The sequence below is a fragment of the Vanessa cardui genome, chromosome 7 (assembly GCF_905220365.1).
Source record: "Vanessa cardui chromosome 7, ilVanCard2.1, whole genome shotgun sequence".
Taxonomy (NCBI): domain Eukaryota; kingdom Metazoa; phylum Arthropoda; class Insecta; order Lepidoptera; family Nymphalidae; genus Vanessa; species Vanessa cardui.
This window is the reverse complement of record NC_061129.1, coordinates 7,297,424-7,441,602: the sequence shown is the minus strand read 5'-3', so window position 1 is coordinate 7,441,602 and position 144,179 is coordinate 7,297,424. Positions and strand designations below refer to the sequence as shown.

Below are 144,179 nucleotides of genomic sequence, written 5' to 3'. Positions count from 1 at the left end.
TACGATACTGTTTGGCTTTGTAATGAAGGCTGTTATTAGTATTGTGATTATGCTATTGTTTGAGAGTCGTAAAACAATGATTATTGAAAATCATTATGAAGACGTCAGCCAGTGATCAAAGTTTAATAAGAAAGTACGCTTCAATAAGCAAATATAATGGCCTTAATGATATGAGAGACAATGGGGTTCCTCTGGGTGCAGCATGCGTTGTGACTAAAACTCACGTTCGGGTTGCCACTTGACTGGACATAACTCGGTCTGGTGAACAAAACATTAAAACTTGTTTTGGTTATGATATGATTAATTTTCTTGGGCATTTGTGTGAGCACATCGTAGTTGTTTAATGTTCTTACAGGTAAATCAAAATAAGCCTTTATTTTAGTGACATTTGTAGGTACGTTATTACAGACTTAATAAGTATATATGAACATAAATACATAAAAACACTCTGATACAAAAATGTAAATGATGATTTTCTTCAAAACGATTTTGGACATGTAGGTCACCTGCACAGGACTCAGTATTAAAGTTCAGAATTGTATGTGCAAACACAACACAATTGTACTTTTTATGAATAATCTGATTGGATGGCTAATCCGATAAGACTAGAAATTGTTGAGGTTCAAGAGTATAAGATTTACGTGCTTTGTGAAGCTCGGCACAGCAAACACAATCACCTTCTAGACACACATGATATTGAGAATTTCAACACAGAAAATACTATATATTTTAGTAACTTAAATTTTAAGGCCTTGCCTTGTGAGCTGCGGCCTTAAAGTATGCTATTAAACCAACGAGACAGAAATCAGTTTATATATATTATAAATTATAAGTGTTAAAAACAAAACATGTTACATTTTTTACTTTTTATTACTCTACATATTAAAGACCGTGACTAAATAGGATATTAACACATTGGATACTTTTTAATGTATTCATACGGAACAGGTTGTCCAGGTAGGGCGCAATATTGTTGAATGGAGGTGTAATCAGCGCTATTGAGTCGGAGTCGTCACCTGCAGAACTTGTTATTATTGTAAGCATTCGCTAGGAGCTGAATGACGCCGCGGGGCCTGCAGATAGCGCTTTAACTCATTCAATCCGTGAAAACCGAGCTTACCCAGCACTTCAACCGTTCGATTTGTTAAAATACCGGTTTCCATAATGAATACATTTTTTTATTACCATAAACACTACAAAATTAATAGATTTACGGCTTCTAGTGTGCTGTGCACATACATTATTGGCTATAATTAAAATAAATATAATAAAATCTGCTATTAATAAAATATACTATGTATAAAACAGTTTTATTATAATATAATTATTATGTATTACAAAAATCAATAATCACCAGAAATTCCATGACATTTTACACCGGATATTATCGTATGACCGGAAACACTTGTTTGTACGCTCTGCAGGTATGTTCCCATTGGATAATACGACTACATACTTACATGCGAGGCCCTCGGGACCCTCTGAACGCACGTGCAAGGACCACGAACGAGTACAATAATCTCCATCACATGATCCGGATTTTATTGCGTCGTACATCTTTTATGCCCTCAATACGACGAGTCGCTCCGCAATGAGCTAAGATTTTCTTTGTGACATGAGTATGAAACATCTTTGTTAACTTAACCGTGCAATGAAAGGTTTTACATTAAGTTATATAAGTACTTTTATATTATACTAGAGATGCTACATATTAAACTAAACTACTTATACCACTATGTATTAAGTGTTATTAAAATTGTTACGAATGTAAATTGTTTTTAAAAATATAAAAAGAATCATTGTGCATCAATTATGTAATACATTTTATAAGTTGCGCAAAATATTTAATCGATACCTACATGAAGATAAGATGATTTTTCCGATTAGAATTTTTAAATCCAACACCACTGAGAATTGTTCCACATATTTTAAAGTCAGAAGTGCATGGTTATTAATCAAACAATGGGCATTCCGTGAAACAGTGTGTCGGCAAGATGCTCGATAAAGGTCTGGTAGTAAAACGATGTAAACGACTCCCGGTAGGCATTGACTCAGACGCAATAAGTATTTCGTGTTTATAGTTGAATGGTTTTGAATAATTGAAGAAGTTATTTATAAGTTTCCTCTTTAGAAACAAATCGTGTGCGCGATCGTAGCCGGATGCCGCCACCCTTCGGAGGGCATGCCTTCACAAAGGTATTTAGTCTATTTAAAGACATCCTGCTTAGTGCGGGGGCCCAAGTCTTCTCGCACGTGCGTCAAGTGTCCTGTGCTCGCCGACCTGTCAATTACTGTCACCCTCACCTATCTCCGCGCGCACAACGTCTGAGCTGATAAACTAAGCGTTCGCCATACGTAGTATCAATTTGAGTATTATGTTTTACAAACGACTCGGTTTGACATTGAATACGTTACAATAACAAATGTTCGCGGACAACAAAGTACGAGTTAGGGAATTTTGCGAATTTAGTCTGCTTTAACAAATCTTTATCTATTCTTGTCAAGTTTTATTCAACCCAATTTAAATGTAAAATTTGATAGGAATGGTTTTTGTTACGCTCAGTCAACTCGCATATTATACAAGAAAGATAAATTTATCTGATGAACACACCGGCAGTATAATGGAGCTGAAAACAATACGTTCTGATTATAAAGAGTAGTGAAGCGAAGATTATGGCGCTTGCTCTAGACAAGCGCGGGCGCGGCCGCTGCCGAGCGCAGAACCTAATGACACGAAGCCACTTGTACTACCTGATATGCGTACAACCTAATTGTAAGTACAATTCATTTTCTTCTACCATACTTCTATGTAAAAGTTTTTCCGGGAATTCCAATTTTTTACATCTATGTTCTTATCCATATTCCAAGCCAGCTACATATCTAGTTTTGTTACATATTATAATCAGTTCAGCGGCTTAGATGAAGCAACAATCAGACAGGCAAATTTACTTTTGCTAAAATAGCGATTTCTACAAAATAAACTACTACTATATAAAAACGCTAATTCACTACAACACTGCCAAAATATACAGCAGTTTACTTAAAATAAAAATCGTAAGGAGAAAGGTACAATATTTATTTAAGAATAGTTATGTTAAGTAAGAAAATGAGATATACGACAGAGGCAGATCACCTGCGTGCGCGCTTCCCGGAGTACGAACACATATAGACGACAATCCCTCCCTTAGAATCTCACGTGCAGCGACATTTCACGTCACACAGACGACAACCCTCCTTTTCTTTAAACGGGGCATTGACCTCACTACGACGCTCCCCTCACAAATTTCAAACTATCGAAACCACATGTTCCTGACCTTCCTCTTTATGTTTTCAATAATTGTGATATACGCTCTTCCGTCAAAATAGGAATTATGGCTGTGTCTCTACATGAACTAAACGTGATGGCATTGATCAATCGAAGCGCAGCGTCGAATCCCAACATTCTCCGAACTCACCATTAACATTGTTTCCGGCATCGATTACGTAACTCAATCAATCGAGTTCAAATATCGCACAGGCCATCTCATTTTCTAGTCGAGACACTTGCATAATTGGACCGATTTGCAAAGAGTGGCCGCATTGGACATCGAGCTGGGAGCGTAAGCCGTTGCGCAAACTACCTAACAATCATCGTCGGTTTGACGATGAAACAGTGAAATCAATGTTTCGCTGTAACTCACCGCATCACTTGTTCCACATTTAATGGTATATCTTATCTCGAGGTTTCCATTCATCAATTATGTTACGAGATAAAGGAGCGAATGTATCATAATTAATGAACGATAGGATTGCGGATATAATTAATGAACGAAATATAAAAAACGGACAAACTGGCCCAACTCAAACATTGCAATCCCTTCTTATGATAAAATTAAAGAATATTTATTTATTGAACTAACAATCAATAACCTGACAATAATAATAAAGCTATTGTACTTATTAATGCTTTAAATTAGGAACAAAAAATGTGTAAATATTTTATGTAGATTAAGTTTTTAGAGCGATTAATCCCCGTAACACGATTGAAATTGATTATTCTTTTGTAATCATTACATTGAAATTATAGTATCGGTTAGCTAATTCTACAATTAAAGTTAAGCTGACTTGAATAATGTCAGTGTTTGTAATTTAATAGTATAGCGAACAGAAACGCGACTCACCGCCCGCGCCGCGCCAGCCGCGCACCCGGGCCGCCACCGCTTGCTCGCCGGCTCATAATTTCTCGCCGACCGCTGGTTACACCTACATGCAACACAGTATTTGCATGTCATATTTAATCATTCCCAAGCGCCACCGGCCACTAGTTCATAATATACAAGATTTAGATTAATAAGATCAATAACTAAGGAAGCGATAAATTCATTAACTATTTAGTAACAATCTTGTTAACGTAAAAACCCTGTACGGGCATCGATAATTATATTATTTTATTTAGTCAACTACTAGTTATTAAACTTACTAGATATTTTGTCTAATATAATAAAGAACAGAGCTTCAATGAAGATACTACTAGTATAACGTCCATTGTTTATTACAACTATATAGTTATTACATAAATTGCTTGCATGTCGAAGATATTGCTCGCATGTAGTAGGCACTAGTTCCGGGTAATCATTTCAGCATCTCGAAATCAAAAATGTTTCTATATTAATTAATTAAATAATGCTATTATATTTAGTCGCTTAGAGTTTTAACAGTAAACATTATTAAAAATTATTGTAATTAATTAATCACGTATATTTATAAAGTATTAAGATAATAATCTGTTAGATCCAATATATAAAAAATATTAGCTTTTTAGTAAAACAGCGCAGAACAGCAGAAAGACTATTCCTTAATATATTTTTTGGATATGTTCTGAAATAAATATTCCTTTTGAAACTTATATATTTTGCCTTTTTCCTGTTCTAATATAAACTCATATAGTAGGGATTGCGTGATTATAAATGAGATTAGGTATATGCTGTAGTGAACATTCCATGCTCTCGGCTTATATATTACGGTGCAAGATTGTAATATAAGAGAAGAGGTTTGCTTAGAACGATAATGATGTCATTTTATGAAGATCGTTTATCTAAAATGTACGCATTATCATTAAATTGAAATTTAAATTAATTCGTCAAATAAATAATGGTGCATTATATTCTATCATAGTCATAATAAATAGTGTTCTTGTAAACAAATACAATGTAATTTATTGTTAAAAAAGTCTTGTCTGCAAAGATCTAAATTTCGAAGTCGAAATAATAATGATGTCTAAGTTCACTCGATCACTCCTAAAGAGTCAAAGGCATCGTTCGTTTGACCTACGATAGTTGATTTCCGATAAGCGCTGAGATAAGGCTGTGAATCAACAATAATATATATCCGAACAATAAAGTAAAACAATTTCGAATTGTTCTATCGTAGCGACATGGCGCTTTGTCTGTGAAATAAACTAGACAAAGATAATTTCAGTTGTCTTTATAGCCAACCGGTCTTGTGACTCACCCGTGATTGTTTAATTCAAGCTACTAAACGTGTCGCGGCGCATGCGCACAATCACAACAAGCCATATTTTCATCAGCCTAATTGTGTTTCAAGTAATAATTTAATGGGTACATAACAACTATTAACTATTTTGTTATTAACGAAATTATATGTGATTTAAAAATAAATAAACTTTTCTACTTGAACTCTACATTAACAAGGTATTTGTATACGAAGTTATTGAAGTATGATTTCATATTAAGTAACTATGATTGTATAATTAGCATTTATAATCCTTATAGGTCACTGGTGACTCCTCATTTGGCTCATATAGCGCCGAGATGATCCGGCGCTAAGAAAATGTGAAACTTAATCGAAGTTTGCAGATTCAAAGCGCAGGTGAGTATTGATGTTCTTAATTTGTGTTTATAATAATTCATATCGGGTTCGACAGTAAATAAAGGGTCATGTACTTAGGGAAACTGCATATGTAAAATGAAAATATGGCACACGTGTGTCCGCCGCTCTATTTTAGAGCAGTGTGGTGGGATAAACTCCAAATCTTCTCCTTAAAGCGATACTAGGCTCAGCAATATCTTCTACAGGTTGTTTGGTACTTTAATTGTTTTCTAATAATAACAAATTATATTATATATAAATAACAAAATTATAGTTATAGTAAATAATGTTTAGTTTTTTTTTCTACTTAAATAATCATACTTAATTGAAATTTGTCAGGGCTTAAAGAGGCAATGAACCTCGTTAAATTAATACATTTCTTAAATAATTCTTAGGTCGTAATATAATGCATTTTATATACATTCACATAATTCACAAATTACATTAATTTTAAAGGACAATACTGTATAGAGTCATCCCTATTTCATTATCCAATACAAATAATGGTGTACATCCTTGCTGATATCTTACCACGATGAATAAGAAAACTCCTCCTTTTTATTAAATTAAAAACCAATATCTTAAGAAAAAACATAAATTTGTTCTTAAAAATAAATTTAAAAATACTATGCCTCTGGTACTTTTTTTTCAATATGTCATTCTTGAATGGCAACGAATTGTAGATTGTCTTCCAATTGATATCTTACCTACTTTTTTTCGCAAATATTGTTTTATTTTGTTCACTCGACTCAATTTATCGCTGATCGAGTTCATTTGATTGATGAATGAAGATTTAATCGGCCATTCAAAAGTTAAGTATTATCTGCAGTCGTAAATAATAGCGCGACTATAAAATTATTTAAATAGTTTATGCTAATAAACTTTTTAGAAATAAGCTTTTTATGTTTTTATAATAGGAATGAAATCGTAAAATAATCAGTGACCTTGTGGAGTGACATCTTATAATTTTATGTAGTTGCTCATAAAGCAACGCATTCAAAAGAAGCGACCACGCTACACCTAAACTAGTAGATAATCGCGGGGGCATGTACCTGTTGCGTTGCGCGCTCCTTTCATGGCGTATTCTTCTTGTTATAGAGAGCACACGACACAATGCGGGTTTATCTGGACGCATTATGAGAATCATCTCCGCTCCCAGATCGCGCGATAATGCTCGTCGTCGCCGAGTCACAAAAGCGTTCAGCGAGGTGCGGCGGCGGGCCGGCGGGTCGGTGGCTCACGAGCACGGCGCGGCGACGCGGCGGAGTGGGCCCTGCGGTGTGCGGGCGGCTGCGAGCGATGTAAGGTAATCTCGAACCACGCTGACCTTTGTGAGCTACAGGCAACCGCTGTCGATCGTCTTTGTCTTGCGGCTTGCTTGTCAGCATCCTCTTGAGAAGGAACTTTGTTGTCTTTCTCCAAAAGAAAGTGGGCAGAGATATCGATGTGAGCATTGTTCCGATTTTGAGTTAATTCAATATAGTACTGTTGTCTATCTAGCAACTTTTTGTTTAGCATTTGAATAGAGCCCATTGTGCGCAGCGTCAGAGGCAGGCGTGGCTTACAGAATCTACTCTAGGTTGACGTGATTGACTATCTTATTTTATTATATTTTAGCATTTCTATTTAAAAGTATATGTTTCACTTTCTTCCATTTTGATATCTTAATGTATCACTAACATCGTGTATGATTTATAGACTCAGAATATCAAATTCAAACAAATCGTATCCTTGGTTACACAGAGGTCCGAGTCATGTTACGTATCAAGGTTATTCTATTATCACCTCAATAGAATAGAAAGCGTTTCAGAGGCTGCAGTTAAAGGAAGTTAGTGAGCTATTGTGAATAATAAAACGATAACATTCTCAGTGAGATTATCATTTATATGGTCACCCGTTTCAAATAAGCGTTGAGGAGTCGAGATGTGTCATCGGAAATCACTATAGAGGGCGACGCGTTTGTCAAATGTAGACACTTGGTTCGACCGTGAGATCGTCGCGACGTTTCATTCGTGAACACGCACCCGAATAAAGGCTTATTAACTTCATTCACATGCTTATATGCAGGCTTTATTCCTATAGAAAAATGAACATCCTTTTTATTTTTGAATGCATGAATTAACATTACTCTTTTTTTTAAATCCAATAATTAGAAGTCGGTGTGAACACTGTATTCATAGTTTTAATACTTTTCTATAAAATCATTTTATACATTGTATAGATATGAGATAAATTTAGACCTGACTTTGCAGTGACTAGAACATGCGAATCTTACTGAAGATCCGGATTCAAATCCGGCATTCAGAACTGCACTTTAATGTAGATAAGTACTTTATTTGTGCTAATAATAAAAATTGTTATTTATCTCCATTACTTGACCTATTATTAGAGCAGTACCGAAGAAATAGCGTAGAATTAGCTCCGAACTTTCTTCTCAGGGAAAAGAAATTAGCAGAGGGACATTTACAGTCTTGCTTTTACTTTTTGTTAGAATTTGGTTTTAAAATTAATAGTATATAAATATTCTACATTCTCCATCGTTAATTACCATGATCAAGTTTACCCTAGTTCAGAAAAACGAAACCATTCTTCCTGGTTAATTCAAATAGCGCGGTCATCATTAATGGAGCATATTATTAGAAACAAAACAGGTATCTCTCACAGATGACGCTCTAGCCATCGGCCAAAAGGGCAATTTCTGACAGATGCACCAATTTAATTCGTGTCACCTACTTCGGGCCAGTAACGATTAATAATGCCAATGTACGAGAAACGGTCAATCGCAGTCTCCGCCTTTTATTCGTCTGCTGACCCATATGTCTCGGTCGTAACGAATGCTCTATGCCGAAAATGTAGTAATTGCCGGACCGGTTAGACTATCGCTTCCATCGAATTTTTGTAACTTATTGCTATAGTTTGTGCTATTTTGCTGGACTGGGTTCACTTTCCTTTTCGTTATTTTTTATAGAACTTCAGACATTTTATTTGACTATAGACAAAAAATGCGATCTCTGGATTAGCTATTACTAGCTCTACGTCTAAATTATCTCTAAATTTTCTAAATTTATTAAAGTAAAAAGTATTAAAACTCATCAATAATGACACTAATGACAGAAGCGTCTGGCGATCGTAATGTTTTGACATAAACACGCACACAAACACAAACATTAATAACTTGTTATGCAAATACAAAAGTCACAATCATCAGTAAAGTAAATACAGATTTGAAGTTTTTGACAACTTAATTTAATCCTCTATAAAGGTGCTTATCTAAAATACTTTCAATTAAATTAACAATACAGCCCAAAAATATTTATTATGAAATATTATATGTTGTAAAATTGTTTTTTCGCTTTCAAAGAAACGTGCATAGCGCATACGCAGCAGCGGACATCTTTGAGATACGAGGTATTACATGAATGTGTAATCAGAGAGTTTATTGATCGCGGTAAGATTAACACCACTTCGCATTGTCTGACTTGGCACGTCTTAAATTTTCCCTTTTTGTGCCAATAACTTAAGGAATTCACGAATTAATTTTTTTCTTCACCTTTATGAACGTCGTCGTTTATCACACCAGGAAAGAATTATTCCTTCTTAAGTTGCGCTTTCTTAACTGTTTTCAGTTTTAAATTGTCATGTTTACCTCTTAGTTTGATTTCGATTTGGGACATGTTTTATTGATAAATAAATCCTTATTTTTTTTCTTTTGAGAGAAAATAAAAACACGTAAAAATAAATGTACGAAAGGCAAATAAAATGGCATGGCACTTAATTAAGGGTTATTTTATAGATAAGTAAATAGATATTTGTGAAAAAACTTACCAAAGAAAATCGTTAATATAATGACACACTTTAAGCTCTCACATGCTATTTTAAACGGAGCAACCCTCAAGATTCATTTTATTTAAATAGAGTAGTATCCATTTACCAAAATAATTGTGTGATATAAGGGGGTGGCGGAGTCCCATGTGCGTGCGCATCCTGCGCCCCCGCACGTGCCGACCACGCGGCCGGAAGTGCCGCGCCATCGACACACTTATCGCGACCTTCGCGAATATTTATTCATATGCCCAGTATCCCTCAGAGTAACTGAAAATGTTCATATTGTCATCTAACGAACCGTTCATTTCAAGTAACAATAGCAACAAAAACACTGATACTACTTTTATGTATTGTGAAATATATATATCGCACGATTCGGTTTTTATGAAATACGAAGTGAGCACACATGAAAAACTTGTATTTGAAAACGATGACTATCATTGTATTTGCATAGGAACTGTTGACAAAACTTATGCAGATAAGGAAAGACAGGTTGAGGCTTATCTCGATTCGAGGACATCCGCACGTCGCCTCGGACTTCGGACGTGCGCTATCAAACTAACATACATTTGAATATCACATCCCTGATCATGATCGGCCTCGTATGAGCGTTACGAAAAGATAAACTTAAAATAAAAGACCCGCTGAGCCTTATGTGATTCATGTGATCGATAACATTTTAATAACTTTAAATATTTGGTTTAAATAGTTTAAATCTTCCGATCAACCAATTTCTTGTATATGAACTTGTATGGAATTAAAAAAATAAGTGATTTAACAAATTCACATAATATAATATACGACTGACTGAATATATGATGAAGTCATAGACAAAACGATGAATATTAAAATTTCACACGTGTCCTAAAAATGTGATGGTCATTGGTCATTTCAATTGATTAGCCTTATGACCTTACAAAATGCATTTATACAATTCACTTAAACTTTAAAGCTCGACAAAACGAAAAAACACTAATGTAACTTCTTATATAGACCACCGTGGGATTGAAATTACTTTCATCACAAACAGTTTTTAACTTGATATATAATAGTGATCCGCCCCGGCTTCGCACGAGTGCAATACTAATGCGAAATATACCACAGAATTTGTTTATTTACGACATCACATTAGAAGATATTAAAATTATCAAAATTTCTTTACTGTGTCCATGTCGAATTAGTCTATCTATCAAAAAAACCGCTTGAAAAATCCGTTGCGTAATTATAAAGATCTAAGCTTAATTTAAAGCGAATGATACAGCGATGTGTTCCAGTTTTAAGTATGAGTCCAGGTAAGTACCAGGGACACAACATTTTAATTCCCGAAATTTGTGGACCATTGGCGATGTAAGAGGTCGTTAATACTTCTTCCAGTACCAATACAAGTATATGGATGATAGTCGCCACTGACCGTAAGGCGACCTATTTGAAATAAAAAAATGAGTATAAGAGTAAATGTGTACACATAATTGTAATTTCATTTAATATCTTTTGTGGTTTTATATGAGAGAAAAATGAGAATGTAGATCGAAAAGCTATATAAGCATGTGGTAGGTAGGTACATAAGTAGCGCAGTTTGTCACGGTTAACTGGAAACACAACAGCCCGATTGTTCCTCCATAAGGCTTGAACAATAACCTGTTCGAAGAGCGACGAATATTTTCCAAAATGTTCTTTCATTCGAATTAACAAAAAGCTTAATGGAATTTCGCATTGCGCCATGCGATGTATTGTACAACGGTGTAGAATGTGGATAAAATCAACAACGCACTAAATCTCACATACCTACCTGATTTTTGAATGGTGGTTAAGAAACAATATTTGCTTTTCATGTTAACAAAAAACGCACAAAAGATAAATGATTAACTCTAACTAAGAGCGTTCGACTGTGGATACGCACATACGTATCCACGAAGGCTCTTACTAATGTATTTGTGAGGTAAGATAGCAATATGCATTACAATTTTTAAAGTGCAGGTAGCGAGACAAGATGCGCGCATACTCGTAAATCTGTGAATGCGAGCGGTGGCGGAGCGCGATGTTCACGCCTACGGCGCGACTACACTAGCCGTGCACGTTCAGCGCTCCGATCTGCACGTTCTTAGCATATCTGAATCTGTACACATGCGGCGGCGCACCACCATCACCTGATATGGGCAAAAATTGAAACACGGAAAGTAAATATCTGAGTAGGCTCTGCCCACATTTAAAACGTTTGGGCTTTCTTTATGTTAACCGCATAGTGAGAGCAACGGAATTATCTCAACGCAGAGAGACTGAAATATTACACAAGCTTTCTTCGCATTACATGGCCTATTACAATTTGTGATAGGTACTTTATTCAGACCATATTACATTTTTGTATATAACTTGTACTTAGTATAATAAATTTTATATTTATTTATGTAATTGTACGATTTATAACATGTTGGTACGTAAACATTAATGACATCCTATTATTACAGGTATAGAACATATCATAACTTAAAAGCATATACCAAATTTAATTAAATAAATACTAAAGAGTAAATGTTCTGTGCGAATAAAACACTCCCGGGCATTGATATGGGAAATGTGCCCATGTTCAAGACTAAATGAAATATAACTGATATCTGGAAGACAATGAAAGCTATATCCCTCCAAATATGCTTCTTAGTTCTAGTCTATTTATACAAATAGACCAAACATTCTACAAAAAATATATAATTATTAGGAATAACAAATGATATATGCCGATATATTTTTGTATCGGCACGGATTTGTACACGCTAGTAACCTTTACTATGCTCAATAGTCACCGCGCGAGACGGAGGTTTTGCACATCTCTACCTGCTGCTGTAATCCCACGGCCTCGGCGCCTTAACAGGTGTGCACCTAAGAGTAAGCGCGCTTTTTCATTAAGTACACATACACAATCAAACAAAACGTTCGGCTCACATAAGAATGATGCCCGGAGTCCAGACCATTCATCGTTTCTCGAGGAATTCCTTTATGCTTATTGATCGAGCTTCGTGTTGTTTTTTTAAACGATTCATTATGACATTAACGATATCCGTAGTGGTATGTAAGTGAATAAATTCCTGCTGATAATTTTATTAAATTATATATAGTGTAGCGAGTAATGTCTTCTAATCTTGAGTAAAAGTTATTTATTTTTTTATATTCAGTACAAATGTTAAAGACATTCGTTGAATCTATTATTAACTTTAATTATTGGAATGAAATCCGAGACCATAATTATGACATTGGTTTTTTTTAATTTCAACATTATTATATCATGTCTAGTCAAAATATTTCCCACATCAGCACACGTGACTGGCGCATTAAAGTTGCCAGTATGCACCAGATCACGTGCACGGTGCAAAATAAACATAATATCTAGTTCTAAACTAAATACAAGAGTATTCGTTGAATAATATTGAAAACAATATTCAATGGATTTATCTGTAGTTTTTTCATTATACAAGGATAAACGTATTTTTTGGTTTATGTAAATTTAAGCTTTAAAATAAGTTACATTAAAAAAGGTTGTATTTAATCTCGTTTGCATTAAAAATATCACTGCCGTTATACTTTTTTTTTTTAAATATTTGTGCTTACTTATTTCAAAATGATATGACGTAACGCAACTCACTTTACCTGCAAACGATTTACATTAAACATAGATAGCATCAACCTTGAAAAATTCGGATGAGATAAGTAGGTAATATTTATTCAAGTATTTACATTGACACAGGGATCTGTGAAATATCTTAAGCAAGCAGACCGACAAGTCTCACTATTAGCTTTATACCTTTTTATCGATAAATTTGTTCTTGATTTACTGTACCCATATAGATAAACCTCTACCATAACCTTGATCTATCTACATTGAAAAGTATATCAAAATAAAGGTGTGTTTCGTTTACGTACAGTGCTATTGAACAACATTAAGTATTACTGACGTATTATTATTAAACTTGTAAAGAGGTAATATTTTCCCACAAATATCTTTCTCATGATAGGTCCAGATGTTCCATGTTTTGTGACGAATTGAACAATTTCTTTTACCTGCACCATCTAGTTCACTTTATTCGTCAAACAATTGTCAGAATTATTATACTAAGATAAATAATTTCATATTAAAATCTCGCATGAAATATTTCGCTTTTGCTATACGTATGTATGTATTCTTTTTTTTTTGCTTTCGATGGTTTGGGTTATCATTTATGCCACAACATATATTTTGCCTTCAAATAAATGACGATTACTCAAAAATTTTATGTTGTTTTAGTTCTATGTGCCGGTTAAACTAATGCGTATCAGATTTTCTAATTAGACCGAGTGTGTAGGCTGATTTAGGCGTACATTGTGGTGTCGGCATCGGTTGCGCAGCGCGGCCGCACTGGCGGGCCGTTATCGACTTCGACTGATCGCGTCGTGTTAATTACTTTCATTAAGGGCAATTGTCCTGCTCAATCGGACCGATCAGTCAGTTTGCCGCCATCCAATATTTCCAGTTCAGTCAGTGCCGTTAAATCATTCTAAATATAAATTGCAAACTATAAAGACACGATGTTTCAACTACTTGTAATCACCTGGGACATTCACTAAACTATTAACAATGGAATTTATATGAACGGAGCGCAAATAGCTACTTAAGCTTTTAACAATATTTTATTTTATGCAATAGGTTGGCGGACGAGCATATGGGCCACCTGATGGTAAGTGGCGACCATCACCCATAGACAATGAGGCTGTAAGAAATATTAACTATTCCTTACATCGTCAACCTTGGGAACTAAGATGCTATGTCCCTTGTGCCTGTTGTTTTTCTGGCTCTCTCACCCTTCAAACCGCAACACAACAATACTTCTTACTGTTGTTAAGCGGTAGAATATCTGATGACTAGGTGGTACCTACCCAGGCGGGTTTGCACAAAGCCCTACCATCAAGTAAGCCACCATAACCATATTTTATCATATTTTCCTATGTCATCACTACACTTACATAAATACCATAACCCTTATCGTAATAACAGAAATCGTATGAGATACTTTTATTTTTGTAAAGAAAGTGATTCAAAGGTTAACAAAAAATATTTAAAAACCTTTACCAATTAAATATTTTAATTAATTAAATATAATTTGACGACCTCCATGGTCGAGTGGTGTGTACACCGGTTTTCATGAGTACGCCACTCTGAGGTCCGGGGTTCGATTCCCGGCCGAGTCAATGTAGATTGCCATTAGTTTTCTATGTTGTCTTGTGTCTGGGTGTATGTGGTACCGTCGTTACTTCTGATTTCCATAACACAAGTGCTTCAGCTACTTAGGTACATTGGGATCAGAGTAATGTATGTGATGTTGTCTCATATCATATATTATATAATAATAATAATAATAATAAAACATGAATTTCAAATCTAAACTCTTAATAATTAATTATACATGCCCAAAATACATGCAAAGAAATTGACCTGCTATGACGGTTTTTGTTAAAACTGTCATTGTTACTTTTGTTACATGTTATTTAATATTAATATGTTATGTATAGAATATGCAAATATATATTTGTATAAATCACTTATTTATGTACCTATCTGGGTTGCTAAGTCGCAATATAGTTTGTGAAAAAGGTATTTGTCCTAGATTTAGTTTGCGCACGCTGACTAATAGTCCAGTACAGGTGTATGAAATATGACAGCAAATTTAATTTTCGAATGCTACTTTTTGCATAATTATTGTAAGTTTATGATAATGTGAATCAAGCTGCACTATTCAAAGTTTTAGAACACACTTTACATGCCCTGACTGCCCTGACTATTGCTAACAGATAAGATAAAACTTCTATCACTTTTTTAAATATATTACAGATATATTTTGTAAACAAAAGCCAATCAGTGATCATGATCCAAATGATCTCTTCAAAATTATCTTATCAGTCAACTCACAGAGCTAATTATTAATCTACTGAAAGATACACGTTCCTTAACTTCATTTATAAAATATGTCTTTTAAAGTTTAAAGTTATTTCTAAAGTTTTGCGCCAAACTATAAATTTAATAAGAAAATATTTTTCATAACTATTATCAAGTGGCTTACATACCACCAGGATCCCGTATAGACGATCGCTATGCCGGCGTGGGTAGACGCCCTCATCGCTAAAAATCGGGCCCAGCTGCGAAAGCCGCAGAGGGCCATAGGGTGAGAGGCATCAGAAGGTACCCTACGGTGTTGTTGACCGCGATGACACTTCTCGCAGGCGATCCACCCTGGGAGCTCCAGGCGGTGGTGCTCGCGGAGGTGTACCGGTTCCGGGTCGAGGCAAAGGACAGCGGCGACCGTCACGGGTCGGCGAATGATCGGGCGGATCAGGGCTCTAGCCCAGCAAGCCCTGATCCTCCAATGGCAGGAGGATCTGGGGTCACTTACGGCGGGCCCTGCGACAGTGGAGGCGATCCGTCCCCACTTGAGGCGCTGGGTCGAGAGGAAGCACGGCACACTGTCGTACAGAATGACGCAGGTACTTGCCGGGCACGGATGCTTTCTTCGGATGTACCTGCACGGGATAGCGCGGCGGGAGGAGTCACCCACCTGCCACGAGTATGGTGCATACCACAACCTGTACGAGTGTGCTGGGTGGGGGCCCTAGAGGCACATCCTTGCGGCGACTATGGGCGGAGACCTCTCGCTGCTGAGCGTTATGAACGCCATGCTCAGTAGCGAGATGTGCTGGTCAGAGAAGCGCTCCTTCTGCGAAAGTGTCATGTCGCAGAAGGAAGCCGCGGAGCCGGAAATTAATGCCGCCGGTGACTCGCTCCGCAGAACACGACCGGGAGGAGGAAAAGGCGCTACCCGCAGCTTCTCCCCCCGTCTCAATAGGCGCTGCAGGGATCAGGGGGGTCCCAGTACCCCGCGAATTCCTCCTAGGTGTTGGAGGCCAGCATAGTCGGGCCGACTGTCAGGGCGTCACGGTAGCATGCGTAAGCGATCCCGTGGCGTCCTCCGAAAGACGGTGAGGTTACCGCTGGTTTTTAGTGGGTAAAGGTTTCCGTATAGACGAGTAAGACATAAGGCTAGTGAGACCGTTAGACCGTAGTAATTATTGTGTTAAAATTTACGGACATCGCAGAGGATAAAAAGTCATCTACAAATGATAAGCATTTGTTTCGATTTGTTCTCGCACACACACCTCACCTCTGACCTAAGCACAGGACACTGTTTCAATTTTGTTTTCTTTTATAAATGTATTTACTCGTACAAAGCAATTTTTCATATTAAATTTGTTTCTGAAAGAAACTTTGGGGTCACACATTGCAAAAAAGCCCTGTTCTTCAAATCAAATTCATATCAGCTACTGTAGTCCAAAAAATAATGCCAATGGACTTTTTGCTGTGGTATCCCTACACTGAAATAAACAAGGCGAGCTGTGTTCATATATTATATATTCTAATTTTCTTAAACGCGAATGGTGCATAGCTATTAATATGAGTGCATTGCTGCTTAGAATCTATAGTGATAACAAGAAATTTAATAATGTCAATAAAATGTAATTCACCTCGTATAAATTTATACACATTTAAGGATTGGGACACCGCATAGGAGACATTTTGATACAGACATTTGTGTATACGGAGAAACTCTCTATTCCTTTAAATTTATCATATCATATCAAATACAACTCAAGAGGAGATCAGGTGCAGGTCAACAGGTGTGCTTGTTTCCAAAAGCACAGATCAAACACTTGGTCACTCACTTAAAAATATATCATTGACAGAAAAGAAAAACAACAACTTGTATTCTCCTTATCTCAAGGAATTCAGCATGTGTAGCCTTAAAACATATCATTCAGCATTCAGACCAACAAAGGACTATTCTCCTCTAAAGAAGAGATTTGGAACTCATTCTGCGACACAACTCTCCCGTATGTGTTAATACGTACAGATGCGACTAAACTTCATCCAGGTTTCCTTACGTACAAGGATTTTATAGCGTGAAACTTTAATGGAATGAAAATTGTCGTCTTCGTGAAGATTTTTTAAAAACCCCAAAGAAAATAGTCAAGAGAAAATCTTTGTACCTAATATTAATATGAATTATAGCTCACATAATCGATTGCCCATTGACTGCATAGTTAATATAGATAAGTAGTAAGTGGTATTGGCCGTAATGCACTGCCGGTGGCAGAGTACAAGTAAGGAGCAGCGAACAATAAAGTATATTCCCCGATCGGTCATTAACATATCATTTGTTGCGCGCTAATCGAATGCCCCGGGGCCCGAGTCGTATCGGACAGCGCACCGCCACGTGAGGCTCAGAATGTTAAATTCTTGAGTATGGTATTCCTCCACCCACAAAACGGCATTCATAATTAATTATTTATCAAAGATTACCATTTCTATTTCAAAATTAAGTAAATCAATTTATAGCAACGTATTAATTAGATTTAATTAAACTATATGATTGTAGTTTATTGTTTATATTTTTATTAATTATACATTATGAATGTGCTTTGTTTTGTACATTTCAATTCGTTCTTGCAAAATTATTTCTTAAGTACCTGCATTATCTAATATTAAAACGTCATGTAACTTTTTTTTAAATATTAAGTTAAATATAAATTATTCGATTGATGATGATGAATGAAGTTGAAGTAATTGTTATTTCTTATGTTAAACATAATATATGTGATAACAACGACTGACTAAGCACACTATCCAGACGAGGAGCAAACATCACTCAAAACTGATAACAGTTTGGGAAGCTAGTTCTTGAATGGGCATCACTTGAAAAACCGAGAACAGCTCGGCCAAAATTACTGAGGTAGACGGCGACCTGAACAGCAGGAAGCCGTGGGTTTTCCAGCATATAAGCTTAAGAATATGAGCTAGATAGATGGCTGATAACTCGTATTACTTTTTCATTAAACAAATTTTATTTTAATTATTTATAATGAAAATATATATTACTAGTCATACTTTCAGAAAATTTATAATACTCTTGGATTATTTATGTATACAAACAAAACCGCTAGCAGACGTTGTCTTCTATGTATCATGCGATACAAATCCCTTCTCCGAAACGTTCTGCAGGTTCTAGTATAAGTTTTATCTTTATTCGCTTAGTTTTTTCTGTTAAGGAATACAAAAAAAGTTTCATTTAAAAATATAGATATTTTTTTGCATCACATTATAACAAAAATATAATTTACTGCAGTACTACAAAACAAAGATTAGGATACTTTTAAGAAACTGACAATATTCAAATATAAGTTACTATTTACACTATATTATATTAAAATCTAAATAGTAAATGTGTTTTCCTATTGCCTTATACAGCGAACTCCCTGGCTAAACGTAAAATAATATCAAATAAATTCAATGCATGACGTAATCAAGTTCATTATAACGATGGATAGATAGGGCACTAGCGGAAGGCGCGGGGGGGCGGGAAGAGATGAGTGGCACGCGTTACATAATTTCGCTCGTCTGTTCATCGCTCCAGTGGCGCAATTGGTTAGCGCACGGTACTTATAAGACAGTGTTCGTGAGCAATGCCGGGGTTGTGAGTTCGAGCCTCACCTGGAGCATATTTTTTTACTTGTTAAAAATGTAACGAATATGTCATGTATGTTATAAGTATTTAAATGGATTAATGTTTATTTAAAAATTACTACTAATGTATTTCGTAAATTATATTTTTGTTGCAATAAAAATGATTTTTTTTCCATTTTCAATAAAAGTAGGAATTTGTAATAAAATAAATTATTATCAAATGGATTTTATTCAAGTAAACTTCACAAAAGGCGTATTTGAATTGTCAATATTTAAACACTTTCATAATTTTTATTTTTTATATTTTTAAATAAGACATTTATATACTAATGGTTATGTATTATTTTGTATTAGGAAAAAGTAAACCTTATCTTACAATGTGATAAAAATTAAATTATATTCTACGACATATTGAACAATATACAGAGTTATTTGAAAAGTATTAATAAATTAATTCATACTGATTGTACTGCTCAAATATAACAACTTTTTTATGAGAGCTAAAACTAATGCTAAAAAAAAAAAAAAAAATAACATTTTTTCATCAAAATTACAGTTACGGTGTACTTGTAATCCACAAAAACTCTCGAAAAAGCGCGGTGGAATCGAACCGAAGTTCTGTCGATTTTTTTATTTTCAAAGAATGTTCGGCCGAACTTCGTATTTATTTTAACCCAACTCTGGTTGTTTATTGTTATATATTGTTATTACGTAAACGAATACACCATTTATGTGAGTAGTAAGTTCGTGATGAATTCAATTAAATTTGATGTCATGTGTTCTTTTAATTGGCGTGTCTGAATTACTTATTAGTTTTTCATTACATATTCATACCATATGTTGTAGGCCCAAAAGTTTATTTGAATGTTAGCTAACATTATTTTTTATTATTTATAGATTCAGTTTCGTACAAGTAAGCAGTTTTCTCTTAAATTAAAAATGTAACATTTAATTACAAGACTTAAAAATAAATTTTATTTTTATTGAAATTTAAGAAGAACTATTTTATTAAAATAGCAACTAGTATTTGGCGTATTCGGTCAATTTTCGATATACGATCGTATACCGAATACTTATTATACATCAACTCGGCTGAAAACTAAATATTTAAACGAAAATAAAAAATAATGAAACAGAAAATTAGTCATTTCATATAAATAGTTTGATTGTCGAACTAATAATATCCATTCAATGTGACTGTTCGAGATTCAAACACAATTTTCCCAAAACAAGCTTTCGTTCATTAAAGGTTAAATAACTTATTATGAAGCTACTACGATACTAATTGTCAACCAAAAAAAATCTTTTTTTTTTGTAAACCAGAATCTTCGATACGATATGCTGCCGAATATATAACACTAATCATCACGTATTATTAAATAATAACAAACCTCTGTGTCACGAAATATTTAAATATTAATATAATTAATGGCATCACACCGATACATAGAAGTTTATAATAAACGTATACATTACCTTAATTATAGATAACCGTGACCGCTGTCGTTACAGCATAATGTAGTTCATTCGGTAGTCGGAGGGTGCTCGAGCACGACATTAGTAACTAATCTACTCGGTGCACGGCGCGCGACCTCATGCTCCTGACCTGCCCGACCCTCCGATCCCCGCCTGCGCCCGCGCATCGCACTCCGCCTCCCTGCACACTACAGTGCACTACACCACCTCGAGCCATTTGTTTACTCTTGCCCTCATCTGATTACAACAATGGAACGGTCCTTTATGACACGGAAACTCGTGTTACCTTTCTCCTAATCGACCCAACAAAAACATTAAGTAATATCTCGAGATTCGCGGGAATTCTTGAAATGCTTGTTTTTGTGACCTAGTTTTTTAAATCAGTCGCCCCGACCCGACACACCGACCCTTAGAAATCGTGAGGAATGTAAATCGTTGACCGTGCGCGAACAACCCCTTAGTCCAATCACAACCTATCAATTTTTTTAGCATCCACGCACGAGATGCTATTCTTGGTCACATGAATGCGTGCACGTTCTAAAAGAATGTGGCGAGCTCACGCCGTAAGAAAACCGTATTTAACCGACCACAGCCCCGATACGACATTTCTTTACAACAATATAAGAATCGGTATGTACAGTAACAACGATATAAATATTAGATTACCAATTGATATAAAGTAGAAAGCAAACAGAACAAAGCTGGAAAGCAATAAAGATAACGACTCGTCGAGATATCACGTGATCAGCAATAATGTAGTCTACAGTCTCCACAGCATATACACACATACTTTGACAATATAACATATCGAGCAGTTGATACTGCACGCTATAACTTACCTATTAGTACAACATATAGTCATAGCCAAGCGATCGTCTTAAATGTAATTCCATCACCATTCACAATGGAATATAGTACTTATTAACTTTTGAAATATGATAAATAAGTCTATTAACATTTATTTTGTTTACATAATAAAATATTTGCATACTCTATTATTTTTATATATGTTGAGAAAATACGAAATAACATTACAAGTAATTATGGTTTTGTAAAATCGAATCTTATATAGAAATAGTGTCAAAAGTTTGATCTTATAGTTACTATGCAATTTTCACTGCCAAGATTTGTACCGACTCACTTTAATAAATACCAAGTAACAACAACACGAGTTATTAACTTGTAATTTCTCTTGATTAGATACTTGAAAATATACAATGACCGGGTTTTAGCATTGACTTTGTTACCAACAAAGATCACGAATTGCTCCGCTTTCGCCACTCACAGTAGCAGTCCATGAATAAATTAAAAAGATTCTGAGAGAGCATTGTCAAGATATTAACAGTAAACATGATATGTTTTATATGACTTCTTGTAAATATTCCAAATAAAATATATTCAAACACAAAAAGATATTATCAGGCACATACTGTTGGTTTTTAGGTAATTAAAATTTTACAATTATGAAAATGTATTAAAAAAAATACAAAACGTAGTATAAATTTATAGTGTTGACTACACACACACTACACTTTTAAGGTGGTCACGTATACATCAACATATTTTATGTAATTAGGACGTCAAATATAGAAAACACGTAACGCGATTTGCTACGAAAATGTTGCAAATCGCGTAAAAATTAAAAATTTGTTCTTCTTAAAGTTACGACCTACCATCATGTAGCTCATTTGCTAATTTGTCATCCTTAAATAAACGGACAGACTAACATTAAAAGATTTTCATATGTTTAATCATCATATGGATGTTTAAAAGTTCTTAATTGTATTTAATGTCTTAAAAAATTAATTAATTTGATGATAAAAGTAAGAGAAATCCTTATTAAAGTACACGACAATAATGACATCGCCAATAGTCTTTCTATAGTTCGCATCATATCATAGGATCAATTGAATTAATGTGTCAGACACGTCGTGCACAATCGCTTTAAAAAACCTGCCTTAGGAATGAACATATATATTTTTTTAATTTGTTACTTAACATAACTTAACCGGTATTTTAAATAATTTTATCGCTTCCATATTTAATTATTTCGTCAAATTGTCACAGTGTAAAATAAATTAAACAAATCCAGTAACACAATGTTAAGCTTAAGAATATAATACATAAGTACATTTAACAAAATTGTAAAACACCGTTCATTTCGATAAAGCTTAAGTTTTACGATTCTAATTAACAAATTCTAATTTACAACGTCCCCTATAATTGCCGGTCGCAGTAACGTTGTTTATTCTGAGAAAATTGGCATCTCTAAATCAGCGTTGACATTTATAGTCGAACAGTAAGTTCAAAGACAATGCGTTGGCAGATCGTTTGGGCATAATGTTCGGCGTTACTACAGTGGTAGGCAGTAGGTAGTAAACAGGAATCCACAAGCATGAGTCAATGTTGAGTGACGCGGGCGCCGGCGACGTCGGGTGGCGCAACGTAAGTCGCCACCTCGCAACCTCGCCTCGCCACTCGGCGCTGCCCGATCCATCATACCACTTCGAGTGGCTGCGTGACTGCCCATTGTTGCCGCAAAATTGAGAATGGTGAATAATTTAACACCAGCGCATTGCGTAACGACTATCATTGAACAATCCGTTACAAGGAACTTATTTTACAAGTATAGTTAATAGGATATATCTTCAATGCTTGTATATAGAAGTACATGTAAAATGTACATTTAATATTATAGTTTTGTCCGGAATATAATTTCGTTCTTCGAATTTATTATTATTAGTTGAATGTGAGCAGAAATAAATTAGTGCCTAAATAATGTTGTTCTAGATATTTTTATTGCTAAATTATACTTAATTATTGTTGATTTAAGTTAGGTTATTTATTATTATTCTGGCAAAAGCAACTGATGAGGTCAAGTTTTGGAGCACAAAAACTGAATCTTAAACAAGTATTGTACACGTCCATGGCGAGCGAAGCGTAATACGATATTTATTGATTTCTGTCGGAGCGTCGCTTAATGAATGCGGAGCACATTTCACGATTTCTCACGATACGTTTGGGAACGAGATTTTTTCTCGTTTCATTTCTCTCCGCAAACAATAGATCACTGAACACGGATGGAGGGTTGGAAGTGCGTCGCGCCCGGTGCAATTGTGGCCAAAGCGACTGGCTGTAGTAAGAACCCAAAGATTTGGTCGTTTTATTTCATACGTAACGACTACATAAGAATAATTATTGTTGTTGTTGTGGATTTATTTCTATATGCGCTCTGCAATGAGTTCTATCTCAAATAACTCCTTATTGACACCAATTCCATCACCATTCTCATAATTTTCTATTCACCTGAGTTTAACAAATTAAATAATATGTTTTTTACTTTTAATCTAATTAAGTTAATACTGAGATCACTCGAAGTAAAATATTTTTATTACATCTGAACGATATAATAAATAAACAACAATTCCTTACATGAAACTATCTTCTGCATAGTAATATTTGAAGGTACAGACACCAATACGTATGTCGGGCACTATACCATGGGGTCGATTGCTCCCCGCGTCGAATATAACTTGTTGTGAACTAGTTCCACGATATGTAACCTGTTGAATTACTTCCTCATTTAATTATTCAAATTTATTGCACTCTGTTCTGCACAAAATTATTCATACCGTAATAACATTATTCATATTATGCGTATAATTTTAAACTAGGTACCTACCTGATATTTTTTTGTAAGTAAAATATAAGAAAATATAGCGTTAAATATTTACATAACAGATGACTTGAATAACTAATGTGCATTCTATTTATAAAATCATGGAAGGGTATGAACATAATGCCTCATCTAAAAGTACCTGACCGATACACTTACATGTTGTAATGTAATTATTATCCCAATTTCCTTACCTAATAAAAGACAGCGGAAACTGCTACCTGTCTCGTGAGAATTGTCAGCGGATGTTGCAAAAGGTGTCCCGTTTTTTACACGCGAAGAGATTTGTTGAATTGAAAGAAAGTTAAAATTAGGGGTGATTCCGTCTTTCCGTCTCCTGCTTAGTGAGTACAAAAACACACTTTAGGTATGCATTCATAAGTAGAAATACTATCGCACGAAAGAACGTCGGTTTCAAATTGCTTAACAGATTACACCTTAAAATTAAAAATACTTAAGCAAAAAGAATCCTTTTAGTAGAATTAACAGTCTCCGTCGTTTCATTTGGAGTTGTTTGTTAAAACTTACAATATGAAAAATGCATTTTATTTATATGCACGCTATTACATTTGAATCAAATATATAACAATAACGAAAATAAGTACAAAACAATTCTAAAATATTTTATGAAAATAATTTTTCTACCTTTCGCCAGTGTTTTTAACTTTCATGACCCACGTACATAAAAACGACTGTAATATCTCTTACGTAATTTGAGTAGGCATCCATCATTATTTTCAAATTCCAAAATGAAGATTCTGACAATAGCAAGTAGTCCCCGTTCCCACACTGATCTATCACGATACGATCCGTACACTATTATGACTTTTATCACCTAATGCGATAGAAAGTTCACTAACCTTGATTTTGTTATCTGTATCATAATAAGGCATTAACAATATAAAAGCAATCTATCATTTGAAATTAATATGATCAGTGATCGGCGCGGCGCGGCGCGACGGCTCAGCGGTAGATATCTGCATAGCTGGGCGGAATGGCGGTTAATCAGGTGGCCCGTTATTTTACATTGTGCTCGCCGTGAGTTCGAACCCGACGGAACAGGTTGCTCCAATGACAAAGGAGCAGATTCCATCGTCCGCAATCCGCGTCTGCGGGCTCCATATTATAAATAGTTCCTCGGAATTATCCGTTGTTGTACGTCACTCTGGCGCCCACCAACGAGGCCCTATTTAATTTTACTAATAAGTCTACTAATGTTATCTTAATGATTATTATTAATAAACCTTTAAGATTAGTTCATTAGGATAATATATTTAATAAGTTCTCAACAAAGGCCGCAATGTTATTTTTTGAAACTTTAATAATATATAACGGAGACTAAGTACTTCCCCACTAAATATTTTATTAATAAAATATTCCCAATAATTTAGAGATAATAAAAGACAACCGTTAAAAAAAAATAACAAAGTAACACAACGTGTAGATTACGCAGACGATTACTCCACCGCGATAAACAAAAATATTTCCCACAAACAAAAAGCTATAAAATTTGTGTTTGAAACCTGCATAATAACAGTAGTAAAGCACAAACAATCGACTTTCATTTAAAAACAAGGATCTGTGCGCCACCTGCGCACAGCCTGGCGGAGCAATGCTTGAAGTCAATACTTTACTGCCAACCGGAACAATGGAGTGAAGGCTAGTAACAGTATTGTAAGAGCACGTGTAGCTAACAAAGTAGGCGTACTGTCTTATGCTAGCACCTGATTTAAATTAGTTTATGAGATCGTTTTGTTAAACGTAACTTACGAGTTCTGTTTAAAAACGTTTCCAATTTCAAAGTTCACAGACCATTATCAATATTATTTGTCAAATTACACTTGAATTACATAAACGAGGATGTAAATGTACCATATTAAAAAACAAATAATATTTTCTAGTCATTCATAATTATCCCCGAGAAATAAAATAGAAAATAACAATGAATCACAGCTGATGCGGCACATTCAAAGATGTATCAAGGCGATTACACACCATTTTAAAATATAAACGATCGTAACGCCCTGGCTAAAAGGGTTAACCCTGGCAGCGGAAATTGATTTAAATTACACTATTAATAATTTTAATATAACATACTGCCCTAATTTTTTTTTTCTTTTAAACTTCTGTTCCGGATAATGAAATTATACAAGCGTTAAAGTTCGGTCACAAAAAACACAACCATGTCTAGGCAACAACGAATTTAATAACAGTTATTGATTTTTGATTTATAAAACAAATACTCATAATTAACTATTGTTTCTAAAACGTAGTCGTTTTGTTTGGACTACATTTATGATTTATTTTATACAAAAAATAATAATTAATTATAGGTGGGTCGCACTTTTAACGATCGGAGTAGAATCTTAACCCATTACCTGCGACGGAAATAAATAATTAATAAGATTATGTTTGTTTTATTTAATTGCTGCCCTATAATATAAATTTGGAAGACCTATTTTTTATAGAATTATTCGTAGAAATCAACATGAAAAATGGCCATTATTCGTCGCCAATAATATCATAATAAGTTTAAAAAAAAGATAATCAATACATACAGATATTAACTTTAAGGATATAACGGAATAAACTAAGCCCAAAAATCACAACTACCAGAGCATATATAAAAACCAAATGAAATATGTACGTTGATTTTTTATTAACTTGAATGTGGTAGTATCGCTGCATATTGTTAGATAATGATAATAACCTAAATGATGACTTATGGAATGAAGTAATAAAATAATTGGCTGTTGACCCTTTTGTCCAGTTCAAATATAAAAAAGTTTAATTTAAAAAATAGTGTATCAGCGGTCAATTACTGACCCAGCGGGCGTTATCCCGATTTTGGTCGAACAGATGGTTATTTTTTAACACTCTGCCGTGACGGAGCGCTGAGTGTTGAGCGGGGTTGAGCCGGTGCGCCCTATAACCGTATAATTATATGTTGTAGTAACGCACGCTCCTACATACAATTGGCCTAAACGAGAGCCTTCTTTGACGCGCCGCCGATTACGCTGTTTTCCTCGATTATCCACGTGCTCACAAACTAATCGGTTGAAGTTATATAATTTAAACGTTTGTTGAGATTTAAATTGAGCACTGTTAACATAATTAATTTATTATTTTAATAGAAAATAAATTTTAATATGTTTCAGTTTTGCTCGGGTATGTTATAATTATGCCTGAAACTGTAGCTACTAATCAAAAGATATGATTTAATCAACAAATAAACATGCGTCTGTTCAACAAGTCACTAACTATCTGTGTCATCTATAGTTTACGGTTATATCGCACAAATGCCAAGGGCTACATCGATCAATCCAATGTTGTCGCAAGCGACTCTTAATCGACGGCTGCAGTCGAAAGTTGAGCAGCGACGTCGTGATTCCGAACTTAGCCTCCTTTGCACCGGTATACACATCGTTGTGAAAACGTGGCGCTCGGCCCGTCTCGATAATCACAGAGACAACGTATAAAAACAAATTATTAATCTCTCGATCGTGACTAACGATTTCGGATCATCGTTTACGCAAAAGTAGGTCGAAAGTCCAGATAAATATTGGATCAAAATTTGCGTGGTGAGGCTTTCAAATGTCGCATTCGTTGATGGCGCGCTGACCGGTGCCGTCGGTACGCCGGTCACGCCGCGATCCGCCTCTACTGAAACTTATCTGCACACTACTCGTAACCTTTTACGATATTATAATTATAAATTTAAGTGGCGAATATCTTTTATTCCTAACGGTCTTCATTTAAAAGGTTTTAACTCTCAGATGTAGAGTACTCATCAACATCCTTATTGATATTAAATATCAGTGAACTACATTCGTATGGTAATTTTTCGACTTGCCGATTAAATAAACACACGCTTAGCCTCTAACTATGAACATTTTCTTTAAACAATGACGATGATTTAATGACTCGAGTGAAGGCCTTTCAACCAAATCATATTCTAGGATTGGATAACGTTTATCGTTGGCAGGTGCTAGTGAGCGGCGATAAATAATGCCTCATAGATATCAGGCCGAAAAATGATTCTACTTAACACCTTGATAGATCGTTTTGACGGTTCAAATAGTTTACAGGGCTAATGAAACATAATAACCGATGATAAGCATCAGATGTGGAGTAAATTGTATTCATCGAAGACCTCATATTTATGGTGTTTTTTTAGGTCAATTTGTTAGTGATTTACTTTACACTTTATTTTTGAAATTTGTTTTTTTTTTATTTTATAAAAAAAAAAAAAAACAATATATATTTTATACACATGAGATAAAAAATGTACATAAAAATAATGCCAAAAAATAAATTGACTGCCAACCGTCAATTACTAATACTGTAATTAAAAAAAGGTATCATGTATTAACGTATCTGTATTGAAGTAACAAGACATATAATATGTAGAAATGATATCTCATGTTATTATGTTTTCTTATTATCTTAACGGTAAGTCCGTGTTCGCATTGACTATAATCGTGTTCAATTAAAAATTTAATTTAATTGAACTTAGGTGAAGGGTATAAGGTATAAGGTCAAATGCTGACAAAAAGTAAGATTTGAATCTACACGACTTATATGAAAGCCACTGAAGTTACTCAACTTATTACAGTCGTTCGACAGAGTTGCGGTAAGCTGTCGCTTTATTAAAGCTTATTGTTTTAAGTACGATATTGCTCCATGCGTTATAGAATACGTCTGTATGTAGGCTAGCGAGATAATGATAGATAATACGACACAATGAAGCACGCGCCGCACCGGTTCGTTAGTGTAACTGTTGAGTCACGGACCCAAAGATCACCTGACGGGGTGCCTTTTGACAGCTCGCGATATTACATAGACGCCGCCGATAGTCGCTGCGCGCTCGCTAGCCTCGCCACCGGTCGTCGCTCGAGAGCTCACTGGGCTACATTCAAATAAACAATAATCAAGAACCATAAAGATCGGCGCAGTTTAACCCACGCTGAAAAATCGAACTATTTGGCAATTTTTATGCCTACATAAACCATCGTTAAGCCTATTGTAAAAAAGAAACCAAACAAACTCAACAATCATATTTCGATATAAACTTTGTTTTTAAATGTCAATAAAAGGTGTGTATTTTTTTATTTACTCCCATCTTTTAGAGAACATTATGAATTGAATACAATTTCACCGAAAACATGGTACACGATTTAAAAAAAAACAGTTTGACAATTAAATCAAAATATTTTTTCTTCTAGCTCGATTCATGCAAAAGTTCGAAAGCTGTTCTCTTCAAACTAATACCAATACTAGTTAGTGATGCTATGCAACTCGATTGAGAGATAGACCGACAGATTGACATTAATGAACCTGGAAAACATGTTCATCATGAAACATGCATTTTTTGGAAATACCTTGCTATTTAATATGAATACATCAATGATATTCTAATAAACAGATATGTTATATCCATACTAAACAACAGAAAAAGTGTCCCGCGCCGGGGACCGTTTATTTTAGTTTATTTTTACATTTCGTTAAAAGTAAAAAGAATAGCTTGATAAAAACAATAAGTAAAAGGGATAACTAGATGTTTTAATTACGCAAAACGTATTACTACGTAATTATGATGTATTATAACGTATAACTACGTAAAACAACTTAAGGCGAACGTCCCAATTAGGACGTTTTCTAGTCTTCACTTTTTGCGCGTTAATAACATATCTGTTTACTACAACATCATTGGAATACATTAAATAATCTACGGTAATGAAGTACCTATGTGGTAATAGATCTTCCACGAATCTTCTTTTGTTGCAATGACGACCTTCAACAGCGTGCGGTAATTTCACGACTTCACACAAAGACTGTCGAGAATAATTAAAGTAATTACTGTTTACAATAATTAATGACCCACATAACGTGATATGGTTTGATTGATCTCAACATAGTGACGGGATAATTATGCCTTGCTAGATACGATTACCACATGACATGTTAACGTCGCTTTTCAATTACTGAATACTCCGTTTACAATAAATTTACAAATAAATACAAACAATGTATTTTCAGAGTTCCATTTTCATAGTAGAAACCGGTATTTTATTTTAATGAAATGATAACCGTGTAAAATTAGAATTCAAAGTAACACAGATAAGATTAGTTTTCTGATAAATTAATTATATCGTGTTAAGAATTTGTCTTATTTACTTTAAGCCTGCATAAATTCTACAGCTATAAATAAATCTTAATAAACCTTTATAAAGAAATCGTCGATATCAATTGTATTTATTCAAAACAGTTTTTACATTATTTTCGTTGAGTTGAGTTCTTACTAACTACATACCTACGTTCACAGTATCATCGTAAAATCTCTTAATCCTATATCGTTTTTGTTAGTAATTAAATATGTTCATTTCATTTTTAATACGTAACAGGCTGTATCTACTTATCAACTCGGATAGAATACATATTCCCTCTGGTAGCACAAATAAATTTATTTAAAATGGTACGTAGAATAAATTTTATACGAATCTTCACAATCTGTACGGCTTTACACAAACTTAATAGTATTATAAAAGGTTAGATGAGTTTGAAAACTTTATGTAATAAATATACCTACATTTTGTTTCCTATAACATACAATTTCAAATCACAGTGACTTAACTAATATTAATATATTATATATAAACTATTTTAGTACAGTAATTTTGAACGTTATTTATTGTATTTGATTGTGTTTTATTTATATTATGTTACCAATATTGAATATTAAAAATATAATTTTAGTTAGAGTTAATAAAGTAATTTTATAAATAAAATGTAATAGAGGCGTATTTCTAATTAATGAGGACTATCGATTGTGCTTGAGAATAAGTGGCGAAGCGGCGCGCGGCGGCGGGAGCGCAAGCGGCGACGTGCTGATAGCCGCGAGCTATCCGGTATATAGGCACTACATTAGGGCTCATGCGCCCGCCCGAGCGGCATCTTTGCCTTTGCCATAAAAGCATTTAACTTGTAATCACGTTTGCATTTCTCTTTTATATACACAAAAAGACTCAGAAGAGCGGTTCTTTTTTATTTAAAGATTACGCTAAATATGCTTATCTCTTTTATGTTCTGTTAATCTTCTCGTAGTTTATGTCTCTAAGCATATTTCACATAGATGACTATATTTGTGCAATAAAATAATATGTCTTAAACCGAATTTTAAATAATAAATAATAAAACCAAAATTGTGTATACGAAGCACATCCCTAATTAAGGTATTACGGCATGTAATCTAGCCAAGGTTGACCCAGGCTCAGCCTAAACGCTGTTGGCATTTATTCACTGTTATCTTAACATTATTCAGAACACCTTACGGATACCTAAGCAGGTATAATGAACTACCATTTTAAGAGCCGCAGCAGTAAATCACGGTTACTTGATAAAGCATCGACTGCGCCTACACACACTAAGTAGGAAGTCTAGATGGAAGAAATGATTTGTCGATAACCATTTTTACAATTTATTTATTATCTCTGGATGATGTTTAAGACATATTTAACAAATAATTTTAATGCATATACTTAGAAAATTAATTAAAGACATACATTTTATCAAATTCACTTTTGTATCGTACTAAAATTATAAAAAATAAGCTTAATGTTAAGTAAACTTTTTATTAATTTGTATATGCTTCAAATGAAACTCTTTCAAAAGTTGTCAAATGTATTTTATATGAATTATAATATAACATAAAAGCAATTATGTGACGTTGATTTAAGTCGGAGTTATTTCAGGCGGTTGCAAACTTAATTTCAAGAAGCGGCGATTACAGCGCGTGGGCGTGGACGACGCACCGCGATTGACTCGTCAGCGGCTATCGGGCTCACTTAGCACGAACGCGAGCTTTATCGCAACACTACCGCTCGTCTGCGCGGTCTGTGTCGCGTAACGTGTGTCGTCTCTTCGTTAATATGCTATCACGAGTCATTTAACAAATGCCTAGAAAATATTTGTCTTAATTCCCTTAAGTACATTATAAAATACATCAAATTGTATGACAACAACAATAATAGCCTGTAAATATCCCAATGCCGAGCTAAGGCCTTCCCTCCGTTTGAGGAGAAGGTTTGGAACATATTCCACCACGCTGTTCCAATGCCGTTTGGTGTGGAACACATGTGGAATTATTATGAAATTTTAAATATTTTTTTTTAATTTCAAAATAGAAGTTTTCCTTCACCGCCTAGCACGAAATGAATTATAATCACAAATTTAGCACATGAATATTCAATAGTGCTTGCCTCGGTATGAACCCGCAATCATCGGATAAGAAGCACGCGTTCTGACCACTGGGCCATCTCTGCTCAAGTATATAATCTTAAATACAAGATGTCACAGAAACAAATCAGAAATAAACAATTATTAAATAATCTTTAACGGATTTAATTTAATTATACGATTGTACATATACCATTGACTGTACCCTATATTTTGGCTTTTTCGTTTTTAATACCCATTAAAACTAAAAGTAACTTCACATTACAAACGTGGAATTGATACGTTATTGCTCTCCTCTGTGAATTAAAATGAAACCGATTAACAAACGCCTTTAAGAGAACTGGGTTTATGGGAATTTTTATTTATTTGTTATTCAAATCGAAATTGGTACCGTAATATAGGGTTCTCACATATAATTTTAGGTTACGTTTACATTATTAAAATGCATAACAAAGAAAGTTAACAATATCGAAACGATTAATGCAAGCAATGCTTTATTAACGTCACTTTAACAAAAGGGTTATATAACGGTTTCAACGATAGCGACAATAATAGCAATTATTTAAATATGTATATTGCAATTACCTTACATATTGGTTCAATAGTTCACAAAATTATTTAAAAGAAAAACAAATTCCACGTCTATTAATTTAAAACTCAATTAGCCCAATATCATTGAATCATCTTAAGCTCATTAATTGAAAATGTTTTTTCATTATTAAAATTAATAATGATCGGTTTACAAGGGTGAGCGCAGGGGTGGGCACAAACAGTGATGTGATGAGCGTTGCTAATCGACCGCGCACCGTGCTGCTGCAATGTGCAGGTACACGAGCCTCACATTGGGGTCATGATAAAAACATAAAATAGCATTTTTTTTACATAATTCCTTAATTAAACTGCCACACATAACTCAATATATTAATAACAAAAGCCTAATGTAACTATGATTTCTATATTATCTGTATAAAAATTAAAAACGATGTCCAAATTGTCTGACTTGTTATTAGTTTTAAGGATTTCCCCTTAACCTACAATTTTATTCAATCGTGGATAAGTAATTCTAGTTTTCCTCGAGTGCCAAGAGTTATATCGTCTCATTCGAAATACAAATCATTTCACACTTAAAGAGTAGAGAGATTACTAACAATTTTTTAAAGGAAATCATCTATGATATTTGCAATATTTATAAAAAGTTGCATAATTTACATATGTGTGTGAATATGTCATTAATACTTTCGCCTTCTGAAAATGTTAGCAAAAAAAAGTTTGTTAATTCGACGGACTTATCACACGGACAGCATATCGTTATTTTTCAACTTTTCGCCTTCAAATTAACGACGCGACGCACTTTCATTTCTAGACGATTATAATAACATTCCGAATTTGATCATATAAGATTGTTGTTTCATAGTTACTTAAAAATATAACGAAAGTTACTGTAATACAGTAAACAACAGTTAATCTGCATGTGTCACATTTCTCGAATGTCATATTGGACTCTAAAAGAGGGGAGTAAAGCTTTCGATATTTGTAAAGTAAAGTTTAGATAAACAGAGATATCTGCGGACCGGTACTACGAGCTTACTCACCGTCTGGCGGCGCACGTGCGCGCGCGCCGGTAGGGACGGGCTCGCTAATCGCTCTAAGATTAGTGCCTTGCCTTTAATCATATCGATAACAATAATTCTATTTGTTGACCATGAAGCTTTCTTAAATGCTTTCCATGTTACTGAGTTAGGAAACTATTTCGTTTGTTTTGTAAAAAATATATCAAAGTATTTCAATGACATGTTTTAGTTTCGCACTCGATGAGATCGATACAATTTACAAATTTTAGGCTATATAACTTTTTACAAACCACAGTTACAATAGTAAATTATTCATTAACATAACAATTTTATTTCGTCAGTTGTTAAAGTATCCTTTTTACATAGATTTCACGTATTGGTTAAAATGTTATGTTACGAAACTTTTGCGTGTCAACATATCGAGGGAAGAGCACAGTCACACTTGCACGCTGTGAGGGCAAAAATAAAAACCTGTTAAGCATATAAATGTAATCATTACACGTTGTCTCCATAAATAAATATCAATAACATGTTAATATTTACGACATTTGATATAATATCTAAATAGGCAATAACTTAGCGCCATCTGATCATGTAACGGCTTATTGCGATTGTAAAATTAAGTTGTGATTAATATAATATAAATTCCTCGCAGTCGAGCCTCGAGACCAATCACTAGGGCCGGTGTCCCGCGCACAATCGTATATATCAGACATTTAACACACAGTGGTTTCGCGGCTGGTCATTATAAATAGATTGTTGAGATACTACGACGTGTTTACAGACACTATCTGTCGATAGCCCGTCTAATATCAACCCAGCGTCATGCAATTAACTTAGATGACAAATAAGCTCGCATTCTATAATAATCTCATAGCAGGATAAAATAAGAAAAAAATATGTACCTAATAAATGATAAATAAAGCCCAGTTATGTCAGTGTTAATATAAGAAGATATAAATACCTATATAAAATACGGTGGCATCAAACTTTTGTAAATACATTGAATTTTTAAAAACAAGGTACGAAGTAAAGTATCAATTTTTTTTTATTTATATTTCTAACGATTAATATTATATATTTTTTCTTTCTGAATGAGAATAGTAAATAATCGTATGCTTATCCTATTTGACAATTACCAACCAAAGCGACATCCTCGTAAACATTTTGTAATGTGTCAAAAAATAAACATAATCTCTCAGTCAGAATTCTTTACATCTATTCACAATAGAAAAGGAATTACTTAATTAGTGTTTGAACACGGCATTTGTTAAATAAACATGGATGACAACCGAGTGTCATATTTTGAAAACGATACACTACTTAATTAGCAAAAAAGGACAAGAACAAAATGTACATTTACAATAATCCCAGTAACGAGATATCTTCACTTAGTTATTTCTGCTGTCAGTAACGAGAAATAACGATGTAGGAAGAACGTGGAACTATTGCGTGTAGAAAACAACTGTAAGAAATGCCGTGCTCTATAATATTTGGTACAAATAAGTTTTGATACTTAAAAAAAATGTACAATGTATTTTAAATACTTGATTAAAACCATATGTAAACAAAATACAATTTTTTTATTTTTATTATTTTTGCTCGTTCTATCTAAATCTTAATTTAGACATATTATAATTTTGAAAGTGGCAGTGGTAAAATAAATTTGAAAGAATCTGCCGATATAATATAAAATACTCTGAGGGGTAACATTAGAATCTGATTTTATGGTTAAAAAGGCGTGATTAATTGCAAAAAGCATTCCAATCATTCAAAAGTAAAATGCTGCCAAAATTACTATAAAGTAATTTTCAGAATCGTCAGACATTCGCTTATAAGTTGGACTGGTACTTTGTACACGATTGTAGATTGGTGGCGGTCGCGGGCGCCACTTGCCGATTGTTCTGCTGTTCACGTCGCGACAAAAGGTAGACATTTACTGCAATTATTTGCAAATCCTATTAATACTTTATGGAAAAAAAAACTTATAAAAAAATGTTTGTTTTTACCAAGATAGAATACTTAAACAAATTTGCACTTAATACGATACGTTAACTATATAATACTATACGTATATATAGTATAACATAAATAGATAGACATCAGATTTTAAGTATAGTGTGTTTAAAAACTTTGATTCAGGTAATAAATAATAGCGAGTAAATATTAAACATATACACTTAGAGCCGGTGTAATGGAGTGAACATTGACACACGCTAGGCGGCTAGACCAGTTCGGCGCGAGCGCACGCGGCACGCCACATTAATGACTTGTTGTAAATTATTAAACGCCTCGCCGCCGCCACACGGACAACGACAACGCCCAACCACTTGTTCCATTGTTGGCAATCAGAACAAAATTGCGGAAACACTGACCACTTGCGATACAAACTGTTAATAAAACAATTATTGGTACCTACACACTGCTGTTAATTGTTGATTACGTTTTGTTCTTGCGTAATTTTAGATTAAATCCTACCGTTTTGTAAACATAAATCAAGAAATACATTACAACTCGTTATATCAAAAAGGCATCTATTGATTTAAGATTTGCTTTAAAGCTTAATTCATACTGATATTTGAGTAAAAATTCTAACATTATTCATACGTAAAAAATATTCTATTATAACTAAGCTTTAGCTAAGCTAGATGCCTATTTAAACTTTGCTATTTACCACGACAACTGATAACTGGTTTATTGTCAAAAATGAATCATAAGACATTAGAAATCAATATTTTTGATTTGAAATACTACTATGATAAGCTATACAATAAAGTTATTTAGTTGACTAGCGTAACACTCAGAATCAATTTTCTTTTTTTGACATGTACAATTGTGGCAAGAATCGCCTAGTTAACAGAATAGCTTGTTTCATCGTTATATATAATATTTTTATTTTATTTTGCCAATATTAAATAATTATTATTAATTATAAATTATTTATTAATATTAATTAAAAAAGTGTCTATGACGCACGACTGACAGTCATAGTAAATAATGTCTACCTTTCTTTATGCCATATTGGGCATATTCCACAATTTCAAAATAATAATTATTAATGATTATTGATTTCTTTTGTTGTCTATAAGCATTACGTGTTAGTGGCACTTAAAACTTTTAGACGCTACTGGATACAATTCAATAAAACTAAAAACATTCGTAAGCTACAAGTAGGCAGTAAAATTAACAAAATGACAATTTAAACGTAAGATCGTCTAGATTTTAAGCTGATCTATTCCGCAACTAGGATATATCTGTGCGAACATGAATTTCGTAACTCCATACTAAGGTGGCCGAATTGATCGATGACGTGAAGCGTGCGCTCGCCGCTTGTCAATTATGTTACGAGTTCAGGGCCCGAGATACAGCTTATCTATGCCTAGCTATCTTTCTACGCTTGCGTTAACGTTAACAAGAGAAAAGCTAAGCTATTAACGGATTGGATGTTGACATATAAAAATTTGTTCTATTTGTACAAAAAACTGAAAAATAAAGCACAAGGTTTAATAAAAATAATACAGTTTTAAATGGTATTTTTTTCTGTGTAATTTAACAGACGATAGCTTCAATTAAAAGTTCGATATTATGAGAATTTAAAACTACAGATGTGCAAACTAAAAAAGATTGATCAAAAGTTTTGCCAACGTTCGTGTTATAAATGAAGACCGTTGACAATTTTAAAATACGCCTTGTTTTTTTATGAATAAGTAGGTATAACGTTAACACATTTTAACAAAATAAAGTACCTTAGTGTTTTATGTACGATAGGTATATATGTATAGTAATGTATTATATATGTTTTAGTATATATTTGAATAAATAGAGTTGCATAATATGGATAGAAATTCACTTTAAAAATTCGATTGTTCATTATAGGTGATGTATGTTTTGAGCAGCTGCTTCGGAATTTGATGCATTCTTTCTTAACAATAGAATCTTCACAGGTTGTTCCAGTGCGATGGGACCATCTCGCTTTCAAAGAAATTCATCGTCAATACCGCCAAAACTGCCTTTGCGTAAACTCTATTGTCCAAAAATTTGTTTTGTTAGCCATTGTAAGATGACATCAGCTGATCTTTAATAAACATTAGCACCGTCATTCCAAAAATCTTATGCGATATGAAACAAATATATACCTACGTTGTACAACGTGTTTCAATACAATGATTGTTTTTAATATACATAATTATGTGAAAGATTGTGTGCTGATAAACATTACTAGTCAACGAGCTCTACTGTGAAACTGTTACACATTTCAAATTACAAACTAAAATAGACTAATATAAATAAATTGTTTATTTACAAACCGTTTGATATATATATATAGATATATAGCATTTGATGATTGTAAGTTAAGCAAGTTACAAATATTAAATCCATATACCGAATCATGAAGCGTTGCACAAGGCGAAGCAAAGCAGGCGTGGTTTAATGTTACTCTTGTGGAAACAGCTGTACGCTCCCCTTTTACCTGAACATTATGTACCGAGCACGTGTTATATGTGCCCTCGCCTTTTGGATAAATACGATTTGTATTTTAAGTCCTTACATCCGGACTGGTAGTGTACAGGACACAGACGTCTTAGCCACTCGCGCGACTAAGCTTATTTGCATGTCGAAATTGCACAACCATAAAAAAATTCAATGAAAATCTAATGAAAAGGTAATTGTTTTCTAACCACATTTAAAGAAATCGATTTAGTGTCTGTAGCAATTATTAACATATTAATGTAAAAAAAAACATTTTCGGTTCTATTAATAATGGCTCACAGACCCATTATAACTATAAATAGTTATAAAAATATTTTTATGCATATTAAGTACATACTTATTCTTATCAGCTTTATTGTTAAAAATTCCTGCTGTAACCGCACGATGAGCATAAAGACAGCAATCAAACAGTATCTTAATCTCTATTTTCGATTATAAAACTAGACGAAAATACTTTGACGTTTCATCAAGCATGCTTTATGCACCTACATTGTCACTGAAAATATATTGCACCTATCATATTTTTCTCACAGAGGTTGTACCTATTGCATATTAGTTCATAGAAATTCATATTAATGTATTTAATTTAATATGCATCTCCTATAGGTACTTAATCAAAGGTATTCAGATGAATCTCGTTTCGATCGAAATCACGTACAAAAGAAACCGGATCAAAGATCTATTGCATATTAATATTGAATTAATTATAACTAGTTTTCAATTGTACTCCAAAGAGTAACTCTGTCGAATCCGTTTAACCGTACGTCTCCCTTTCAAAGTCAACAAATAAGCAATCGGAAGCTTCAGGCAGGTGTGTTTAATTCTTTCCCAAGACAAGGTTGGTATATTACTGGACAAAAAATCGTTAGCCGAAGCGTATTTGTATGTATTTAATTATCATAACGTTCCATAACTTCGTGGACATCATACACTTTCTCATGAATTGAGATTAATAACAATGAAGATTATACTCTTTCACGTCGATATCGATTAACAAGTTTACTGAATAAAATTATATGCAATCGATTGTACAAATATGGACTTATAAATAAATATACATACCTGTTTTATAAAGTTAATTTATTATCGTATTATTATATTAGCTTCATAATCAACCAAAATTAATCTTAGACAGGAAACGACCTCTTCAAGAAGTATTAACCGTGATCATTTGTGCATAGGATAGAATAGCTCAAAATTTTATGGGAATCGTAATTCATAAGTCAATAGGAATTGCGGTTTTGGGTCCATAGATCGCATCGTCGCAGTGTGTGTGAGTGTGTTGCACTCGGTACACGTGTGTCGCGAGACACGTGTCGATCAAACGGAATTGAGGTTTTTAAACGAACGAACAAGATGATTATTTCCTTTTGAGGTTTTTCATCTATAAGATTTGTTTTAATAAACAAAATGATCCTTGAAATACAAATGTATTACATTGCTTGTATTGTACTCATTTGATTTAACAATACTATATTCACAAAAATTAACGTATTCTTGGATGTTTCTGTTCAATGTTTGTAATTTATTTCTATGGTTAACTTAGGCGCACTTGAATGATGGTTACTTGATGAGAATATCGCAAAAAAAACGTATTTTTATCATATTAGTAATATTTATTGAAATAAAGTCAACCAAGATTGTTGTTGATTGTTGACTGCGACAATTTTAACGGAATATCGCATTGTAAAGTAGAGCAGCATCATTGATGTTTCATGTACTTGATTTGTTTTATATTTCATTTAGTACTCAGCATGTGAGAGACATCGTGACGAAATATACACTTCTCAGATAGTTCTGCCACTTGAGTATCCCGTAATTAGTCATCCTGGAGGGACATTAGCATCTTCATAAGATATTAGAAAATGTTTGCCTAGCCGTAGTATATTCGTGGTATATTCATTTTAATATAGTCATTCGTCTCATAACCTCGATAAAACAATTGTTTTCAGTGGCGCTATACTTGGTCAAAGACTAAAGCCTACCCTTACCTACAGGTCTAAGTAATTTCCTGCGACTGTATAGATTACACTAACTAAAACGACAATAATGTTACCGTCACCGTGTTTATTTGCCAAGTATATGCTCTCGGGCCTATCTTAATACAGGGTACGGGGCGCGGTTCATAAATACGGGCTGTTGCATTGAGGGCGCCTCATCGATGATAGTCTGATCTTAGAGAGGTACCGCAAAGTTCGTTTAAAAATATTGTTTGTAGGAGGGAACATCAAACGAACAGTGTTAATACCTGGCGCCCGTTATGTCCAGGAAAGAAAACTCTTATTAGAAAAAATAAGTGCAAAGTTTATTTCTTACTTGTGAGCTTTAATAAAAACATAGTTTAAAAATCCATAATATATCAATAAATTTATAAAAAAAAATAAATATAAAAACTGTACTTGTCGCTGTAAGCTATAATTTCAATCATAAAAGCTAATTGCCTCTCGTATCACACGTTATCTAATCAGTTTCTGAAAGAAGCCAATGTGAATTCTGGCACACATGTGTTTGCGCGAGCGCACGTGTTCATTCATATATCTTATGCCTCAAAGGGGATCGCAATTCCCGACAGAAATAGGTAACATTAAGCAACACGTAAGTAAACAGGGCTCGCGTCGCCCTTGATAATGTACAAAGAAAATCCTTCTCCGCGCCCGATAGTCAACGGACTGGTATTTCTAAGCAGTGCAAAGGAAACACACGTGAGTCACGTTTTGTATAATAAAATTGCACCATATCACTGAAAAAAATATTTCTAATCCTCGTGCTTATTTTGTCCCTACTGTTACCATTCAGTAAACATACAATATTCTACTGACATTCGATTTATTAAATATAACAGATACGAAGGTTCCGTATAATATGTACATGAAATTCTACAAGTGTATGTTAATTACAGAGCTACCTGGTTTCGAAATTTAGATTTTATCGAGAACGAAACGACAAAAAATCAACAGTTTATCTTTTCCACAAAAAAATCATAGGTGTTAAATACAATTTAATCTTCAAGTGTTTGTCCTGCACATCATTCAACTATTTTTTATGAACTTAAAATCTTGTGTTAGTATTTGTTGTTGTTGTTTTGTGTTGTGTGTTAGGTATATAAATATTTTTCAACACAAGACTTTCAATAAATATTTTGTTAAAAACTCATTTAGTCAAAAAGAAATACAGAACATGGTGAAAATACAAAAAAAAAATGTACGCATAAATAATATTATATTTTGTAAAATCTTCTATATAATGTGTAGTATCAAAGTGTTTTTTTCTTATTGAAATATGTATATGGGTATATTAATTTAGATTTTTAAGTTAAATTAGTACAAACAATTTTATAAAGACCTACAGACACATGGTGTAAATATTAGCTTATATTATGAATACAAATATAGATACAAAAATTTAATGTTAAAATCAAATTCAAATTATTCTTATAAGCATTATTGAATCGTCTTATTAGATGATAAACTTGATGGATTGTAACAACATTTCTGATAACCATAAAAAGAAAGTAAAATTAAATTTGTCCTTAAAAATAAAGCAATTAAGATATTTTAATAACATGTTAATTATAGTTAAGAACAAAATATTTAAAAGTATACGCCGGCAAAATTAAAAATATCTACGAATTATTTACAAAAAACTTATGGAAAATACTTATTTATAATGTTAGACAACCGATAAAAAATTGAATAAATACTTATATCGTTAAATCATACAAAACTTATTACATACGTTACAGTTCAGATATAGGGGTAGTCAGCAGCTAATTTTAATTTATTTGTGAGAGGGTCCGTACATCCAAACGAAATTTCTAATTGTAACATTTTTGTTGGTCATCCCTATCAATATGGCACGTCGCAACAGTCGTTAATTTCATTAAGAGCTTATTAAGCGGGCACGCGACCGTCGACAGTTGGGCTCGACACGCGGACGATATAATCGAAAACCTTATGGACTGGAACATAACTGCTGGTGTTTACGCTATAGAACACTATTTTGTTTTATGTTTAATTCAATCCGATAATTATTAATAAATATGACTCACGAACATCAATATTTAGCGCATTCCAACCACAAGAGGAACAAAGACAAATTATACCCATATTTGACACATTGACGAACTAGCGCGATTTTATTAGTCGAGAGATTGAATAAATATATACCTAAATACTTAATCACAGTATAATATTGGGTATAACGAATAAATATATAAAAATCAAGAAGAGTATATACACATCATAACAAAGCGAATAGCGAATGGCATGGAACACAGAACCCAAAGTTTGTTTGTTCTTTCTTCGATTCAAGTAAGCCATAGATTGACTCGCCTTATTATTGAAAAAAGGAAATGTATAGACATAACATAAAGAGTATTTAAAGGAGTCGTAAGTTTAATTTTATAGAATACCTTATTCAAACTAAAAATAGGTTATTTTTATTATATTATTTTTAACACATATATAAAGATTGTGATAAGTATATCCCACTTTTTTTTATATTTTTTTAAATTAAAGAATTAAGTAGACTGTTACAAATACTTTTAGATCTTCATCTTATTAAGTAGGTATGTTGAGATATAAAACTACCACGAATAATAATTCGGTAGATTTTTCTTCTGATGAGAATTACTATAACTCCACTAAATAAGGTGAAGATCCATGGTTTATTTTTGCTATAAATAAAACTAAGATGAGAAGAAGCATAAAAATTTAATTAAAGTTGTAGTTGCCTTTCTTAGATATTTTGGATACAAATTATTCATAAAATTTTGGAACAATCCAATTTTTTCAGTCGTAAAATTCTCAGTAGCATGCTATAGTTTGAAAGTAGACAATATTAATACTTCATGCCACGAAAAGTAAGTACAGCCGTCGGTCCTGCGCCTGAACTCTACGGCCGTGTCGGATTGCCTTCCCATTGGAATATGATTGAGGAAATAAAGATTGCACCTGTGTTTGCTCACACTTAGGCACTATAATACTTCCTTCAAATTATTCAATGTTGAAAATGGTCTCCGTTACCGCAATCCGACATCAACGTTATAACTATAATTCGTAACTCATTCTTATTAAAAGTACAAAGGGGAACGCGATTGGATGTATTTATCATTAATTGGTTGATAAGCACAAACCACTACGTTAAGCGGTCACGCAGCGATGGTCATCATGTCATATGGTACGCACTATGCCATAATATGTAGTCAAATGTACTTAACCCCACAAAAAGCGGGTTTTAAATAAAATTGACGATATCATCTTCATATTGAAACTATAAATTAATTTTACAAAAAGTAATTTATTTAATAGACCGTACATTATTTTCTGTATTAAAATACATTATATTGATTAAAACAATATTTTAAGAAAATTACTTCAACATTGTTTTAACTTATCATTAGATAGAAAAGTCGTGGGAAAAAATATATATATCCTTCGTTAAAAGCAATGACTTTATGTTCCGCGTTTAAGGTATTATCCAATGTGTAGGCGCCTCTACATTATCCATTGTGTACTTTATTGAGATGGGGATTTATTTAGTGATATTATTAATTGAAAGGTTCAGTTCACACAGCTTCCGAGGGGTAAGTCCGGCTGACCTGTCACGGGCGGCTCGTTTATTTGTTATTGTTGTATGATGTGCGATCGGTTTCCGAACACACTCCCACGACAGGGAACAGATGCCGGGTGCGGTGCGCAATGCGCTTGCGCCGGCGCCCGCTGCACCACCACTCATAATATTGTCTCACGAGTGACCCTTATTGGTCCTGTGGGAATAGATCCTACCCATGAGAATGGGATTGCAAAGTGTATGCACAATTAATTTACAATGAAAGTTTTCGTTTCATTGTTTGCTATTGTTAAATAAAATAGTATTAAGGCGTACTTATTAACGAAATATTACTTTATAAAGCATATTAAGTATATATGTTATTTCAATTTTGTTACGATACCTGTAATATTTACGCTGTCGTTTTATTTGAGAGGAGTGTTTATCTTTGTTCTTCAGGAATTAAATTGTAATACAACAAACAGACACTTGACACGTCAAAACGGCGCATTATTCAACGTGAATGCTATTAGCATAGATTTGCCTGATGATCGTCGCCGGGAGACGCCATTGCATATGCGCCGCGGCCCCGCGCCTCGCCGCCACTACCTCGTCGCCAGCAGATGCTCCATTAATATTTTATTACGCATCGCATTAGACACGGGTTGCTATACAGTCAAAATTTCATCCTCACATCTGTCTGCTGAAACATGGAAATTTGACAAATCTGAAAACATTTAGGGAAATATATGTGACTGCCTGCCCGAGTCTATCAATATTTTGCTAGGCATACGTCTGTTACGGCAAATCTAGATTCTAGACGTGAGTACATTAACCATATGTGCACCTGGTTCAGTTATTGAAGGTTTTTTAATGCAATATTTTTATTATTATTATTTATAAAAAAAAATGCCTACAACTAAAATAAAGTCTTTATTTAGGGAAACTTTAAATACTTAAAGTACAGAAACAATAATATCAAAATATATGTATATAATGAATAGGAACATGCTGCAGTTATTATTTATTCTTTAATAAAGCTTAGGTATTAACTTATAACAACATAATCGTACTAAATGAAATACATATGCAGTCTCTTTACGACAATTTTTTCGTATGGCGTTTTAAAATCGAAATATCTGTACGAGCACATGAAGTGATGTATGACGGTACCTAGCTCCGCAAGTATTATGACCGTCCATCCTGAATTAAGCAAAATCGTCGTTGAACTTTCATGCATCCCGCTCCGTATAATATAAAATTTGAATGACCAGTATAAATCGCGATAACAGTTTCGGTTATCGAATGTTAATATCTTCAATAACAAATGCTTTGTTTTTGCAACCAGGAACGGAGATTGATGTGCAACAATTACGGGATGCTCCTCAACCATAAATTCAAAATGTGTTGCATTGACAACTAGGTTTTTCTCAAGTCTGCTATGCTAATTTGTAAATGGTTATAAATGGAACTTTAATACAACAATCCATCGTCCATTTTAGGGGCATCGTAAGAAAATAATAGAAACCGGTTAGTTTTATGTCAGTCAACATATCATTCGTCCCATTGCTGAGTAATATTCTAGATTCAGACATCTGATACGAAACTGCATCGCTAAGCTGATTTAAAGCAAAATGTATTTTAAAGCGAGTAATTATTGCCTACATATACGTGCTCAAATTGTAATATAAAACAAAGGATAGATGCACGGAACAAAGTCCCGGTAGTGAGAAACGATGCGTCTGTTTGTTTATTCAAAAGTGCTGACACTTTAATTAAAAATAATTATCGCATTAACACAATGTTAATTACACGCTATTGATATAATAAATTGCATTCACATTTCATGTTGTATTCATTTTTATTGATTCTCTATGTTCTTTGCGCTCCATATGCCTTTTGAAACAAAATACACGAAATATATAACTGACTGACATATCAATATGTATGTACTTCTTAAATCTTACTTGACAAGTGATCTTCGAAACTTCCCCATATGATATTCTTTTACATAATAAAAACTTAATTTAAAGGAACATGTGTCTATACATATATCATTATACGCATTCAATATATTAGAAATATTTGGCGTTATATGTTTCTAATGACAATTTAAATTTAATTCGCTAATTGTTTTAAACTGTTATTTTAGATAATAATATAGCGAATTCAAATGCTATGAAGCGATAAACAAATATTCTATCACCTTATAAGTTCTGTATAGAAACAACCTTATGGTTTATATTTATATTTATTGTTTAGTAAAACAAATAAATGATGAAAAAGACTAAACCGAGTTTCAAGACATACAGTAACAGTAAATGTCCTTGAGCTTAGGCATCTCTTTCATTTGTTGAGTAGGATGTTTATTGAAATAAAGTTGGTAGGTATCATATTTTTTCTCTACCGAGATATTCCTGACAAAAAATATAGACGATCCTATGTATATATACACGAAAAAACATAGAATTGTGTTTAAAAAATCATCATATTATCATTGTGTCAAGGCGTCTGATATGATTTTGAAAATAATGCGCTATGTTACCTTTTGTTATTTAAATGCAATTTTTCTAGTTGTTTTTAGTTTTATAAACATCAATTTAACAACATAATATATTCTGGAATAAATAAAACATTCCCAGATTTTTACCGTCACATGTTATATTTATATCACATACATATATTTTGATGATGAACGTTTTGGTTGGATAATTTCGACAAATAACTAAAATATAAGTATTCAGTTGACACGCAACAGCTTATGCTATTGGATATTTTAAAGATATATAAGTATACGAATATGTAACATTTTTTAATGATACTTAACAACAACAACAACACCAGCCTGTAAATTCCCACTGCTGGGCTAAAGGCCTTCTCTCCTTTTGAGGAGAAGGTTTGGAACATATTCCACCACGCTTTTCCAATGCGGGTTGATGGAATACACATGTGGCAGAATTTCTATGAAATTTGTCACATGCAGGTTTCTTCACGATGTTTTCCTTCACCGCTGAGCACGAGATGAATTATAAAGACAAATTAAGCACATGAATCAGAGGTGCTTGCCTGAAACCCGCAATCATCGGTTAAGATGCATGCGTTCTAACCACTGGGCCATCTCGACTCTAATAATAATGATACTTGGTAATCATAAATGATGTAATAATTATTACGGTAATATATTTTGGCATCATTTTAAACTTATTTAAATTAAGTCAAATGAATTATTTACAAATGGCTATCATGTAAACACCGATGCAAAGATGGAACAATATTAAATCAAAAATTGATTTTCTAACTACAAATTACATATTTAATATTGAAAAAATCTAAATGTTACCTTAGCAAAAAATGTAGCACAAACCTACCGTACCCACCTTAAAAATAAAATTATAATTTTTACTTCTACTTTATCAAATGTCAATAACGCTAAACAAAACAATGGATGCCGCGATATATAATTATATATAATAACCTGGCAAGTGAAACCAATTAGTATGATATAAAATATAATATAGGTTAATTTTTAATTATTTTTCATATGAATTAGCTTTATTTGTTTTCATTTTTAGTCAGTTTTAAAGTAGAGTATTTTTGCGACGAATTTAGTATTTTTGAAACTTTTTTTAAGAGGTCATTTTATTGTTTGTTTCATTAAAATGAATTTACGAAAATATCCATTTAGAATCAAATAGACGTTTCATGTAAAGATACCAAATTATACGTTACATTCTATTATTTATATTAATCAAAAACTTTAGTGACTTATAATAGATAATAGATAATAAATAAATATGAGACAACATCACATACATTACTCTGATCCCATTGTAAGTATCTGGAGCACTTGTGCTATGAAAATCAGAAGTAACGACGGTACCACAAACACCCAGACCCAAGACGACATAGAAAACCAATGGTAATCTACATCGACTCGGCCGGGAATCGAACCCGGGACCTCAGAGTGGCGTACCCATGAAAACCGGTGTACACACCACTCGACCATGGAGGTCGTCGACTTATGAAACTTATATTTGTTTATAACAAAATCCTTTTTATAAAAAAGCATCTTCAATCTTAAATACGAGTATTTATTACCTAACTATGTAAGAATAAGTCATCACTCGAATATTAACATTAATAATAATTCTTCCATCATAAATCGCATTTTTCGCTAAAAAATGAATATGTATAATTAAGCTTCCAATTAAGGTTGATTAATCGTAAGTAATATTATTTCAAGGGGTTATACAAAGTATAACTCATGACAATCAGAGAAACTTGGTACAACCGAACATCTTCGATTTGTTAAGAAAAAAATAAAGGTCATACTAAAATGTAACTCATGCTATTAGTGATCCAGGACTGAAAAATAATCAAGCATAAAACTTTAAATTTTGTAACGGTTATATTCGTCGTTATGGCATTATTTACCTTTTATACTTGAACTATTGAAATGAACTGTATAAATGACAATTGATATAGGTACCACAAAAGTGAACATATCGTTCGCTTTCATCTTCATGTGGCGATGAGCGGCGCGGCGCCGGCGCAGGACTGACACGTCGAAGTTAAAATCGATTACGCCTCCGCCTTAAAGCTATGAATATTTTAACTGATCCGTATGATTGACTCATTGTTAAGTTTCGGTGTCATAAGACGAACGTTCTTATTTGATCCGGAAAGAAAGTGACCTATTGTGTACCTCAATGTCTATACCTACTATTAATAGGTATCTAAACACTTAGGTAAACCGTCAACAATCAGTACAATTTTTAAAGAAAGTGTATTGTACTTTTTATAGATTGTATTTTATAGTAGACATAATAAAAGTTATGAAAATACATACATACATAACAATTGATAAGCTTATTACTACTACTATTTATTAAAAATACGTAGGTACGTATTAATAAAAACTAAAAACAATATTAAATAAACGAAATAAAAAAGAAAATCATTTGCTTTCTAATACAGATAAATCTAAATTTGAAGTAAACTAACACCATGTTAAGGAATTTAATAAATAAAAATTTTAAACATTACAATAAACATACTTAATATTTTCCATCATATATTTCCCAGAATTTTCATGTGTATTTTGTATTTTATATATTTATTTAACTTCATCATTACGATTAGATAATAATCTTATTCGCTTCAGACATGTTTCATGGATTCACTGTTTACCCAAGTCAGTAAAAACCCGATTTTCGATTTGGATCGTCACTGACCAACTATAAAGAAATTGGTAAAAAATGTGTACGCGGAAATATGTGAGGTCGTGGACCGCGGGTGCTTGTGTCAAGTGTCACGGGCAGGAATAGTTGAGACGCGTCGAGTTCAAGAGGCACGACCGTCGACCAGCTATTGTCCGCTGTCGCACGACGAGACGAATCACATTGCAGGCTTCATGACCCACGTCAACGCGGTCACGAAACTATTTTACCATCGTCTTTCACTAAAATGCATTAGAAACGATACCACAAAAAAAATATTCAACTTATAATTTCCCACGAACTCGCGATTTAATAAACCTGCCCCTACGTCTTACTTTCAAAATATGTTGTGTACCTACGAGTCGTCAAAAATGATGCGCACTCTATGTTAGATACATACATACATGTGTTATGTACCTACACTATCGGCCAGAGCTTAAGACTACTTTTTGGAAGATATTGTCATCGACAATTATTATACAAATACACTTAATAATTGAAGAAAACTGCATTCTCTTCATCTATTTATTGCTATTAATAAATGTCAAACAAGTAATTCTGTTGTTTATTTTGATGTCGTCATACTATAAACATGTGTTATTCAACATGACGACTGTATTGGTTGTTGGTGGAGCTATTGTAATATTGACCTGCTCATGAGTACTTATCAGCGGGACTATAGGGAACATACAAATATAATATTCATGAAAATGTTAAAAAAATATAAGAGAAGGGCCACTGCAAGGTTTATATTTGATATTATTTGTTTTTTAACAATAATTACGAATAAAAGTAACGTGAAACAGAACGTATTTCAAAAACAAGCGTTCAGTGACATCACTCCTGTTATAATTACTTATTTGAGACTTGAGGTTATAGTTTTAAAAAAGTGAACACTTAAACGAAAATTAGTAGCGATTTTCGAATTAAAATGGAAGTTAGGTTTGTCAAAGCAGACTCCAGATTCCTTTTAGATTATATATATTTTAGATTATTATATATATATAGATTACTTTTCAGCTTGAAGGAACTTTTATCTCATTTTTGTGTCAGAAGGTCCGGTCCAAAACCATTTATTCGAATATTTTGTTGAAGTAGATGAAAGCTTTTTTTCGTGAAATCAATTGTCTGTTTTAATTTTTTACAAAACAGTATCAAAAAGGTCAAGAAAAAATGCATAAGTATGAAAGCCACTGAGGACAAGTACGATCAGTGGTCCAGTGACAGACAGCAATGACGTCATACGAAATATAGATCCGTTTCGAGCTAAAATTTAAATTTACATTTTGTAACCGCTTTTGTTGCAGTAAATTACTGTGTTTTAGATTTTTAATATACTTGTGGTCTACTGTGTGGTCTGGGGTTCTTTCAAAAAAAAAAACAAAAAATAAAAATATTGAACACAATCGCGATTTATGAAATTAGTTCTGTCACAATACCTAGATACTAAAATCTATAATATTTGAAAATTAAAAAACTTGCTTATATTTCATCATAGTTGAATATTGATGCTAATATGTAATAAATACCAATACAGCTACCATATATCGAACATTTTCTATTTATAATATTTTTTTATAAAAGTTGATCAGGAATAATTTTATAGAAGGTACAATTAAGGCTTTAGAATTTTAATAGTGTTTTGCTGAACTCATAAAAACTCACTAATACTCATATAAACTCACTATTAAATCAGACCTGATCGTGCATACGCAAAACTGCCATACTTGATTGACGACTGCGGTAATCCTTATACAAATTTCTATGCGCAAGTAAATCTGTGGAAAAGCTTGTGCGTGGGTTAGCTCATTATGAAACAAATTGTTCTTAAACTAACTTCGCCAGGATTCCTATTGCCACAATAATTATAACAACCCCCCAAGACAAATATTTTTTCTACCGGACTCGAAAAAAAATTAGCAATCTGGGCTAATTTTTATATGGGAAAGAGGATAGTAACAGTAGCAGGAGGAAAGGGCGTGTGAACATTACCAACATCATAAATCAAAGTTATAACTGAGAATAATTATAATAAGGCTACATAAATTAAGATTCAGTTTTCCAGCAAAGGATTCGAATCCATAACTCATTCATATACATATAGGTACATAAAATAAATTCTACAACATTTATCACCACACGTTCATTAAAATATTTTTTTCAAATACTAGTAAGCGTTAGGAGCAAAAATCGTTGAAATTGATAAATATTCATTATATCATCTGATCAAACTATTAAAACGCGCTAGATCATTTGTAGAGGAAAGTTATCCCGCGACCAATTATGAGTTACCTAACATCTATTAATATCTCACAAATAAACTTCAGGTCTTCATTCAGCCATTTCATCAACCGATCCGTCGATTGAACTATAAATTCCGCCTTTCCATAATAATCGAATTTCCAATCCTAGTTCTATGGACTAAATAAGTTTTATAATCAAATTCCGAAGAACTCGAATCTGTAGACCTTTTTTATTACATGATTTAAGAAATTATGTGAGATTTTTTGGAGTTCTGCCTCAGTTAATGATTCAAAATGAAAACCGGCCTCTCTATCTGCAAGGTTCCAAAGAGAACTGGTCTCTAGCACACACTTACCTCAGGTGAACAGTCTGAAGTTCAGATCAGTACAAATTAAACGATCGGGTTGCCATATCTAATTATCTTAATTATCTATTGCGTAGTAAATATATATCAAATGGTTAACCTCATGATTGCTGTTGTTCCATTCAAAACCGATTATATATAAATAATATATATCCTTCTTACATACAAAACAAATGAAAAAAATGGGAAATAGAATTAAATGCTAATTTCTATTTAATTCCCTTAAATTTTTAATTAAAGTTAAGGTAAAATCTTTACCACAGACAACCAATATTTACATATAAAATGAAATTAAATGGGCACGAGGTAGTTTAAATAAAAACCACATCAAATTCTAAAGTAAATTATATTAGGTTATAAGGTAAATAAAGTATTTAAAATTTACAGAATAACAACAAACAATATAATTATGTGCAAAACTAAATAATTAATTATAACTCCATATTTATATAAATTTTCTAACCATAACCGATTATTTTTTTACTTTTTACCAACTATTTTATGAATACTGAATATTTGCTTCGATTTATTGACAATATTTATCGACAGGTACATGAGACACTATATTAACATATTGCTGTATGGAAATGAGCTATAATACATAAGAATCTAGCATATTTTCTATGTCCATTTTCTACTACCTTTACTGTTTCAATGGATAGAAGTAAAAAATGTTTACTCGGAAATATGTAATTTCAAATAATTTTATTTTATTACAATAGATAGTACCACGAAATTCTATTGTAATCATAGAAAATTATTATTATTGTATCACTTTCACTTACAGATGTTTAATACAACATTTAAGCAGTATATTAAAAACTATAATCAGAAATCAAAAGATAAGTAGAAGAATATACAAATATATAATTTTGTTATTTGCTTTCTAGAAATAGAAAAAAGTAATAAACTAAAGAAGTACTATCAATTTTTATTATTTGTAGTTATAAAACTTCAGTATTCATATACAGTATTTATATATTATATAAAACAAATTGACATAATATTGAATATGGACTATAAATTAAAAGGTGCAGTTTGTTTATTTTTTTCTGTGTATTTTTAAAAACTGTAATACATTTTCTGATTTAACGTTGGTTACAAATTATCAAACTATCTTAAGCTCTGACTAATTTTCAAAATAATGTTCCAATTCTAACAAAATGTTATTGTTAGACTATTACATAATATTAATTTCTTAATTTTATATATAGTGTTCAAAAAAATACTTACAAATTAGATTTTACTATTATATAACATTTATTTGTGGTTATTTCAATAAGGAATAAAAAACAAATATTTGTTTAATTACTATTGTATACATATTTAAGTATTTGTATATCCATCAAATGTTTTACTCTGACTTATTTTTTACAGTGTATAAGATTTGATTTGTTTGGTAAATTAGATATAGTGCACTCACAAATACTGCATTAGCCCTGAAATGGAAAATTTATTTTAAAAAATGATAATCTCTTAATTATGAAGTAAGTACCAGATTTATTTTTATAAACAATCTAAAAGACTTTTTGTGGTGAAATAATAAATTTACTTATTTATTTATTTAATATAAGGTCATATTTAATGCAGTGTCTATATGATGCCTCCAATAATAATTTAATTGTAATTTTAATCAATAATTATAATAAAAAAGCTCCCATTGTTGTACATATGTTTTTGCATATACATAAGTAATAGCAAATTGTACTTACTGTCCTTCCTTGAAGTACTCTTTCAAGGTGTTAGAAAATCTTTTAGAATACTTGACAAATTCTCTTTTTCTTTGCTCTAGAGCCTGCTTTCCCTGGCCAGGTGTATATGTGGAAACCTCATTCACTGCATCCAGTAGTTTTTTTATAGCAGATGCTATTTCTCTGCAAATATTATAATATTTAAAAATTGCCCTTAATAAATTATGCATTAGTTATAATTACATAAAATATATTTTTAAAATATACTTTAATATGAGCATTATAAATAAAAATCATTTGAGACAAAAACAGTAAGGCTGATATTTCATTTGAAGGTAAAGATAACATCATATTGACATAGCATAGTTCTCCGTGTTGTGGCATTGTCTCACAAAAATATCTCCTGCTGAGGGTCAATCAAGAACACCCTGGACCAAGTTAAAGTCCAAGTCAAGACCACTTTGTTTACTAAAATATAATGTTTTTGTGTAACTAGTGGTATTTTATAACAGAACTCTTTTTTATTTCCAGGTTGTATATTGTACTCTGAATTAACATACTTGATGGTTTCAAGAAAAGTCTTCCTGTCAGTAATTTCATCAGGGATCCTGCTTAAAATCTTTTTCAATGCAGCAGACTTCTTATTAAGCTCCTGGAATGCTTCTTCTGATCTATTCAGTCTTAAGTCAGCACCTTTTAAAATTTAATAATAAAAATTATTTTAAAATTTTGAAACATAACATACATATATGTTTCAAAATTATAAATAATTTAATGTTAATTTTAAAACATAATCATATTGGGTTGTCTGGAAGACATGGCCAATTAGCCATAAATCTGCCCGTTGTACAACACTTTTAATCTACATTTTCTTTTTTTATTTGGTTATTTATTTCTATTTTATGTTGTTGTATTTTATTAATTTTGTGTTACTTTCTTTTACTTTTGTTTTTGTTTGTAGTGAGCAATAAAGTATAATTAATTCATTCATTCATATTATAAAATATTAATTTTTCAGAGACTAAAATTACTAAAGTTATACAGACATTCAGCTTCAGTTAAAGTTCCTTGAAGACGAAGCAAGCTTTCATTCATATTAACAGGGATATCAGCTCTTCTCATAATTCCAGCAACCAAGTCATAGTTAAGACCTGGCAAGGCAGCCTCAGCCTTCGTGAGTGCAGCTCGTAATGTTTGTGATGCCCCCAAATCATATTTTTCGAGCTGAAATTTGGTATCACTAAGCTTAAACTCAATTTATTAAATAAAATTAAAATTACAATAAAAGTGACAGTTTTAAAAAAATATATGTATGAATTTTATGACACCTATTTTACAGGTATTTAGAAAGAGTATTATAATGATAAAATTAATCAAACTTTTTATCTTAATATGCAAAACATAATTATGTTACTCCGAGATAATAGTTACAGAATCGTGTAAGTCACACATTGCTCTGATAGTTGTTATCAATCAATGTGTGAAAGGACTACAATTATTTGTCAATCACAAGAGTCGAAAAATGAATTTTGTAGCAGATGTTTAACATCAAATAAAAACAGATTACTTTGTAAATATTGTTTACTCACTCTGCGTTATGTTTACAAGAATAGACTAGGATTTTTATTTACCTGAGTTAAAACAGGACGTATGAGAACTGGTAAAACCAATGAGGTGACGGGCAACTCATCGCCCATTGTCATTCTGACCAAATGTAATTGAAATGTTACTACAAGAACAAACAATATTGAGGAAAAATGAAAGAAAAATCGTAATAGGACTAATTGAACACAGTATGTTTTATTTAGAATGTAGACACTTGAAATAGTCAATGACAGCGACAGGAAATGTAATAAAAAAACTGACAATTTTGTTTGACAAGTTTAGTGCCTAACTTGTCGACAGACGACAAAATTTTATAGCGAATGAATATTAAAAGTCTATTGCATACAGCTTAGTAGAGGTAAAGGCATAGAGAAATATTTTAGTGTTTAAAAGTGTCCATCAAAGTATATAAAATATTGGTGGCGGTGTTAAAGCTAGAAAAAAACCACGCTAGCACTCAGTAAAGTAGTGGTAAAATGGAATTAGAAAGCGTAAATTAATCATCTATCTGCAAAATTCAAATAAGTTATTAGGCCTATCTTGTACACAAGAAAAAATTGGAATGCTGGCAGCGTTTTCCCATTAAATCGTAATTCAGATCTTCTGGGTAAGAAATGAACCAGACCTCGAGCTCATATTTATCAATCTCAATGAATAATCTTAATTTCAAGTAATACCCTTGCCCTATTAATAGTGTAATATATTTGTCCTCTATTGTATTATAAAATTGACAGCCAGCTATGTCCTTGTGTAATTGCCTCGCTCACCCTTCAAGTTGGAATATAATGGAACAAGATTTTAATTTTACTCCTCGTGTCTATAAAATGACTGTCACTATTTTATATTTCAATCGATCTATAACTAACTTTGTGTATTGTTTAATAGCAATTATTATTAATCAACAATTCAAGATATAATTATATTAAAAAAAAACAAAGTAGATACTAATCGAATATTAATATCAGTTAATAAACCAAACACATGAAGATTACGCATTGAACCTTGTTTGCTGTTACACTATTCTTCTAAACTCTACTTTCTAAACTCCTAAGTTCCGTTCGGGATCTAGTATTGAGTTGAAATAATATAATTCTATAAAATAAATAAATATTAATAGTATTATATACCTTTATAGACATTTATAAGTCCTGTATGTTCATAATTTATCTACTCTGCACTATAATTACTACATCCAAAGATTGGTTTGACTAAAGTGTCCGGTTTTACAGTTTACACTATTTGTGTTATCATTTGTCAAAGTCAAATGTCAATATAATTTTGTCACTGGAGTCGGTTTCTACTTTCACAGCTCAAGTTTCAGTTTAATAATTTTTTTTAATTAAAGTTACGCTTTATTAGTGTTAAAGTTTGCTTACAATAAAGAAATGGCTAAGAATACTTCCAGTTCCGCCTTTCGAAAAATTGATATTGATCAATACAACGAAGATAACTTCAAAGAAGACGAGTCTGAACAATCCATACCAACTGGTCCTGATGAGGGAGAAGTCTGTGCATTACTCAACCAATATCCTTTTCAATCTAATACCGATTGCAAGCATTTAAAATTCACAAAAAAAAACACTTTATCCGCCCTCATACCTCGGTAGTTTGTTGACATTATCAATTTAATGACTCATGCGGGTTTTAGCAAATGAATGTTGTTATTAATCAACAATTAATAACTCAGACAAATAAATAAATAACTGTAGTTCATATATTCTATAAAAATATAGTAAAATAATAATAAAAAAATTAAAAACATACAAAAAACTTGTTACTGGCGTTTTCACCGTGGTATTTTAATGTATTTACAAACTTATATTAAATCGCAATATGGATATATCTTAATAAAACATTATTGTAAGCTTTTCAAGTGTATGTATTTGTGCATCAATAATCAGACTTGAAAATTACTGAATGTATTGGCTCATACTGAAATAAATTTATACTGAGAGTATTCATTCATTACCGATACCAACCTTTATTTTGGCTAAATCTAAAACAGAATGAAGTGAAAGCAGAATATTGCATAAAATTTTGTTAATGTCATGCATGATTCTATTTTAACAGTTAGCACAAATATGTATGGAGAATAAAAAGTTGCTAATCATGAAATCATTAAACTTTTATGGTGTGTATTTAACATAACATAGATTTCAGAAAGTACGTAGGTACCACCTAGTATGAAATTTTTTTTTACTATCATTTTCTGTCAATTTTTTTTCTTAACCACAAAAATACAGGTCGCTTTGTTGAAGCCCTTAAACATGTTTTGAACAATGCTCCTCTGGGATCGTCCAATCAGCAAATAAAAGTGAGTAACAAGAAGCTGCTTGTTTATAACATTGTCATATTTGTTATTTCACATTGGCAACAATAACACATGAAACTTATCAATTCCATGCTTTTAGATTAAAGGTCCATTTTATTCTACATTACAAATGTCTACAGGTAGGTAAAAATACATTGATGACACATTCAGATTACAATCGAAAATAGTTCCCCTAACAAGAAAAGTTATACTCTTTTTTGTTTGTAGAACCAAAATGGTTTCCATAAAATTGTAGAGATAATGAAATGAAGATACATTATCCATTCATTTAAAGTGATATATGTACTTTGTAGCTAGTATCATATATACTAGCTACAAAGTACTATATATACACACACACATACATACATAACCAAAACACTGAAACTTACGAAAAAAATTATTAATGCATCAATTTTGTTTCATAAATTCATTTCAGTTATATAACTATCTGACTCACTGTCACTTAATTAAAATAAAAAATAAAACAAAGAGACTAAGATTTGGAAATAAATAGAACAAATTAATTGGTTTTTTTATTTAGCTCTAGCTCCAGAAATAATACAGTATTTAACAATATTGCATATTTATAACATATTACACTTAGTCTATATTGCAGTAAAAATATGTACATATAGATGTAATTAATTATAAAATTAGTACATAGACAGACAAATGGGGACCCGGACGATATGGAGCCATAACCATTGGTGCTGTAAGAAATGTTTACCATTCCTTACAATTAACTGATTGCAATATAACATATATAGAAGCGACAGGTGCTAAAATGTCTCTGAGTATGGTTTATTTCCCCTTTTATGATGTTTAGAACATACTTTACTATATATACTACTTATATACTTAAGTGTTTGCAAATTAAGGAAAATAAATCAAAATTATAAATCTCTTATGAATTCATATTTAAAGCTTGTGTAACTGTTTGTCCTGACAGGCCCTGTCAACGCCTTAAATAATATAAAATTAGATTAAGAAGACTATTATTGCGTTTATTGTTACTTAAATCACACCAATATATATTATTTAATAGTTAGCTTTGTATTATCAATTATTTTTGCTTTCAGGATAACGCACTTACTCTGACATTAAAAGTCCTCCTCGCAATAAAGTCTGCGCAGATCGAAGAGGCCGTTGGTACTTTATCACAAGATGACATAGACATTTTGATGAAATACATTTATAGAGGATTTGAATATCCATCAGAAGGATCAAGCGGGCATCTTTTGCTATGGCACGAGAAGGCTTTCAACATTGGCGGTTCTGGTTCTATTGTCAGGGTCTTATCCGACAGAATGACAGTCTAAAATTTTACCAAATATATGCATTATAATTTATTTAATAAACTTTTCATTATATGAGAACCTTTTATTACCTTTCTAAAGATTGCGTGCGAGATGGATAATATAATATAAATAATATTTCTACACTCGTAATTGTTTCATTCTGTGTTCTTTTTTTACGTTAAACAGAGCATTGATAATCTAAATAAGATGAATCCTAGTATTCGTGCCTTTGACTTGTAACTATACAAGACTTGTCGAGAACCGTAGATTATGGTCAAGCTTTTGTATGACACCTTCAATTTCTGCACGTGCTAAATTATTCTTTTTTGAGGAAATATTAAACATTCCTCTTCATTACGCCAACGGATTAGTGATTGTGAATTAATGTAGCTGAATTTCTTCCCTCATTATTTCCTCGCGATGTTATTCTACATCTACACTTCTCAGCAGAAGATAAGTTGTCCTTAACCGTAGGATGATAGGTATGTAACTTGACCTACCTGAAACTATTGTTACAAAAATACTGTTTTATCGTAATGCCGTAGTGTAAGTGTTCTCAGTACAACGTGATTTATATATTTTTATCCCTCGATACCAATCGGTTTATTATTTCAAATAGATTATTTTTATTTAATATGAATAAATAATAAAACTTATTGTTGTACCTACTTCTAATAACAATGTAACATGTTGTAATTGTTTAAAATAAGTTTTTACTTAATGACAATAGGCAAGGAAAGATGTCGCTTAACACAACCAAAAGAACGGATATACCTAGCATATAAACATGTATTAGGTAAAAATAAATCTAAAAGAATACAAGTTGATTATAAAATAATAACAATATATTTAAAATATTATTATATATTTGTTTTACGGACAATTTACTTTAATGCGACTTGACAAACTAATAACTATACGAGCGATACCGCGATGGTATCTACTATCTAATAGACCAATACTACGCTAAAGTAACTTTGTCAGCCTATTTGTTATCTCATCACTGTTAAACCTGTGCTTATAATGATTTTAACGCAAAAGTATCCTGGTCATTACGAGGTACGAGTTAATCTGATTATTTATACGACTTCATTCATTTGGATAAAGTCGTAAAAATAACGGGATTTAAAATTGGACGCGATTGGAGACTCAAGGAACAGATAAAAAGCATAACTTAAATACAAACATCTTCCTGACAATGTCTCGGAAGTATGAGTTTACTTTCACATACGTATGATAGTAAATCTTGATTGAAGCAAGGTTTAGTCAGTAGGTACAAATAATATCGTTCTATTAAGTATTGAGTGAGCTCTATTTAACTATTGAAACTACACTTATCATAGGATAAATTCAATTATTTAATATTGTATATAAATTTACTTAACGTTAAATTAAATTAAATGCAATTGAAGCAGTGAATGTTCCGCCACCTGCCAAACTGCATCTACACAACGACGGTGAGCGAGTATTAAAGAAAGTAATCGTTAGCCCAGGTTATAGGCAGCCTCTCTTTACCGAGAGAATGCACTATATAAAGCAACTCAATACACTTGTCAGTCGATAGTTTAAGCTGTACCTTGGACTAACACTCACCAGCCGTACAATGGAAATACCGGTTAGTATTTTTTGTTTGTTGTGGCGATTGCACCGTAACTTCTTGACGAGATCAATTGCTTTGCAACTCGGAAGTAATCACATTACATAATTTATTATGTAATATTGTTTCCGTTTTTTTTGACCCTGGTTCGAAAATTAAGTACTAAAAATTCTTACGTAAAGTACTCTAGATTAATAATCAGTTTTATGTATCTTGGGTTTACTGTTGAGTATTAATAATTAGCTTATATAGGTAAAAAAATAATTTATTATTATGTGTTTAAAATTCTTTGACAAGAAAATGTTCAAAACTGATTTTATAAAATAAATTTATTTGTTGCAGAGATTAATAACGTTACTATGCTGCGCTAGCATTTGCCTCGCATCACACTACACCCACACAATACCAGTGGAAGGATATGAAACTGAACTGCAAGACCTTGGTCAACACGTGGAAGTACCCGAAACTCCAGTTAAAGTAATAAAAATCACTAAAACAATTGCAGTGAAAATTCCAGTACCGTACCCTGTAAAGGTAGTGGAAAAGGTGCCTTATCCTGTTCATGTCAACAAACCATACCCTGTACCAGTACCTCACATTGTAAAAGTTCCCGTAGCGCATAAACCTAGCCACGGTCATGAAGCTCTCGGACACGGAAGCTCATATCAAGTACAAGAAGCTCCTCATGACATCTCAACAGCCCGCGAAACTCACGATGGTTCTAACTCTTATGACGAAGGTAGCTATGGAGGCAATGGTGAGGAAAATAATCAAGGCAGTAGCTATTATGGACAACCCTCCCAAGACATTCACGGTTTTTCTGGCGACCAAGGTGGCCATAATTCTTATCAATCGAGTGGTAACGATCAAGCATTCCAAAACTATTTGAACAACTTAAAACCAAACGAAAACTACGGTGGTTCAAGTGGTTATCATTAGAATTTATATTGTTTTAACATATTAGTTTACGATAAGGTACCTGATTGTCATGAGAAGACAGAGTTTCATCATCATAGGAATATTACAAAAAAGATAAAAATTACGTACATGTAGTACAAGCACAAGGGTACATTCATTGGTGCTAGGTAGAAAATACCAACCGTGTCATTGCAGAAATAGTAGCGTGTTAACTTTCACATAAACAGAGAGGACTTTAGAAAATACATTAAAAGCAGGTTTATGTAACTGAAAGATTTTATGCACTTTAGACAAAATTATGCTCTTGATGTTTAAAATTAGATAACAGAAAGGTAATTGTCGGTCCATTTAATTGTTACGAACTCTATTTCGAAGTTGTTACTAGATGTGTATGTTATATGTAATATTGTTAATTTTGAAATAAATTATTAACACATTTTCTATACCAATACTTTTATTTACTGCCATTCTACAAACTTTTTTTAACCTAAAAAAATACAATTACATAACAAAATTAAAGTTTGCTTTCGAATGTAGGTACAATGTAAAAAAAAAGATATGATATAATTAGCTCTTACAAAATTATTTCCGAACATAACGCTAAGGGCCGCCACACACGAGCCACCGACCACAACCACAAAGTGCCACAGGCATATCTGCTGTTGTTTCCGTACATTGTATTGGCCTCGCCAATTGTGACGTGTGGCGGACACCGGCGTCGACCGTGTGCGGCGACCCTAAGATTAGTCAAAGACATAAAGAAACACCACGTAATATTTTTTTCTACTAAAATATATTATTCTTATCGCTAAATTGCATCATAGTGACTGTATTTGTTCTATACATTTTAAGCAATTTGGAAAAGTAGCTAATGTGAAAAGTTGAGGTTGAACCAAATAGAATGTCATTAATAACTACAATGCATTTAATAAGTTTAATTTTGTAAATATTTAACAGAGGCCGGTACATGAACATGAATAATTAAATACATTTACTTAGTAGCTATTAGTCAAGACATTCAATCAACACCTTACATCATTAATAAATAACTATTTCTACGATGTTACTTCAATATCTCATTAATAAAACCTACTTTTCCATACAGCCGATACATTCATGGACCGTTTACGTGACAAAAATACGTATTAAGCCTATTTCTTTGTGAAGACAATTAGATTTTGAGTTCTGACACACGTAACTTAGCATACCTGTCGACCGGCGGCGCCGCACGTCGCGCTACTAGATTCGCAAAACTTCTTCGGGAACTAGGTTACAAAAGCTCGACTTTTTTTATTTTAGAACATGTACAACACGGAGACTGAGCAGCCGTACAACTCAAAATTAGCTAAAAATTTAAATCATACAAACATAAACTTAAAAAAGAAGCACAATAACGTTGAAAGCGCAGGGAGTGTAGTAGCGGCCTAGTAGGGCGGCAGGTACTGCACGCGCGGGCGCTTGCCGGCCAGCTCGTGCTCGTCGGGGCAGCGCTCGTCGGGCGGCTTGAGCGAGCTGCGCAGAGGCTCCGGCTTGTCGTCCTCGTCCGACACGTACATGCGCGTCAGGTCCGACGCCACCGACGCCGTCTCGCACACGCTGCGCACACACACGCACACGCTATTACACACGACCACATACGCACGCACACGCACATGCTATTACACACGACCACATGCTCGCACGAGGACATACGCCTGGCCTGTGCCACTACTTCGATTTGGAAGATGAGTCTATTCATATCACCTTCACAGAGTCGGATTTAAAGGTCTGGAGGCCCCGGGGCCACAAAGCAATGGAGGCCCTAGACCAACAGAAGCGTGAACACCCTAATAATTATATCATTATGAATGATTTAATTTTTTTTTTTTAATTTCAATCAGTGGGCTATGATTTATTAATTTGTATCGGTAACTTTCAAAATATGAAGTAGTAACATTATTATAATTTGACTAAGTATATCTCGGTATTTGTGAACACGCTGAAACTGACGTGGCCCCTTCATGTGGAGGCCCCAGGGCAGTTGCCTCGGTTGCCTTCCCCTAAATACGGCCCTGCACCTTCACTATCTTATGTAAGTATTCCTTTATATAATTACTATTTTTCCGAAAACGAAAACGGATGAACGGCACAGTTCATAAAAAACATATTATCAACTGGGGATTTCAGTAGCAAAAACATTTTTGATAAAAGTTTTAAGATATGAATTATTGATACTAATATAAAATCAAAAATAGGAATCTGTAATCGCAAATACCTTACCTGTTATTGTAATAGTCGGAGTCCGTTAGTCGAGTACTGAAAGCGCTGGTTTCTTGCTTTACACTCATGATGGTCGGAAGTATGAGAGAGGAGCTCTCGAGGGTCCCGAGCTGGGACACCTCGAGCGGGACGTGCGTTATTTCTTGAGGAGACAAGTCCTTCATTGTATCTTCTTCGACCGGTATAATTGATCTGTGAATTTATTTTTTGTTAAGAAAACATATCTTTAGACGCTACCCAGATGGCCTTGTACAAAGCCTGTCTTGGTAACTCCCACTCATCAGTTACTCTGCCGCTAAACTTTAATAGACACGTAGTCTTTTTTTGTTCCGCTTTGAAAGATGTGTAATCCAGTGTAATTACAAACACAAGAAACAAAGGAAGATGGCGTATCGACGATGTTATAGGTTAGGAATGCTTAATATTTCTTACAGCACTAGTCTATTGGCAGTGGCGACCACTTACCATCAGGTGTCACGGCCTACATATATACCTAATAAAAAACGGTTTTCAATAAATCACCTTTATCAAATATCGTCACTAAAAATCACGTTTTACACTGTCAATCGACCGTCCACCGTGGAAAAATTATCTAATCTACCTGTAAATATGCTTACTAACCATTCAAACTGAGATACAGCAATATTCAAGTATGGCTGTTTGGAGCATATATGTTACCAAAGTTGTATCGTCTTCGTATTACGTTATTATATTTACGAAACTTTATAATAAAGATCAAGTCCAACAATCATAATCAATTTATCGTTATTGAAGACAGATGTTTATTTAAAGAACGCCTTTTGGACACACATAATTTAGTTTCAATTTCAACACATCTAACGCAAAAATCTTTGTTTTTTTTATAATTTAAAAATTGAAAAGCGAAGATAGCAATTACAGTGACTTGATTATAAATAAATTGTAATAACTACTCACTTTGCCAAATCAAGCGTGAGTTTGTATTTTTGAGATTTCTGTACTACGTCTAACCAGCTTGGTTTGTTAATAATAACTTCATCTTCGGTCGTGGAGAATGATGATCCAGGCCTACAAGGAAACAATGAAAAAGTTTATAGCATTTAATTAACAAGCAATTCTAACAAACACGCAATCATAGTTCAAGTGAGATACTTACATGGGCGTAAAATTCATAATAGTCGATAGTTTCTGCTTTTTGCTGTGTATTTGAAAGAAATTTTCGGGAGGGGGGGTCAACATCGATCCCTTCGACATCTCCGGTAAGACACAGTTTTTCGTCTCGGCGGAATGAATGATACTGCTCTCGGATATGTCGCTCAGAGAGAACTTCAACTTTGCTAAAATAATACTTTAAATGTAACGACATTCTTGGTGGTAGGGCTTTGTGCAAGCCCGTCTGGGTAGGTACCACCACTCATCAGTTATTCTACCGGCAAATAACAGTACTCAGTATTGTTGTGTTCCGGTTTGAAGTGTGAGTGAGCCAGTGTAACTACAGGCACAAGGGACATAACAATTTAGTTGCCAAGGTTGATGGCACATTGACGATGTAGGGAGTAGTTAATATTTCTTACAGCATCACTGTCTATGGGTGATGGTGACCGCTTTCCATCAGGTGGCCCATCTGCTCGTCCACCAACCTACACCATAAAAAAAAATTCTAGAGAAGAAGTTCTAGAGAAAATACAATCATAATATCTTATTATTAATAATTTCAAAAATTTAGTTATAAATGAATTTAAGGCAATAAGTAGTGACTTATGATACAAATTAGTGAATAAAAAATGTTCCTTACAAACATCAATAGGCGATATCTTGCCAGCCACTTCGTACAGGAAGTCAGGCGTCCAGAAGTTCGGTATGCTAATGAAAACTTTGCCGGTGTCTACCGGCATATGGAAACCAAGTTTATGTAAAAGTTGCAAGAATTTCAAGTCTTTGCAAATGGAGGCTTGCTGGCAATTCCACGGCACCAGAGGTATGGATTTGTTCAGTACTGTAAAACATTAATTATTATTATGTGAAAAAAAAAAATACAAAAAAGTCTTAACAATGAGAAAGGATTCAAGATATAGCCTCATATTTCGAATTACTTCATAAGTTGTAGTAATAAAGAATTTTATTTTATTTATTTTCGGGAAACAAACAGTACCTACAATAGAACAGTAATACGAAAACATAATAAATTAATACATAAACCAATCAAGTTTCCACTGATATCTATTACAAATTAGAAGCAGTAAGTAATTCATTTTTATTCTTTAGAGATCTACTCACGTAAAGAATGATACGATACTGGTGAGAGGACGGGTAAGTCAGAGGGCTGCTTCAGTAAAGTCTCGTACTCCTTTCCGTTTGAATCGAACGTTTTCATGGCGTTCGAACCGAACATATTCTTCGCCGACTTTTCTAAATAAATTTTCGCAAAACAAGTTTCCAAGAGAACGATCTGAACCCAATCCAAAAACTTGGGCATTCCATCCTGTCGGAGTTGTTCGCACAGTTTCCATATTTCATCTTCCCTGTTTTCTTTCAGCGTCTCGTGAGCGGCTTTGCTGTGTGAGGGCTTATCGTTTTCCTTTTTCAAAAGGCTTTCAAATTCATCCTTATTGATGATGAATTGATTGTAGAGCTCCCTTACGACTGCATTCCTATTCTTAATGATGCCATCTTCTTTGAACAGCTTAATAATATCGCCGACCACGTCTGCTGAATTGCTGCACTGCATGTAATTCCAACTCAACGAAGATAATTCTTCTTCGGTCCATCTATTAGAAAATGAAAATGCGATTGATTTTTTTAAATGAGGGAGTATATTTCTATTTTATAACTTAAACTTAGGATATGTATTTTTTTATAAACGTACCAATTATAAGATTATAATTTTGAATAGTGTGCAGCTTGATTAATCAATGACATTGAATTGCTACATAGTAATAGTAAGCAATAGTGGATACATAAATATATTGCATACATATCGTAGTGGCTACCATTGATATTGCTTAAATATCGATACTAGCGACCCGCCCCGGCTTCGCTCAGTTGCAAAGCTGATACCAATCGTGTTACAGAATTTGTTTATTTACATCATTACAACGTATTAGAAAATTATCAGTGTTCCTTTACTATATTGTCCATGTGTTATATACAAAAACCTTCCTCTCGAATCACTCGATCTATTAAAAAAAACCGCATCAAAATCCGTTGCGTAGTTTTAAAGATTTAAGCATACATATGGGTATAGGGACAGAGAAAGCGACTTTATACTATGTAGTGATTATCGACGGCAATAGTCTTTATATGTAACTGAAACTACTGCAAACAACAAGCGCACTGCCTATTCTCAACTCTCAATAATTGGAAGACCAGGATATTAAACCTACCTTAGGATGTACAACCCTATATGCTAGCCACAGGGATCTGTTAGGAGGATATACTGATCAATGTCGACTTACCGGAACATTGTAAAGAACATTCACCCAATCTTATCTTTCTTTAGATATTTACTATTAATAAAACACTTATATTGTTCCAATAAATGTTATCAAAATTATTTTCAAATATTTAAGTACAAAGAAAAATTGCTTAATTCGTTAAATCACGCAAGTTTTTGTTGAAATAACCCCAAAATAGTTAATAACCCATTTTACCTGTTAGAGTCGGCCTCGGTCGAGAATTGAAACGATTTCTTCTCCTCGAGTGGTTGATTAAGTTCCTCAGCAGACAACAGGATCTCTTTCAAATGTTTATCGTCCTCGAAAATTTCCTTCTCTATAAGGCTTACGGTGTTTTGCATTTTATACGGTTTCTTTATAAACGTGTTGATTACGTACTCAATTAAGTCTGACCAATCCTAAAAACGAGATTTATAACGTAAATAAACCACTGAACCGTCGACTTTCATTTCTTTAATTTGAACTCATAATTCATCTTGTGTGCGGTGGCGGCGTTAGGAAACATTTGTCGGATAAAATTCCGTCACATGTATAGTACGACACAAATTAGGCGTAGCATCGGAAAATGCAATGGAATGAAAATAAAACCGATTACTGCCGATTTACACGACCAATAGAAATAGCTCCCTATCGCGCCATTCGATGCTATTCGTCGCTATAGATTCACGCGTCAGAGAAAGCAAGTGCATGTAAATCGACGCGTCAAATTGACGAATATATTCGGTCATATGATATTACAAGTTATTACGTTTGTGCAAAGATCATATTCGCATGAGAAATAAATATTGATAATTTGGGATGGCGTACTAAATTCGGATGTGATCGGTTTTTACGAATTTTGCCGATGCGACATCTAAGTTGTGTCGTACTATACATCCATCACATTGGAAAACCTTAGTGAAATGAGCTCTAATATTCTTCTCAAAGGGAGAAATGGCTTATAAACCAGCAACGGGTCGTATACTTACGTCACATATTTCGAATTCAGATTTCCAGATAGACGTGAATGTCTTCAATATTTTCGGCTGAAAGAGGGAAATTAAACAGCCGAGCTCCCCTCCGACGTGGTGCATGAGAGTGAAGATACAGTCATTGACAAACTCTCCATTCCCCTCGTAATCCTCCAACAGAATCCCATACTGATACATTATTTCCGGCGATGAAAATCTAAAATAGAAGCCAAATTAATAAATAAAAATAAATCGCTATTATTATTATACTTACACTTTAACTTTAAATAAAATATAAGCATAGAAGGCTATGTGGCTAAAATTTTTAATTCGAAATACGTATAAAAGGTTTTTGTCATTATTTTCCTCGTTAACAATAATTCAGTACTTGAAAATAAATAATGATAATTTTCTACCAAGGTCCCAGTTACATTGTTTTTTATAAGAAATCTCAACTATTGTAAACCTAATAATATTCAATTTTACAATAATCAAACTATTCCCTATGATAATACTTATACTGTAAAAATACATAAACGTAGAAATGTCAATTCCATTATTTAAGGATCAATAACTAAATTATCTAATATTATAATAAGCTCAAATAACTTACTGTCTGATATGATCGACCATCTTTCCGTCGCCTTTATAGTCTGGCATTTTTAATACGTTGTCCAAAAATATTAGGAGAATGTGATTGGTAACAATAAGATCCTAAAGAAAACAAAAAATTAAAAAAAACAATGTACAAGTTGATGTAACACCTTAAATTAACGAAAACAACAATATGATAATATATATTTTCTAAGGTTTTCAGTTGCCAGTATTAATTATAAAAATAAATATATAACCCTTGCTTGCCTTCTCAATGATCATTCGTTCAATCGATAATACAATCAAAAACATTTCGTACAAATCGTTCACTCAGACAGTCATTTTAAAATATTATAAATTTACTCAACAATGTTGAATACTCTAAATTAAATAACGAAAAATAACAGCGGGTTTTTTTTTTAATAAATTAGAGGGTATGAAAGTGTTTTCCTTACTTGTAAGTATTGTTTAGAATGATACTTCGGATTGTAATGTCTCAAAAGTAGAACGAAAAGCAAACGCAGTTCTTCGGTTTCGCACATTTTTATTTGTAACTTGATGAGAGCATCCTTATCGTTGTTACATATGTGAGCTGACTTTTTGTAAACGTCAATAGCTTGAATAAATTCTCGAATAGCTGTGACGACCTAAAGAAAGAACCAAGAAAATTAATATTATAATACTAAATATTAAATGAAAATGATATTATTTGAAACATGGTTACGATGAAATAGTTATGTTTTTCATTTTGTTGTTTCAAAAATCACTTACCAAATGCAATCTTCTTATTTTTGGTTTTAAGTCGTTTCCGTCCAGTTTAATGGCCAATTCGAACTGTTCGCACAGATTGACTCCTTCAGCTGTGAGATATGAGACGATGTCGAACGACAGTACCGAGCATACGTGTTCCAGATCCAATTCGATCTGAGTCGCAAATTTAAGAAAGTAGGTGACGAGCCAGAAGAAATGTGACGTGTCGATCTCCAGTTGCATGTTCGTCAGTATCTGCGTGTGCAGAGTTCGGACCAAGGAGTTGTAGCCCTTCAAGAGGAAATCGACTGTGAATTCTTTGAGAACGTTGGAAATGTCTTCATCGGTCGGCGTATTGTGAGATAAGCCCTGAACATTTATACTGAAACAAATATCACAATTTGAAAATCGTATTCGTGACGAGACATGAAATTTCAGAGTTCTTGCAATATACTCTTAGCCACCGTAAGCCTGAAATTGAGTTCTTTGGGTACAAATATGTATGAATGGTAAGCCGTTCCATAAGTTCAAATCATTTGTAAAAAAAAACATTGGTAAAGAAGACATTATTCGATACAAGATTATACTACGATAAAAAAGTGTGAAGTTAATACTTGTTTAATACCAGGCAGGATGTATTACATACATATATAATTGTATTTAACTAACATAATTTTGTTTTTTTTTAAATGTTGAAAAAGAGTAACTACTTAGTTTGTTGCCAGTTCTTCTCGGTAGAATCTACCTTCAGAATCGGTGGTAGCTACACATAGTTATTAAATGACAAGAATAGTGCATGTAAAACCGACTTCAATAAGTATATTTTGATTTATATCACATTTTAATGTCTTGTCTTTTAATAGCTAGTAATACTGCAGATTCAGAGTTTTAAGTTCAAACGTCAAATTGGGCGAATAAAGTTACTGGGATTTTTAAAACAATATAAAACTGAGTTTCTAAAGAAAGTTCTCTTTGTATGCAAACTAAATATAAAAGTTGCTAGCGCGGATATAAAGGCACGAACGCGGAAAACAATTGAGAGTTATATAAACGAAGCCCTACAAGTAACCGATGTGATACCGAATACACGTGTTTGTTAAAACGAAACTCTTATTTACGTATAACTTTATTACATAAGTTTTTTTTTTTAATTTACGGAGGATAATAAAGTATGTATGTATACTCACATATTGGCCTTGCATCTTTTGACGATCTTTTTCCTTTTGCGCTCTTGGAGAGAAACATTAGCTCGGACTTTGTTGTTAATTCTCTGTTTTAGAGGATGCGATTTCTGGTGTGCAGCTTTTTTTGCCGGCAATTCGTCTTCATTGCTCGAAGTCGATATTGCTCCTTGGTTTTCTATTTGCGTGCCGTAGCCGCAATCCGAATTTTCAGATATAACTGTTTTGTTCTCATTTTTATTTCCAATCTTTTTGGGTTCCCCGTTTTCGTTATTCATGGAATTATGTACCTATAATTTGCAAGGAAATTATAATTGCAATTTGCAATTATCATTTCTAGAAAGAGGCAACCGCTTACTTCACTTATACAATTAATGTTCATTTGTAAAAAAAAAAAACGTTGAGTAAAGACGTAAGCGTTCTATTTCATTTCAAAACGTGATTTTTTTCTGCTTGGACGAAGCGATGACGTCTTACGAAGTATTTATAAGTATACTAGCAATAGCCCACAGGACTACAATATTTCCTTAATTTTTCTATCAGAAATATTTACGGAAAACGAAATAACATTAAAGAAAACATGAACTTTCTTTTTTGATATCTCAGTATATTAGTTTTGTAAACAAAAAACTCACGTTTTTCGGGCTCTCGGGTTCGGAGTGATTGTATATTTTACTTTCGTTACTTTCGCTATTGTCGCCTGAGGTTTTGTCATTTTCATTTTGCGATTGAAACGATTGCTTCCCGGTATCAATGTCGTTTCCAGAAGAATTATTATCCCATCCGTTGTTGACGGAGTTATGTCCTCCATTGCTTTTGCCGCTCGCCCCGGTGTCAGATGAGTCTGACGTAGGATCTGATGTTACCATCGGTGATGAATGATCGCTACCTGTTTGATGAATATTCGAAATATAATAACATAAATACTAGCTGTGTTCTGTACAAACTTGATGAGACAAACAGTTCAGAATAAAATAATAGTGCTTTTGGTAAATTGCAAATAGCCAAATGAAACGGCAATTACATTTTAAATATTTCTATGTTAAGTGACTAAGCTGTCGGGTTAGGTCATTCTAACTGGAAATCTCTGAAGTTCAACTGAAATCTTAGTTTGCACACATTATTCATACCTCTGTTCGGTGGAGATGTATTACTTTCATTATCTTCAGAACTCTCAGAAAGGGATGTTTCGAGCCACACATTGAGCAGCTTATGTAATTTGGTTACATGTTGATCTTTGAAAATTAAGGCTATTAGTTGGACCATAGTCACACCCCAATTAATCTGGAAATTAATGGAATACAAAACACACATCTTGATTCTTACCACCAATTTTATTTAAAATATGAATTTAATTTTGCGTAATCAATAGCCCCTTTCGAAAAAATAAATAAAAAAAAGTTACCCTTCTTAAGTGATTTGAATTTCACATGACTGCATGCATGTCTACGACTACTTACAGCTAGCAACTTACCGCATCTGGGATAGTCATCAATTTTATAAGAACTTTGTCGATACTTTGACTGAATAAGTTCCATAACAGTTGATTTTGAATCGTGTGAGAAGGATTAGTGAACGTTGGGTTGAGGTGATTAGTATCCTCTGGTATATGTAAAATATTACGTAAGAATAAAAGTGTGTTACTGATATTCGAGCATTGTTCCGTATTTAAGTTCGACTTCTGTTCCATGTCGGCGTTCTTTTTTAAAAAGTCAATGATCACTTTACAAACACGTTGGTCTGTGATCGCGGCCTTAGTCGAAGAGAGCAGGTTGTTAATTTCAAATATAGCATGTCTGCCAATATCTGTTTTGTTAACAGTATCTACCGAAAGGAGACATTCCACGGGTATTGTCAAATTTACCAATATCTTAATTAATAATTCTATTGTCTTATCATCCTTAGTATTTACTAAGAGAGGTATGAGGTCTTTTGTAATGTTCTGACCAAAACTGATACTCCTCCTGAATGTGCGTAAATGTTTGTCTTCGGATAATATATTTTCAAGTATTGTTTCTAGAGCAGCTGTAAAATGAAAAACTTGATTACAACTGCTAGTAAAAAAGCAGTGTGTATTTTTGTCATTCAAGCATATAAAACAAAGACGTACCATTACAATTTTCGTTTACGTGATATCCATCTGAAGTTGCATAGCCAAGGTTGCTAAAGGTATTATGTATCTGTGGACTTCTAAGAACCCACTCCATTTTATAACTGTAATAAAGAAAAACGAGTAAAAATGATACCTACAAAAAACAATCGATAGTGATATATAAAAAAACGGTATTACTTACTAAACAAGAACTTAATATAAGCTCTTATGAAATGATTAAAAAGTCAATATTAGTCCTTAGACTTAATATTAAATTACCGTTACAAGTTATGTTACCTATTAAATCTTTTCATTATTATTCAGTTCAAAATTATATTAAATTCATCATTATATCGAAGGGGATTAGTGTTGGATATTTTAACATAAACACTGACAAAAAGTAGGTACAGATATTTATTCTAAAGTTGGTCTCTCAAAATAAATAACTAAACGTCGAAAAAAGTTGTATTTCTTAAATAAACCCGCCTTCCAAAAATTTGCCACAGTAGAGTCAGAGTCTACTGAGGAAAATTTAGTCTAAAGACTAACCAGCCTATTTAGGCATCCGTTTCTGTCTATGTGTATTTAAAAGATAATACTTCTTTTATATATTTTATACAGAGAGGAAATACCGATCTTTATTAACTTTTAACAAACTGTTAGTAGATTATAAATAAGTAAACAAATAAATATGAGACAACATCACATACATTACTCTGATCCCAATGTAAGTAGCTTAAGCACTTGTGTTATGAAAATCAGAAGTAACGACGGTACCACAAACACCCAGACCCAAGACAACGTAGAAAACTAATGGTAATCTACATCGACTCGGTCGGGAATCGAACCCGGGACCTCAGAGTGGCGTACCCATAAAAACCATAGTCATAATAAAAATGGACTCCGTCTAAACTTCAAAAAATACAAGAAAATATTTTTTTCTTATTATAATAAAATAAGATTTAACAAACTCGTCTCAAATAATATATAAAGCGATCACTAAATATAAATAATAAAAAATTTATTTCATTACATTTGTTTGTCATTTATCTGTTTATTTTCTATTTTATTTCAAAATTTTAAATAAATTATAAAGATCCCTTTGTTTGATTAAAATGTTAAATAATACGTAACATCAATTAGGTATGACATTAATTAATACCATATTACTATATAATAAATGTCTGAAAACTGAACATACGATAATGCGTTTTATTTTTTTAATTATTTACATAATCAAAATTTCGCTCCGTTTCGTCTAAGTATATCTATACAATAGCAGTACATACAAAAGTACGGTGCCTAGCACGGTCCACGTGAGCGCAGCTTACGATCTAATAGTAGGTCACGCGTACAGTCGACTCGCGTGTACTGTGCACGTGCCGCTCGAACGCAGTAGGTACGATCGACGTATAAACGACGCCCACTACTAGCTTTAAGCGTTAAAATGTAACAACAATTTTTTTTTCGGTAAATGTTTTTCATTTATAATAAAATATTATTAAACAATCTTTGTACACATTTATTAATTATATCAGAATTCTTATTAACCATTCTATTTAGTTAACTCTATCTATTTAGTTGCTCAAAATTAAAACCTAATTACGTTTATTATACATATATGCTTTTGAAAATTAGGTTTTTTCATAATTGATACCTTGAAGAGAAAAATTTTGTATAAAAAAACAGATTTCATTAATTTTTTTGTATATATATTTAATATTGTCAGATCCTTCCATCATATAATATATGTTAATAACCATTATTTTAGTACCTTATAAATGATAATGAAATTGCATTGATAAAGTAAAGTCTTAAAAACTTATACTACAATAATTAATGTCTTAAATTTTACTTTTATTACTTTGTTTGAAAATTTCAAATGACACTTTAAACATTATTACTTTACACAAATATATCACATAGTATTTTATAGAATTTCATATACATTTATAAGGCTAACAAGTTGTAAGTACCTTGACAAATTTTCAAAAAAAAGTATTTTTTTTTTCAAATTAGAAAAGTCTTGTTATATTCAGCAATAAATTAATGGCATGAACTTAGCTTTTATTAATTTCTAAAAGACACACTAAACAAGAAGGACAAATTACACAAAAAAAAACAAGCTTAGCTAAACAAATACAAAATTACATTTAATATCAATAAGTTACTATAGAATTTAGTTATTTCAAATATATATATATTTGACAGAACTAAAAAAATAGAATGAGTACTTTATTTTTCTGTGCTCTGACAATAAATCTCCTGAAAAATAATTTTTGGTTTTTAGAACTTTTAACTCAATTTCACACTAATATTTAAATAAGCGAGTAAAATTCATATATGTTTTTTTAAAAATATCATATGAATTTCATTTGAAAAAATATTTTTGTCAATCATTTGATATTACATAATTCATAACTATTAGAATCAGGAATTAATAAGCATTGGCCATTACAACAAAGAACAGAAAAGCAAGAAATACTATAATAAAACATAAATATTACCTTGAATCCTTTTAGTTAAATATTTTATAGTTGAGACCATTAGCGCCGTGTAGACCTATTTATTTATTTTTCTAATATTGTTTATAATTATAAAATATATGTAACTCCTCAATTTAATAAGGAATGAAACAATCTTTATAAGAGTTTATTATTATCATATATTATTTATCATATATGAATTAGCGTCACTAGTATTGACACTAATTATTAAAAGTCACTGATATCTTAATACCACACTCTCAAATGTTTAATGAGTAAAATTCGACTGCTTTTATAAGTTTAAGCTACGAACATTTTTGTGTAGCTTGTACGATGGTACCAAAGTTCCAGTGTACACTGAATTGAATTTGACAATGACTTCTATATCGTTATAAATAAAACGCACTACGCAGACAGCTGATATCATACCGTCTAGGAAGTAGAAAATATTTTTGTTTTTAAGAATTTCTTAATAATTCTCACTAATTAGTTTTATGATTAATTCATTAGTAATAATTTTTTTGGCTTTTCTTTTTGAGAATTTTCTAATATTGATTTTGTAATATTTGTATCTACTTTCAAATCAATTACATAACATTTAAAAAAAGAGGTACCTCCATTATATGTTATGTAAAAAGATGTACATATCTAAGATATTTGTTTTTTTTCAAATCTTGTAATATCAAAAATGTTTATTTATATTTAATTAATAGGTTTATACTTTGACATTTGACATTGACATATAGCATGGTATTGCTTTTAACTTAACCTCTCTAAAAGAATTTTAGCATATTAAACATAATTAATTTGAAATTGTGTGAATAAAAATTAAAAAAATGACCCTTGACTTTAGGGATTTTGACAAAGATTCTTCTGATGATAGCAGCAGTGACTTGGGAGAGGATTCAGATATAAATGATGATATGTCCTTAAGTGAAAGTGGTAATATAGTTTACATCAAAATATTATTGTTTGAACTCAGTACACGTAGTATTTATTGAATATAATTTTTTTTTAATCTATTTGTGTTTATCGAACTTGAATATTTAATTTAATTTAATATTTAAATATTATAACATACAGCTCTAGTTTTTATTACAGTCTTGTTATGCTGTGTCAAAACGATAGATTTTATTATTTTTAATATTACAGGAGGAGAGGATGAAGAAGATACAGGAAACGATATTAATCAGGAAGAAAACCATGATAATTGTGATGATGAAGATGAAGTTGTAAAAGCTATTAAAGCAGAAAAAACGAAACAACGAGATCATCCACCATGTATTAAATGTGATGATTTCATAGTAGATATTTCATTTCATCCAAATAAAAATATTATAGGCTTGGCAAATATTGTAGGAGATGTCTTACTCTATGAATATAATAATGATGAAACAAAACTTATCAACACACTTGAACTACACACAAAAGCTTGCAGGGATATTGAATTTGATGATGAGGGATTAATAATGTTTACAACGGCAAAAGTAAGTTTTGTATAAATGCTAGTCAAATCCAGAAGCCAATGTTACGCTTACCTGTGCGGTATATATATACATATATATGTATTTAATTTAATCAAGATATGTATCACAACATTACTTATGTGCTGTGTGGTGATATGATTTTAGTTTTGCTAAAGTTGAAAATGCGCTCGGCATATTATTGTATTTTTTTAAGTACAGAATTTTTTTATTCCAGGATAAAGCAATCATGGCAACAGATGTAGAAACTGGAAAACTAAAACAATGTTTTGAAAATGCTCATGAGGAACCAATTTACAAATTAATGACTTTGGATAGTAACAAAATAGTTACAGGTAAGCTTTAAAACATTTTAGGATACTATGTTAAGTAATTAGTACTGGCTTTTATCTCCAAATAAATTAAAGAAAAATGACCTGATAATTTTTTATCAATGAACTCTATGATTATAATTCAAATTAGAGATTTTCAAAAAGTTCATAATTTAACAGTTTTCATGTTTCAGTTTCATCCATTTTTGACATGTAAGAAATTAATACCAACATATTTATGGTCATAAATATGCTTATTTCAATTATAGGCGATGATTGTGGCACAGTGAAGCTTTGGGATATGAGGAAACAAAATCCTATATTTAGCCTAAAAATTGGAGAAGATTATATTTCTGATATGGTTACCAATGAGGCTCAAAAGTACTTAGTCTGTGCTGGTGGTGATGGTATGCTCACTTCTATTGATTTGAAAGGAAGGTAAGTAAAAAATAATAGTATAAAAATTTTAACTTAAATTTGTTAGACTTCTTATTTCTCTACTTGCAAAGTCCAAAAATAATCCACAGTATATTTTAAAAAAAATGGAAGTCAATGTTTTTTTAATGGGATATGTTTGAAATATACTTCATTGATAGCCATTCTGTAATTTAAATATTAAAATGATATAAAAAAAGCTATATGAATAGTACTTTGCATAATGGAAAAATATAATCACAACAAAAAAATTAATTTAAAATTATTTTCAGTAAAATATATACAACGTCGGAGCAGTATGAATCGGAGTTAACTTGCATGGGACTATTTCGATCTGAGTCAAAGTTACTAGTGGGATCATCAGTGGGTAAATTTTACTTGTTTAACTGGAAAGAATTTGGATTTCATAGTGATGAATATGTTGGCCAGAAACATTCCATACAATGCATGATACCCATAACACAAAATATAGTTGTGTCATCTGGAGAGGATGGCATACTTAGAGCAGCACACATGTTCCCACAACGGCAACTAGGAATTGTAGGACAACATAGTTTACCAGTAGAAGCTCTTGATATTAGCCATGATGGCCAATATATTGCATCCTGCTCTCATGATAATGATGTAAAATTTTGGAATATTGCTTATTTTGAATCAATTGATACTATGATTGATGTGAACCACAAACAAAATAAAAAGAAGGATATGATCAATAATTTACCATCAAGTAATATAAAAAATGCTTCAGATTTTTTTTCTGGTTTAGTCTAATATATGTAATCTGTTGTTTATTTTGAATAAAATAAGAATAAACAAAATGTTTAAATGTTTCTACTTCTTTCCACAAAGTATATGAATACTAATAAATAAGAAGATTTTTTTTTAAGTCTAAGCCTATAAATCTTAACTTCCATTGTGATAAAAATTAAATGGTTTTCTTCGTCTTTTTCATCAAATTTTACTTCTCCATCAGGGGAAGGGAACTTCTTTCACGAAAACATTAAGGATTAAACCGAACACGGTATTCGATTTTTTTTACCAGATATTCGGCCGAATTTCGTATTCGGTTCAATCTACGTTTGACCCATCTTTGCTACTACTACTACTACTTATATGATATCAGATCAGATGAAGTTTAGAAAAACATTTTTTTGTTATTGTGAAGTGACAAACGAGCAGCAAGTTCACTTGACGAAAAGTGACGACCACCTGTGTTGGTGTGTTGCAATACCTCGAAAACTATTCAGAATATTGACAGTGCTATCGATAGTATATAACTTATTTTGAGAAAGTGATACTATCGAAAAATAATTGGCTATCTATAGTACAAAACTATATACATTATCAATAGTATGGGTCAAGGGTAACTAACAATAGTATCGATACTTTCCTTAGCATTATCATGTGTCAATACTATCGATAGGCTATCGATATGCAACACTGTTGGACATCAGTAAGTCAGTAAGTGGACTTTAAGGAATGAGTATATGAGCTCGTTTCTTGTAAGTTTCGAAGTCAAATCGGTACGGACAACTACTATGGATCTTTTTAGTTACGTGAGGCAGAGAATGCTTTAAAAAACGCGGTTTTATAAGTTTTCGGACAACAATCTTATGAGAATGAAACCTAAAATCCTGACGCGATATCCAAAAATCAAAGGACACAGCGAAATATGCTATTTTTTATAATATGCGTTTTATTTTCAAAATATACTGTTTCGCTTGTTTTATTTCGGCGAAATTTTAATTTTTAAAATTTATTTTTTAGTTACTTGGTAATTTATTTAATTAAAGGATAAAATTATAGTCTTTTTTCTTACAGTTCGTAAAATATCACATATAAATTATAATTCCGAGGAAAAGTATACTTAGTATAACTAAATGAATGAATGCTTATTGAATAACTAAATTAATTTACTATTCATAAACATTGCTCATAATTAAAAGTGTTAATTGATATAAGGTAAACGATTTCAATCGGTATTCGGTTATCTACTTATGTTGTACGTCCCTAGTAGGGACTCCCTACTTATTGACAATTGTTTTTTTTATAAACATAACCTGAAAAAAATAGCTAACAAGAGTAAATAATTTATTTATTTATTTGTGGATTAACAATAATTGTTCAACTACAAAAATAACAATATGTTTTTGTCATTCCTTAAGTGTTCGAAATGGATAAGATAATAAAGATAGTAACAATAATTTTATCATTCAATATTCTTATAATTTTCGGTACTAAACTTGACGGATATGTTATTTATTGTCCGTGTATGGGTAAGTACATGTTTACTTACATGTTTGTTTTTAAAAGCACAAGGTAAAATATATAAAAAAATAACCTTAAACACTTGGTAGTAGACCTTTGTGCAAGCCCATTTAAATAAATACTATCCACTTAACATATATTTTATAGTCAAGTCCAGTAAATTCACGATACAAGGATCTAACGTAAGAACGACTAAAAACTAAAATATAATTTGTATGGTATTAATGTATTCCTAAATTTTAGGTAGATTTGGAAATCAAGCCGACCATTTTTTAGGAGCATTGGCCTTTAGTAAAGGAATAAACAGAACACTTGTATTACCGCCATGGGTTGAATATAGATATGGGGAAATTAGATCAATTCAAGTTCCCTTTGATGCATATTTTAATGTTGATTCATTAAAAAACTATCATCAAGTAGTAACAATGGAATATTTCATGAGCAATATTGCTCAAGACATATGGCCCCCACAAGAAAGAATCTCATTTTGCTATACACAAAGAATTGGAGAAATACAAAATAGCTGTAATGCAAAATCTGGAAACCCCTTTGGTCCATTTTGGGACACTTTTCATATAGATTTTGTAAAATCAGAATTTTATGGACCTCTTAATTATGATGCACATAATGTTAACATGATGGAATTATGGAAAAAGAAATATCCTCCTTCTGAGTGGCCAGTATTAGCATTCACAGGTTTGTTTTTGTGGATTATAATTTGATAATTATTATGAATTGTCTTATTCAAATTATGTGCTGTGTTTAATTTATTTTATTGAAAACTAATTTTAGGTGCACCAGCAAGTTTTCCAGTTCAGTCAGAAAATGTTAATTTACAACAATATGTTACATGGAATGATGACATTATGAATAAAGCAAAGCTTTTTATTAAAAAGAACATGAGCGGTGGAGGTTTTTTGGGTATACATTTGAGAAATGGACAAGATTGGGTGAAAGCTTGTCAACATGTAACAGACAGTCCCAAACTGTTTTCAGCACCACAGTGCGTTGGTTATAAAAATGAAAGAGGAAAATTAACAGCTTCAATGTGCCTTCCACAAAAAAGTGAAATTATCAAGTAAGTTTGACTTGGTATAATTCATTACTTATATTTAGAAAATTATAGTTTAATCTTAATAAATGGAGGTGTTTAAAATCATATGTATTTTAACTTCTCTCTAATAAATATTTTCTTGTTTTCAGACAAGTTAAAAGAGCACTAAAAAAATTCAAGGATATAAGACATGTTTTTGTAGCATCAGATTCTAATCATATGCGAGAAGATTTTGATAATGCTCTTAAATATATAGATGTCACTGTACACAGATTAACACCAAGTAATCCTCATCTCGACTTGGCCATCTTAGGTCAAGCCAATTATTTTATTGGGAACTGTGTTTCATCATTCACAGCATTTGTCAAGAGAGAAAGAGATGTTAAAGGGTTGCCTTCAGAATTTTGGTCATTCCCCGATAGAAAAAAATCTAAACATGAAGAGCTTTAAGAAGTAAATTCAATTTTATTACAAAACTTTTAGAAGTTTTTAATTTTAGTTATTAAGTTTTTTATTTTACAACAGTAAATAACTGAGATTCTATAGGATTACATGATTCTGAATGTTTTGTATTATTTAAATGAAAGTTTTTTTATAAGAAAAAGTGTTAGATTAATCTTTGATATTTTTGTAAAACATAAATAAAAACAAAAAAGAAACTTTTTAGTTTTGTTTACATTATCATTTATGCAATAAGACTTGTCCTTTAAACATTACTGAAACATATTCTCATATGGTCAGTCCTTTGTATCCTCCTTACCCTGACTTCAATATATTACTGAAGTGCAATTATTTAAACTAAACATATTAAATAGTAGGATATCCTTCTGTCAGTACACAATTTTACATACATTTGTAACTTTACTATTGTTTATATTATAATTGAAAGTATTTTTAAGAAAGCAGTTATTAAGATAAAACTGTTCTAATTCAAACATTTATTATAATTTAAAATTATAAATGAATTGAAGTAGTTTTAATGCTCTTGCATTTTTGAAAATGTACTTACTGGCCATGTATGTATTACATGCATGTAATATAAAAAAATTGTTTAATGTACCTATGTATTATAAAAAATTTAGGTAAATAATGTAAAGCAGAAAATAATAACTCACAAAGTTATTTAAAAATTTATTTAGGCTTTTACAGCGTACACTCTAGGTGGAAATAGAGACTTCTTTCTGATCTCTTTTTGAGTCTTGATTTTTGCCTCATGTTTAGTAAGGGCCTTACGCATGGCGCGAGTCTTCTTGGGTCTCAAGTCAAGAGGCTTGTACTTTTTGTTTTTGTAATGATTTCTTAAATTAACCTTCATTTTTTGATGATAGACAATGTAGACACGTGCTATGGCTTTCCTGACAACACGTCTGGAACAAAAAAAGGAAATCTTATTGATGGTTTGTAAGCTTATATAATTAAACACATTTTTAAAATAACAAAATTCTGGAAGGAACAATTGAGTTGATAAAATACAATATTTAATAAAACACATAGGTAAGTGTTTTTAAATACTAAAAGTACACCCAGTGTAATAAAACAGCAAAAGGCTTTAATGTCAATAATTATGGTTTGTTTATTTCTTAATTCATTTTGTCTGTTTTTGACTTGGCAACTTATCTGTTACAAAATAAGATTCTCTTTTTTTAATCAATACATGGATATAATGCTTTGGTAAATTAACATTAGTAAACAAACAAATATCAACAAAATTTATACAACATAATTGCATTATGACATTAACTCAGAATGAAGTAATATTATAATAGAAATAAAATAATAGAAATAATAATCATCAGTATAATTTAATCACAAGTATTTTATTCAATATTTAAGTTCAATACTTTTAGTATTGAAAACAATATATTTGTATTTATTAATAACATAAAAATATAATTTTATAAAATTAAGCTTATCATACTTTGAATAAAATTGCAATAATTATGTATACATAAAAAATATATATACTCACATTTTAGATAGCTTTGAAGCAACTCCTCCAGTTACTTTAGCTACTCGGAGATTAGTTAACTCCGTTTTTAACTCTTCAAGTTGCTTGAAGAGTTCTTTTTTGTCTTTGGTGCGTAATTCTGAGCACTTAACCTTCCCCTGTTAAATTTTGATGGTTATAAATTAAAAATCACACAACTTTCTTTTTACGAGAACTACACAAAAATCGTTACATTTATAATTAATTATTTGTTTAAAAGAATAATATGTAATTGCATTAATAAATATACTGTTATCATGAGGAATGTTAAACGATATAATTTACCATTGTTAACTTGAAAAAACTAAAAATCAATACATCAAAATGTTTATACAATAATACTTAATAGTTATTTCACATTTAAATTTAACATTCTTATTTGATGTGTACAATGTATTAAGATATTTTTTTAAAAAATATATTACACACCATTTTCAAAACACCTTCTTGTCACCACCTAAACTGACATAAAGACAGTTAACAATAGTGTTGCAAGCCTGCAAGCCAAAAATTGTATAGTAGTGTGTTGCAGGCAGAAACAAAATTATTATAAATATTTTAATAAATATAAATTATGGATTTAAGAAAAAGCTAAAAATAAAATAAAATATTAATACGAAAGTGAACTATGAGGAAACAGTGATTTTTAATTCATTTTTCTAGCAATTAATTATTTCTCAAATAGAATTGTTAAATAGTAGGTAGTCCTATTTTGTCATTTTACAAGGAATTGTGTAATATAGGATAACTAACTATAAGGTGACTATTTAGAGAATAGTATTAGTAATTTAATATAACAGTTGCTTTATTAATTGTTCTGTCAACTTTTAAAATGTTAACATTTGTTTAAATCAAAATACTTTTAAGCATACTTATTAAAATATGAAACTAAATTAAAATAATCAGTTAAAGCAACCTGAAAGAAATAAATCATTTATTCATTTATTTTACCACGACTGTATGTAATGTAATGCTTAAACCATGTTTTGAGATTGGTTAATCAATCCCTAGCCGACTAGCCGTACCCAGTACCCTTGTTAAGCGCTTAAGATCTGCGCCGGATACTGTATCTTAAGGCTCAAATGTTGTTCGTAATATAAACGATTTAAAGGCTTTATTTTGAGACTTTCATATGCTCTCAATTTTAGATAAAAATCTTAAAAGAGACACCGGTTTGACGCTGTAGAATTAGTGTCTCAATTCAATACTTAATGCGAATATGTGCTTCATTACCTACTTCATTCATGCATTAGTTTGTTTATCTATGAAAATTGACTTCCGTCTTCCACTGAATGTCAAATTGACCGAGATTTATTGAATTTTAAATAGCTACAGCCTACAGATAGAATATTTTTTTATTGATGTGGGCACATGTGATTTGTGTTGTGGTTTTTAAATTTAATTGAGATTATAATTTGGAAGAACAAAAAACTGATTCAAAGATAAATAAAATGATCATTGTAATTTTTTCTGCTGCCTATGTGTTATTTTAATTAAGTGGCTATGGTTTATTTATTGTTTTTAATGTTATACATTGATACCTAAGAAAATAATTATGACTGAAAAAAACATAAACTACAAAAAAGCTTTAGAATATTGGGCAGATATTCCAGCAACATTAGATGGAGTGCTTGGAGGTTTTGGTTATATATCAGATATAGATATTGAGGGTTCAATGCTATTTTTGAAATCAATTTTTGCATTAGAAAATGCACCTAAGCCTGAAGTAGCACTTGATTGTGGTGCTGGTATAGGTAGAATAACTAGGCATTTACTAGCACCCCTTTTTGAAAGAGTTGATGTTATTGAACCTGATGAAAAGTTTATTAATGCAATTTCAAGTTATGTTGGCGAAAATAAAATAAAATTAGGCAGTTTATATCAAACAAGTTTACAAAAATTTGAACCAGAAAGAAAATATGATGTTATTTGGAATCAATGGGTTTTAGGTTACTTAACAGATTTAGATTTGATTGCATATCTCACATGTTGCAGGTAAATTCATTCATAAACACAAAATTAGACATTAATAATTATCCTTATTTATGTAGAAGTTGTTTATTAGTAATTGTTAAATGCTTTTGCATTTGTAACATAATGGTCTAAATGCTATTATAATTTGTTTCAGAAATGCCCTTTCAAGGAATGGAGTTCTCATTGTTAAAGAAAATGTCACTTCATCAGGAAAAATAGAGATTGATGAAACAGATTCATCGGTCACAAGACCACTCAAACAATATTTAAAAATATTTAAACTAGCCAAACTGAAAAGGATAAAACAGAGTAAACAAACCAACTTTCCTACGGGAATTTTCCCAATTTACATGTTTGCATTAATCCCCATTGACCCTGAAAAATCTTAACATTGGTTTATGTTATAATATACAATATTTAATTAAAAAAATGCCTTTTAAATCTCTAAAATAGTTCCAAATCTGCAACAGCACCAATCAAAAGTAACAAACTGAATGTTTCTCTACTGAACTAATGCTTCCCCTGCTTATGAGGAGCAGTGTTGGGCATTAATCAAGCAATTGTTAATTATTTTATTAATTAACTAAAAAAGTAATTGCAATTAAATTAATTACAATTGAATTAATCGCAATTACACTTTTAATTGCACCCTGCAATTAAATTAATTTGATTAACGTATGTCAATTGCAACTTACAATTAAAATAATTGCAATTAATTTTTTTAGTTGTTTTATAAAACAATTAAAACTAACAATTAACTTTATACATCAAAATGTAATTAGTAAATTTTTAGGAAAATTAAGCTATAAGTATTAGACTTCAGACGAATAAAAATGTGGTCAAAGACTCTAAGTTTTAAGCTTATTTTTTCTAAATGTCTCTTTCCACAGAAAAAAAGTGTTTATTTTTATATTATATAATATAAAGTTGCATTGATAAATATTTCTTCAGCGTAGGTATAAAACAAAAACATTTCAAGTCGTCGTTTTCGCTCAAGTCATTATATTTTACAGCAGTATTTTTAATTGTTATTTTTAATTAAAATTAACAAAACAATTAAAAATTAATTAATTGTTAATTGTTACTAATACAGTTAACAATTAAATAATTGTTAGTTGTGATTTTCCACAATTACAATTGATTAATTGTTAACTGTAGTAGTAACAATTAACAATTAATTAATTGTTAATCTTTAATTTTAATTGCAATTAAAATTTGCCCAACACTGATGAGGAGGACATTTTTTAAGCATATTTTACTACAATAGACATATTGCATACTTTCACCCGAATTTACCTCATTCCTTAAAAATGACATGTTGGCGGCACAAAACTTAACTTGAAATACTCTTATTGTGAATCAATTTTGTGTGCTTTTAAAAGAATAGTTTCACAATTCACATTAATGTTAGAGACATAATTCCTATATATTTAAATATGTATTCATGTTAGGAATATATTTTTATTTTTAACAATACCAACCAGTTAAACGTTTAAAATTTAAAGAAGTAGGTACAAAATTTGATTCATTACTTTGATTCACCATTTTCATAACCAAATAAGTAATTTGAATAATTATTAAGTGGTCTTAAATTTTGTCTAAAACTGCATAATGCGATCCATCCGCTTCCTTGAAGTAAGAACACCGTGGAAATTTAATTATACATTATTCAAAAGTGCCTATTACATATAAATATTTTAATCCTTACATCAAGTATAAAAACGATAAAAGTTCGTTTAACGTTTAGCTAGTAACAATTAATGTTGAGATCTCACATAGAATTAGATAAAATATAGTAATATCCCTATGTACATGAAATCACGAAATGATAAAGATTAAAGAACCTTCTGTATTCTGTAATGACTAATGACAGGAAAAGAAATGTGGCACCTGTGTTGTTAATTTTCTAAGTTCGTGGATGTTCGATGCGAGTCCGAGCCGTTATAAATATGTATTCACATCCAACCCCACGAAATATGTAATTTCATTGTTAATTATTTATTTATAATATTTACGAATTTTACACAAATATGTTTCAGTAAGCGTATAGAAACAGTAAATATTAATTACTTTAGTATGCTCAAACTTTCACTCTTCAACACTCTAAATATCTTTACATTAAATTAACAATTATTTTTTAGTTAGATGACGGTCGCAAATTTGTAAAATTTATTTTCTTAAATGTACATTTAATAATTACAACGCTTGACGATCTTTTAAATCAATTATTACTTTAAGTAAATTTAGTATCCAGTATCCCAACATCGTGGTCGTCCGTCCTGCTTGAAGCTAGTGAAGCCGTGTACGAGCCTCGAAGTTTCAATCCTTGTCCGGGCGTATCCTTAAGCACCTAGTATGAGTAAATTTGTATTGAGATTGTATACCTACATTGCTAAATAATGTCTTAACCATCGGCGCCGGTATCTATCATCACAGTCACGCAGGTTCTCTGCTGATTTGGTGGCTCAAATTGTTTTGCTTTAAAATCAGTATCAGGAATGTTATGATGAATGTTAACATTTACCGAAGCTTTTGAGTTTATACCATGAACACTGAAATATTAATAATACGTAATAAAACGACATGGATATAAATATTATATTCTTTATGGCTTAATTAATACCTCATAACAAAATAAATAAAGACAACAATAAATAATGGAAAAACTGACCTATTAGCAATCGCTTTCAAAAAAGAAACAAAGAACATGGATAAAGATAATTCGATAATAATACAAAAAAATCTGCTTATTTTCAATTCATGCATCATAACGCCGAATAGGAGATGTATCTACGTTATAATTATTTATTTTTATGTAATTTCGTATATATTCTCGATCACTGTCCGATAATATGGACCAACTTTCTAATTCAACTAATATTTCTAAGTTCATACAACTCTGTATTATTCTTTCTATAGACAGCATAGTTAAAAAATCTGACTGCATTATGCGTAATTCTTTTAAGTATATTAGAGGGTTTTTGTCTAGTAACTTCATTACGAATTCATCAGTCAATTGAGTAGCTGTCCCTATTTGAATGAATTCTACATTTACACAATTTGTCAACAAAAACATCAGTTGTTCATCTGTAAAACTCGATACACAAGTTAATTTTTTTATATTTCTAAAAGGTAATATTTCCAATTTTTTTGTATATAGGGAGGTATGTTGAATTAAAGTACAATTATAGAAAGTCAAAGTCTCAAGTAAAGGGCACATCTGACTTATATACATAAGAGCATTCAAATCAATTTGATCTACGTGTTCAAGATGTAGCTTTATTAAATTACATCCTTTAACTTGAAGCACTTGTTTTATTTGATCGGCATAAAAATCACATGATAAGAGTTTCAAATCATATAAGTCTTTTAAACTGATTAATACCATCAAATCACTTTGTAACGTGTTATGAAATACAGTCATTATACTAATATAAGGACACATTTGTACAGCTAATTGTAAGTGATGACTAGTAGCGTATTTACTAACGTAAATTTTTAGATTGAGCGGACAAGTTTCTGGACAGTTAATATGGATAAATTCCAGTACTTTACCAATTTCATCACAGCGGCCTATGTCTTCTAAATGTTGACTATTAATTAATAAGTTTACATATCCCTCCCAAGTAACAAATGTGTGATACAACTGAATGCTCTTTAAAGATTTAAGCTTGCATATTAAATTTATACTTTCGTTTGTAATGCATTTTGAACAAGACAGGTCTAATTTCTTAATTTTAGTGCAGTTTTCTACTATGCATTTTAATATATTGTCTGTACAGTCATAATTTATAAATAAATATTTAAGACAATGAAGTTGCTTTAAGGCCCGGATAATAGATTCTTCCATGTCTGCAGTTTTCCAACCACCAGAAAGAGAACCCAAATTTAAGTAAACAAGTCCAGACAACATATTTAGCTTTGAGTAGAAAACAGAACGCATCATTTTTGGTATTGCATCAATAGAAACATATGTAACATTCTTAGTAAATAACACCTCAGTCATTTTTACAATTACATTCATTTGACTAACGAATTTTCCCATTGACCCCCGAAATCCCAACGAATGCTTCATTCTTTCTGAAAGTTCCGACAGTGCTTTAATAGCTTCATTTGCTAATTTGTCGTAAAGCATCCACGGGACATAAAAATCTAAATAGCGACGTATATTTTCGATTTTTTGGTTCAATGTAGTTTGTGCTGTGTTCGGATTTTGTTGTGCCAGTAAAGCAATTGGATTCATATTTGTTTCCGCTTGGTTTGCTATCCACTCTCCAAGTTTTATTAATGCCAGACATTCTAGTTGTTTCGGCTCTTTGTATCGCGTCATGATGAAACTACAATCACAAAATATTATCATTTTTTATTGATAACACTTACATTAATTTAGTTTTTAAACATTAACTTAAACTTTATTTACATAATAAAATTTGCTGCAAATTAAATTAATACTTCTAATTATTTAAATTTATAATAAAATTACCAATGTACAGAAATTTAATCAATATCCCTACAAGTTACCTTTGAAATTCCTTTCAGAACTGTAATGCGCAGAAATTGAAACAATTCTCTTATAGATATTTAGATTTTCCTATGTTTGTATAAATTTATAAAAATAAGTCGAAAGCTATTGATAATTATGACTTTTAATTCACCAAAACTGATCACAATACTTCATTCCTTGTAGTTTAATGCTTTATATTGAAATTAAATCTTGTCAGTGGCCACACGAAAAGTATAAAACGAACACATAGACCGAATAACACAATATGTAACATGTCTATTTTTATCCCGTGCTCGAATTTTGATACTATTGCTGCAGTGATGTTACTACTATCTTTACATTATAAATTCATTGGACACAGTTTTATATAAATTAAATAAATTGTTAAGAAAACATTTTCAAAACACAATTTGTGGAATTGTTGCACACGGCAAGTTGATTATGTATTTTATAAACTTTATTATTTTTAATTTCATAATATAATTGTCCTTTAAATGTTGTAAGTATAACATAGTACGTAAATCATATTCCAATACAAAACGTAAAAACCAACTCCCAGGAATTTGACCGATTTCTTTTTTTAAGGAGGCCAACTAAGATTGGAATTATATGCGTTCTTTCATGAAAAATAAATCCAGACTTACAAAGTAATTTATGAAAATATTTTCAATTTTTATGTTCTATAATTATTTAGTAAACATGAAAAAAAAATCACTTCATATTATGTCCCAATATGATAGTAAGATATTATGTGCCTCGTGCCTATAGCTTAACTAGCCAACTTTTCCTTTAAAACAAAACGCAATAATTCTAAGTATTATTGCTATTATAACGATTAAGTATCAGTAGATAATAGTATGTATTTATTGCTTTTCGGTGGTAGAATATAAGGTGAGTGGGTGGTGCCCTAAAGACTTCGGTCTTTTTTTCGATAAAAACCCCAATAACATTTTAAAGTCCCAACCTCGGTTTGAACCCAAAACCTCAGGATCAGGGTGGTTTCTCTTAACCAACTGTAAACTACCTAGTCTGCTCTCTAGATCATGCGTGTTTTAGGGCGTACGCTAAAAGCCAGTCGATGGGCTTTTAAAAACTGACTCACGCGCCGTCCCCCTTGACAGGTGATATATGTATTTATTTTAGAATACCGAATTACCCTTATTCGATGAAATTTCTAAGATAAAGTAAGGCCAAATATCAAAATAATGTACTTTGTTAGAAATAAAGCACTAAATATTATTGATATGTACACAACTACATAACTATTCTTTAGGTCTCTTGCACTCTTCGATTGTGGTTTCGAAAGATGGAATGAAAATGTGCAACAAGATGCCGAGGAATATCGTGGTATTCTATTTAACCGGTAGAACCAATTGATTTTCCATAATTTTAATGTTTACTTTGTTATTTGCTAATGTGGTCATATCACCTATTACACATCAATAGGGAACATGCAAATATAATATTTATGAAAATGTTAAAAAATATAAGAGAAGGGCTACTGCGAGGTTTATATTTGATATAATTTAGTTTTTTTAACAATAATTACGAATTAAAGTAACGTGAAATGGAACGTATTTAAAAAAAACACTAATTAGCGTTTAGTGACGGCTCTCCTGTTATGACTACTTATTTGATTACTTATAGTTGTAAAAAAATGAACATTTAAACGAAAATTAATTGCGTTTGTCAAAGCAGACTCCAGATTCCTCTTTTCAGCTTGAAAACACTTTTATCTCAGTTTTGTGTCAGAAGATCCAGTCAAAAACCATTTATTTGAAAAATTTATTGAAGTAGATGAACAAATTGATACAAAACATTCGTCAACAAAGTTTTTTTTTCGGAGTATCGATAGTAAGTTTTAAATTTTTACAAAAAAGTATCCCAAAGGACGAGAAAAAAATGCATAAATTTGAAAGCCAGTGAGGACAAGTACGATAAGTGACAGACAGCAGTGACGTCATTCGAAATATAGAAGCGATTACGAAATTTTAAATTGACATTTTAAAACCGCATTATTTGCAGTATATTACAGATTTTTAGATTTTTGATATACTTACGGTCTATCCTCTATGGAGATCTTAAAAAAAAACACAAAAATAAAAATGTCGCATCTTCCCTATTGCGACTTAGTGCGGCTAGCTTGTTTTTTTAATTACTCATTTTAATGAAAGAAATAAAGAAAAACTGCATATCTACTAAATTTTTTATAATCTTCCAAATGTCGCACAGAATTAAGTATTTAACAAAAATCACATCATATTATGTTTAAACAAATAAAACGGATTTAAAATGTGCATATCTAGGAAATAATTTATCTAATTATTGTCAAATTAGTTTTTATTGTTAAACATAAAGAAGTAATACCTAAAAAGTGATACATTTCAGAGATTGAAAAATGGATTATAAATGCTTGGTCTTTCCGTGCTTGATATTTTGTATTCAATGCCTATTTTCATTTCAAACCTAAATTTTGTCATAAATATCACATATTTCCCGTTTTATAAGTAGTTTTGTAATTGATGGCATCACTCGTAAACTTTTTTGTAACTACTGACATGAATAACATTGTTAGTTGACATATTTGTCAAGTGATATGTCAAAACCAAAATGACAGTCAATTTGTCAAACTTGTGGTTATCAATCACGTACGATGTTCATGTACATAAATGATAAGCAATACAATTATCTAGCTTTAAAGATCATCAAAGAATTTTTTATAAAGTTTTAGAACCGTAAACATGACTTTACCATTACCTATAGCGCCTTGTGCAAAAAGAGATGGCTTAAGTGGTCTTAGCTGTGAACGCTTTGAGTACGCAAGTACTATGGCCACAACATTATTGGCTCCAGTAAAAACAGAGCGTGAAATTCTTGAACACTCGATGTCTGAAGATGATCCAAATGCCAATGTTCAACCAAGAAGTGAAGCAGCCAGGCCCCGTTGGGGTCCTCGACACCGAGGTGCACAGGAACTTGCGGAATTATATAGTCCAGGTGAATATTTTCTCATACCGTTTTTTACCGTCAATTAAAGTTTTGCATTATTAATTACGTTAGCTGGAACAATACAATGTTTTAGTTTAACCTTTATGCCTTACGTATTAAGGAATTAATCATGACGAAAATTTGAAATTGTTATTCTGAATAATTACTTTTGAATTTCATTTGAAATAACAATTGCTTCAATATTCTAATATTTATAGGAAAACGGTTGCAAGAATGGGTATGTGTTGTAGTCTGCTGTACACTGTGCATATGTGCAGGCCTTCTAATGGCTAAATATCTACATGCTGATGCTTCATTGTTACTGGCAGCTATAGCTGGTGTTCTCACAGCAGACTTTGCCTCGGGCCTAGTTCATTGGGCAGCTGATACCTGGGGAGCAGTAGATTTACCAATAATAGGCAAGGTAAAGTCAAATAAATAAAAATAATGGCAAAGACTGTAGTGTAGCTGCAATACTTTATATAGATTGGATGATGCAATTCTAGCTTGTGCAGCTTTAGTATAATGCAATGTTTAGCATAAAGTTACTATCTAATTGAATTCTATTGCTATATTATCACAGAATTTAAATAGAACCCTTGAAATATTTTTGCAAAGTTTAGTTTAATGTAATTTTTCATTACATACTAATTTACTGAAAAAAAAACAGTAATGTAAATATATAAGTAGTTTTAACATAATCTTACATAAAAAATAACCTGAACTAAATATTGAAGGAAGAAAGACGTTTCACACAATAACTATTTCCTGTAATCTAGATGAGATTACAGGAAATAAACCAATCAACTCTAAGTGTGTTACAAATAATGTAACTTGTGTTTGCCAGTTGAATCTGATTATTCAAACTAACCATAGGCAAAGTTAAAACAGATTGTCCTGAATTCCCACCATATACATGCACCACCAAAGGCATTACTACTTATTGCACTACTTATTTTACAATTTACTTATTGGTAGGGCTGGAAACCAACCTAACCTATAATTTTCCATCTCATCATATATCTACCACCAAACAGTAGTACTCAGTATTGTTGTGTTTCAGTTTAAAGGGTGAGTAGGACAGTGTAACTACAGGCCAAAGGGACATAACATCTTAGGTCCTAAGGTTGTTGGCACATTGGTTATGTTAGGAATTATTAATATTTCTTTTTGTCTATGGTGATCATCAACAAACAAAAAAACTGTTTACAATTGACACATCTCCTGTTACCCAGATTACAAACAAGATAGCATACAAATCTGATATGTGATCCTCATTAGCATGACCAGAAAGACACACACTGTAAAATTTCAGCAAGAAGCTGCTGTTTTCAGATGGCACATGAATACAAAATAATAAATACAATAGAAATATCAGGTGATCAAACTTGTTTTGATAACAATGTGAAGTATAAGTCAGTTAACAGGCAGCTTCTGCACCCCAGCAGTTAACAAAAGGAGCACGTGAGGTTGGCCTAAGATATCTAAAGATTAACGCTAGTATACGATTTACGCGCTGCATACGTCACGCTGTCATGCCTTCTACTTTTTTCAAATTTCGCTAACCTTTTTCTTAATTACTGTAGTATTTATGTTTACCCTCTCATATATATTTATTTAACAGGTATTAACTTTCCAAAAAATACCTGCTACCTATTAAATATGATTAACTATATGGTTAACATATAATATTGATTTATTTATATTCCATTTAAAATTGACGCTAAAATTATGTATTATGAATCTTAATAGAAGTTGTTGAGGTACCGCTTATGTTGATAATTTTACCAATATTATTTATATAAAAGATTAAGATCAACATTACTTGACGTATGTGTTATGTCGCCTATGGCAGATAATACAGTTTCAGCATTTTAAAATACACAAATTAGCGGTAGGGCTAAATAAACCGTAATTTTTTTGTAAACCACTCAAGTGGATTTTAAATGGGCCGCGTAAGGACAAAAGTTCGCCATAAGTACTTTTAACCATTCATTATATTGCCAATGTAAATAATGACATGTGCATGAAAATAGTAAATGCGAATATGATTATAGCCTATTCCAACCACAGTAGTAAAAACAAATAAACTTTGAAATTTTCATGTTATTATCGGCGAGATCTTGAATAATAAATAATAATCTATGGCGGTGTACATTATTAATTCTCAAAAAATTGTATTTTGAAGAACGTTAAAGTTACCATCGTCAAGTGTGTGTTACTTACACACACTTGACGTTAAATAGAATAGTCTAATTTTATAAATGAATTCGACACTATATAAAAGTCATATTAATCAACATTTTTTTGTATATAATATACCAGCGATTTAAGCGAATTTAATCGGAACATATTAAAATGTAAATTTTGTCTTTACTCGTTCGTCCTCTGGAATTGGGTATACGGAGAGAGTGAGAGATGGATGGAAGAAAAATCGCACTGCTTCGATCCCTCATAAACGGAACAAGGGCAAGCGAATGATAAATACATATTATATGCATATGATGCTTATATAATATGTTAACGTATTTTCTCTTCAACAGAATTTTTTGCGGCCATTTCGTGAACATCACATCGATCCAACGTCAATAACACGTCATGATTTTGTAGAAACTAACGGTGATAATTTTGCTATCACCATACCAGTGTTGGCGAGAATCGTTTGGCAGTTGCTTAGTTATGATACAGCGCAGATCGATGATCAGTTTCATTGGATTGCGTATTGGTATTTGTGCTGCATTTTTGTGGCCATGACTAATCAGGTTGGTATTTTTTATAAATAATCGTACAATGCCGTCGTTACATTAAGTGAATAATCTATAAACACTCTTCCACTCACTTCCTTGATAATAATCCTTCAGTCCTTGCCGTACTTACCCACTTTCCTCTTATTGCTGTGTAGCTAAGTATTGGAGGGCCGGCATAAATGTTTATAAAAATTCCATTATGATGACGTAATACCCTATTGATTGTGTTTTCAAGGTGGAAAGGAATTTCGTTAAGTTTCTTATCAGAATTTGATAAAATACATATTATATTTAATTTATATCAATTAATCACTTAACGAACAATAATACGGAAAAAGTATTTATATACATTATAGTTTAAGAGCTGAGATGGCCCAGTGGTTAAAAAGCGTGCATCTTAACCGATGATTGCGGGTTCAAACCCAGGCAAGCACCACTATATATATGTGCTTAATTTGTGTTTATAATTCATCTCGTACTGGGCGATGAAGGAAAACATCGTGACGAAACCTGCATGTTTTCATCGAAATTCTGCCACATGTGCATTCCACCAACCCGCATTGGAACAGCGCGGTGGAATATGTTCCAAACCCTCTCCTTAATCGGAGAGGAGGCCATTAGCCCAGCAGTAGGTAGTAGCAGTAGCTATTATGTTATCGTAAATGAATTAAAAAAAAAGTTAGAATTTAAGGTTTTTAATCGTTTTTTATAAAATTAAAAATTCTTTATTCCAGGCAATTTGAAACTCACACCTTTAGTTTATTACATTTTATGTGAATATTAAACTTATTTTTACTCTTCAAAAATAAAGAAAGGTCTTTAATGAATCCAAAAATCATCAATTTTCATTACTTTTAATTAAATACAAAGCTATGAAATTGGAAGCTCTTTAAGGACTGCCACTATTAGTATATATTTATATTCTGACACTTTATCCTTAGAATATTCATATGGAAATATCTCCATTTATATTTTACATAATAACTTGAGATATTGTTGCAGATTCATAAATGGTCCCACACATACTTCGGCCTGCCCGCGTGGGTAGTGTTACTCCAAGAGTGGCACATAATATTGCCGCGTCGACATCACCGCATACATCACGTGGCGCCGCACGAGACTTACTTTTGTATAACTACTGGCTGGCTAAACTGGCCTTTAGAAAAACTGCACTTTTGGTCGACGCTTGAAATTATTATAGAAGCTTTAACAGGCTGCAAGCCTCGCGCCGACGATATGAAATGGGCCCAGAAACGTTCCTAGAATTGATTCTGTCCATTGTAACAATTTTTATACCGCTACAGCTAGTCTTAAAATAACTGTTGATATATTAATAACAATAATAATTTGCTACGAAGATTTTCTCGCTGTTATAAGTTATATTGCTTAAGGATAATTATTGTTATAAAAAACTATACATATATTTACTAATGGGTCGGCAAGAAATCGTTTTGATATTTTTTTTGCATTTTTATAATAACTTTGGTTAGGTTTTGATCGATTAAATAAACATTTTTTTCTAATGAAAACTATCAATTTAACAAATGAGTGAATATTATATTCCGCCTGGGGTTTACTTTACCTTAGCATTGTACATATAAGGCTACTGAAAACTCATAAAAATAAGTATAATTGATATAATTTTCATGGGAAACGACATAAATATGTTAAGATTGTCCAAATAATAACTAAGTTGTTTGTGGCCTTGCTTCTCTTTGAGATTAAAAGTGAAGAAGACTGGTTAAATGCAAATACGATAACCTATTAAATATATTTAAAAAAACTGTGATATGACGTCGAGATGACGTAGAAAGCAGATGTGACGTAACTATAAAAATATTAAGTGTAATAATTTAAATGTCTATTCAAATAATAATATTAATAGGATGCAATTAATGATTGTATTGTTTGCTATACCAAAGTTTTGTAAAGTCACTTTTTATATAACCTCTTAATCTTGTGTTAAATCATGTTGTATTTTCCTACCCACCTAAGAATTACCTACTTGCATTTTTTACATTTATATATTATCATTAAGAGTACAGCACATACACAAAATTTAATAATATATTTTATAATAATTAAAATAATAAATCATATGGTTTAACTTAGTTGTAAGTTTTGAAGAATTATTTATGAAAATAAATTATCATTGCTTTAAATTCACTATTTTCATTATATGATCTTTTATTTATTTTACCAAATAATATTTATGAGGATGCATTTGATAGTAAAATTAATGCGAAAAAGAAACATCCCGGTATTAATAAATAGGTACAAAAGTACCAACATATTAACATAACAAAATATTTTTTTACTGATTTATGCGATTGCGGTACATATCATAAATAAAATCAATAGAATTAATTTTATTTTTCTTAATTTATTTATTTACTTACAGCACTTACGTAATTGGGACAAAATAACAACAAAGCCTTAATCCATAATTTCTAACTTCGTGGAATATCGATTTATGTGGATATCGTTCATATGTACTACATATAACTACACATCGTGTACTCGCTCCATACTTATTTAAAAAACGGGAAGTTATTTTAAAAACTGGTATTTAATTATCAAATTAATCTATACAAATAATAAAATTGGAGTGTCTTTTTGTAATATTATAAGTACCTAGCCCTTTTTTCTCAATGCATATGTATGTATTTATACACGGTACGTATACTATGTAATATAACTTTTTATAATATTTGGCGGTCTGTCTGTCTGTTTGTTCCAGCTAATCTCTGGAACAACTGGACCGATTTTGACGGGACTTTCACTGGCTGATAACTTATATAATAGGGAGTAACTTAGGCTACAATAATATTTTTTTTGTTAAATTCAAACGCGTACAAGGTCGCGGGCACAGCTAGTTAAATACATAAAATTATAGTATAAAATCATTTGTAATGATATCGTAAATAAAAACATTACATATAACTTATAAGTCACAATAACCATTTTCTATTCACATAGCAATCATTTTAATTTAAGTTCATCAGTGAAAATCAATAATAACACGGAAGCAAATTAATAAATACATGTACCTACTTTGTTAAGGAAAAGGATATTCTATAAAGCTGTTAAACGGAGATAAAAAATTATAACATACAATTTCTTGAAAAAAATATAATTTCAAAACGGCTTTTAAAAATTAAAAGATATTAAAATTTAGTCTTATACACTGCGAACACTAAATGCTGTATGAAAAATAATTTACTTATTATTGTTTAATAATTGAAAAAACACATTCCATTTGATTTAATTTTCATTCCATAATAAGCTACGACAGCACTTAAAATACTTCAAAAAAAATTTTAGCGGTACAAAAAATAGCTTAAATTTACTATGTATTTAAAAAAATATGATGTAACATAGTTTATACCACTTCCAAGTCTTAGTGCTTAACTCATTGTACTTTGATATTTGTTGTTGCACTAACTTGTTTGCGCTTTTAATAATATTTTCAAAGATGATCGATTTGTTATGCTTTAAATGTATACATAATCGCATAATACGAGAGATATATTTATCGTTTTCTCTTGTATGTATGTAAGTCGAAAAATATAACCTTTTATTGCTTGGCTACAATTAGTAATTCTTTTTAGAGAAGGAAAATTAGAAAATTATTACCTATGTAGGCATATAATATTCGCATTATAGTTTTTCATACATATTGTAAATATGTATGAAAAACTATAATGTGTAATATGTTGTGTATAATTATTTTGGTAACAATGAAAATATTATTATTATTTATGAATCCTTTATATTAATCCGTTTAAAGTTTATCTATACAATTTACTGAAAAGTGTCAGAGAAAATAAAAATAATATTTCTGAAACGAACTTTTACGAACGCATTTTAAGAATATTGTCAGTTAAAATGTCATTAGATTGCCAGCATAACATTATTTATTGACAATTCATAAGTCAACATAATCGATTTCTATGTGATTATTCTGATTAGAGCCATAAATAAAGATTATTGAAATAATTCTGATTATATTTAAGACTTAAAAAGTCGGAGTGATAAACTGTAATACATAATATAACTTAATTACATTAAATTTTCAGTTTGTTACTCCCTTCTCCTTGTTAAAACATGGATATAAGGGCCGAAAAGTTAGCCAAGGCAAGAAAAAAGGTAATAAAATGTCGTATATTTAGTTATCTGTTCATGATATTTACGTATTACTTATTAAATATTACATTTACATATTATATTTCAGTTAAGAGACCATCAAGAAAAGAAATTTGTAACTGGTCAAAGAGAAGAAATATTGGACGAACAGAAGCCTAAAAGTAGTTTAAATGACAATTTGATGACTGTTAACAAAACTTTTCTTGATCAAAATCATGGAATAAATGGAAAACAAAAAGAATCAATTGTTGACATGGACACTGACAAAAATGGTCCAGAAAGCAAACCAGACACATTAACTGAAATGCTTATATCAAATAAAGCAAACCTCGAATTACACATGAATGAAATGAGTGCTAAACTAGCAAATTTAGAATCTCTATATGAATTAGAAATAAGTAATCATAATGTTTGCAAACAACAAAATATTGCCCTACAAAATGAAATAAGCGATTTAAAATCAAAATATAAAATTGCTACCCAAGAAGTTTCTACTAAAGATGTAGACATGGAACGATTAAAGGAGGCACTTCAATTTCTACATGATGAAAAAAACAATTTATTTGAACAAGTAGAATTAACAAAATCAATTTTGAATAGTAAAGAATTAGAAAATGCACAACTGACAAATCAAATATCTTCATACCAGAGTCAAATTGATATGTTACAAATTCAATTGCAACAATTAACAAATGATTCCCTTGTTAATTATGATCCAAGTTATAATAAAAAAAATCAAGATACTGAGACACTATTAGACAAGATTTATGAGCTTGAACGCAGCATAGAGGTAGTGCAAAGAGAAAAAGAAGAACTTATTGCACATTATGACCATTATGCACAAGATATAAATGAGAAACTTAAATCAGAACAGCGCAAAAATGAAAATATATCAAAGGATTTACGCAAACTTTATGATAGGGAGCAAAGTCTTGTTGAGCAAATAAGTGAATTGGAAATACGCCTACAAAATTATAATATTAGGCATGATGAATTGTGTCAAAAAGAGAAAAATGACCGGGAAGTCAAAAACCAATTATTAGCAACTAAAGTAAGTACACTGAAACAAATTTAAATAATTTAGTTTTACTTAAACCAATACTTAGAAATCAACACAAATAAAGTACAAGTTAATTTTTAAGTTTATATATATCTTTCATATCATATCATATCATATCTTTCATAATTTTTTTTTTTTGTTGATTATCAAATACTATTAATTGTTATTTTTTATTTGATTAAAATCAAATTAAAATGTATCCCTTCATTTAAAATAAGAATGGCCTATCATATATATTACAATATTAGTGTTTACATTACTTACCATTTTTTCTGATTGTAAATTTCACTCTACTTTTATTAAACAGTTTATATTTTGAATCCCATAAATTAGGAGAAAACATCACTAAGGCTGAAAAATTATTTCCTGAACTGTGCTATTACTGCAATAGTATTTATTTAATATTATATCTTTGATTTCATGTTACATTTTTTAATTTTAGCAAGAACTTGAAGAAATTAATATTAAATATAACGAACTGCAAATGCAACACTTGCACTGCCAAGAAAAAATTCAAGCCCTAACTCAAGCTAAAGAAATTGAAAATTACGAAAATAACATATATAAGCAAGAAAATGTAAATATTTCTAAACTAAATGCAGACATAGTAAGTGACAAATTGGCTGCACAAAGAGCAACAGAACAAAATGAAAAGCTAAAAGTGGATATGGAAGGCTTGGAACAAATCATAGTGAAAATGGTACCTGCACATTGATAAATATATCTAAATGAGTTTTGCCTTACAAGCAATCTGAGCATTGCTGTTAGGCAATTAACTTACATTATTTAGTAACTACCAAGTTGGACATATAGATTAGTTAGAGCATATACTTTATTTTACTATGCTCATTTTTGTATAAATAAATTAAGATTCATAGATGGATAGTTATAGCCCCCATTACAAACTATTTAAGAATTAAGGAAAATAATATAAATCTTCTACTGACATCACCAAATGTCCTGAGTTTTAATTCATAGTGAAGTACTATTTTGTATGGTTAACACAACCATGAATAATTAGTGTAGTGGGCAAATTATTTTTATTAATTTACAACAAAATGTAGTATATAAATATATATGTTACTAAATCCAAGAAATCAAAGTATTTTTAGTATTCCAAAGAATAATTATATATGAATTTAATCATATAGATGTGTCAACATTTTTATAAGGACTCATAATTAATGATTAGGTGCTAATATGTAATTCTGTTTTAGGGTAAAGATAAGTTAGAGTTGACTGAGAAATGGACACATGAAAAACAATTAAATAAAGGCTTAGCCCTGAAATTAGCAGAAGTAGAAGAGTCTGTTAAAAATTTGCAGAATCAACTAAAAGCTAAAGATGATGAAATGATAAGATTGATAAATGAATATAGAGAAATGGAGAGAAGACATGAAAACACATTGAAAGATGTCAGTGAAATGAAGCAGAATTTAGATTCTGATAATACTCAGGAGTGTTCAAATGAAACACAAAACAACACCGATTTAGATAACGAGAAAACGTCGCTTCTAACAACAACACCACAATCAGACACAAAAGTTAAATTAGACAATTTATGTATACCCAAAGAGGATGCGATGATCAAACTTCAAGAACGCTTTTTAAATATCATGGATGAAGTTGCCAACTTATCTGATGAAAAACATAGATTGGAACATATTATTCTCCAGTTACAAAACGAAACGGATACTATTTGCGAATATGTAGCGCTATACCAGCAACAACGAAGTTTATTGAAGAAGAGGGAAGAAGAAAGAAGTAATCAATTAAAAATATTCCAAGCTGAATGTGACAAATTAAAACGTCATTTAGAAGAATTAAGTGAACTTCTCTTAAGATTTGCAGCTGACGAGGAGTTAGCCTCATTTTTAAAAGAAGAAACTAGACATAATGATTTAGCTAGAGTGAAGGAATTACTTGAAAAGCTGCAAAATTGTTCATTAATCAACCCCAAATTCAAGAATTTAGACTTAAACATATTTTATCCTTGTCATTGTTGCTCTGGTCAACTCATTGATATTTAAAGTAATCACTTAATAAAAATCAAAATAAATTTTAAAAAAGCAGTTATTTGTTCTAAATGTAGTAGTTCTATATTCCCGATTAAAAATTATATTAACAAATCATTAATGAACAAATCTATACTTTCAGTCTCAAAATTAAGTTCTCTTGTAATACAAGTATACAATGTAATATATATATATAATATATTGAATTTTTAATGTACTATAATAAAGTATACATTCTAATAGATCGTCGAAGACGCCATAAATTTATTCGAATGTTTTGATGAATTTAAAATTCAAATGCAGAAATAGTTTTTAATGTAGTTTTATCTTCATCCTTCTTTTTGTCCATTTAAACAAAATATAAAAATTAATTACCACGCAGTTTCAAAAAGTCATATCCTAACAGCATTTTGTTTTATTTTTAAATTATTTTCGTCTGCTCTTAAAAATATTGTAAATATATATATATATTTCCATAATCTGATGGGATTTTATGTGTATTTATAATCAATGTATCATTGTATTTTTTAAGATAATAATTAATGACTCATTTAACTATTATTTATCTCGAAGCAAACAATACTGTTATTAATTGTAAAAATGTTATATTTCAAAATTATTCTACCATGGTAGTTATATTGAGAGTTCTGTCGGTATAAATAAGCCATTATTATTCTCATACATCGCTCATGATCGCTTAAAAAGTCCGACTAACCAGTCGTAAAAAATCGTAGGTCGACTTAGTATGCCTGACCTTACCGTGCTCTACTGCCTTCAGAAAGTGCCTGACCTCCTGAAAAGATTCATTGATTTACCTGATTGGTAATTTATTTGAAAAATATTGTGATATTGATATTCAAAATTCAATTGTACTGGAAAGCCAAATTAAATTAATTACTTCTGTTTAAATAAAACTCTGATAGTAAACCGACTGTTGGTGTGATACAATCACACTAAAAACAAATAACTTATGATAAGAAACAGGTAATTTACTTAACAAAGAGGTCATTTAAAAAATAATAGATCTGGGTCATTTTATAAAATGTAAGTTTCATTGAATGTTATTATTGTTTATGCAATATCATAACTTTGTGAAATTAAAAACCCCAATTCTCAGACCAGCAAATCGAAAATATAACCGAATATGACATAAAAATCAAGAGTTTTGTTCTAGGTGAATTTCATGGGAGACCAGTTTACTCCATAGGACATATTATAGTGCACAAATGTATGCGCTAACGCAGGTACACTTTCTTCCTTTACTCACATAATTTAATGGAACGACAAACCCGACACGATCGTAAAGACATAAGGTGCTGGAAGCCTGGAACAACGGCTATACGTACATTCCGAGGCACGGGAATGTACAAACTTCCTAATTTCGGGATTTTGATGAGAACTCTTCCGACAGAAAAAACGAAACAACTTTTTATCGGCCCGATCTGGGATTTTAATATTACCAGATCCGTGGTCTTGTATCAGGCCACTTTATCAAGGTGGAGTCTTTAAACCTCAGACGACAATATATATAAATACTGTATATAGTTATAATAGCAATAAGCAACATTTTTTTTAATCTAACGTACTATAATATCCTTATTAAAATTTAGAAAATGTATGTTAAATTTTGCTGTCTCTTAATCGCGCTGCCTAGATATCATTGTAATTAGTGTAGATATATGCTTGTGCCAATGTTATTACAATTGAAAATGTTTATTAAAGATTAATTAATAAAGGAGAATATACATATGTTTGTTACCCTAGATTTACTTTAACATGTCTTAGTACCACAGTTTTCTCAAACTTATTCCATAGACAAGGGTTACGTACAAAGTAACAACCATGTAAATATGCCACCGCCACAAACTCCTTTATAACATTAATGGTTGAATTTGGTTTCACTTGTTTATCCCACGCTCTCCTTCCATCTTACCCGTTGATCAGAGAATCAAATTGTAAATAATATCTAGAAGAACTGGGTAAGCAATACAAATTTGGGGTTAAATAAAACGATATCATAATTGAAGAACTTTATCTAGTCTAATCATACATTTATAGCAAACATTCTAATCACAACAAAATTTAAATTTTCCCGGTTGTTTTCGGTTTTCTTGTGGAAAACATCATATCACCTTATAGCTTCAAAGATCGCAAACGCTCAATTTTGTGTTTGTCAATATTTAAATATAACCAATACCCAAATTATATAATAATTTAAGTACAATAAGTAGGCATATATTTAACACGGTTTAGTTAACATTGTAATCGTTTTCCCTTTCTCGTAAAAAATAAAAAAAAATGGAAATTGACTTCAAATAAGGAGTTTCCGTCTATTCAGTCTTACACAAGGAATGTATGTAACTACTTTTTCATGTCATGGGTTCGCCGATATACTGTGGTGACTATGATTGTAAGTGGTCGCTAGTGCCCATAAAAATTGGTACAAACCTTGGCTGTTCATTTGTACTGTAAGAAATTTTTATCATTTCTCAAAACAAAAATGCGCCAACAACCGTGGAAACTAAGATGTGACGTCCCCTGTTTATGTAGTACACTGGCTAAATTACCTTCAAAATCAGAACACAAAAATACTAAGCTTTACTCTTTGGCCGTAGAATCTATGATATTTTCTTGGGACCTTCCCAGACGAGGTACCTCCAAGTAACGTGTTAATTTATTTTATACAGTGGATAAACTTCTAGTAGACAATATTAATATTTCATCGGATTTATTCCAGTGTTTTTTGTTTTCGTCGGGTTGGTTAAGAATGTTGGTTGATTAAGATAGATTGGGCCTTACCTTACTTGTATTATTTTCTTGTATTTTGTGAATACATACATAAGAGGGAGTTGATTAAAGTGGCAATTTTTATAAGGTAATGTCACCATGTAATTTTCTCATAAAACAAAGCGCTTTAAATTATTTTGAAATAACAATGGTATGTAGTCATGTACGTACGAAAACAACCTAAATAATTGATTGCTTTTGGGTGATTAATGCACTGTAATTAACAAAATGCAAACAGTGTTTCAGACGCAGGTCAAGTGATTATAAAGGAAAGCTAAAAATGTTTTAGAACCATGCTCTCGGATGGACCACAATTCTTGACTGAGAAAAACAAAGCTCTCATCTCTACTTGCGAAATATATATATTTCAATCATATATTTAATATGATAAATACGACATTGATAAGTATATTATCAAAATTAAAATATTGAACGTTTCACAGAAAACTTTTTTTATTCTATTACATAACAGTAATAGTAACTTTTAATACAATACACACAACCGAAGCCAGGGAAAATATTCTACTTCCGATAAAAATATCTACATAACACTCGTTAATTATTTTAATATCATGTGGAAGATTCAATTAACTACGACTCTATATACTCAAATATTAACGTACAACACAGCATGAATGAGCAATACATCACTTTTTCTTATTTAACCTACAAAGTCCACATAAAACGCACGAGGTAACTAGTTTCAAGCTATCAAATAGTATTTGGTGTTGCTTAATAATTTAATAAAAATAAATAGCTTTAGTAAAATGTCATTCTGTATGAGCTAATTATGCTTGTCTTAAGATGAACATCTGAAACAAAAAAAAACACCATCTTGATCACATCACACAATAGGAAGAGATAATAATCTATATGAATATAATTTAATTATCAGAGTATTGTTTCAGAATTAAAACTTCGTAAGTTTGTTTTTGTATTATTTTTCTTGTTACGTATCTTTTTGTCCGGTTGAAGATAACTCTGGACAGCTACAAATTTGCATATTGTAAGATGCAACACCCGTCTATATTTCTTTAGAATTATTTGTCGTTAAAATGTAATGTACCTCGTTATATACTGAAATCTATATCAAAGCTAATTTGGGCATCAATGGAGGTAATTACACACAAAAACCATTTTCAGTATTTTACGAAGTTACTATGAAAAGGTTGTTTCACTTAATTATAGTTAATTTTATTAATTCATTTACATATTGTAATATTGGAAGTCGTTTCTTCTAATTAATAATGCCCTAAGCAACAATCAAGGTTAAGAAGAAGCTAAAACGGATAGTTTATTTATTTTTACGAAAAAACCAAAATACGGGTACCTAACTTTATATAAATAACTTGAACAATTTAGGTTTATGAGATATTTAAAGCACCATAGAAAATTTTCGTTAAACGTTTTGCTTTTGTGGAAACAAAGTTAATTAGTTTTAATAAAGCACCAAACTAAACCTAAATTGAAAACAATGTTTGTTTTACCTGTAAGACTCGTCGAGCTTCTACTCTTCTTTCTTAGGACTATCTACCGTAGCTTCCCTATTTGGCTGAAAAGAAATATTTTTATTAGTTAAGTAAGCAGTATCCCGACGATATGCCCCAACCCACTTCCCAAAACATTTCAAAGAAACCATCTGGGTACCTCTGGTCCTCTGGTCATTCCTGTTGGTTTTGTTCCAAAAGATCATTATTATAATAAGTTCAGTATACATTATATTACATTCAATAAACCGAATGATTAAGACAAACGGTCTGACTACAGGTGGAACTTATCAACTGTATTACTTGGTGGCAGAAGGCATTGTATAAACCCATCTGAGTAGTACGGGTTCATTCCATTAGATATTCTACTAGCAAATAGCAATATACTTAACAGCTCAATACTGTTCTGATACGATTGGTAGGTTGAGTACAGTGTTGGGCAAATTTTAATTGCAATTAAAATTAAAGATTAACAATTAATTAATTGTTAATTGTTACTACTACAGTTAACAATTAATCAATTGTAATTGTGGAAAATCACAACTAACAATTATTTAATTGTTAACTGTATTAGTAACAATTAACAATTAATTAATTTTTAATTGTTTTGTTAATTTTAATTAAAAATAACAATTAAAAATACTGCTGTAAAATATAAAGACTTGAGCGAAAACGACGACTTGAAATGTTTTTGTTTTATACCTACGCTGAAGAAATATTTATTAATGCAACTTTATATTATATAATATAAAAATAAACACTTTTTTTTCTGTGGAAAGAGACATTTAGAAAAAATAAGCTTAAAACTTAGAGTCTTTGACCACATTTTTATTCGTCTGAAGTCTAATACTTATAGCTTAATTTTCCTAAAAATTTACTAATTACATTTTGATGTATAAAGTTAATTGTTAGTTTTAATTGTTTTATAAAACAACTAAAAAAGTTAATTGCAATTATTTTAATTGTAAGTTGCAATTGACATACGTTAATCAAATTAATTTAATTGCAAGGTGCAATTAAAAGTTCAATTGCGATTAATTTAATTGCAATTGATTTAATTGCAATTAATTTTTTAGTCAATTAACAAGATAATTGACAATTGATTAATTGGTGCCCAACACTGGTTGAGTAAGCCAGCTTAACTACATGTACAAGGGACATAAGATCTTAGTTACTGAAGTTGGTGGCGCGTCGACGATGTGTGGAATGGTTAATATTTTTTACAGCGCCAACTTTTATGGGCGATTGTGACCACTTATCATCAGGGGCCCAATAGGCAGTCCGCCTATCACTACCATAAAAAATTGAGCGGCGAATACGCGAGTCCCGAGCACACATGTATATTATACAACGGCAGCAAGTCTTTAATACTACTATAGCTTAAAAAGCAAAGTCATTATTAAACAATATTGTGTTTACCTCAAAATATTGATGATAAAGCACAACTCCATACACGCAACCTATCGAGACTAGAATTTGTATGATGAGCCATATGAACACATTCCACATTTGTGCTTGGCCAAACAGTTCCTTGCCATTCTTTATGCACAACATCGATTCAGTGACCATTATAGCTCCATAGACCCAGCACTGCGTCCCAACTCGCTTGCATCTCGGGTCCGTAACGTACGTATAATACTGCCTGGAATCAAAAGATGAATGTTATCATTACAATACAAGCTGTATATAAATATAACGTCTCAATTTCGAATGGGAGAAAAAGTAATGTTAGCCCAATGAGATAATAATAATAATAATAATAATAATAATCTTTATTGACTCCAAGAAATGTACATTAGTCTTAACCTATAATACCTAATTTTACATGATTTTATGTTGACATTGAGGTTAGTAAACACTAGCGTTTAAACTAGGCCGAGCCTGTATCTTAAACGCTAGACTCTTCCGATGTCACTATTATATATTATTTCTAAAAATAAACTACAAAAGTAATTAGTGAATGAGGGTAAAAGTTAAAACTCTATACAAAAACAACATCAGCGACATTTCTATTTCTACCTTCAAACTTACAATTTGATAGGTTAGACCACAAAAACTATGAACTAAACATAAGAATAAAATGTAATACTTTAATTTGAATTGTAAACGTAAATATGAAAAAAATATGTTTTTTTTTTTTTAACTTAGCTTAACAAATAGAAGAAAATAAAATATTAATACTGTAATAAAAGGTTTACAAAAGATTTGAAAATTTTGATTTTTTATATGTTTATAGTATTATTTATTTTAGAGTAACAAACAGTTTTTCCAATTCCTCATAATTTTGTGTTTTTAACCAGGATAATAGTGTGTCTTTACATTTGGTTCTATTGAGTGGATAAAAATTTAACAATTTATTTATTTTATTATAAAGCATAGGACCGAGATAGCACTGGAATTTTTTTATATAGTCGGTTTTGTATGGAATTATAGGACAAGCGTTGTATTTTCGCCGAGTGAGTAATGTTGCAGGATTATATACTATTTTTTGATGCTGGGACATTATTGTATTTTTAATAAATAGTTGTCTTACTGTTAGTACATCACATTCGGAGTAGAGGGCGACTGTTGGGTGCATATAAGATTTGAATGTCATAACTTTTAATAACGCTCGCTGTGCCCTTTCTAGTTTTATGAGGTGTGTTTTTTTGGCTCCACCCCAAGATGTAATACAGTAAGACAAAATTGACTCCACCAATGCAAAGTAGATTGTTTTTATAAGACTAAAATCAGCTATATGTCGTAAAGTTTTGAAAATATAAATAAGTCTACGCGTTTTGTCTGACAACTGGTTTATTTGAGGGGACCATGATAATTTTTCATCTAATACAACACCTAAATACTTTAAAGTTTTTACACGATCTATAAAGCTACAACCACAAGTGTTTATTTTAATATTTTGACAAGAATGAATGCGGATTTTTAATACTTGCTCATTCGGAAGTGCACGTTCGGTATTTGTAAATAAAATAAATTTTGTCTTGCTAATATTAAGTGTAAGTAAATTTTGATTAAGCCAGTTTGCCATTGTTTGAAGTCCCGATTCGGCTTTTGATTTAGCATCTTCCCAAGAATTTCCGTTAAATATCAGTGCAGTGTCGTCAGCAAAAGTGAAAATTTTGCAGTTTTGAAGCTTTAATTTGCATAGATTATTGATATATATTAAAAACAAGGTTGGACCTAAAATACTGCCCTGTGGAACACCATGCGTTATCGGAGTATCCTTACTTGTGTAACCGTTTATAGTGACTCGTTGAGATCGGTTTCGTAAATAGTCAACAAATAAATCAAGTGTTGTACCCCTTATGCCAATTTCCTCCATCTTATTTATCAATATTGATATAGAGACCGTGTCAAAAGCTTTTGACAAATCTAAAAATACTCCAATACATTTGTTTTTGGTGTCAATATTAGTAGCTACGTAGTCAGTGAGGTTAGATACTGCTTGGGCTGTTGATCTGCCAGGTCTGAAACCGTATTGATTTTTTGAGAAGAAATTTATTTTGTCTAAATAAGATAAAAGACGCTTATTCATTATCTTTTCTATAATTTTTGATAAAGCAGGTAACACCGAAATCGGACGATAATTATTAACACAATCCTTATTACCTGATTTAAAAATGGGGTGAATAATTGATGTTTTAAACACATTGGGAAAAGTTCCAGTTTCGATGCATAAATTGGCGATGTGCGTTATAGCAGGAATAAGAATAGCTTTGGCCATTTTTAATACTTTGGTAGAGATTCCGTCCCACCCTACAGCACTATCAGACTTTAAATTCATTAAAATAGATTCAACTTCCGACTCAGATGTTCCAAGCATTACCATAGAACTAGCTGGTGTTATTGTGTCTTCATATTGGTAGGAAATCGTGTTGTTATATTTTGGAATTTTATTTGCTAAATTTACGGCCACACTAGTGAAATATTTATTTACTGTGTCTACAGATTTTTGAGGTGTACTTTCTATTTTTAGTAAATCTGTCGAGTTTGTTTTACCTTTACTTTTGTTTAAGACCTTATCAATAATTTCCCACGTCTTTTTTGGATTTTTAGAATATTTATGCAGTTCATTCTTTTCATAATTTCGCTTTAATCGTTTTAGTAAATCATTACAGTAATTTTTATATTTATTATATGTTATATTAAGTATTATATTATTTGGGTCATTTTTACACCTTAAGTGCATTCGATCACGATTTTTGATACAACGAACTAAACCAGGTGTGATCCATGGTTTTATGCAGTATATTTTCCTAGGTGTTATAAGATTTAGCGTATTATTTAAAATAGAAGTACTTAAAATTTTAACAAGTTGATCCGCAGCCCAATATGAATCTCGGGAGTTTAAAATTTCAGTATAATTTTGAGATTTGAGATCAATAATTATTCCATCATAATTTACTCTTTTATAAGTTCTAACAGATAATTTGATGGGATCTTGTTTTAAGGGAATACACGTCAGAACGGGAGAATGATCTGTAACAGGGGCTTCGAAAACATTTGTGAAGGCTGGGTTTTTTGATTTAATCATAACATGATCAAGACAATTTTTAGCTCGAGTCGGGAAAGTGTGACCTGGTAATAAACCATGAACTGCTAGCATATTTAGATAGTCTGTGGCGCTTGCATCTTCATTATTTAGCTTAATATCAATATTAATGTCACCCGTTAATATTATATTACTATATTGTCTGTAGGTAGTTAATAATCTGTCCAGTGAAGCTATAAAATTTTCAAGTTTTTTATGTGAAGGTGATCTGTAAATCCCTATAACAATAGCGTCCTTCTGTATTTTGATAACTAAGCAAGTAGCGTCAGATAACATTATTTCCTCGACAGAACAGCTTAAACCATGTCTTATGTAGGCTACGACACCATCGTTTTGGTTGTAATTATTTTTAGTGTAGTGAGTGCTGTAATTTAATAAGCATGGAAAATTTATAGTTTTAGAATTCCAAGTTTCGGTTATAATATATAAGTCACACGGAATATCTATACGAGCCAGGAAAACTTCAAATTCTGAGATATTTTTGGTGATACTTCTAATATTTTGTGTCAAAATTTTTAGGCAATCGTTGGTTTTTATTTTGTTAGAATTTAGAAGTGTTTTGCAAGCCTCGGGGCAGCTTAAAAAGGATGTACCTGCATTTATTTTTTCAATGTTATTTAATAAGTTAGCTTTGCTTAAAGAATCGAATTTATTATAATGTTTTTAATGACTTTACGTGGACGGCAATTATTTTTACTTTTGATTAAAGATAGTGAAACCCAAGTGTATTGACACATTATTTTACAGTAAATGTTGGAAACGTTACTTATATATTTCTTATTTGATATTTGGAAATAATAAATCAATATAAAAATCCTTAAATAAACCTCCTTAACAACCATTATTTTTGATCTTAATAAAAATAAACAGTGATTTAAACTACTTACTAGATATAGTCATTTTTGGTTTTTAAGATTACTCAATTGTGTCTCCGTCTTAATTTCAATATGTGGTGAATCCGATGTTTTGCGAAGATACACTCTTCCATTGTTGATCCAGCAGTAATTAAAATCTTGTATCTTGGCAAAGTCTCTAGCAAGAAAAAATAATCTTCGTCCCTTGTTTGTAAGCGCTTCAGAAATAAAGATAGGTGTAGTTGGTCCACTCAATCCTATGATGTTTGAGTTAAGGCGTTGATTAGGGTGTTGCCTATTGTAATTTTTTGCTGCTTGTATCACATCTTTTTTCAATACGACTGTAGTGAACTCAGCAATGATTGTACCCTTGCTTGATTTCCCATTTATGCGATAGACATCTTTGATAGTCATTTGTTCAACATTTACATTTAGCACTTTACATGTGTTTTTCACGATATTGCATAAATCACTTTTTGTTTCAGTTTTTGTAGGAATAGGCACATTTCTTATTTCTATAGCAGTCAGCTTTGAGGTTTTTTGCATATCTTCTATTTTCTCCTCAAGTGAAGCTATTTGGGAAAAAAATTGTTTGCGTTCAGACTGGAGACCTTCGACCTTAGTTTTCATGTCTTCATATTGTGCGTTTAGGAAATCTAGTGATTTTTCGATTTCTTCATTTGAGAGCTTAATCTGATTGTTCTGTTTCTTTATTTCCGAAATTTCCGACATAAGTTTATTTAGTAAAGTGTTTTGGGTTTCTTTCCATTCATCAAGCATCATACGAATCTCATCTTTAAAAGAAATTAGTTCTTCATCACTCGATTGCCGCTGCCTTTTGTTTCTTTGGGAAACAAAAGCCGTTGTCGATGTGTTTGGAGGTATATTTGTAACATCTGTATCCGATTGCGTGTGGAGTAAGTTACTGCTAGAGGGCGATCTTGCATGTCTCGGCATATTTCCACAACGTATTAAGTCCTAAGTTTTAGTGGTCGCAGTTTGAAACGAGTACACGTAATTAATGCACTTGCTTAGAGGCACTTTTGTTTTATGTGCGCCTGGTACTTTAAACTTATTTACTTGTTACTATTTTATTTAAAAAATATTTTTAAGAGTGTACACGTCTAATCACTTTCGCAGTCTGAGGGGAAGAGATATAAACAAATATTATATATTTAATCAGTTGGGAGTCAAACTATTCGTGCGCACATCTTATCGTAAAGACTAATAGTCTTTTATGAGTTTATTCTAAGTTTTTTATCAAACCACTATCTCTCTTAATGTAAAAAGCAATTTATATAATGAGAAACCGCTTTAATTTAATAAGTCTATGTCCCAATAATAAAAACAAAGTTATAAACCGACTGAGATTGAAGACGACACTAGGGTGACAAGACAGGCGCCTCAAAGAATTTACTGTATCGCTAGCGGGCGATAGAGTTATGGATATTTTTTTTAAAAATAGAAAGATAATATTCCAGAACATTCTTCTTTTTAAAACAGAATCGTTGTAAAAAGAAGACAGTCATGTCGAGGTCTCTTTTGCACGAGAAAGGAACCATTGCTATGGATCTTTGTAGGAGTTGAAAATAGGGAACTAACATTTCCAGTCTTTGCTTTTCTTTGATTTGTGACTTCATAAGTTAATAAAGTGATGGAAGAATAACATCCAAAAACTTATATTTGTTACACAAAAATGTATTAATAGTTCCTGCATGGTTGACTTTGTTTAGATTGTTGATAGGCCATTAAAGTGATACTTATAATACTGTTATTATATATTTAAGAAGAATGCTTAAGGTCTTTTGTCCAGAATATTTATATCTCATAAAATAAAAACGTTACTTTAAATTTAATGTTTCCGCCTTCCAACACTTTAGTTTCAAATTCATACATCCATAATTATATCATATAGGTTGACTATAACTAGTCTAACTAGTCAACATCAAGCAAATTTTGTAAGCAGTAAGCCCAATGTTAAAGATTATTTTAACAATTTTTAATTGACATTAAAATTATATAATTGTATTTCATGGCTTAGTGTTTGAAATACTAACCTTACCGACGGGGCAACTATTACTCCAATCAAACATAGTCTTGCTATAACCAATGGATGTGATGGCGGCATTTCAAATATGTGTTTTAAAAAGAAAGTATTTAATTCTGAAATCTGCCAAAACACAACCAACTGACTGAGTGCAAAGAATCTCATATATGTGCATGTTGGATCCAACCATCTTACAGGAGTCCAATAAACTGGAGTGAATTGAAGGATGGCTCTTTTTATCTTGCCTGTTGTAGATGATATATCCCTTAAAAGTTAAAAAATCTTCTTTATATTTAAGACAATATAATAGTATAATACTATTCTTTACCATAATAGCTTATAAATTTCCCATTATTGGGCTTAAGTCTCCTCTATTACTACTGAGAATATTTTTAGAATATTTTCCACCTTGCTTATTCTGACATACACAGCTTTATGACAATATTGTCCTTTACTACCAAGAATGATACATCCCTATCCAACAATTCTAATACTTTACATTTATTAATTTAAAGTTATAAATAAAGAACAATATTTTTTCTTTATATAAGCTCTATAAACAATATTATAAAATGCTAATGTATTTCTCAACTTCTAAATTTAGAAACTGAAGTTTATTTACCTTATGCTGACCCACTTATATTCTCTCATTTCTAATGCCTTACAAATTTTTAGACCGCACCATATGCCAAAGCCATTACAAATTAAGACATCCAGTATAACAGAATCCCACCAACATTCTAAGAAATTTGGAAGTAGATGCGCAAATGCTATTTCTGTTATTTCCCACATAATGGATATAGCCCATAATAATCCTGTATGTCTAAAAAGTATAGCTTTAAAGGTCCATCCCAAAAAATGACCCCAAGCAAAAACATCAACATGAGACCACACACGGGATAGAGTTAAATCAGAGCAGTTAACAGCATATTCCTGAAACAAGCATGAAACATAATTTATAAAATTAATACTTTTATTTAAAGATGACAAAAATTTAACAGTCTAATTCATCCAGGAGGAGTAAAGTAACATCTAAAATTGAATTGCCAGAGTATTGGTTAAATCTCAGTTAATAATCTACAACATTGATCTATAAAAAAAAAATTTATCAGTACAAATACAAGTAATAATGAAAGAAAATGCAAATCACTCACCTTGTCCATGTCGATATGAAAATTTCGTAAATTTGGATCTATCCAATACATTATTTCATATACAGTAGAATAGCTTTGAAATAATAAGAACAGCAAGGCAAGTAAGTACAGTACTGACATGCCAAATACAATTCTCCATACTGCTGGATGTGGTCTAGTGAATGGTCCATTAGGAAATGTAAGTACGGATACTATTAAAAAAAAGAAAATCACACAACATATTCCTGACCAAATGTTATCTTGAATCCTTGTTTCATCCCTAAAAATATTTCATAATTTAGTAGACTGGTAAGATAGGTATAAAGATTTAAAAAAATAAAATTAATGATATAATCTGTACATTTGTCATGTTCACATCAGTATATTTTATAAGAACAAATAACAATATTACAAAATATTATTACATTATTATATGCTAATTACCAGGTTAATTTTAAAAATATGTTAAATAAAACGTATATATAATTTTAAATCATAGTCAAAACAATGTGTTGAATAGAAATGTTGGAATATTAAGTTATTTCATTGAATATTTAATTTATCTTAGTATTTATTTTTTACAAATTAGATAATTATTTGAGTTTGTAGGAGCACTCGGAAGGGATTTAGATTAGAAAGCCACGAAATTCGTATTTTGGGAGGTTGGGGGGGAAGGGGGGTATGGTGTAGAACCCCCCTGTACCACTCCCCCCCCTCGGAAACACATAGTTTTTGAGACATGATTTTTTTTAAATCTTGGATTTCTAACCTAAAAATGTATGAAAAATATAGAGCCATTTGAACTATAGTACTTAAAAAATTAGAAATCTGGCTTTCGAACGTCTCCAGCGCTGCGGGAAGTGCAGCCCCTTCGCCCTTGCGTAACAGTCTGCAGCCACTTCATACTCGCCTACGCAGCTTCGGCTTTTTGGTCGCCTGCGGCGACCAGCCTCAGCCGCTTCGGCTCGCATGGTGCCTGCATTCTGTTACGGCGGGCGGGGGCTGCTCTCCCTCCGCGCCTCCGGACTTTTATATACACTCTAGGGGTAGGGCATACTAGTATCATGCAGTGTCGGGGTTGACTAATTCGGTTCTGTCACTAATTTGGATGATCTACATACCATTAAAATAAAAGAGTGTTATAAGTATACATTTTTATTTATATACATATCCGATTGTCACCCATAAAAACGTCAAAATTGTTAGTAAATTATTCTATTTTTAATTACTAATTTCGATCAAACTACGTGATTCCGAATCCTAATATTTTGTGGAAATACTTAAATAAATATAATTTTTCGAATAGTAAACATTTGAAACAGGAATTCGTGGATTTCTAACCTTGTTACCCATAAAAACGTCAAAATAGTTAGTAAATTATTGTATTTTTAATTATGAATTACGATCAAACTATGTGTTTCCGAAACCTAATATTTTGTGGAAATACTTAAATAAATATAATCTTTCGGACAGTAAACATTTGAAACAGAAATTCGTGGCTTTCTAATCTAAATCTGAGCCGAGCACTCAATTACCATTGCTATGAAAATATTTTAAAACTAATGATAAATATTCTTACCTGACAAACGCTGTATATATGACTGCAGCAATTGACACTGCTAATAAGGTTATGGTATGCGGTTTATAAAAAAATTCTAAAGATATGTCGTCTACTGGACGTTCATTTATATAACTAAAGGCATCCTTAGATTCATTGGAAACAGAAACATTCCCACTTTCCATTTTGATTAAAATTTTTGAATTTTTTTCAGTGACTATATAGTTTTTTAATAAATAAGCTTCCTAAGAATACTCATCTTGTAATCTGATACATATTATCCAAAATTAAATTTTAAAACACGTCAAATCCATTACACTTTGAAATTCCTGCACTAAGAGCGAATTTTAATAAAATTTGAACAAAATGTGATAAAAGTCATAGGTGTTATAACAACAGATAACATTAAGTTGAATAGTACTCGTAGATAGCGAATGATTATTCATCACTGCCATCACACCAGTAATCAATATAAAATAATTTTCTGTATTGACAACTGATCATTCGATTTTGTCCAAATTTTTTTGTTTCTATTAATATAGTTTTATAATTTTACAACTTAATCGGACTGGCAAGCGAAAACTTTTTAGAATAAGACTTGTACGAACGAGAGATTACGAAAAAAGATCACAAGTTGGGAACAAATTTCTTAAGAGTTGTTTTCAATATGTTCCGATGATCTGACGAAAAATACACTTACTCAACTTTCGCGTGTATATTATATTCTAAATAAATATTTAAGAAAATAAAAGAAGCCAATTTTTTGCATGGTATCAAAAGTATTAAAACACTTTTTTTATTATTATTATTATGTTAATTTCTGTATTTGTATGGAGGCACATTCCAATAAACAATTTTGAATTTGTCGCATTCACACGAGAATTATTGTGTCCATTGTCCAACTAAATGAAAAAAGAAAATGGTATGGAGACGAATAACGTTGACCGATTACGACAATAATCGATTATTAAATAATTGCTAGTGCTAAGATCACTAACCGCACGTGTGTATTCGCAACTGTAGCTTTAGTATGAAATATCCGACACTTGTTTAACAGATATCTCAATGAATTTTTAACCACTTTTTTCTCTAATTACCGTAGGAAAATAATTTATATTACTTCAGGGACAGGAAATGTTATCCCGACTTGAGATCAGAATAATTTTGTTATAAAATAAAACAAACAATTTATAACTATTCTTTATTTAAATTGAAATATAATCATTTTATAAAATTACGGCATCAGTTACTTTCATAGTCAATGAATGAAGATATGAATTTAATGAAAAGAATAGTCGAGACATAGGTTGGTTCTTGCATTTCTCTATCTTAGATTTTACTTCTACATTGTCACCGCTACACATATTGGTTTACAAAAAGGGCAGTCTGGTGGGTAAATACCTTAAATAGCATTTCTTTAATTATACTCTGTTGTATTTATGTTCTTTAAATATCAAAGTCTTGATGTTATTAGTTTGTAATAGTTCATATCATATAAAATGTATTGATTAAATTTACATACCTATTACCTAATTAAAAAATAAACTGGAGAAGACATAAAATAATATAAACTAGTTTTCTCCAAAGTATTGTTTATTGGATTTTGGAAAAACCATTAAAGAATGGCCTTAATAAGTTTATAATCTTTGTAAGTATTGTGAACTTTACATTCAAGTAATACAAAAGTTTGATGTCTACCTAGATTAGCATTGTCTTTATTTAGTTATTTATTAAACATCATCTATTGTTGGGAGCCAAAAGGCCATATTTGTACATGCTGATGCTAGTAACATATATTTTGGATTGAACTGAACACACTGAATAGGAGCTGGATGGTCGCCATTTAACACACAAACTTTATAACCGGTGTCTGCATTCCAAACATGTACTCTTCCATCTGTTGAGCCACTGAATATATATTGTGAGTCTGGACTGAATGATGCCTCAATAGGAATACCTTTGTTGTTAAGATGACCAGTAAATGTTTGTAATGGTGTACCATGGTAAGCATCAACTAATCTGATTATTGAACCATTTGTACTTATAAGCATTGTTTTACCATCTCTAGAAAACTTTAGCCCGGTCCAATCACATTCTTTCTCTTGATTTAATTTAAATGTTACAAATGGACCTTTGTCAAATGATCTTAAGTCATATAATTTGATGCTTTCTGAGTTTACACCTGCTGCAAATATAAGGCCTTCTGGATCATATGCAGCTACAGGTCTTCCTGACAAGTGCATCAAACCTTGACAATTTGGAGAACGCAAATCCCATAAACGTAAAGTTTTATCTAGAGACCCAGATAAAAATGTGTCCTCCACTGGTGATAAGCATAAAGTAACTACTTTCTTGGTGTGTCCAGGAAAGTATCTGATATATTTGTTATCATGGAGTGACAAATATCTTATTGTATCATCCACTTTCGTCGAACTGTGGATGGCCGTATTTTTAGCGTGTGTGAAATGTATAAGATCAACGCCATACTTTTTGCTGTTAACAGTTATCATTTGTGTTCCTTTTTCACAGTCATAAATAACAATTTGGTCATCTTCACTGCAGGATATTAGAGTTTCACCAGTCGGTGAGAAATCTATACTGTTTATTTTGTCTGTATTTTCTCGAAACACCTTTGCCACCTTAAAACTCCTCACAACTTGGTCAACTAGTTTCATCATTTACAATGTTATTATAACTTCTATCAATAGGGTTATAAATTCGTTCAAAAAAGAACGTTCCGAAGATTTTTTTACTTTTATTTAGAATAGTTATGGAATGGATATTACATATATTTGAGTTGTTTATTAAAACGCTTCATACCAAAACTGTCAAAACAAGACAATGCGAATGCCCAAATGCTGTTATTCAAACTTCAAAGTTCAAACGTCATGTCGAGTTACGAACGTCAACCATATAACAGAATTGTATAGATTAAAGGTGGTTCTCAAATAAATTAAGACAATTTTAAAATAATTTTATTTTTACAAATAAACTCTCAAAAATTGTTTAGAAGTTTCAGGAGACCTAATTTATAATGTAAATTCCAGTAACCGCCTATAAATTTCCCACTACTGTGCTAAGCTCTCCTTTCCCTATGAGTAGAAGGTTTTGAGTATATTCAACCAGGCTGATCCAATACGGCTTGTTGGATCCACAAATGACAGCTTTTCTTTGAAATTATATACATGCAGGTTTACTCACGTTGTTTTCTTTCACCGAGTTCGAGACGAATTATAAGCACAAATTAAGAATATAAAAATTCAGTGGTGTTTGCCTGGTTTTGATGGCTATGATGATATTGTAATGTAGTTAAGTAATATGCGCAAATAAAATACCTTACTAAATTATTATAATCAAAACTAATATTTTGAGAGATTGTTGTTTTTGATAAGAACACATGAATTTTTAACTACGATGAATGAAAAACAGTTAAATAACAGTACAAATTAAATTTTGCATTTTTAATTAAGAAAATTAGCGATGAAATATCGTTTTACCATTGTAACAGTATAAAATTTATCTTCTTTCTTTAAAGTACCAGGTAAAGAAAAGTAAAAATTTAATTATTCAAAGATTAAGGCAAGGAGAGAATTGAAAAGTATGAAATATGACATAAACATGACAAAATAGACATGTGATAGCACCACATAATATTATTTATATCCAGATTTAAGAGTTAATTTTGTACTTATTCTATAATAAGAGAAAACTAGAATTAATCTTAAAAAAAGAACATAGTTGAGATACCAGAAAATAATAAAAAAAATATCCCTCGCTAAGTTAAGAAAACCCTTTGTTCTTAGTTCTAAGACGAACATAATCATCTTTGCATTTGATCATAGCTCAAAAGACTTATTCAAATATGAAATTAAAGTTGAGCAATATTGGCAGATTATATAAGTACATACTATATTATAAATTTATTTTGAGTCTTAGATATTACTTCAAATAAAAAAAATCACATTAAATACATAAGATCTAACAAACTTAAGCTTACAAATAAATAACTTAACAAAGATTATCATCGCCTGACACTATATTATATAGTTTTTTAGACGTTAGTATATAATTAAAATACTTGCTCTATTTGTTCATTAACGTGATAATTTTAATTATTTTGGCCTGCAAAACAAAATTTTGCTCATTATGCACAAATTAATTACATAAATTGAAAATAGTAAATCAATTAATGGTAAAAAAATGCTTTCTAATCACAAGCAAAAAACAAAAAGCATTTAGAATAATTTTATTAACATCAAATACAGTTATATCATTGAAGTTAAATAATATAAAGATCTTAAACCATAATTGCATTTGTTAATACAATTCATCATTGTATAAATAAAAAATGTCTAAATTTGTGTACTTATTGATAATAAAGTATATTACTTGACTTCTTAAAATAATGGAAATATAATAATTATTAACATAAATGTACTTTGATTTATAATATCACTATGCGAATATTTATATACATCATTTCGAGATAATCAACGATAAAAATATTATTTGGCAGAATAATAACGGTTAAAGTCACAACCTAGAAAAAAAGGAAATTTTCGCAGTCTCAACTCTCTAGTCGCAAAGGGAAACAAAATGGACGGAGTGTAGTGGCTACGATACTAATGATCTAAATATTGTGGGATAATTTGCAATTCGATTGCTTGGAATCTCAACAGTTGATTAATTATAATTACTACGTATACCACAATAGAATAATTTATCATAGACTGTATATTATACGCCTATAATCAGCGTTCGGTTCTTTGAAATATGGTATCCATTTTGTGATCAATTGTATTGTGTGGCGCTTACAGTAAGTAACTTGTTATGAAATTAAATAACATTTTAATATTTTACTTTTTATAATTTATTGTCATAAATTGTTAGCCAAGCATTATTTAATTCTATAAATACTGTGTTAAATAGGTTGATATTTAGATACTATTGATATAGATATACATTATGCTACTGGTTAGTTATGTGCTATAGTTGTGCTAACCGCTAGAAAGGTGTTTTCTTCGAAGTGTTATGTGCTTTTACATAAAAAAACCCTTCATATCATGATATTGTTTTAATGTATGCTAAACGTGTCTAGTTAATTTAAAAATGTTTTTTTTTTTATTACTAAATATAGTTCCAATATTTACGCGGATTGCAATAAAATAGAAGATATAAAATTTTCTTATGCTGTGTAACTGAACGGGAGAAGTTGTAACGCTCTATGTTATCTTAGCACCATAAGCGTATAGCTTTTCCCCTTGGTTACACAAGCAAGGACTTCAGGAAGAACAGTTGGAAAGAAAAGGATTTGGAAGCATGTAATTACTTCAATTTACTTGTCAATAACAAATTTAGATGCTACTTGATATAATTCTAATTATATATTTTTTTCCATTATTTTTTTAATTTTCTTTATCTTTTTCCTTTTTTCTTGTACAAGTGATAAAGTTGTTTATATAGAAGTAATTAAATTGATTTTAACAATTATATTATCTCGTGGATGAAAAATGCTAGATATTAAAAAAGTATGTAGCGAAAAATATATGTAACATAAGTGAATATAAAGACCTGTTACATGTGGTGATATTCCATGCAGGATTCAAAAGCAGTTATTGTAACTGCAGTGTGCAGTTACAATTGGTTCTGAGTCTTTGACTCCAATCATTCTGACTATAGTGTTAGACGTGATAAGTGTTTTCACTAGTCTACAGACTGAATTTGAATATCACTCACAGTGATCAGACCTTTATATAAGTTGGTTTTATGGTAAATAATTCATTGTTCAGAATTCTATGTTTATTTTTAATATGAAATGTTAAAACATTGTAGTATATAATTAAAGAATGTTCAATTTAAAGAAATCCTAGTGATTATTTGTTTGTTGTATATTTTTTGGTATTGTATAAAAACAACAAAATTAAAATAAATTTAACTTAGCTATTTATACATGATTTTAATTGATCCTTTTTTAAATTGAAGTTGTTGTATATGAAGTTTTGTATTATATTTTATTTCAACAAAACAAATCACAAGTTAAAAGTGGTGAAAATTGATTAATTAAAATTCAGCCAATGAACATAGCACAAAGTATTTGTACTGTTATGTGTGTAAATTAAAATTCTCTGAAATATATTCATATATGAATTGTACATATTAAAAGAGAGCTTTATTATTAAATTAAATTATGATTTGTTAATTAATTATTACGGGTAATAGGAGGAGTAAAAAAAAAAAGATATTGTGACTCCTTTATATATGTTTTGTTAGTAGAGATTAGATTGTTGATAATTTATCAGTTTATTTAATGTATGGATATTATTCTAATTGACTTTTAAATTAAAAGAATTAACATTCATATTAATGAATGTTAACCCCTGTTTATTATATTTATTTGAATTGTTATGAGCAAAAGAGGATAGTAAATATCATAATTAATCATTATTGTAGGAACTATAGTCCAGTGAAAATATGAGATTGAATTTACTTCTAAAATTTTAAATATCAGCATAAAATTTCTGTTCTTTAAGTTTACTGATTAATTATGCTATAAAACATTTGTTATGATGATGTTATTGTAAAACCAATACTCATTCAATATATAAATATATTTATTACACAACTGGCACTACAACTACACCAATTTTAAATGATTTTAAATAGATATTTTTTTCCATATACAATAGTTTTATGGGAGTATACCATTATTATTTGTTTATGCTGATACACCATATGTTGCAAAATAGGAATAAGATCCAGTATTGGTTACTAAGTGATTTGAATTACTTTTATATCATTAAAACAGTAGAAATAAAAGCTGTGTCTTTATTATTTCAGATTAAGATGGGTGATCTAATTTGGAACATTCAATACAAACTCATTTTAATTCACTCTTAAGTGAGTGATGGACTCATATAATTTGTTTGGTGATGATGGAAGCGGTATGTTGGAAGGGCTTACGGATCTTGGTGGAGCAGACAGCTTTGCTGGTAGCTCTACATCTGGAGTAACAGGAGATAATAAAGATTCTGCTGAGAATAGGTACCTTCTGTTATGCATGCAACTTCTTTAATCTTGGTATTTTTTAAAGCATTCACTACTATATATTTTTAATTCAAACTTATTTTTGTTTAGTTATAGGCAACCATACAATCCAAATAGCGTGGGACAAGAAGGAACAATACAAAAACTGGCATCGTTTGGGGGTGGAGGTGCTAGTGGCATACCTAGCAGCTCACAGCCTGTACCTAATCCTGGCCCTGGTCCACCGGGACCAGAGTATCATGATTATGGCGCCTATCCTCCACGGCCAAGATTACCACAGCCTCCACATGCACCACTTCATCCATCACATCATGTACATCCTTCACATTCATATCCCAGCTATCACCCTGGGCCAGAACCAATGTACACCATACCTGAACAAGGTAATTAGTGCTTTTGTCAAAATAATTGAAATATTACATTCAAATTACACATATTATTGTTTATTTTAAGGGATTGCCGATATGGGTGTATGGTCAGGTGCACCAGGAGCAAACAGATATTCGCCTATCACACCCGGATACAGACACTCCTATGAACACCAACAAAAGATGCATCAATATTCCCCTCAGCAGGTATTTATTATTGACAACCAAAGGAATTATCTTAACATTTATTTATTATTTAAACATATTAATATTTCGAATAAAATTGTAGGCATCTGGAATAGGAGGCCTTCAAGCACAAAATGGTGCATATATTCCAAGGCAGCCTCATTTTCCTCAACCAACATCACAACAAATTTACGGACAGCAACAGGTCAGTATTAAGACTTTTCATTCTTCATAATATTAAAATTGCTTAGAAGTTTTCTAAATAACTAATATAAACTTAATTATTTTTCAGAATTATCCAAATTATACACAAATGCATCCCCCATCTGCAACAAGGATTTCTCAACATCCAACTTATCATCAGCAAATGGATGTAAATGCTCATCAATATGGTTTACCTCATAATCAGCAAAGTCATGGTGCAATACCACAACATCAACCCCATCAAAATATACCTAACCATCCTGGTGGTATTGGTCCAGGAATCCAGTCTCATCCAAACTCGCATTTACATCATGCGGGAGCTGCTCCTTTACATCATGTTCCTCGTCAACCTCAGGTACCTCCCTCTTCTGTTGGACCGTCACATGCAGTTCCGTCCCAAATGCCTTATGGGTCACCACATCATTCTGTCCCAATCAATTATCAGCCTCATCAAGTGCAACATCCTCTTGATGTTAATGTGACAAGTCAGTATAATTCTGTTAAACCTGGAGGAATGGATGCCGGAAGTCCACAGTATCGACCCCCTTTTCCTCAGTTATCGCCACAAATGTCACCAAGAGCACAGGTTTCACCAAGACAGCAGCCTCAATCGCAACCTCAACTGTCACCTCGACCTGTGATGTCTCCTGTTAAAGGACCAAGCGCGTCACCTCTAAGCAATCGTAATGTTGTACAACAATCGCCTGGTTCAGGTCCTCCTCCAGTATCTGCATCATTTTCGTCACAAAATACACTACAAGCATTAGAACAAATGGTTTTACCTGCAAGTGGAGAGTACTCATTCCAACGTAATCCTGCATCTCCAGTTGTTGGTCATAATATAGTACCTTCTCCAACGCAATGGAATCCAAATAAAATGTCTACTCCAATTAATACATCGGCAACAAGCACTGAACCATCTTCGAAACCTTTAGAAACACCACCAATGCAAATCTTAAAACCAGAGCAAAATAAAATGAGTTCAGTTTCTGTACCTAATAATGAAAATAAAAATTTGGATAAGTCTCAGGCTGACAATGAAAGAACGTCAGAAGACAATGCCTCACTGAGATTTATAACAAATACTCAGAAAGAAGCTACTTCAGTAAGCGTGAATAACTCTTCTATCTCAACTTCAAATCAAACAACTTCATTAAATGTGTCTGTTGATAAAGTTGAACATAAAGAAAATAGTACTCATAGTCAACTTTCAACAGAAGGAATATTTGAAATTGGACATTCCAAAGAAGAAAAAAAGAGTGATGTTACAATAAATCATGAAAATAAATCAGACGTCAATCTGAATGAAAACCTTAACAAACCCAACAATAGTGATCTATTAAGAAATCAAGGTACCAATTTGCCAAGTGGATCAATGAAAATTGATACACCTGCCGATCACTCAACGAGTAGTGCTTCACAGCAAGTAAATATTTCAATTGGTCACCCGTTACCAGCTAACACAACTAATAAGTATGACAATGCACCAAGTTTAAATATTTCTAGAAGCCAAGGGTATCAAAATAGTTCATTTCCAAATATACAGAATATGTTGCCTCAAGGGGTACCAAACTTAGGTACAAGTATTCCAACCAATATACAAAGTAATCAAAATTTGAATGTTCCTCCGACTTTTCAAAGTGGTTCCACACCAGCTACAGCAGCAGTACCAAATATACAAAGCAGTATTCAGTCTAATCATGCAATACAACATCCAAATCTAACTAATACTGTGTCATCAAGTATGCCAGTCCATAATCAACAAGGTAATTTGGCTTGTTTGCCACCCACTGTACCAAGTATGATGGGAAATATTCAACCAACATTACATAATTCACCAAGTAATGTTACCAATGTACAATCTCCATCAAGTATACCAAGTATTCAAGTTGGAATGCCTTTAAACCCTCAAAACATACACGGCAATCTTGGCCCTAATTTGTCATCTAATCAACCTAATGTTATGTCGAATATACCTCATAACATGAATCCAAACATGATAGTTATGGGATCGAATAATTTGCCTCACCCAAGTCTATATTCTGCATCGCATCATCAGGAGAGGGCAGCATTACAACAGCAGATACAAGAAATATACTGCTTACCACCTTCAAATGAAAATCAAGAAAAGGTACGGTGCTTACAGGAAAGGTTGTCTATGTTGCAGCAACATGAAACTAATGATAAATGTAACGGAGGACCAAATTGTATTCTGCAAAATCCAATTTATGGATCCAAAATGGTAGAAAGTCCACAAGTAACTAGTACAACAGGACGTGGACGTGGAAAAGGACCTGCTAAGCCAAGAAAACCCCGAGTCAAGAAGGATAAATTAACTGCAATGTCACAATCTTTAGATCAGTTGCCTGTCTCAGAAGATTGCGTCACAGCGGGTACAGGTTTACAGAGTAATTCAGAGATTGATACGGAAGTGACGGAAGATATTACGAATTTAGACAGTAGTGCATTATCAATAGACGAGATGAATATTGGAAAAGTAAAAAAACCGAGAGCTCCTAGAAAGAATAAAGAGCGAAAACCTCGTGTCCCTAAAGAACTAAAAGTTAACAAAGACTTGGGGGACAAGCCAGTAAAAGAAAGAAAGAAACGAGAACCCAAAGATCCAAATGCCCCAAAAAGAAAAAGAAATGTCAAAAAAGGCATATCAGAAATGCATGCTGATACAACAACTTACAATGAATCTTTAGATAGAGATAATATAGATAATTTAAATGATGAAATGTTAAATAAAAGCCTTGTTGTTAATGAAGCTTCAAAGTCAAATATATCTATCACACAAGAATTACCGTCATTAGATGACACGAATGTAACTGATTTTGATGATATTCCTGTTTCTAAAATTGCTATTAAAGACCTGTTAGAAGAAGCAGAAGCGAAAAAAGATCTTATCGATAAAGAAGATGAATTAGATTCCGTTAATTTGAAGAAAAAGACATCAAAGAAAAGAACATCTGGAGTAAGTAGTTGTAAAAAAACACTTAATAAAAAAACGCCTAGTGGAAAACGAAAGCGCCGAGGTGGCTTAATACCTGATTCTGATGGAGAACCCGATGATTTGATGTCTACTCCACCGCCATCGCCTCCACCAGAAGGAGATGACAGTCTTAAACGTCGATCTGCCCGAAATACTCAACGTAAAAAATACACGGATGACGTTTTGTTACGCTTATCTGATGATGAATTTACAATGGCAACTCCCAAACAAGAAAGAGAATTAATAGATGATTTAAGCCTTGACACTAAAGATTTGAACAGACCGGAATTAACACCAAAACCCAATTATATGTATGTCAATACCACAGAAGAAGATTCAATGATAGTACAGCACGTGTTAGCATCTCGTATGGGTAAACGAGAAATAAAAAATGAGATAAGTGAAAAAATAGTAAAACAAGAAAAAGATGAAAACGGTCCTAATTTGCTTCAAGAAAATCCAGACACTCAATCTCAAAAAGAAACTGATGAAATGCCAAAAAAAGAAGAAAATATAGAAATAGTAAAAACTGATTCCATAGAAGAAGAGATTCAGAGTAAGGAAATTAGTAAAATAGAGCCCGAAAAAGAAAGTGTTGAAGAAATATTACCAAAAACGATTGTGGTTGATGTGGAAGAATATTTTGTTAAGTATAGAAATTTTTCTTATTTACATTGTGAATGGAAAACAGAAGAAGAATTATATAAGGGTGATAAGCGTATATTCTCTAAAATAAAACGTTTTAAGCAGAAGCAAGCACAACAAATGAATATTTTCGAACTACTTGATGATGAACCATTCAACCCTGATTATGTTGAAGTGGAAAGAATATTAGACATGTCGGAGAATCAAGATCCCGCCAATAATACTGTTGTAAAACATTATTTGGTTAAATGGAAAAGCTTGCAGTATGAAGATAGTACATGGGAGCTGGAAGAAGATATTGACGTAGATAAAATAAAACAATATAAAATTTTTAGTGAAATTCCGCCTAAAGAGAAATGGAAGTTTAAGAAACGACCGTCTGCAGACCAGTGGGCACAATTAAAAGAGTCACCTTTGTACAAAGGGGGAAATACATTAAGACCATATCAATTAGAAGGTCTTAACTGGTTATTATTCTCATGGCATAATAATCGTAATTGCATTTTAGCCGATGAAATGGGATTGGGAAAAACTATTCAAAGTTTAACATTTGTGAATTCCGTTTGGGAGTATGGTATAAGAGGTCCATTCCTTATTATTGCACCACTCTCAACTATTCCGAATTGGCAGAGAGAATTTGAGGGCTGGACAGAAATGAATGTGATAGTTTATCATGGATCTCAACAAAGTAAGAGTATGTTACAAGAATATGAATTCTATTACAAAAATGAAAAAGGTGAACCAATTAAAGAAATTACTAAATTCAATGTATTAATTACAACTTTTGAAATAATTGTAACAGATTTTCAAGAACTTAAATCGTTTAACTGGCGCTTGTGTGTTATAGATGAAGCTCATAGGTTAAAAAATCGAAATTGTAAATTATTGGAGGGGTTGAGACAACTTCATTTAGAGCATAGAGTTCTATTATCGGGGACACCTTTACAGAATAATGTTAATGAACTATTCTCGTTACTTAACTTTTTGGAACCTTCTCAGTTTTCCAGCAGTGACGCATTTTTGACAGAATTTGGTCAATTAAGATCAGAATCGGAAGTTGTTAAACTTCAAGCTCTTCTCAAGCCCATGATGCTACGTAGATTAAAAGAAGACGTTGAAAAAACTTTAGCTCCAAAAGAAGAAACAATTATAGAAGTAGAATTGACAAACATTCAAAAAAAATATTATAGAGCTATATTAGAGAGGAACTTCAGCTTTCTTCAAAAAGGTATAGCAGCAGCTGCGAACATTCCGAATTTAATGAATACCATGATGGAATTAAGAAAATGTTGTATACATCCATATTTACTAAATGGTGCCGAAGATCAAATACAATTTGACTATAAACAAGCTAATGGTGAAGATAAAGAAGCTTACTATAAAGCACTTATTCAGTCGTCCGGAAAAATGGTCTTAGTTGACAAATTATTACCTAAATTAAAAGCTGGTGGTCATCGAGTTCTTATATTCAGTCAAATGGTAAGATGTCTGGATATTTTAGAAGATTATCTCTTATTTAGAAAATATCCATTTGAAAGAATTGATGGACGTATAAGAGGTAATTTGAGGCAAGAAGCTATTGACAGATTTTCTAAGCCCGATTCTGATCGATTTGTATTCTTGTTGTGCACTAAAGCTGGTGGCCTCGGAATTAACTTGACTGCTGCCGACACAGTTATTATCTACGATAGCGATTGGAACCCCCAAAATGACTTGCAAGCCCAGGCGCGGTGTCATCGTATTGGACAGCAAAAAATGGTTAAAATATATCGATTAATATGCAGAAATACGTATGAAAGAGAAATGTTTGATAAAGCATCCTTAAAACTGGGATTAGACAAAGCTATTTTGCAAAGCATGAATACTTCACAGGGTAAAGAAACAGGCCTAAAACAATTATCGAAAAAGGAAATTGAAGATCTTTTAAAAAAGGGTGCATATGGTGCCGTCATGGATGAAGATAACGCGGGGGATAAGTTTTGTGAAGAAGACATTGAAATGATTTTAGCACGAAGAACGCAAGTTATACAAATGGAGTCTGAAAAAGGTTCTACATTTTCAAAAGCTAGTTTTGCTGCTACGGATCAAAGATCGGATATTGATATAAGAGACCCCGATTTTTGGAACAAGTGGGCTAAGAAAGCTGAAATAGATACAACAGAGAAGAAGGAAGATGAAGATTTAATAGTAACGGAACCAAGGAAAAGAACAATTATCAAAAGATACGGTCATGACGATGGTCCAATGGAAATGTCAGACATGGAAGTTACACCAGATTCAGATGAAGATGAAGAAGGTAATTTTTTTAATTTTTATTTAAAACAAAATCTTTCATTAATATGGAAGGAATTTAGCCAATTATTTATTAAATATCAACAGGAATCAGTCTCAGAAGCAAAAGAAAGAAGGAGAAACTCGGTAGAAAAGGACGGCGATATGCTAGTGACGATTATGTACCACGGCATGAAGGAGTCCCTATTGATGAAGAAGTCGTGTATGGATCCTGGACTAGATCAGAATGTTTTAAGATAGAACGAGGTCTACTCACATTTGGGTAAGCTTTTAACTTTTATTTCACTTATGCTTTTGACATTGTCTAATCCTCACAAATTTATGCTTTTGACATTATGTCTAATCCTCATTTTTAGTTTTTTTTTAATCTCATCTTTGTATTAAATAAAGAGGTAAGTGTTGTTTATTAGTATTTTACGGAATCCCTCGAAAATACGTGAAAATAGAGTTTAATTTCACGTATTAATTGAAGATTCAAATACAATAGTTATTTTAAGAGATTTATGTTAAAAACAAAACTGTTTTTCTTTTGCTTTACAATTCGCACCAATACTTATATAAAAATGAGTTAAACAATTAACTATGAGCGGGAAGGTAAGGGCCATTGTTCTTAGATTTTTGTATAAAATGGATACAGGCAGACTGTACATATTGTAAACTATACTATTAGAAATTTAGTAGCAGTGACGTGTTGTATTTTTGAAGCTCACTAAGAAAGCATTTCATAAATATCTGTTTTTAGGGATCCAAATACATTCCTCAATCTTCAATTTAATTTAGTTAACCTATTAATATGTTACTTTTATGGGCATGTTTTTAATAAAGTCATACAAATAAATTTAAAATAAGGCAAGAAGGCATTGAATAATAAATATTTTATAATTATAAATCTTTTCGTGAATATACTTTTCCTTATGACTAATTTCGATAGGAGGAGCGTTGGGTTAGCTAGTATCATGCATTGTAATATTTTAATATTATTGCGATTTTTTTAAACTAGATGGAAGAGCATTCTATCCACGATTTGTACATTTTTGGTCAAAGTGTCGATCAAAAAACTATTTCTTGACTATTATGTAAAAACGAAAATACCCAATTATTGTTTACTTGCATATGTACCATTAGAATAGAATAATAATTTAGTCATTTTATGTACATAAAATGGTGTAGGTATAAGCTAACTCGACGTTAAGTAGATATCACCAGTTCATGGATAAAACAATATTATTGTTGTGCCAAACTAATAACATTTGTATCCAATTTGTTACAAGTTGTAAACCTTATAAAGCATTAATGGCTAAAGAGGATGAGTGACGAGAGAGCCGAGATGGCCCAGTGGTTATAATGCGTGCATCTTAACCGATGATTGCGGGATAAAACCACTGAAATTTCATGTGCTTAATATGTGTTGAGAAATGAAGGAAAACATCTGGAGGAAACCTGCATGTGTCTAATTTCGTAGAAAATCTGTCACATGTGTATTCCTCAAAGAGGGAGGAAGCCTTAGCCTAGCATTGGAAAATTTACAGGCTGTTGAACGACAAGCATTATTAGAATGGTTATGTTGATAAGATTAAAGTTAAGAAGAAGGTTATGCATATTTAACAAAATATTTCACAGAAGTATATATTTCTGCTCCTATTAACAAAAACAGCCATAAAATAACAGATGTATTCATCTAAATACAATTAAGGTGGTCAAACCAATGTTCCTATAAAATTGCTTTCTCGTTATAGTAAAAAATGTTTGATAAGTTCTAATATAATAGGGTAAATCTCCTTTGCGGCTTTTAACTTTTTAACCAAATTTGATAATGTCTTAAAAAGTGAAAATTTGTAATTCGAATACCCCTGCGACACAATATACCAAAAGTCCGTAAAATAAGAGAAAAGGTTAGAAATCTTAAATAATCATAGTTAACACTTACGTTTGTATTTACAAGGATAAAACTTAAGACTGCCGTCAAATAAATTACATGATATAGTATAATTACGTTTTCGGTAACAGCGATATTCAATTTAATTTGTTTAATCGTTTTCTGATGTGCTATTGGACACAGACTCTTGTAAAATTCACGTAGGATGGAGAAGACACCAAGGAGATCATTAATGAGAGAAAAAAATCAATTATATTTTTTAGATAACAATAATAATAATATTACTTGCTAAACCTTAATATAGAATTTGTAAATAATATCTGATATGATCTTGTTTGCATATCTTGTCTAGCAAAAGATGTTTCGAGTAGATTTTGTTAATTGTAGTTAATTGTCATGAGGTATTATTAAATTCTGGTCAGTGTAAATGAATAGAATTAAGGATAAGAATGAAATAAGAATTTTAAGTATTATTTCGACAGACATCTGAACCAGTACAGAAAGAAATACAAAAATGACTCTTCAAATAACTTCGGTTTTAAGAAACACCCATTACTGAGGAATTTGGCCTAGCAAGAAGTTGAAATATTTAACTATATAATAAGAGTGAACATGCGTTATTTACTTGGTCATTGGTTAGTTTAAATCAATTTTGATGATAGCTTTTAAAAGCACATAAACAATTTTTGTCATTTTAGATTGTGGTAGTTACTAGTCAGTCATATTTTATATTTTTTTATCAAAAGTAAAGATTGAGTTCTGTAAATCACTTCAAAAAAAAGGTTATTAGTGTAGTACATCTTGCTGTTAATCTTAAAAGCGAAAAATATAATAAAATACAGAAATATTCATAAAACATGGTCTAAAATTATATTTTTCAGTTTATAAAAAAAGAAAACTGTCATTATAGCATGGCTCAAGTACAATAGGCTATTTGACAATACGAAAAAAAGTCTCAATTACTGTTATCAGTATTATATAATGAGTTGAAAATAATATATATTTTTTTGAAATCCGTAAATCTAAAATACATTTTTAGACGTTTGTAAGGTGACACAAAACGCTCCCGATTCTGTGACATCACTTGCTTGTAAACCTTGTGAGTCTACCTGCATTTATATGCGTTATATAAGCTTTTGAAACTGTTTTATTAAATTTTTCCCATTCTTTTATGCGATCCGAATGGAATTGAAATTTAAAAGCCAAAACTTTAGCTTTCAAAATTATTTTTAGGCATATCCCCATTGTTAAAAAATTAAAAAGTAATTCAGGATCTTTTAATATAATGCTTTAACTATAGTTATGGAAAACTGAGAGTATAATCGAAGTGAGTTGAAAAAGACATTCTATTTAAAACATTAGCGGTACCTCAAACCAATAAGAAAATATTTACATTCTGAATGTAATTCATTATAAAAAAATAAATATTTTATGTACATTGTACTATTTCGGTGTAATTCGATATTATTGGGAAAACTTACGGAGTTTTTAACGAAGTATTTATATATTCTGGAACTGCACATCATTTGTAACCCATTTTGTATCATCAATCACTGTTAAAATTTAAATCCAATCGCAATTTGTTTTTTTTTTGCAACAATGTGCATTATATGTGCCACATGTTTCAATACAGGCAAGTGACTTCACCGACACGATATTGTAACTTTTTGGGGTGCTATTTGAATAGTGAATTTTTAATCTGTAATTTTTCAACAAAATATGTACCAGAATTAAAAAAAGGACAAGTTAATGGGAACCTTAACGTCCACTAAATAATATAAAATTGATTTTAAAAACCTGTCAAATAGCCTATTTCGTGTTTTATTTTTTTCGCGTAAACTATTAAAATGGAAGATCATATCTTGAAATGTTACAACAGTACATTCTAGTTACTGATAGTCAATTAAAATTCTTATCATGTCATGTAATTGTTTTAGATATGTTTAATAGTTTTATATTAGTCTTATCTAAGTATTACTTTTACTGTCATTTAGATGGGCTCGTTGGGAAGAGATATTAGATAAAAATCAGTTTAGAAAAGGTTGGACACTACCAGTGATTGAAGATTGTGCGCGAATTATTGTAAGTTTCTCATCTTCTAAATATAATTCGTTATCTATCATTTTAAAACTAGTGTGAATTATTAAGATGTTTAAAAAAACATTCAAACTTATGATGATTTGCCATGCTAATACCGAAAAAGTTTAAGACTTTTACTGAGTTAATTTTCTATTTTCTGAAGTAATTGTATTGGAATACTTTTATAATAAAAAGATGAAAACATAGTTACATTTTTGGTTATGTATTATAGGTGTTATATTGTTTGCGTCACTATAAAGGAGATGAGAAAATAAGAAATTTTATTTGGGATCTTATCGAACCTTGTGAGAATGGTGAAGTTACCATCTCAAGAAATCATAGTGGACTACATAACCCAGTGCCGCGGGGTAGAAATGCAAAAAAGAAAAATAGGCTCAAAGAGATTCCAAAAGCTCACGATACTCAGAAATGGGAGGATCCCGGTCATTGGAGTTCAATTGATAAATATGATTGTGACGCCTATTTGGAAAGTAGCTATAAAAAGCATTTATTTAGACATGCCAATAAGTAAGTATACAATAATAAATTATATTGAAAAAACTACTTAGATATTATTCTTTATTAACATGTTTTATTTTTTTAGAGTTCTACTAAGAGTTCGTATGATGTATTACATAAAACATGAAGTTATAGGAGATTACGCCATTCAGATAGAAAATGGAACCCATGCCAGGTGAATTTGTTTTACATGCTATTAATAAAAAAATATTAATTTTCGAGTTACACTTAAAAGGTCAATATATAATATAATGTGCATCTGTTTTAGTACGATGGGTATGAGAGTGCCGCGTGGCGTGGACAGCGCGCCGCCTCGCCTGTGGTGGGACACCGAGTGCGACGTGTCGCTGCTAGTTGGCACATATAAACACGGCTATGAAAACTATTTGGCGATGCGTTCCGACCCGCAACTGTGCTACGTCGACAAACTTGGTCCACCTGATGATGCGGAGTGTACAGATATTAAGTAAGCAAATTGTACTGCAAAGTGGAAATTATTATTTGGCTAAAAATATATATTTATATTTCTATATATGCGAGTCACTGATTTAAGTAGAATAAAAATAAGTCATGCTGTTATGCATATATTGCTAAATTGAACCGCCTCGTATTATATCCTTTTATTATTTAATTCAAGTATAGTGTGGATTTGTGCAATACCTTGTCAACTGTCAAGATGAAATATTAACAAAATGTTACTGTGCAACCAATCTTTATGTGAAACATTTGTCAAGTATTTGTTGTAACTGCTTTAAGATATTAACATATTTAGAATAGTGATTTCTGTATATCATTATAAAAATGTGTAGTACACCATACATCATATTTTTGTATGAATTAAATTATTAAAAGTATCTATGGTCTCATTCTTAATATTTTATACTCATACATGCAGCAAAAAATTCAATTTGTTAAGCGTTTACTGCAAGGTCCTGTCGATATAGTTTATTTCAGATATTTTGCTTTATAATAAAATATTGTTTTGAGTAAATCCCTACAGGAAACCTGACCTCTTCTCAATTCGGTTTAAATATGAATTATTTATTTCATCTTGAAAGTAAACAAGGCAATTCTTTTTTTAAATAAAAAACATAAACATATGCTTATGCATGATCATTTAAATTATGTTGAATCATTTCTTCGCCACAGAAGCGAGGAAAGGAAGGTGCTCGGTAGCGTGGCAGGCGACGAGGAGTGCACGGATGACGTGTCCAGCGGTGCGGGCGCCGCCTCGCCTGCCTCCCCGCGCGCGGACGACGACCTCTCGCTCGCTGCTACCCACCTGTGGCCCTCTATGCAGGACCTCAATACACGCCTTCGCCGCCTAATCACTGCCTACCAGCGCAATTACAAGCGCGAAGAACTCAAGCTACAGCAGAGAGCTAAGGTTTGTCTTTTTTTCTGATATTTGTTTGTGTTTATTAATTTTATATTATAAACAAAATTTATACAATTACTTACAGATGGAGCGACGCGAGCGAATGGATCAACTCGCCAGAGATGAAATTTCACAATGGCGTTGGACGCGAGCCGATGAGGAGGCTTTCCGAAGAACGGTCGCCTCTTACGGAGTCGAGTTTGATCCTGCTACAAAAAGCTTACGTTGGAGTCGATTTAGATCTTTAGCTCGTTTGGACTCCAAGAGTGACGATGCTCTGACTGACTACCTCAAGGCATTTATGGCTATGTGTAAACGCCAATGTGGCCTCGCAGTAGGTGAAGCCGAATTACCGACTAGAGCAGATTTAAAAGCGGAACCTATTGGAGAAGAACGAGCCATTGCTACATTAGAAAGGTTATTTTTATGTAATTTAAGAAACCCTAAGAACTAGAATGTTAGGAAGTGATTGCTTTTACACGATAAGTGTCGTAATTATTTAATTTTAAACTAAAACCTTTTTGCACTTAAGTTATTTTTATATTTTAGAATTGATCTTCTACGTGTACTACGCGAAGAAGTAGCGCCGCACCCAGCGTTGGAAGCACGCCTGGCGCTCTGTGAGCGTTCACTCGATGCACCGCCCTGGTGGCAACCCGCGCGACACGACAAACTCTTAGTTTTAGGAGTGTGCAAGTAAGAATTTCAAAAAATGTTGAAAGTAATTATAACAATAATATGCATCTTACAACTTTATTATAAAATCTAAAAATATTTTATATATCTTTCATGTGTGTTTTTTATTTCTTATAAAAATAATGGTTAACTAGTGGTTTTACTAGTCGTAGTGTGTTCGGGTATTAATGTTATATGGCAGTGCACAGGCAGCTTGCTATGTGCCGAAGATTTATTTGCATTATTAGCAGCAGTATCAAATAAATATTATATTAAAAACGTAAATACGAAATAAAATATTTTATCTGACACAGTTTTGTGTGAACCCTCGCATCTTAGTATCTTATAAGGTTATATTATAAGAAAGATTTATATAACGATGCCTAATGGTTGGAGCAATCTAAAAATCAAATTGATATGTTTTATCCATCCAAAATGGACTGAATAGATTCCAGGAACATAATACATTTCAAACAATGCAATGATTGATAATGAATATAACTTGGGAAATCCATGCACAGAAAAATTGCTTTAAAATAATTAAATGTCTGTGTCAGGGTTATATAAAGATCAATTAATAAACCAGACACATATATATAAAGGGACTGATATGTACAAGTCATATGCCATACACATGTGCATATAATAAATATTGCTTATTAGCTTTTTTATTACCTCTTTCGATTTGATTAAAATATAGTACGACAACATAGATGTTGCATCGGCAAATTCAATAAAACCGATTACAGCCGATTTACACAACCAATAGAAATAGCTCCCTATCGCGCCATTAAATCGAGTGTCAAATTGACGAATATATTAGGTCATATGATATTACAAGTTATTACGATTGTGTAAAGATAATATTCACATAAGAAATAAATATTGATAATTTGGGATAGCGTGCTTAATTCGGATGCGATCGGTTTTACAAATTTTGTCGATGCTACATCTAAGTTATGTCGTACTATACTAAGCTACAGTTGTTACTACCTTTACGCTTTTTAATATTCTTATTTCTTTCAGGCATGGGTTGGGAGATACATACAATAAATTATTTTGTGATCCAAAACTTCCTTTCGCGGATTGCGCTAGAAAATGGCATGCGAAATATAAAAGTGGAACAAAGAGTGACACACCAAAACCCACATCTGACGATGAAGAGAAGATAAATACAGAGGCCACCACAGAACCAAGAATGTCCCTAAGACGTAGCAAACGTACCTCAAACGTTCTCGAACGTGACACTGAAGATGACACGGATGCTTTATCGGAACTCGAAACTTTAGCAAAATTAGGTAGGATAGACGAAACTTTAACACCAGAACATTGGTTTTCGGAAAGAGCTCTTGAAACAAGGCTACATCATATCGCTCATGCGGTACAGAATTGCGAGTGGCCTTCTGCAATGTCAACAACTAGCTCTTCCAAAATCAGCGATGGAAACAGTACACAAGTAGAAGTCCAAGATGATCGTAAACAAAGTCAGAAGCGTCATATTGCTATTGATGTTGAAACAGAAAGAGCTAAGTTACATGCGCTACTTTCTTCACCGCAAGCCGCACATTCAGCTTCGCGTGAAACTCACAGACTGCCAACTGTGCTAAATCAAGAGCGTGATGATGCATCAAGTGATTCTGGTTCTCGACGCTCCACACCTGCTCCTCCGCCAGCTCATCAGCGCGTGGCACCTTCTCCCGCACCATCCGTACCACCTTCGCCGGCGTCTTCTGCTGCGACTGTCGCGCCTGTTGACCTCTCGACTCCATTAGACTTAAGCGAAGCACAAGATTTCTCTATTGGTCGTCGAACGCCACAGGCGGAAGCCTCGCCTGCGTCAGTTGCGCCGGCTAGAAGTAGATTAGATGATACCCTTACAAGACTGATGAAAAGAAAAAATGTGGTATGTATAGATAAATAATTTAAGTAGATTAGTATTGTTAGATAGTTTTATAGTAGTATTGTAGATTAGTATAGATTAATATTGAAGTATTTTATATCCACCAAAAGCATTTTTTCAATATGCAGTATTTTATCATTACTTTAATGGTGTGTATTATTTTTACATTTAGTGATAGCAAAAATCGTTTTGTTTTACATTTTTCTTAAAAACTGGTGCGAACTTAATATTGTGTTGTGAAATGAATGAAACTAAAATGTAATATCTCATTACAGCCTGCACCAGAACAAATAGTTAGTAAAGAAAAGAAGAGGAAGAAATTGGATGAAATTGTTCTTGGACTTTCTGCGGCGAAAGGAAGAAGCCCTAGTAGTTTAATAGGATCATGTGATCCTCCTCGTACTAAAAGTTCTACAGTACTTCCTGAAGTAACAGTAACCCCAGCAGCTCCGCCAAGCACTGCTAGCACTCCTCCAACACAAAAACCATTTTCGGTAACTGTCACAAATGTACCGTCTCCCCACTCTTCCTCAAAAGAATTGTCATCCTATTTACAACAATCACTGGAACAAAGCAACAAAAATCAAAAATCAACTACTTCCACAACACCTAAACCTTATTCACACGAGGCTAAAGTTAATAAATGGCTTGCGGAACAAACCAATGTAGACACCCGGAGACGTGGATTCACACCACGGTTGGCACCAGATGAGCATGTCCCTGTCGTTCATCGTGTAACGGGAAAAAGACTTATAGGTCATAAAGCACCGCAATTAAAACACTTAGCGCAGTGGATTGCAGAAAACCCAATGTATGACATTGATTCAAAGTGGACAGACGGAATTAAAGAACATGTTAAATTACCTCAAGATGTACGTAATCCAAGACACTCTCCAATGCAACCTACAAGTTCTGTACCTGAGCGAAAAAAAGGAAGACCCCCAACTCTAGACACAGCCTCAACTAACGTGTTATCCTCCAATACACATCTAAATCAAAATATTTCTGGCTTAAATCCTGCACTTCTAGCAAGCTTGTCTAGTTTAAGTGCTTTTGATCCAAAGACGTTAGCAGCAACTTTATCAAATTTAACTGGATTTGATCCAAAACTGCTATCAAGTCTTAGTAGTTTTGATCCTAAAAATAATCCGCTCCTAAACTCATTTAGTGGTATGCCCAACTTACTTGGGAATATATCAGGAGGCAACATATTTGCTAATTTAGCTGGTTTAGGTCTGCCCGGCTTTCCTTCTCTTGATATGAATAGCTTAACGGGATCAAGTGGCTCTACAGATACTAAAAACAAAAGTAGAAAACCTTCTGAAGCATCAAGTGCATCTACATCAAAATCGACAAATTCTCAATTTCCGTTTGTCTTCCCCAATCCTAACATGTTGTATCCTCAATTAGGATTGAGTGGTCTCTCGCCATTTGGAGTTCATTCTGGGATGTCATCTTATGATGCATTAGGATTATTAAGTAGTAATTTAGCAACAAGCTCTTCTGCTACTTCATTACATAATTCAAGCCATAGTTCACGCAGTACAAAAACTACGGCTCCTAGATCATCTACGGTAGTGACAAGTTCTTCTACGTCGCGCCAACAAAAGGTATCGGATCGCACTCAATCCGGTCATTTACCTCAAATTCTTTTACCTCCTGATCCTTATTTACTGGAATCACTTTCCAAGCAGACGATAAATTACGATACCGCCCTTAAAATGGACAAAAGAACGCGCGATACTGATACGCATGAGACTATAGCCACTGATTTATCTAAAGCTGACAAAAAGAAATTACCCTATGATCCCCTTAGATCTCAAATGCCGCCAGAATTTGCCGCTGTTCAAGAGAAACTTCTTAAAGGAGACAAAAAAGATATAGACATAAGTAAAATGCTTTTGGAACAAATGGCTTCTGGTGCCCTAAGCGCTAGCCTCGTCAGTTCGGCCGAAGCTAAAAAAACAAAAGACATTGAAAAGGATTCATATGAAAAACTAGGTAAGCCACCAGAATATATAACACGTATGCCATCCGAAGACAATGGATCCTCCGTAACTATAGCTCATAAAAGAACAATTGAAGAAATAAACAATGAACCAGAAAATTTAGCCATACAGTCAACGCCAAAAAAAATAAAAGATAACTCTTTAGAGGTAATAAAAAATGTTGAAAAACAATCAGATACTACAAACACTGGAGAAATGGATTTAGAAGATTTAATAGCACCTTTAACAGTCATTAAAACTGGCATGAAAGCAAGTGATTTTGACATGAATAGAACTACAGAACCCTCCGGTTCTTTAATTGTTACTAATACTGAAAGAGAGGAAAAAGTGCAACAAAATACATGTCGGGAAAGGGAAGTACAAAATGATAATGAAAATGTGCAGAAGCTAGATGGCTCTAAAATTGAGAACGATGGCAAAGAAGATGTTTCTGACGACGTAAATACTGGTGACGCGTCAAATGATGGTGTACGTCGAGGCAACAAAAAGAAGGGTCGCAAGTCATCAGAAGATTCTTCTTTTGGTCCACGACGAGAACTTAGATCAAGTTCTGGACGACAATCCACAGAATCTTCATCAAATCATTAATAACATTATTATGAATGGAAATAGTATATAATATAAATATAATTAAAATAATTTCGATAATTCACCACCTAAAATCGATAAATAAGACAAAATTATAATTCGAAAAAAATAAGACGCTCTATTGTAATTATGGCCCATATACGATATGTATAATTTGAAATCGAGGTCTACTCGATTTTAAATATCCTATCATGTGTAAAGTCAAATTGTTTTGAAAAACCTTTTTGTATAAATATCTGCACATGAAATGCATAAATAAAATATTTTACTTATAATATGTAATATGTTCTATGTATGAGTAATATATCAAGGACGACTTTAAGCTTAGACGTTTTTAAATTCAAGTTTTGTAAATTTGTAGTTACATTTTTGATTAAATATGTCAAATTAAAATCAAAGACTGGTTAATTCAAATTTAAATGAAAGAAAATTGGCATTTTGCGATAATTTGTTAATAATTATTTAAATACTAGGCCACGATCAAGCATGAGATTTAATATCGTGTACCCGTTATATATACAAATATAATGAATTTTATCTCGTCATATAAATGGCATGTTTATGTTAGATGAACACTGAGAAGTATTTACTATTTAACGATCTCGAAAATCTACGCTGTACAGCGTAAATAAACAATTTTAACTCAAATCATTCTGATAAGTTTAATATTAAGAATGACTAGCAATATGGCTGAAGAACAATTTTCTGTAACTGAGTAAATGTAGTTGATAGAAAATTTAATAACTATTACAACTTTGACTTTTATATATTTTTCATTAAGTCAAATGCTGAATGTGATAAAATTATTTATTACATGTATTCTTATTATTTTGCATTGCTGTAATTGAATGATGAATTGTGTATTGTAGATAATAGTAAGATGACAAATCATAAGAATTAATAAAACATTAAAATTATTATGAGTTTATTTATATACATAATATCCCTTTGATCAAGACTGGCATGGATTCTTTGATCGAGGTCTTAGCCATAATGAATTTCTCAACATTTGTTTTTAAGGCACCAGATCAAAAATGATTGTCTAGTCAAATCTGGAAAACTATATGTTACTTAGAAAAGATTTTATCAATCAATTTGTTTGCTTAAATTGACTTCTCACTTGAATGACCGGTTAAACCAACACCCCGTTATAATCAATAACATGTACACAAAATTTTGATCATAAATTATAGTTTAAAATAATGATCTTTGTATTAATTTATTGACACAGTGTAAGGTTATAATTCAGTCTTCGTATGCTTAAAACTTTTGTTACGAGAGTTACCTGAGCCTTCAATACGGTTTTATGACATTTGATTCTTTAACATATCACATTATTATTGCATATTATTAATAAAGCAGGAGCTATTGAATTTACTTTATTATATACAATTATTATTGTAATTAATTGATCAATAAATTGTAAAACTGTAATTAATATTATTTTATATGGCATAGCATTTAATACTGGCATGTAACACTATTTCTTATTTTAAATATGATTGAGCTGTCATTATGAAACAATGGGACGATAGCGTGGCATTCTAGAAAAAGATAAGAGACATTGAAGCATCATTGTAAAACGATAATGTTATTTTGGCCATCCCGAACTACTGAAATTACACTTTCGATAACCAGAAAAATAATTAAATTAAGTAGGTAAATTATGTTCTTTTTTTCTTGACAAAGTAAATTTTTAACGTAGGTGGTTAAAAGCTTATAAATAATAAATAAATAAATGTTCATTTCATCATTAACCAAGACAGTACATTAACACCACAAACGTTGACTTCTTCTTTTGAGTGCCATGAGCTCCAGTGCCAGAAGAAGTCGCTCTTCCTTAACACTTACTACTCATTTAATTTACTTGCTTAATACAAGTTTAAAATAAAATTGAAATCAATAAACAGTTCAACAGCTAAGTTATAAGGAAGACATTTTGTAATATTGGCTAACTAAAGCTTTAATAGGCGTGTCCTATCTAAAAAAATAAAACTTTACAACAGAGCACAGCGCACACAGCATGTTCTACATTGCATCATGCAAGATTCTACCCTTATCATTATCCTCACGAAGAGATCCCTGAAAGAAGCGTTATTCAAATCCACATTCACACAAAGAGTGATCTCTAACCTTTATTTTACACAAATGTATGGAAGTACATGCATGACCAAGGCGTAGACGGCAGATAGTTGTGGTGATCCAACGATTAGCTTGCCTGTGAAGAGAAAACGCATAAAATTTACCTTTCGATTTTGATGAGGCTTTCCAAAGGGAGTTTCAGGATTCATCTTGGTGAGTTTTCACTAGAGCACACAAGTCCCGAGTAAAATTTTTAAAATTATTGGTGGAGCCAGATAATATAGCAGTTCTAACGAACGAGTCTACAGTGTTATTGCCTGTTATTCCAGAGTGCCTTGGAATCCAGACTAGCGATATTTCCAATCCCTTTCGATGACAAGAAAACAAAGCTTCCCTGATCATAAGGATAAAAAATCTTCGCCTGCTACGAAACGAATTTTCCTTATTTCCGCAATTCGACTTGATCGAATTGATTCGAGATCTCAGTTGGCTCACGGCATATCTACCTACGACATTCCTCATTCCACCAAGGAGGGAAAAGCAAAGTCTTTCTACTAACATTTTTTACAGGAAAATGGGCATCAGCTGAGGACTTGATTGCATTAAGAAAAAGTTCGTAGTAGACAAAAATATTTTCATCACTCACAAAGTCAGGGACGGAGTTAGAGCATGCTAACCAATTAACATTGTTGAGTCTATATTTAGGAGTGGGGATGATTTGATGG

General features: G+C 31.8%; 14 protein-coding genes, 1 long non-coding RNA gene and 2 other non-coding genes across 18 annotated transcripts; 10 read left to right on the top strand and 7 right to left on the bottom strand.

Moving 5' to 3' along the window:
- Positions 1-19,171: 19,171 nt before the first annotated feature.
- On the top strand, positions 19,172-19,263 carry Trnai-uau. Its single transcript is given in 2 exon segments — positions 19,172-19,209; positions 19,228-19,263. It is a non-coding gene; the product is annotated as a tRNA-Ile (tRNA).
- Positions 19,264-52,461: 33,198 nt separating this feature from the next.
- LOC124531278 (programmed cell death protein 10) lies at positions 52,462-55,613 on the bottom strand. Its single transcript, XM_047105788.1, has 5 exons — positions 55,377-55,613; positions 54,792-54,969; positions 54,306-54,438; positions 53,767-53,928; positions 52,462-53,493 (listed from the first exon to the last, which is right to left on the bottom strand). Exons 1-5 carry the CDS (start codon positions 55,446-55,448, stop codon positions 53,409-53,411), a joined length of 630 nt encoding a protein of 209 aa, XP_046961744.1. The 5' UTR covers positions 55,449-55,613; the 3' UTR covers positions 52,462-53,408.
- A 972-nt stretch (positions 55,614-56,585) lies between these two features.
- On the top strand, positions 56,586-59,034 carry LOC124531369 (actin-related protein 2/3 complex subunit 5-B). Its single transcript, XM_047105919.1, has 3 exons — positions 56,586-56,875; positions 57,592-57,664; positions 58,744-59,034. The coding sequence occupies exons 1-3, from the start codon at positions 56,736-56,738 to the stop codon at positions 58,981-58,983; spliced, it is 453 nt and encodes a 150-aa protein (XP_046961875.1). The 5' UTR covers positions 56,586-56,735; the 3' UTR covers positions 58,984-59,034.
- Positions 59,035-60,390: 1,356 nt separating this feature from the next.
- On the top strand, positions 60,391-61,920 carry LOC124531452. Its single transcript, XM_047106039.1, has 2 exons — positions 60,391-60,577; positions 60,902-61,920. The coding sequence occupies exons 1-2, from the start codon at positions 60,566-60,568 to the stop codon at positions 61,496-61,498; spliced, it is 609 nt and encodes a 202-aa protein (XP_046961995.1). The 5' UTR covers positions 60,391-60,565; the 3' UTR covers positions 61,499-61,920.
- Positions 61,921-61,960: 40 nt separating this feature from the next.
- On the bottom strand, positions 61,961-75,596 carry LOC124531451 (protein timeless). The gene is made up of 17 exons (XM_047106038.1): positions 75,245-75,596; positions 72,756-72,859; positions 72,120-72,670; positions 71,776-71,929; positions 71,281-71,534; positions 70,652-70,935; positions 69,486-69,846; positions 69,170-69,361; positions 68,734-68,834; positions 68,139-68,337; positions 67,366-67,568; positions 65,993-66,483; positions 65,511-65,711; positions 64,872-65,052; positions 64,673-64,783; positions 63,737-63,928; positions 61,961-63,073 (listed from the first exon to the last, which is right to left on the bottom strand). The coding sequence occupies exons 2-17, from the start codon at positions 72,850-72,852 to the stop codon at positions 62,902-62,904; spliced, it is 3,744 nt and encodes a 1,247-aa protein (XP_046961994.1). The 5' UTR covers positions 72,853-72,859; positions 75,245-75,596; the 3' UTR covers positions 61,961-62,901.
- Positions 75,597-75,949: 353 nt separating this feature from the next.
- LOC124531280 (WD repeat-containing protein 55 homolog) lies at positions 75,950-78,273 on the top strand. Its single transcript, XM_047105789.1, has 5 exons — positions 75,950-76,165; positions 76,376-76,710; positions 76,925-77,042; positions 77,288-77,456; positions 77,726-78,273. The coding sequence occupies exons 1-5, from the start codon at positions 76,060-76,062 to the stop codon at positions 78,222-78,224; spliced, it is 1,227 nt and encodes a 408-aa protein (XP_046961745.1). The 5' UTR covers positions 75,950-76,059; the 3' UTR covers positions 78,225-78,273.
- Positions 78,274-79,461: 1,188 nt separating this feature from the next.
- LOC124531132 (GDP-fucose protein O-fucosyltransferase 1) lies at positions 79,462-81,286 on the top strand. Its single transcript, XM_047105595.1, has 4 exons — positions 79,462-79,729; positions 79,965-80,417; positions 80,514-80,799; positions 80,925-81,286. The coding sequence occupies exons 1-4, from the start codon at positions 79,627-79,629 to the stop codon at positions 81,223-81,225; spliced, it is 1,143 nt and encodes a 380-aa protein (XP_046961551.1). The 5' UTR covers positions 79,462-79,626; the 3' UTR covers positions 81,226-81,286.
- Positions 81,287-81,893: 607 nt separating this feature from the next.
- On the bottom strand, positions 81,894-83,295 carry LOC124531131 (60S ribosomal protein L35). Its single transcript, XM_047105594.1, has 3 exons — positions 83,192-83,295; positions 82,745-82,881; positions 81,894-82,142 (listed from the first exon to the last, which is right to left on the bottom strand). The coding sequence occupies exons 1-3, from the start codon at positions 83,192-83,194 to the stop codon at positions 81,911-81,913; spliced, it is 372 nt and encodes a 123-aa protein (XP_046961550.1). The 5' UTR covers positions 83,195-83,295; the 3' UTR covers positions 81,894-81,910.
- A 660-nt stretch (positions 83,296-83,955) lies between these two features.
- On the top strand, positions 83,956-85,171 carry LOC124531031 (alpha N-terminal protein methyltransferase 1). The gene is made up of 2 exons (XM_047105436.1): positions 83,956-84,757; positions 84,891-85,171. The coding sequence occupies exons 1-2, from the start codon at positions 84,318-84,320 to the stop codon at positions 85,123-85,125; spliced, it is 675 nt and encodes a 224-aa protein (XP_046961392.1). The 5' UTR covers positions 83,956-84,317; the 3' UTR covers positions 85,126-85,171.
- A 2,153-nt stretch (positions 85,172-87,324) lies between these two features.
- LOC124531430 lies at positions 87,325-89,563 on the bottom strand. The gene is made up of 2 exons (XM_047106013.1): positions 89,258-89,563; positions 87,325-89,073 (listed from the first exon to the last, which is right to left on the bottom strand). The coding sequence occupies exon 2, from the start codon at positions 89,064-89,066 to the stop codon at positions 87,495-87,497; it is 1,572 nt and encodes a 523-aa protein (XP_046961969.1). The 5' UTR covers positions 89,067-89,073; positions 89,258-89,563; the 3' UTR covers positions 87,325-87,494.
- Positions 89,564-91,861: 2,298 nt separating this feature from the next.
- LOC124531117 (plasmanylethanolamine desaturase) lies at positions 91,862-96,737 on the top strand. The gene is made up of 4 exons (XM_047105579.1): positions 91,862-92,237; positions 92,447-92,652; positions 94,772-94,990; positions 95,978-96,737. The coding sequence occupies exons 1-4, from the start codon at positions 91,982-91,984 to the stop codon at positions 96,236-96,238; spliced, it is 942 nt and encodes a 313-aa protein (XP_046961535.1). The 5' UTR covers positions 91,862-91,981; the 3' UTR covers positions 96,239-96,737.
- On the bottom strand, positions 92,084-92,618 carry LOC124531118. The gene is made up of 2 exons (XR_006966495.1): positions 92,396-92,618; positions 92,084-92,300 (listed from the first exon to the last, which is right to left on the bottom strand). It is a non-coding gene; the product is annotated as an uncharacterized LOC124531118 (long non-coding RNA).
- A 2,145-nt stretch (positions 96,738-98,882) lies between the features above and the next one.
- On the top strand, positions 98,883-102,240 carry LOC124531315 (golgin subfamily A member 2-like). Its single transcript, XM_047105832.1, has 5 exons — positions 98,883-99,010; positions 99,044-99,124; positions 99,210-100,172; positions 100,624-100,881; positions 101,399-102,240. Exons 2-5 carry the CDS (start codon positions 99,083-99,085, stop codon positions 102,209-102,211), a joined length of 2,076 nt encoding a protein of 691 aa, XP_046961788.1. The 5' UTR covers positions 98,883-99,010; positions 99,044-99,082; the 3' UTR covers positions 102,212-102,240.
- Positions 102,241-105,068: 2,828 nt separating this feature from the next.
- LOC124531314 (phosphatidylserine synthase) lies at positions 105,069-117,018 on the bottom strand. Its single transcript, XM_047105831.1, has 7 exons — positions 116,636-117,018; positions 115,078-115,336; positions 114,546-114,856; positions 113,934-114,188; positions 107,890-108,112; positions 106,471-106,535; positions 105,069-105,795 (listed from the first exon to the last, which is right to left on the bottom strand). The coding sequence occupies exons 1-6, from the start codon at positions 116,797-116,799 to the stop codon at positions 106,491-106,493; spliced, it is 1,257 nt and encodes a 418-aa protein (XP_046961787.1). The 5' UTR covers positions 116,800-117,018; the 3' UTR covers positions 105,069-105,795; positions 106,471-106,490.
- Positions 117,019-117,883: 865 nt separating this feature from the next.
- Positions 117,884-119,493, bottom strand: LOC124531247 (WD repeat-containing protein 82). Its single transcript, XM_047105745.1, has one exon. It carries the CDS (start codon positions 119,290-119,292, stop codon positions 118,345-118,347), a length of 948 nt encoding a protein of 315 aa, XP_046961701.1. The 5' UTR covers positions 119,293-119,493; the 3' UTR covers positions 117,884-118,344.
- A 1,684-nt stretch (positions 119,494-121,177) lies between these two features.
- Positions 121,178-142,289, top strand: LOC124531441 (chromodomain-helicase-DNA-binding protein 7-like). Of its 2 annotated transcripts, XM_047106027.1 has the most exons (16): positions 121,178-121,430; positions 123,452-123,655; positions 123,749-124,041; positions 124,112-124,233; positions 124,316-124,417; positions 124,505-130,352; positions 130,436-130,610; positions 134,219-134,306; positions 134,536-134,831; positions 134,908-134,997; positions 135,091-135,288; positions 135,972-136,209; positions 136,286-136,617; positions 136,750-136,896; positions 137,902-138,778; positions 139,051-142,289. In XM_047106027.1, exons 2-16 carry the CDS (start codon positions 123,519-123,521, stop codon positions 141,370-141,372), a joined length of 11,265 nt encoding a protein of 3,754 aa, XP_046961983.1. In that variant the 5' UTR covers positions 121,178-121,430; positions 123,452-123,518; the 3' UTR covers positions 141,373-142,289. The 2 variants fall into 2 exon arrangements, with proteins under 2 accessions (XP_046961983.1, XP_046961984.1); XM_047106028.1 differs by lacking the exons at positions 134,219-134,306; positions 134,536-134,831; positions 134,908-134,997; positions 135,091-135,288.
- Positions 134,392-134,469, top strand: LOC124531498. Its single transcript, XR_006966544.1, has one exon. It is a non-coding gene; the product is annotated as a small nucleolar RNA U6-53/MBII-28 (small nucleolar RNA).
- Positions 142,290-144,179: the final 1,890 nt, after the last annotated feature.

Bases quoted from the DNA above. Each gene is read 5' to 3' on its own strand.
- LOC124531280 (XM_047105789.1), top strand. From the start codon at position 76,060: ATGACCCTTGACTTTAGGGATTTTGACAAAGATTCTTCTGATGATAGC. The intron at 76,711-76,924 runs GTAAGTTTTGTA...TTTTTATTCCAG, and splicing joins TAATGTTTACAACGGCAAAA to GATAAAGCAATCATGGCAAC. The intron at 77,043-77,287 runs GTAAGCTTTAAA...TTTCAATTATAG, and splicing joins TAGTAACAAAATAGTTACAG to GCGATGATTGTGGCACAGTG.
- LOC124531430 (XM_047106013.1), bottom strand. From the start codon at position 89,066: ATGACGCGATACAAAGAGCCGAAACAACTAGAATGTCTGGCATTAATA.
- LOC124531031 (XM_047105436.1), top strand. From the start codon at position 84,318: ATGACTGAAAAAAACATAAACTACAAAAAAGCTTTAGAATATTGGGCA. The intron at 84,758-84,890 runs GTAAATTCATTC...AATTTGTTTCAG, and splicing joins GCATATCTCACATGTTGCAG to AAATGCCCTTTCAAGGAATG.
- LOC124531278 (XM_047105788.1), bottom strand. From the start codon at position 55,448: ATGACAATGGGCGATGAGTTGCCCGTCACCTCATTGGTTTTACCAGTT. The intron at 54,970-55,376 runs GTAAATAAAAAT...ACCAAATTTCAG, and splicing joins TACGTCCTGTTTTAACTCAG to CTCGAAAAATATGATTTGGG. The intron at 53,494-53,766 runs GTAAGTACAATT...TTTCCATTTCAG, and splicing joins GAGTACTTCAAGGAAGGACA to GGCTAATGCAGTATTTGTGA.
- LOC124531315 (XM_047105832.1), top strand. From the start codon at position 99,083: ATGGATATAAGGGCCGAAAAGTTAGCCAAGGCAAGAAAAAAG. The intron at 99,125-99,209 runs GTAATAAAATGT...ATTATATTTCAG, and splicing joins TAGCCAAGGCAAGAAAAAAG to TTAAGAGACCATCAAGAAAA. The intron at 100,173-100,623 runs GTAAGTACACTG...TTTTAATTTTAG, and splicing joins ACCAATTATTAGCAACTAAA to CAAGAACTTGAAGAAATTAA.
- LOC124531132 (XM_047105595.1), top strand. From the start codon at position 79,627: ATGGATAAGATAATAAAGATAGTAACAATAATTTTATCATTCAATATT. The intron at 80,418-80,513 runs GTTTGTTTTTGT...AACTAATTTTAG, and splicing joins GCCAGTATTAGCATTCACAG to GTGCACCAGCAAGTTTTCCA. The intron at 80,800-80,924 runs GTAAGTTTGACT...TCTTGTTTTCAG, and splicing joins CAAAAAAGTGAAATTATCAA to ACAAGTTAAAAGAGCACTAA.
- LOC124531131 (XM_047105594.1), bottom strand. The intron at 82,143-82,744 runs GTGAGTATATAT...TTTTTGTTCCAG, and splicing joins GCTTCAAAGCTATCTAAAAT to ACGTGTTGTCAGGAAAGCCA.
- LOC124531441 (XM_047106027.1), top strand. From the start codon at position 123,519: ATGGACTCATATAATTTGTTTGGTGATGATGGAAGCGGTATGTTGGAA. The intron at 124,418-124,504 runs GTCAGTATTAAG...ATTATTTTTCAG, and splicing joins AAATTTACGGACAGCAACAG to AATTATCCAAATTATACACA. The intron at 136,210-136,285 runs GTTTGTCTTTTT...AATTACTTACAG, and splicing joins AGCTACAGCAGAGAGCTAAG to ATGGAGCGACGCGAGCGAAT.
- LOC124531369 (XM_047105919.1), top strand. From the start codon at position 56,736: ATGGCTAAGAATACTTCCAGTTCCGCCTTTCGAAAAATTGATATTGAT. The intron at 56,876-57,591 runs ATATCCTTTTCA...CCACAAAAATAC, and splicing joins GTCTGTGCATTACTCAACCA to AGGTCGCTTTGTTGAAGCCC. The intron at 57,665-58,743 runs GTGAGTAACAAG...TTTTGCTTTCAG, and splicing joins CGTCCAATCAGCAAATAAAA to GATAACGCACTTACTCTGAC.
- LOC124531247 (XM_047105745.1), bottom strand. From the start codon at position 119,292: ATGATGAAACTAGTTGACCAAGTTGTGAGGAGTTTTAAGGTGGCAAAG.
- LOC124531117 (XM_047105579.1), top strand. From the start codon at position 91,982: ATGACTTTACCATTACCTATAGCGCCTTGTGCAAAAAGAGATGGCTTA. The intron at 92,653-94,771 runs GTAAAGTCAAAT...TCTCTTCAACAG, and splicing joins ATTTACCAATAATAGGCAAG to AATTTTTTGCGGCCATTTCG. The intron at 94,991-95,977 runs GTTGGTATTTTT...ATATTGTTGCAG, and splicing joins TTGTGGCCATGACTAATCAG to ATTCATAAATGGTCCCACAC.
- LOC124531451 (XM_047106038.1), bottom strand. From the start codon at position 72,852: ATGGAGTGGGTTCTTAGAAGTCCACAGATACATAATACCTTTAGCAAC. The intron at 68,338-68,733 runs GTAAGTTATTTG...CTTCTATTTTAG, and splicing joins ATGGTCGATCATATCAGACA to ATTTTCATCGCCGGAAATAA. The intron at 65,712-65,992 runs GTGAGTAGATCT...AATGTTTTACAG, and splicing joins AGTATCGTATCATTCTTTAC to TACTGAACAAATCCATACCT.
- LOC124531314 (XM_047105831.1), bottom strand. From the start codon at position 116,799: ATGGAAAGTGGGAATGTTTCTGTTTCCAATGAATCTAAGGATGCCTTT. The intron at 114,189-114,545 runs GTAAATAAACTT...TTAACTTTTAAG, and splicing joins TATAAGTGGGTCAGCATAAG to GGATATATCATCTACAACAG. The intron at 108,113-113,933 runs GTTAGTATTTCA...TTTTGATTCCAG, and splicing joins ATAGTTGCCCCGTCGGTAAG to GCAGTATTATACGTACGTTA.